At 43.6% G+C, this 144,179-nt stretch overlaps 2 protein-coding genes and 1 long non-coding RNA gene across 7 annotated transcripts; 2 read left to right on the plus strand and 1 right to left on the minus strand.

The window, feature by feature from the left end:
• The first annotated feature begins 4,592 nt into the window (after nucleotides 1-4,592).
• Nucleotides 4,593-56,120, plus strand: Hlf (HLF transcription factor, PAR bZIP family member). Of its 3 annotated transcripts, none has more exons than XM_042673970.1 (4): nucleotides 4,593-4,740; nucleotides 7,756-8,091; nucleotides 49,259-49,479; nucleotides 53,721-56,120. In XM_042673970.1, exons 1-4 carry the CDS (start codon nucleotides 4,626-4,628, stop codon nucleotides 53,937-53,939), a joined length of 891 nt encoding a protein of 296 aa, XP_042529904.1. In that variant the 5' UTR covers nucleotides 4,593-4,625; the 3' UTR covers nucleotides 53,940-56,120. The 3 variants fall into 3 exon arrangements, with proteins under 3 accessions (XP_042529904.1, XP_042529905.1, XP_042529906.1); XM_042673971.1 differs by having other exon boundaries at nucleotides 53,724-56,120; XM_042673972.1 differs by lacking the exon at nucleotides 4,593-4,740 and adding an exon at nucleotides 6,161-6,241.
• A 47,427-nt stretch (nucleotides 56,121-103,547) lies between these two features.
• On the minus strand, nucleotides 103,548-130,052 carry Mmd (monocyte to macrophage differentiation associated). Of its 2 annotated transcripts, XR_006146752.1 has the most exons (8): nucleotides 129,793-130,052; nucleotides 122,524-122,605; nucleotides 119,959-120,119; nucleotides 116,420-116,494; nucleotides 114,203-114,304; nucleotides 111,621-111,690; nucleotides 104,093-105,523; nucleotides 103,548-104,047 (listed from the first exon to the last, which is right to left on the minus strand). XR_006146752.1 is itself a non-coding variant. In XM_042674011.1 (7 exons), exons 1-7 carry the CDS (start codon nucleotides 129,816-129,818, stop codon nucleotides 105,323-105,325), a joined length of 717 nt encoding a protein of 238 aa, XP_042529945.1. In that variant the 5' UTR covers nucleotides 129,819-130,052; the 3' UTR covers nucleotides 103,548-105,322. The 2 variants fall into 2 exon arrangements, 1 of the variants encoding a protein (XP_042529945.1); XM_042674011.1 differs by having other exon boundaries at nucleotides 103,548-105,523.
• Nucleotides 106,036-115,400, plus strand: LOC122103432. 2 transcript variants are annotated; one of them, XR_006146753.1, is made up of 3 exons: nucleotides 106,036-106,111; nucleotides 114,215-114,340; nucleotides 115,211-115,400. It is a non-coding gene; the product is annotated as an uncharacterized LOC122103432 (long non-coding RNA). The 2 variants fall into 2 exon arrangements; XR_006146754.1 differs by having other exon boundaries at nucleotides 115,312-115,398.
• Nucleotides 130,053-144,179: the final 14,127 nt, after the last annotated feature.

Here is a 144,179-nt window from a genome sequence, read left to right on the forward strand (position 1 = left end):
CTTATGCCTAAATATCTTGGTCTTCCTCACTCCAATTTTCCAGAACAATACTCGGTTTCTTCTGGCAGAGGTCAGAAAGCCTAACCATGATCTTTGCATGAGTCAACCATTGGGGGAAGAGGGGGGAGAACTTAGTGTTCTCTACAAACATTGTAATTGCATCATGTTTTGCTCTGCATATTCCTGAACCAGGAGAATTGCTTGAGAGTCTTCAGGGCTTTCTATTTTCTTCAAGAGGAAATAAAAGTTTCCTGTTGGTGTCTTAGCTGAGTTAGAGGCTTTGGGAAGGAGGAAAGGGACAAGTCTGGGTTAGTGGTATAGATGCCTTTCACTTTTAAATTAATTCCCTGAATAAAAGACGTCTTCTGGCAACAGGACAGACAGGTTCATCTAGAGCTTTGGTTCACTGGTATTACAAAGCCCTTCGTAATCCCAGTGCTCACCTTCAGCCACCCCAGGCTCCCAACTCCCGCCTCCCACCCAGAGGACACAGGGGTAGGCATTGTGCATGGAGGCTACGCACCCACTGAGAATCTGAAGCACAGCAAGGCTCACACTGCAAAAACCTTTCTGTGGACCTGAGGGGCCTGTGCCAACGTGGCCACTTGGTCTTTGCCCCCCACTGGGCTGCATAAGAACCTTCATGCCTGACTGATTTACAGAATTCAGAGCAGAGAAGGGTTTCTTTCTCCTCTGGCATTGGCATCTTTTCAGAAGTTGATTTGGAGAAAATCTTTCTTTCTATGGTCATTCCTGTTTTTAGGATAGTTCCATCTATGGAGCCTCTGCTGCTACTCCTCACTTCTTTGCAAAACCAACTGGAGGGCTGAAAGAAGGTCAATCAGCCTGATTCTTCAAACCACACCATCCAGGAGACAGAATTGCAGAACATGTAGAAGTCAGGGATGGGGAGAGGAAGAAAGGACATTCTAGAAGGGAACACAACAAAAATGGAGAGAGGAAATTGGTAAATACATGTAAAGATTCTCCTCCAAAGAAAATCTATTTCCCAGGTCCCTTCCATACTCTTTCTACATTCCTGTTAGAGCATCCCATGCAAGTTGCTGTATGGTTGCACATGGCAAATCCTCACCTACCCTGGGAGCTCCCATCTGACATTTGCCCTCTCCGACTCATCTTTGTGTGCCACTCAGAGCTGTACACACAGCTGGATTGAAGTGTGGTGGGATGAATGGCTGGGAGGACCTACATTCCACCAGTGATCTGGTGAACTACGACCAGAAGATCTGGGTCCTAGTGATGTGCAACAACTTCCCTAATGCTATTTGCCTTCGCATGAAGTTAGAATAATTGAATGAGCTGGGCATTGGTTGTTCACACCTGCAATCCTAGCTACTCGGGAGGCTGAGATCTAAGGACCACAGTTCAAAGCCAGCCCAGGCAGAAAAGTCCCTGTGAGACTCTTATCTCCAATTAACCACTCAAAAATCAAAAGTGGCGCTGTGGCTCAAAGTGCTAGAGAACTAGACTTGAACAAAAGAGCTCAGGGACAGCACCTAGGCCCTCTGAGTTCAAGCCCCGCAACCAGAAAAAAAAAAAAAAAAAAGAGTAATTGAACTACCGAGGCAGATGGTTTATTTGGCAGCTTCCAATGAACCGTGCTACTCAACTCCCATGCCCTGCCCTGTCTAGTTCCTTTCCAGATGAGTCAAGGCTCTGCTATGTACCTCACTTTGGACAGTGATGCTTAAACAAACAAACCTGGCACTTTGGGCCATACCCTGGAATCTACTCTGGAGAGAACACACAGAAAGAGTATGCAAGAAAAGAGAGAGACTTTGATACTACATGCAAAGAAAGTAAGGCCAGTCCTGTCACAGTGTCAGCTGAGCCTGGCCAGAATGATGAGAAATAATGAAATGATGGGTGGCCGTCATCTCTTCGATGATGGATGATGGATGGTACTGACCTGTCATGTTGCAGCTTACTAGCTCAGCATTAGGTGACATAACACGGTGGAAGGTCTATGGAAGTACACAGGCATTTGTGAGGGGCTCTATCTCTGAGCATAAATGTAGGCTGAGTTTTATGCTGATCTGCAGAACTCTATCCATTTGAGAATTACCCAGAGAGAGATAGTCCCTTATGAAAAACAATATAACATTATTATCCAAATAGCACAGCTATGAGTTTCTTCTAATTTCCACCTTCTTATCCTCCCTCTTCATTACAGACCCTCTTTAGGGGCTCCAGGGAAATAAACCCCACTAAGACTCTACTTCTTACTTCAGGGACAGCGTAGGGTCACAGATCCCTTATGACTCACAGAAATAAGGTTTTTCCTTCATCTGTGCCCATTCATTGTTACAGACCCCAGATCAAAAGATGCTAGTCTTAGGCTGCTCTTCCACGGCTCACGCCTTTAATCCTAGCTACTCAGGAGGCTGAGATCTGAGAATCATGGTTCAAAGACAGCCTGGGCAAGAAAAGTCTGTGGGAGTCTTATCTCCAGTTAACTACCAGAAAACCAGAAGTGGTGTTATGACTCAAGCACTTCCCTTGAGCTGAAGAGCTTAGGGACAGTGCCCAGGCCCAGAGTTCAAGCCCCACAACTAACAACAACAACAAAAAAGATGCTAGTCTTAGCAAGGCAATGTGGAGAAGGAGGACAGGACAATAAAGCACCAGCTCGCTTGCTTGCTCGTCCTCTGCTTGCTGTAGGTGATGTCAGAGTTCTGCCCAGGGACACATATGGGTTCATGAAGGCTGGGTGTGGGGGGGGGACCCACCACCTTTCAGGTGCTAAGGAGAGTGGCTTAAGAAATTCTTTGTTGTCTGGGCACTGGTGGCTCACACCTGTAATCTTAGCTACTCAGGAGGCTGAGATCTGAGGATTGTGGTTCAAAGCCAACCCCAGGCAGGAAAGTCTGTAGACTCTTATTTCCAAATAACTACCAGAAAACTGGAAGTGGCACTGTGGCACAAAGTGGTAGAGTACTTGCCTTGAGCAAAATTGCTCAGGGACAGTGACTAGTGTAAATATTCCTCAAGTCCCATGCTGGGTAGCTGGGTAGCTCTCTTTCCCACCCACATTTCCATGAAGGCAAACGAATGTCTATCCCATTAAACCCTCGCAGCTCAGCCTGTGGCTCCCCTTGCCACAGGACTTTTTGTACTCCACACAGTATTATTTAGGAGTGGTTGTGTGGGACCACCCAGAGAGCTCTAAAAACTAATGATCCCTGGACATCACCAAGGGTCTCCTTTTAGTTGATTGAGGGGAGCTGCCTGTTATCTTAAAAAAAAAATTATTGTAAAGGTGTTGTACAGAGGGGTCACAGTAAGGCAATGAGTACATTTCTTGTCAAGCATTATTACCCACTCTCATTTCGAAATCAATTTTTTTTTTGCCGGTCATGGGGCCTTCTGGGCCTGGACGCTGTCCCTCAGCTCTTCAGCTCAAGGCTAGCGCTCTACCACTTGAGCCACAGCGCCCACTTCTAGCCTTTTCTGCTTATTTGGTGCTGAGGAATTGAACCCAAGGCCTCATGCATGCGAGGCAAGCACTCTACCACTGAGCCACCTTCCCAGGCCTCAAGGTCAATTTTAATGAAACTAGTTTCAAACAAAGGATTCAAGAGAGTTGAGGCAAGTGATTCTCTAATTGAGTCTCAGGTTGAAAACTGCTGATAGAAACTCAGTATTTCTCTTCTAATTTTGTCCCTCCCCCCCCCCTCCCCCGGAAAAGAAAGGAAGACAGACAGACAAAAGATGGAATAAAGGAAGGGAAGGAGGGGCAGGGAATGCGGGTTAGTGGTAGAGTGCTTGCCTAGCATGCCTGTAGCCCTGGGTTCGATTCCTCAGTATCCCATAAACAGAAAAAAAAGCCAGAAGTGGCCCTGTGGCTCAAGTAGCAGAAGGCTAGCCTTGAACAGGGGGCAGTGTGCCCAGACCCCGAGTTCAAGCCCCAGGACAAGAGAGAAGGAGAAGATTCTGGTGGATCTGAGTTCGCTTTTCGGGGTGAGCACCTGGCAAAGGTTGGGTAGGAAAAAAACCCATACGCGCGACGACGCTAAACAGGCAGCGGCAGTGGCCGGGTGGGGCGGGGCCCGAGGGCGGGGCCGCGCGGTGGGGGTGGGGCGCCACGCCTCTGCACGCCTATGGGCGCGCGGTGCGGGCCCTGACGTCACTCTTGTCAGGGCCGCCGGCACATGGGCGGCCGGATGCGCTGAGCCCGGCGGCCGGGGCGCTGCGGGGCCGCGGAGCGCCGGGAGCCGCGGCGGCGGGCGCGGGGAGGGGGGGTGGGGAGGGGCCGCCCTGCGTGCGCCTCGGGGCTGGGGTGTTTCTTCTGGGCACCCTCGGGACGGCGGCGCGGCCGGGGGCGCAGCGAGCGCGTGCGCGGGAGCCCCCCGGGCCGACCCCCCTCCGCGAAGTTACTCTCCCGGATCGGCGGCCGCTCGGGGAGGCGCCGCGCACCGCCGCGGGGAAGCGCGGGCTTTCGGCGCCGGCCGCGGCCCGGGACGCGGGGAGCGCGCGGCCGCGCCGTGGACGGGCGAGCGGGGCTTCGGGCTGCGGCCGCCGCCGCCGCTTTTTCTTTTCTTTTTAAAGAAAAAAAAAAAAACAATTAAAAACCAAAACAACCAACACCAAGCGAGTGCATCGCCATGGAGAAAATGTCCCGACCGCTCCCCCTGAACCCCACCTTTATCCCGCCTCCCTACGGCGTGCTCAGGTCTCTGCTGGAGAACCCGCTGAAGCTCCCCCTCCACCACGACGACGGTGAGCGGCGCCCGGCCCTGGGATGGGGTCCCCCCACACCCCCACAGACACCCCAACCCCGGCTGGGGCCGGCCCTGGGATGGGGTTCCCCCACACCTCCACAGACACCCCAACCCCGGCTGGGGCCGGCCCTGGGATGGAGTCCCCCCACACCCCCACAGACACCCCAACCCCGGCTGGGGCCGGCCCTGGGATGGGGTCCCCCCACACCCCCACAGACACCCCAACCCCGGCTGGGGCCGGCCCTGGGATGGGGTCCCCCCACACCCCCACAGACACCCCAACCCCGGCTGGGGCCGGCCCTGGGATGGGGTCCCCCCACACCCCCACAGACACCCCAACCCCGGCTGGGGCCGGCCCTGGGATGGAGTCCCCCCACACCCCCACAGACACCCCAACCCCGGCTGGGGCCGGCCCTGGGATGGGGTCCCCCCACACCCCCACAGACACCCCAACCCCGGCTGGGGCCGGCCCTGGGATGGGGTCCCCCCACACCCCCACAGACACCCCAACCCCGGCTGGGGCCGGCTCTGGGATGGGGTCCCCCCCACACACCCCCATAGACACACCAACCCCGGCTGGGGCCGGAGCTGCTGTTTCTCCTCCCTTTCCCACCGCGCCCCAACCCGGCTCAGATGAAATGAAGGCGCCCCCCCCCTTCCCCTCCTCAGTAATAAGTCAGCAGTGTGGGAGGGTTTTTTTGGGGGGGGAATCTTTTTTTTTCCTGATCAATATTTAAAATTGCACTGGCGGTGGGGGGGCCACGGCTCAGCTTCCTGGGGTCCCAGGGTGTTCCCCCCCTCCCCTTTCCTTGCTCCTCCAGCTCAGGTGGGGTTTGACAGGGTTTCCCCCCCCCCCCCCCCATGGCTGCCTAGAATATGACCCAGTGAAATGGCCTGCAAAAGACCAGGAGCCTCCTAAGCAGGGAAGAAGAAATCTGGGCTGGGTTGGGGGGAGTGTCTGGCTGTGTGTGTGTGTGTGTGTGTGTGTGTGTGTGTGTGTGTTGGGGTGCACGTCTGTCGGAGTTACCCTGGTTATGGGAAGGGTGTGCGCGCCTCAGTCCCCGTTTTTGTTTTAGGAAAATCCCAGCGGTGGGAGCCTCCGAGACGCCTGGGCTGGGCTGCAGGGCCATTGAGAAAGAGTTGGGGGGCTGGGGAGGGGTCTGTCCCCGAGAAGCAAGCGGAGCACGCCTCCAGCCGCAGGGACTCTTTTTTTTTTTCCGGGTGCACTTCTCCCCCCCACCCCACCCCAGTGGGAGGGGAGAGAGGAGCAGGCTCACGTGTAACCGCGCCGCAGCAGCCTGCCTCTGGCTTGAGCCCTTTCTTGGTAAGTCCCCAGAAACCTTTCCCTGGGGTAACCTTGGTTTGAAGCAGGAGTTTCGGAGGGAGGCCCCGGGACAGGAAGCTTGCAAGTGAGCGAATGACCCTATGCGGTTTGTCCTTTGGGCCGATGAGGGTTCATGCTTTTGGAATCTCGGTTACAAATGCGGATCATCCTGTCGGTGAGTGTGTAGTGTGTGTGTGTGTGTGTGTGTGTGTGTGTGTGTGTGTGTGTGTGTGGCCCCTGTCTTGAAAGGTGATTTGGTTGTGGAGGTGTATTTGCAACCTGCTTGCCTGGGGAAGGGAGAAGAACCTGTTGCATGCCAGAACTTGGGGGAGGGGGGCATGTTTTGGTTTGCAATCTGCAGATTTCTTCTTTTTTTTAAAGACTGTTCTTTGGGAGGAAGGGGCTGCCGGCTGGCTTTTGCATTCATGGAGATAGTTTGAAGTCAGATTCTCCTATGAGATGGTGGAAGGTTAGGATGGATGGCAGTGGAGGCTGTTTCTTTGGGGAAGGAGAGGGAGACAGGGAGAGATGCAGAAGCGAATTCCTTAATCCCAGATTCCACCCACGCCTGAGTACTAGAATCTACAAAATCCTGAGCTCCTTCCTGGTAAAGCTCTTATCTGATGAGAGGTTTTCCAGGTAGGAAATAGCTGCCTACCTTCATCATAGGTATGTGAAATAGGTCACTTTTACCCAACAACACCCCCTCCCCTTCTTGGTTGCAAATATATATAATTAGTGCATGTGAATTGGGTGGTGAAATAGGGAAGGAAGAGGAAGAAGAAATCACTGTTACTTATTTATTATTTACTTATTTTTTGTCTGTTAAAAAAGAATGACAAGTGTCCCAGTAGCTTTCAGAACAAACACACGCTCCTCAGAAAGTTCTCCTTTTTTCTTCTCTATGCCTTCCTTGTAAGGAAGGAAGTTGGAGAGTGTGGGAGTTCACTGCTGTTTTGGAAGTTCACTGTGGTAATTTTGAGTTAATATACGGGAAGAACCATGCACAGAAGTAGATACTCAATACACAGTATCCAAGAAGGCTGAAGAGTCTTGGCTTTTCTAAGCTTGGGAGCATCAACTCAAACCAAGCATGATGGATGATAGATGTCTATAATGCCAGAACTCGAGGCTGATGCAGGAAGAGGAGAGAGTTCTGGGACAGCCTAAGCTACATAGTCAGTCCCTGTCTAAAAGACACAAACAACCCCCAATAAAAAACGAAAACCCTCCAACAACTTAGGTTTCGATAATCTCGTATTCATATTGCAGTCAGTTTCTGAAAGATAAATAAAACCTGGTGATTGGCATTTTTCTTCAAAATCACCCTAGTTGCACATAATAGCAGGTATCTTTTTTTTCCCCTATGTTCGACCTCAGACTTGCCTCTTTCAATAATGCCCTGAAGACTGTTACCCTTGTTTTCTGCCTCGATCAGCCTGCAGCCCTGTGCCACACATGAGTGTGCTTTCTTTCCAAAGTAAATAGGAAGATGTTGAAAAACAGACAGAGATCCTTGTCCTGCCTGAACTTTTAACTCTCCATCCACAAAAGCCAGCAGCCAGCAGCAGACCCCAGGAGCAGTGTTGTAACTCAGGTTAATTTGCTGAAAGAACAACACTTCCTGTCTCTCTCTCTCTCTTTTTCTTTTGGTAATTAAAAAGTCCAACTTTCTCCCTCGTTCTGCAGCATTTAGTAAAGACAAAGATAAGGAAAAGAAGCTGGATGATGAGAGCAACAGCCCAACCGTACCCCAGTCGGCATTCTTGGGGCCCACTTTATGGGACAAAACTCTTCCTTATGACGGAGATACTTTCCAGTTGGAATACATGGACCTGGAGGAGTTTTTGTCGGAAAATGGCATCCCCCCCAGCCCTTCTCAGCACGACCACAGCCCTCACCCTCCAGGGCTGCAGCCGGCTTCTGCAGCTGTGCCCTCCGTCATGGACCTCAGCAGCCGACCCTCTGCACCCCTTCACCCCGGCATCCCATCTCCCAACTGTATGCAAAGCCCTATCAGACCAGGTAAACTGACCACTGTTCTCCTTTCGAATGGGTTGGAGGGGGGAAGGAGCGGGGCCAGGAGGGAGGATGGATGGCATGGAGGTCTTAACTATTCACTGGCCTTCTTGGAGAGTAACTTCTGCAGGCACGCCACAGGGACTCATCCCCATCTCTCATCGTGACAGTTAAATACAGACGCGAAGGATTTCTTTTTCTCCAGGTCTGGCTGAGGGCCCAGGGAAATGCATTTGTATTTGTGTTTTATTTGTTGTTGGCTGTGGGGCTTGAACACAGGACTTTGGCGCTGTCCCTGAGCTCTTTTTTGCTCAAGGCTAGTGCTCTCTACCACTTTGAACCACAGCGCCACTTCTAGTTTTCTGGTGGTTAATTGGAGTAGAGAATCTCGTGGACTTTGCTGCCCTGGCTGGCTTTGAACGTTGATCCTCACATCTCAGACTCCTGAGTAGCTAGGGTTATAGGCGTGAGCCACCAGTGTCCAGCTAAGATGCATTTTTAACCAGCTCCCCCATGGGATTCAGATACAGAGCTTCAGTTTAAGATATACCAGTCTATCATAAATGATTTCCCTAATAGAAGCCCTCTGCTCATCTTGCTCCCCACCCTCATCCTGCAAATACATAAATAATAGGATCTTGCTGGGTGATTTGGTTGGCCTGTCTGTAAGGCTTTGACTCTCCTCTGGCCTGACAGGAGGAAAATGTGAGCAGAGGTATGATGTGAGTGTGCTGTCTCTCTCCCACCCTCTGCATCTTGTTTAGAGGTTAACCAAGAACTGTAATTTAAAAGCAGGCTCTCAGATAAAAGTTTAGCTTTCTCCTTAGTACCAGACAGCATCTTTCTCTGGTCACTATTCCTGCAAACCAATCTATGCACATATTGTTTTTATTTTCACCTGTCCATCACACTTCATCTGCCTTTATCGAATCCTGCAAGACTGCAGAGTCGGCTGTAAATGATGTGGAGTTTTACATAAAACCATCACCTAGAAAGACAAGTGCTTCAAACCCATTGCCAGAACTGAGCAGGGTACACGCAGGACCCAGGGCAGCTCTGCCTTACCCCAGAGCGCACAGTGAACAGGAAGAAAGATCAGTTCATCTGCCCAGGTACCAGGAACAAAGATCCCGCTGGATACATTGACAGGAAGGTCACCCAGCAGAGGGCCTTCACTGCAGGCGAAGACAGAAAGCAGAACAATGTGAGACTTGTGTTGGAGATTGTTTCTGAACTCTGTCCTCAGCTCATGCAGAAATTTCCGTGACACACAGAGCCAGATTTAAATGCAAGGAAGGGAGGTGAAGGAGGAAGAGAATACCTCTGCCTTGATCTATGAGTACTGGAGTTTAGGTTCACCCTTTCAAATATTTCTGCACTTTCACACCTCTTCTGTTCCTTCTCCAAAATCAGCCTCGATTGATAGCTTGAGACCGCTGGCTCTAATGGAATGGAACCTTACCTTTAGCCACCTCTGAAGGTTTGAGGGGATATAAGGCCTCCTTTAAGTGAACCGTAGCCCTTTACTACATACAATGCATAGAGCTACCATCTTTAAGCTCTTCCCAGCAGCCAAGTACATATCCAACCCTTCCAACTGAGAAACAACAGGAGGTTGGGGAGGGTAGGAGCAAACCTAGGGAGCGACACATTGGTGCTTCTGTCATTCCTGTTGTCCCAGGAGCCTTTCTTTTGCTACTTGTTAGCTGTGTGCCCTTAGAAAATGGTGTAACACCTTGGAGCCTCCGTTTGTTTCCCTTTGTGTAAAAGGGTAGAATTTTATTTGAGGAGGTTATTGTGCAAACTAGGAGGTTCAGGGTCACTGGCTAGTGCAAGTGCTAGGTGTTTCATTAATAGCAATGATTGTGGTGGTTGCTATAGCTATGCCAATTTTATCATTTATTCCAATCACTGTTGTCTGAAATTCTGCCTTAAGGTAATTAGGTACCAGATATAATCTTCCTCTAGAGATAAATATGAGGAGAGTTTGCTCGATGGTTGCTAGATTGAGGGCTTCCTACAGAGAATCAAAAGTCAGGATCTAGGAATTTGAGGCATAAGTCATTTGGGTTCCTTAGAGTCTGTATTCATTAGTAATTCTTAGATACTTGGAGCATCCCCAAAGCTGATATCCATAGCAAAGAATCCCAGCATTTTAATGGATGTCATTTTACTAGATTATGGAAGAAAGGCACACTGGAAATAATCTTTTCATTTAAATTTGTGGGTTTTTTGGGGGGGGGAGGTGGGTGGGCTTGAACTCAGGGCCTGGGTGCTATCCCTGAGAGTTTTTTTAACTCTACCACTTTTTGCTCTACCACTTGAGCTACAGCTCCACTTCTGGCTTTTTTTGATGGTTAATTGGAGATAAAAGCCATACAGACTTTCATGCCTACGCTGGCTTTGAACCACGATCCTCAGATCTCAGCCTCCTGAGTAGCTAAGATTATAGATGTGAGCCACCAGTGGCAGGCTTGTCTTTTTTTTTCAGTAATGAAAATTCACTTCAAAATAATAATTTTCTTCTTTGAATTGAAAACCCAAATGGTAGTCCTCACATCAAAGAAGAAAAGTTAAAGTTCGACTTCAAATGCCAAACAGAGAAAATCATGCCCTGCTGTTCACTCCGTGGTTGCCATTATGAGGATTGTAATGTGAAATGAATTTCTAGGGGATGTGAACTTGATGGATATGTATCACAAGTAAACCTCAAAAAGGAGAAAGCTCTCAATTGTTCTCCGTAGCTCACAGGAGTGGCCAGAATAGAAATACCAAATAAATCTTGAGGAAAACAAGTCCTCACAAAAAGAAGAACACAGATTGCAGCCATGAATATTTTGGGAATTGTACCATTTCAATCTTGATGAGGATTTCTCACCCCTGGCGCTATTCATGTCTGGTTAAGTCTTGTGGGACCCTGTCCTGTGCAGTATAAAATGTTTAGTAACATCTCTGTTTCTATCCCTGAGATGCCATCGGCACTTACCCTCCAGCTGTGACAAGTAAAAATGTTCCCAGAGACTTGCAAATGTCCCTTGAGGATAAATTCAACTACCAGTTGAAAACCAATGGTCTAGACCTTGAATTTGGAAAGGAAAATCAGGGCTTCCTTCAGGAATCTGTCACACAAATGGATGCTATCTATCTCTTACGATACTTTATAGTAAGACTTTTGAGGAAAGTCAGGTAGCTATTAGGTTGCCACAAAGAAAGAATATATTGATAAGAGCATCATTACACTTTTTTTTTTTTTAGTAGATAAAGCTAAATGACCAGGCCAACCAGGAGACAATGGCAGAACAGTTCCCTGAACATTGGTTTTCAGGTACTTTCTACGTACACATCTCCCCAGGTATGGTCAATAGCACTGTGTCCTTAATGCTGCTTGTCTAGTTGAAAGACCATCAAGCCAGAAACTGACAAATACTCTTAGGGTAGCAAGGTGAGCAGTTGGTTTTTGTTTTGTTTTGTTGGATTTAGTTTTTTTTTTTTTTTTTTTTTTTGGTCGGTTGTGGGTCCTGAACGCTGTGGGTTGTGGGTCTGGGCGCTGTCCCTCAGCTCTTCAGCTCAAGGCTAGCGCTGTATCACTTGAGCCCACAGTGCTGCTTCTGGTTTTCTGGTGGTTTATTGGAGATAAGGGTCTCACAGACTTTCCTGCCTTGGCTGCCTTTGAACCTCAATCCTCAGATCTCAGCCTCCCGAGTAGCTAGGATTCCAGGCGTGAGCCACTAGCACCCAGCTAAGGTGAGCGTTTTTGTGAGCTTTCAAAGCTATTTACGATGACTGCTCTTCTGGACTCCTTTCATAGTTTGTATACTCCCCTCCTCTGTCTACTGCCTGGTCAAAACTGAGTTAACTTTTTTCTGAAGGCATACTCTCGGGATCCATGGAGATCTGAAGTGGTGATGGTGGGATTGTCAGGTTTTCTGAGCCACCTTCTCCACGGAGGGTAGAGTTGGGTGGATATTGGGGTGTTAAAGCCACTTCAGAGGCTTCTGAGCCTCTGAGTACAGCGTCTTGGCTGTTGGCAGGTCTGCCGGGCTGGCAACCATCATCCTGAAGAGTTCAGTGTTTGCACTGAAGATATTATCATATGAAAGTGGGGATGCTCCTGGAGGTGTGCTGTTGGATACAGGGAAAAATAAGAATCTGTGTGCCCCGAGAATTAAATGATAGCTCCGAGGACAGCTGTCCCTTCAGGGAAAGTCATCTAAAGTAGACAAAGGCACATTTCTTTTTATATCCCATACTTACAAAGCTAGGTTGAAACCATTTCCTCTGGTTTCCTTGCGCTTCTCCCCTGTCCCCGCCTTTGACTAGCTTGAGGGTATCCTACCACTTTTATGCCCATTTTCATCTGAGAACTAAGAAGGTTCTCTTTCTCCTTCTGAGCTCAGAGACGGGGTTACGATGAAAGCTGGGTGCAGAGTAGAAGGAAACCCTTCTATGTGGTGGGAGGCGAAGAGGAGCGCTTAAGAGAAGGGGGCTAGAGTGAACCGTTGCTGTACCTGTGTGTGTGCATTGTGGAGCTGCTGTCTTCTTTCTACTGACTGTCTTTTGTGACAAGCGTTGGTAGCTATGGACCTGTGCAATAACAGAGGGAGCCTCTGTGCTGGAGGCTAGGGGATTGCGGGAGGTCCTATGAGACGAGAGGATTCTCTTCGTCATGCCGAGAAGCTCCCCCCGCCCCCAGGGCCTGGAGTTTATACTTTGCAAAATACATTTCAGGTTGGAGCCCTGTGAGTGAGGGGGGCCGGGCCATGACACCTCGGATATCTCAGGAGTTTCTCATCGCTCAAGATGAAAGTGCTCATGAAGGAGAGAGGGACTGCACTTTGTTCTCCAGGGAGGCAGGCAGATGATTTTCTGTGTCTTGGCATTATTTATCGCCTCCACCAAAGCCCCGGCAGGCCAGGCTCGCTCTATCATCTTGCTTATCTTGTTTATGTCATGCTGCTCCTCCATCAAAGCATAGCAGCCTCTGGCAAGAGGTATTTTGGGGCCTGAAAGGCAAGCAAGGCAACTTGGTAGTAAGAATGTTGGCCCTGGACTCACAGGGTTTGGTTCGGGTGGTGTACAAGTGGAGCTGGGGTTTCCATCCTGCCCTTACCTTTGCATCTCTTAATTGCGTTAAGCCTCAGTTTGCTCATCAACAGAATGGTTGACGAGAAACATCTCTCCTCCTGGAAGGAGACTTACTTACCAGGATTAAAGGAGATAAAGCAGGGCCCGGTAGGGCAGAATGGTGCCTGGGACAGGAATGCCCTGTGCATGGTGCCCTTGGCAGGGAGGGTGGGTGGGCAGTGGCTTGTGATCAGGGAAAAGAATGAGTGTGTCCCCAGGTCCCCATTCTCCATTTAGAGATACTTTTTAAAAAAATCTGTCCTCTTCCCATTGCAAAACTAAGATGGGCTTCTCCCCCCCCCCCCCCCCCCGCCCCTCTCCGATCCAGAAAGCCGAACACTTATTCTGTGCAGTTGACCTGACCTTTCTTTCCATTCTGGGTTAAGATAAAGCACTTTCCTGATGTTAGTTAACCTAGCAGAATTGCTTCTAGGTTAGCAACTCCTGTTCTGCCAGTGTGGAAACAGCCACTCACTCAGTGCCCAGCCCCCTCCTCACCCCCCCCTCCACCCCAGCTCTCATGGGAGCCCTGGAAACCCTGGCTGGCTGCCTGCAGGACCGTGTGCTCCAGGCACGTGGCTGTGCCCTGTGGAGTTTGCCCAACTCTGGGTGGTGTGCTGGCTTGCCTTCCTTCATCTCCAACACCCCCCCCACACCCTGCTCTTTCTCTCTCTCTCCTCTTCCCAGGGGAACTATAGTAGGTGCCAGCACACAATTGTAATCCTTACCCTGGCAGGAGAAAGCTAAGCTCCAGAGGGCAAGCTAATAGGCCCATGAAACCTGTTCAGTCCAGCTTTCAAGCCAGACCCCAAGCCCAGCCCTCTTCCTGCCCTTCTGCCTAGAGGCCCTGTCTTCTCTTGCACCGCTGTGGTGGGCAGGATTCCTGCCGGCCAGCTCCTGCCAAAGGGTCTTGGCAGAGTCTTTCCAATTCAGCACTGTGCCTACCAGACTAGAAAAATAGCACTAGAAAGACAGAATTAGGTAGAGGGCAGGGAAAGAAAGTGGGGGAGGTGATGGAGGAGAAAAGAAAAGAAAAAACCTTGATAAAATCCTAATGCAGAAAGCCAGAGAGTAAGAAGACAGCAGTGATTTACTAGATGGCTCAGACACCTCATTCCCAACCAGCTCTAATCACTTTTACCCAGGAATCATTTTTTATGTCTCAGCAGTGAAAATGGAAGGAAGAGGAAGGATAGGGAAAGGAAGAAGATGCAGAATATTGCAGAGAGGAACAGGGTGGTTCCGGGGTCTGTGTTTGATTCTTTAGGGGGAGTAGAAAGGATATTGATTACATTTAATATTTTTTATTTATTATATCTGGCCTCTGCCCCTTGAGCAGCTCTCTTGACTTGAAGCCACGGAACCATTGTTTGAGCCTATGAATTCAGTTTTCATAAGACCTACTAGCCTGGTGACTCTGATCACTGTCCCCCTCACAACCACGTGCTTATGTTCGAAACACACATCTTTCTGGCCAGTGTGATGATGCCTTTTTGACCACAGAGGCCAGTAAACAGACCTCTCTGAGTGCGAATTCTAACACAGCCATTTCCAGGCTTGTTTATGATCCCAGGAGAGTCATTTAAATGGTCGGACCTTCTGATTTCCCATGGGCGAAACTCTAGGGTAATCATAGCATCTCTTCCTATGAGCCAATACATGTGAATCGTGTAGGGAGATTAGGCACAGTGCCTGGCATACTCTAAGTGCTCCATAGCAGTCTCATTTCTCCTAGAGGACCTCACCTGGGCCTTGGAGTCCTGAGACTTCCCCTTCCTAGCCAATGAAGACCTCTGCTGATGGAAGTTGTTTTTTGGCTTCTCTGCATAGTCCTGTCTGTTCTACACTTAGCTCTTAGTCTTAGGTGCCCATGGGTAGCTTTCCTGTAACCCTTACTCATTTCTATCAAGCAGACAATGCAGGGTGAAGAAGTTCCTGCTTAGACGTCTTCCATGAAAGGATTGTTATTAAATTCACCAGTTGGTGCTCTGATTGAATTTTTAATAATGATGATACTTGAAGGCAATGTAATGACCTCAGGTGTCAGGAAACCACAGAGGCAGCTTGTGGTGTTGGAAAAGAAAGGAGGTTTAGTTCATATTCTTGTTTATAAGCAAGATTTTGCATACACATTCTAGAAGAATAATTTCTGCTTCCGATGAGTTGTTCTTTCATGGGTGGGAGGATAAAAAGATGACATCCTTGCTAGGGGAAGGTGACCATTCCATAGTGAAGGTACAAAAAAAAGCATCCAGTGGGGCCCCTGGCCTGGAGTGACCTAGCCTTTCCCACCAGTCACTTCTGCTACTTTTCTCTAGTTAGTGGTATCATGAATAGAATAGAACAGAGAGGAGGCTGTGGGAGGCAAAGAGCGATGTGGATGACTCCAACAATAGAGACAGACAAGGATACGACGTGAGTGCTGAGCGCAAGGACAGGACCATTTCCTGGGGAAGACAGATCTGGTAGGGGAGCAAGCCTCTTTTCAGCGTCAAGTGATAAGTACGTAGAGGTCTCTACTATCTGTTGGAAGGAGGAGGGCTACGGGTTAAGCAAGAAAGTGGGCCCAAAGCAAAAACAAACAAAAAACCCTAAATAAGAGAACAGTACAGACTACGAGAGTTGCCAATTCTCACAGGAAGCCTCCATTGCTCAGGGCAGGGGTACTTGGTGGGCAGTTTCTCGGAAGAGCCAGACCTTGTGTTAGGCCTCAGAAGGAGGCGTATGAGAACCAGGCGGGTGGGTAGGCAAGAGACTACAACGTGGTAGAAGCAGGAACGCCAACAGGATGTACAGGAAACAATGCACGCATCTAATTGGCTGATGCAGAACATTCATAGGAGGGAGGCAGAGAAAGGGAGGGCCGGGAAAGGTTGACACTGGTCTTGAGTCCCTGGGTGCAGAGCTTGACCAGTGTCTAGTAGGCAGGAGGGAAGGTTATTGAGCAGGGAAGTGGCGTGTGGATATTTCCATTGGGTTCAAGGTTGGATTTGAAACATTTTTAGAAACCTGACAATTGTTTCCTCTGGCAAGCCAGGATTTCCTTATTTTTACTATTTTCAAAATAAATACTCTCCCCCCTGAACATCAAACAGATTTTCAAAACACGATGTTCTAATGGTCTAGTATGAAGTAATTTCAAAACACGGGGTTTAGATTTCACTTGTAAAGCCCATAATTTTCATGATGGGAGGAAATACTTTTTGGCAAGAAAGTAGTTTGAGAGATTTGCAGGGTTTAGGATTTTAAAAATCCAGAAAGCAGGGCTAGTCTCATGGGAGAAAGAAATAGATTTTAATAAGCTCAACCCATTAACATTCATTGCTTTTAAATGCCTCTATTTTATACGGCTTACTGGGTTTGCAAACAAGTATATTGTACCAACTTTTATGAGCGTGCTCTGTGTGTGTGTGTGTATGTGGTGTACACATATCCACAAATGCACATGAGTGTGAGTATACACATATGTGTGTGTACTCAATGGAGGAAGGTGAAGACCTCGTCAACATAAATAGTCCTAGATCATGAGGCTACCTGCCGCGGTAATATCAAGCTAAAAATACTTTACCAAGTGTCTTGCCAGCTTATTAATTTTACTCTCTGGAGACAAAGGAATCATTATTGCAATTTTGCATGCATAAGTCCTGACCTTGTATGTGTGACGTCTTCCTTCATCTCTGAAACCAAAGGGACTTGTCAAGCATGCTCAGATATTGGGGGAGAGGAGGTATTGTATATGAGAGAGAGAGAGAGAGAGAGAGGGAGGGAGGGAGGGAGGGAGGGAGAGGGAAGGAGAGATTGTATTGAGGGTGTTAGAGGAAGAGGCTCAGTAGGAGAGGACAGGGCAGGGTGCTGCTGAATGTCAGGCACATGAAGTGATTCTTGTCTCTCTGAGGTGTGCTCTGGTATTGGGCAGCATTCATTACCAGGGACTAGAAGAGCTGCTATAACCCAAGCCAATTCATTTAGATACAAAATAAGACAACTCATACAGTGCCACCTCCAGCTACATACAGTAGACAGTCACAGGAATGTTGGCAAGAGCTGAGCGTCTGCTGGGGGAGAACCGACAGTATACTTGTTTCTGTTCTGTCTGTGTCTGGTGGATACCAAGTCCATGAGTGGATGTGAAATATTCCTAAAATGCTTGCGTTCCTTCTTCTTAATTGTCTTACCTCATTACTGACCCAATCTCATTTTCTCTCCTGAAAACAAAACAAAACAGAAATGATGCAGTTCCTTTGTCACACTGAATCCTGAAAAGTTTTGTTTTTAGGAGTTTAATCTGAAATTATTATTATTATTATTATTATTATTATTAATGGCCATTGGAAGAATGCTTTGAAACGTGGAGAGGGTCTCCTAACGAGACACGGCTTGTAGCTAATTAACCCCCTTTGGCTCTGCAGCTTTGCCCTGGGGAACCTCAATTCCTCAAAACAAAGAGTGCAGTGCTATAGAAAGATGCTCCTGGGACCCACAACATTAAATCATCCGTGACAAAATGTTCTTGCAGAAAGTAGAATTGCATAAATGGATCGGCAGAAATAAATGCTTTGGCAGACGATCCTTGAGTGGGGAAGAGCAATGCTTTCTTTTCTAATTAGCTCTGGGTAACAATCTGCTCCTATGTCTTTGCTGCGGAACCTAGGCCCAGACATTGGAGCACAGAAGATCCATTGTGGTTCATTCAAGGCTGCTGCTCTTAATGGAAAGGGTTAAACACACTGGTCCTAACCCACTCATGCATACTAAATACTCTTATTAAATTGAACGCAATGGGGAAAGCAAAGATTTGCTTCGGGAAAGGATGCCATTGGACCCCAGCCAATGGGAATCAGTACTATAAACCAGATGAACAAGATCATCTAGGTACAAAGTAATCAGATTACCCAGAACAGAGCTCTCAATACCCCAAGATAGAAAGATTCTTTTAAGGGTATTGGCAAGCGAAGTCCATCTGCCCCATGGTTAACACAGAAGACTTAATTCACCTTAAGATGGATTCATTATTATAAGGGTTTAGTATCAGTGAAGGCATTTCACAGGCTTCTCCACAGAAGGCAAGGAGATCTTAGATCCAATCAGGATAACATTGCTTTAAAAAAAAATTCAAAGGCCAGTGAGAGATTTACAGAGGAAAAGGCAGATAACATAAAATTCAAAGACAGAAATAAAAGCCTTGATAGAGTTTCTGAGGAAAGGAGAAGACAAATCTGCAGAACTGATTTCATCTGAATTTCATAGGATTTATTTCATTACAATTGATTGCTTTATTTCAGCATACTTTTAGGAGGAAAGTTGGCTCACATTCTTCTTCATAGAATCCTAAGTGTGTTTCTTCTAAATGGTCAGTAGCATGTGAGTGATTTGGAAAGTAATTTTTACATCCATGTAAAAAATAAAAGTTTTTTTTAAGCATATGGGTGAAATCCATCCAAGTACATGCCAATGACTCGAATTCAGTTATGGTATTCCTTAGCAGCTGAATGTGTATGATAAGAAGTTTTAGTATTATACAATCTAGGTGTGAAGAAACATTTGAGGGCTCCATGTTTTCTGCTTTTCTGATCCTTTGGCTGGCGTGTTAGTAACATTTCATTGACTTGGACTTTACTATCACTTGATAGTGAAACCAAGTGATATCTACTTTCTTTTTCTTCTTTATAAAGAAAGTTACCGAGCAAGGTACTAGTGGCCCACACCTGTAATCCTAGCTAGTCAGGAGGCTGAGATCTAAAGGTCATGGTTCAAAGCCATGTGGCTTTCTTTTCTAATCTCTGGGGAAGGACATCAGAATGTCTTTTCATTCAGATATGTCTGGATTAGGATTAATATCTCCAGAGCCATAATGATGAGTTAGCTCTACTGGCTCTTCTATTATCATCCTATAATTTTCTTTCTTTTCTTTTCTTTTTTTGTCTGTCATGGGGCCTGAACTCTGAGCCTGGGCACTGTCCCTCAGCTCTTTAGCTCAAGGCTAAAACTCTTAACACTTGAGGAAGTGGCGCTGTAGCTCAAGTGGTAGAGCGCTCACCTTGAGCTGAAGAGCTGAGGGACAGCGCCCAGGCCCAGAGTTCAAGCCCCACGACCGACAAAAATAAATAAATAAATAAATAAATAAAACTCTTAACACTTGAGCCACAGCACCACTTCCAGCTTTTTTTGCTTATGTGGTCTTGGGGAATCGAACCCAGGGCCTCATGCATGCAGGCAAGCACTTTTCCAGCTGAGCCACTTTCCCAGCCCCTAATGTTCATATTTTAAGTTAAGTTTCATGAAAGGATCCAAAGAATATTTTTCCTCCATTGGCTTGCTATTAGAGAGGATACCAATGCCCAATGGTGATGGACTTTGCTTGCCTTTTACTAAAGAAATAATCACCTATCAGAGCAACTCCTGTAGCCATTCCCTTTTCCTCATGAGAAGCAGCGAGGTGTAGTGGTAAAACTCTGGCCATGGCTTAAATCCTGCTTTGGCCATTGATGGGCTGTGGAATACCTTTGTATCCTACACTGTAAGAGGGAATGAGAATGCCTCCTTCTCAGGACTCCTAGAGGAGGAAATAAGATGGTATCCATAATGCAGGTAAATGGTGGCTTTCATCACTTTTTTCTATGATGACTATTTCTTCTGTTCTACTTTCATCATCAACTTTCAGACACTTAAGCATGTCATTGTGCTGTAGCGATGATGATCTGTGCCTCACCTTTTGGGCCAGTGTAGGGCAGATCAGCTCATGAAGGAGCCTAGCAGAATGGCAACCTGTGTATTTACACCTGTGGAAAGATGCATCATCCACCTTTCAGCCCCTCTGGGGTACTCTGATTATCAGTGTGCCACAGCAGCTGCCCACTTTCCTGGATTGCTTCTCTAATCAGCAGGTTTTGTGGGCTAGGGCTTGTGTCTCACCTGCATTCAGTACTCCGTGTTTGGACATCTGACTTCATGTCCAAAACAGCTTGAATGGGAAGAAATGATAGGGGGCTTATCTAGGTTTCCCATAGTGCCCTCTAATCTCTCCTACATGCTGCAGGATTTGCACCTTGGGTTTCTTCTGTTTTCTTTTGGGAACTTCTCTCCTGCTGAAGGAGAGAAGTGGCTGTTTCCCAAGTTGCGAGTGACAGTCTGTTGAGTGGAAAGAGGCAGCAGGGTGGGCTTACAGCGCTGACAGAGGCCCTGGGCTCTGCACCCTCTCATGTGAGTCTGTCCGGTGCTCTTGTCACCATGTGAGGGAAAAGTAGCAGGTGGGGGGCTTCGGCTAGGAAAAAGGAAAAATCAGAACCTTCTCTTGAAGAGAGAGGGATAGAAACACAAGAGAATAGAGAGCACAAAAGTAGATTGCTTGGAAGACATGTGTGTATGAGCATGTTGATCCAAAGCAGACAACAAAAGTGGGTTGGCTTAAAGAAAAGGCATTCATCTGAGGTGACTTGGCTTTTTCATCAGCTTAGAGGTATGGGCTTCTTGGCCTGGTCTCCATACAGTAAGTCAGGTTCTGTATATATGGCTGTTAAAGGCACAGAAGCCTTAAGGAATTATCATGTACAGAAACATCAAACTAGGCAAGTTTTCTCTCCACACTCCTGCCGAGAGGGCTATTTAATTCCACGTAGCACTTACCCAGCATATTTTCACATCCTATCAGCTACTTCTTGGGCTTCCCTTTTATAAAAGAACAGGTACAATACTCAGGTTTAAATCAGCTCACGTAGTACAAAATCATAAGTATATCCTTGAGGGGCTTAATACTTACTAGAAGAGATTGTAGAGAGTCAACTCATATTAGAAATGATAATGATACCAGGATTTAGACTGTCCTAAGGGGTGTGAATACATTGCCAGAATATGTTCTCTCTGTCTCTCTGTCTCTGTCTCTGTCTCTCTCTCTTTTATCTCCATCAGCACCTCCATTCTGACTATAGCCCAGCTTAAAAATCAAGTTGGGCATATCTCAATAGCCAGAAACCTTGGAATTCAGGATGAACTCATTGTCGTGGCAGAAGTAGCAAGCTTTGATAAAGATATGCAGGGAAACACAGCCTTCATGGCTGGACCCTTCAGTCACCAAATTAGATTGGATTTGAAGCCAGAGATTCCCTAGGAAGCCATGAAGCAATGAGCAAATCTCTCACGTTCTGAATCCTCATCTTCACATCCAGAAGTGGTGGTGGCCTACTTCACAAGATTGTCATGAGAGTTAAGGTACATTGGACATGCTAGCAATAGCAAGATCTTGGGCTCTCCCTACTCAGTGTCACTCTGTAAGTTTTAATTCAGAGTTACCATCTGGTGTTTAATAACATCTCTCTCAAATGCATGTGTAGCTCATGTCTTTGGAGTCTCACTTGCCGGTTTTTGAGGTGCAGGGCTGAGCCTTTGTAAGCTCTTTAATGCTTGTTAGGGTTTATGAGAAGATCTAATTTATAGTCCTCACTGTGCAATTAACTAGAAGCATAACTTTTAAGTTATCATCCACTCTAGGCTTTCCTTATAAGATGAGAATAATGTATGTACTTCTAACTTACAAATAAATAAACCAAACATGTAAATTAGCCCATTAGGCAGGCTCCATCACAATTCAAATCAAAGTCCAACTTTGGTGTAACATTGTCATTTCTGTTCTGTTTTGTGTGGCAAGATGGGGAAAATGGTGTAGCAACAACTCTCAGAGTGAGTGGATTAAATATCTGACATTCCACCACTCATTAAGGACGACGGACTTCACAAACTAGAGCTAAAAAAGAAACAAAAACTGTTTGATGCCATTTGGGGGAAATACAACAACATTAAAGCTAGTGATGGCCTTAAAAATAGTCTGTCTGCTGAAGGGGAACATTCTAGAGTAACACAGAAGGTAAGTTATCTGTCTGGAATCATTGCTCCAAGGCTTGGATCTCTTAGCAAGGGTTTATTAGCCAGGCAAAATATTATTATTATTATAAAAAGAAAACCACAGATGGAAACCCCCACAAGGTCCACAGCTACCTCTTTTCATGGCAACTTTTCCAGAAAGCATTGGCCAGCTGGGCTTCCAACTGCTCCTTGGGGTGGCTGGATTCAGGTTTGCAGGACCAGGCATGGCAGCAAGCCTCGACTCACAGCCTGGAATGTCGGCTTGAAAGATGCTGAGACTTGGTCTGGGCTCGGTGGAAAGAGTTCTGTGATTAATTAGTGATGTCTTCCATGCGCTTAGGTGGGGCAGTACTTGTGCCAGGTATGTGCTGCCCTGCCAAGGCACGTTGGGGAAGGTCCTTTCGTACCTGTCCCGCAACTGGGCAGCAGATCAAGGACTCAGGCCAGTGTTGTTTCCGGTGTCCTGGGAAAGTTGTTTATTTGGTTTGTTGTTATTTTCCTAAGCCTTTGGCAGTTCTGTCTTATTCTCAGAGAGAGGCTTTATTTTGGTTAATGTTAACAGAGAATAGAAGAAAAGGAAGGTCTGTTGCTTCTGCTGTACAGTCACAAGACAGGAAATGCAAGGTAGAAGTAAGCTGGATTCCAGTATGTATTTCCATGGATGGCTCAAGGATGCACAGGTCAGGGTGGCTGGTGTACCAGCAAAGGGAGGTCATAGACCATCGGCCCTCGTAGGTCGTGGCCAGAGGTCATAGCTACAGACTGTGCTGGGTGGACGATCCACTGTATGCATCTTAATATTTTAAAATCTAGAGGCCACCACCTGTCTCAAGGGGGTCCTGGAGAATTTGTCAGTCTGTTTAAGGATGACGGGCAACTCTCTGTTACCCATGCTGATCAAAGAGATAGGTAATTGGAGATGGATTTCTTTTCAGCCTCAAACACGTGCCTTTTGTGCCGGTGATCGGCTTTCTGGGTGATGTTTGAGCAATGACAGATTTTTTTTTCCCTGTAAAGAAGAGTTGAGGGGGAAGATGGTGCTTTATGCAGTTCCCACAATATGCTTCTCATAGCCAGCCAAATATCTCTGAGCCCTCACAGCCCTCCTAACTTCAAACGTAACGGAATAATAAGAATTGCCTTTTATTGAGCACTGCTCCTGGGATCCAGGTAAGGATGTGACAGAGGGGTAGATGCAGGGGGAGCTGTTGGTTCCTACAGGTAAGTGGAGTGCCTACGGAGAAACCACAGCGATCGGCACTGTGCCTCACGGGCTCTGCTGCCCATGCAGTGTGCTACTCTTTCCAGTGGCTGCACTTGAGTTCTGCATATGAGTAACTTCCAATTATTCTGAGGCTGGCGAGCCAGGTTGAAGATGAGCGGGGTGTGTGAAGGCTCACCTGAGACTAAGGAGGTGCTTGCTCATCACCTCAAGTGCTCTGCAATTAGTTGGTTATCGCCTGATTGTCTACTCCAGGATTGGCAAGCCTGGAGTGGGGAGGGTGGGGAGAAGGATACTACAGGGGCGGGAACCCCAGCAGCCACTTCTTCCATGACCAGAGGTGTTCACTAGCCCTATAAAGTTCTGCATTGTCCAGTGCAATCGTCTGTCCTCCTGACCCCCGCCCCTAGACCCAGATAGTGCCTGGGATCCTGCTTCTAGCCCTGGCCCAAATATACTCTCCAAATTAACAAGTTCAAGTTGGCCACAGGACAGAATGAATTTGAATGTCCCAGAGATTTAGAAATCTAATATGTTGAAAGGAGGCCCAGTGAACAGGGACTGCTAATCCCCTTTTTCCTCTTTAGCCTGTAACCCTCCTCCCTCCAAAAATGTAGGTCGACAGGCTTGAGAGGAGGAGCAGCAGGCCCTTGCCGGGGTCAGTAGAGGCCAAGGCTGTGGTGGCCTGGGAGAGCAGGGGCTGCCAGGACAAGCAACCTCCAAGGGGTCCTGGTGGTAGAGCAAGTTGTTAGTGATCGTCTGTCCTGGCTCTCCTGCTTCTCAGAACATGAACTGCATTCGTCTTTGTTCCTGTGGAGTGATCTTTGGGAGTTGATAAGAAGAAAAAGCAGACATTTGCACAGCGTCGTGGTGGATGGGGTTTGATGGGTGGTTTTCATTGCTCAAGCATTCTTCACTTCACTCCAGCACCTGGCTTCTCTTCCTCTCTGTCTGGCCTTGGTTCCCCCCCACCCCACCCCCTAGTGGTCCAGCATCTGCTCTCTCCCTTTCCCACCAGAGCCGTGGGTTTCTTTGGGTCCTTCCTCTCTGGCTCACGTTTTCCCAGGGTTGCTGGTGTTGTCTGTACAGTCTAGAGATCAGATTTTTTTTTTTATTATTATTATTAACACAAAGAAATCTGCTTGGGCTGCCTGGCTCTTTGCAGTCACGTGGAGAGCAATGTGTTTCTTCTGTCCGCCAGTCTGCAGCTCTCTGTGCAAAATACAGCAGAGAGCCGGGCACCGGGCCAAGCTTACATTTCACTTCAGAACACACTTTCCCATCACTCTTTGGCAGAACATCCCTGGTGGTGTCTATTTGGGGAGTAGGAGAAGTGTTGTTTCCCTCTTCTGAGTGTCAGGAGACAGGACCTTTAGAAAATGTTTTACTTACTCCCATCTTTATTCAGCATCCTCAAGGTTTCCAGATTACTAAGGTGATCCAGCGAAAGCCATGTCAAGAAGAAGCATTCCCCCCCCCCGCCCCCAACCAGGGCCACCCTTTCTTTCCCTTGCAAAATCGGCAAACACAGGCCAGAATTGCCTGGGACAGAGAAACCCAGGCCAAGATAATAACATCAAAACCAAAGGCCTGGCACTCTTGGGTAAACCAGTGACTCTCCCAGATAAAACAATTCTGTTGTCCAAATCTTTTTCCAAAGATCTAAGACTTTTCGAAGGCTGGGCCTATGCCAGCATCTAAGGAAGGAACTCCAGCAAGCCTCCTGGAATGGCGAACGTTGTAAAAATAAACAAACGGACCTCTTCCATTTGATTTTCCCTTACTTGTCTATTTTTGTTTCTCTCTGCTCCCCTCCCCTCCAACTTGTACTTAAGCACCCTATAGTACCCTGCCGTCTCCACTCTTCTAGCTCTTTATTCTCGGGGACCACACTGGCTGTTTTCCCTTCAGTAAAGCACATATCTAATTTCATAAAAGGAGAATTGGGATAAAAGAAGACTCAGTTACTTCTGTGGATCATTTCCTCCTCCCTTCCCTGCCTGATGGCTGCTTGAAGCCTCTCATGGGCTTGAAAATAAAGTTGCTTTTGGCATGTTAAACACTCCTTAGGAGAGATCAAAATGCTTTAAAAAAAAAGTGATGTATTGGAGTATACAAGTTTCTCCCTTCCTTCCTTCCTTCCTTCCTTCCTTTCTTTCTTTCTTTCTTCCTTTCTTTTCCTTTCTTTCTCCATCCTGAGGCTTGAACCCTGGGCCTGAGTGTTATCCCTGAGCTCCTTTTCCTCAAGCCTAATGCTCTACCACCTGAGCCTCAGTGCTACTTCCAGCTTTTTCTATGATTAATTGGAGATAAGAGAGTCTCATGGATTTTCCTGCCCAGGCTGGCTTGGAACCCTGATCCTTAGATCTTCGCTTCCTGAGTAGCTAGGATTCTAGGCCTGAGCCACCAGCACCCGGCTCAAGTTTCTCTTTGTTCAATGAGCTAGATCTCTTTGGTGAAAATCAACAGTTTTTTCCCCCACCACAACTAATAAACTCCCTAAGTGCCAAGCCTCATTATGACTCTCCTATATACTACTTGGAAAGGTTATTTTGTCTGTCAGTAGCAGGAAGGCAAAGCAACGACCAATCAAGACTGGAAGAATTTTTTTTTCTCCCCCAGCCAGATGTCCATTCCAGGCTGCTGCTTCACAGGGCAGGCTGCCCACCCATGGGAAGTCTCTCTCATCACAGTGGATTTCCCCCAAATCTCAAAAATCAGTGTATAGCCCCCTGCTGGTGAGTAGTGAATCCTTTGCTTACTCTGCACAAGGCAGGTAACAGAGGCCTATTCCACCTGTCTCAAGAAATCTGCTGGTAATTAAGCTTGAAAAATAATGCCAGATTCTCACGTGGTTGGGTAGATGCTTTAGCGCTTGGTTGCTTCACAGAGTAATACTGTGCCAGCCACATTAGAATTTCAGACAAGTGTGGGTAAGATTATAGAAGAGATGGAATCACCTTGCACTTTCAAAGAGGTCTTCTGAAAGTATTGAGAAAGGAGTTCAAGTTCAAAAGTCTATTTGGAGTGATGTTCCCCTTCCCCTTATCAATGAGAGTGGTGTTTTTCCCTCCAAGGGAACTCAGAGCTTTGTATTTTCTAGGCTACTATTCTACCCCTTGATCTATATTTCCAACTTTGGAATTATATATATTTATTTGTCAGTCATGGGCTTGAACTCAGGGCCTGTGAACTGTCCTTGAGCTCTTTTGCTAGCACTCTACCACTTTGAGCCACAGCAGCACTTCTGGTTTTCTGGTGGTTAATTGGAGATAAGAGTTTCATGGACTTCCCTGCCCAAGCTGGCTTTGATCCTCACATCTCAGCCTCCTGAGTAGCTAGGTTTATAAGCGTGAGCCACCAGCATTCAACAGACTGATTTTTTTTTTTTTGTCAGTTGTGGGGCTTGAACTCAGGGCATGGGTGCTGTCCCTGAGCTAGCACTCTACCCCTTAAGCCACAGTGCCACTTCTAGTTTTTGAGTGTTTAATTGGAGATAAGAGTCTTACAGGGACTCTTCTGCCTGGGCTGGCTTTGAACCACAGTCCTCAGATCTCAGCCTCCTGAGTAGCTAGGATTACAGGTGTGAGCCACTGGCACTCAGCTCAGACTGATACTCTAGGGTCACAACTTTTTTTTTTTTCTGGGGCAGGTAGGGTGGAGGGTAGTGAGGATTAAAGTTAGGCTCTTATGCACACTGAGTATCACTCCACCACTGAGCCCTATCACGTTCTATTTTTGATTGGCAAGTGCTCTGGAGGATGGTTGAGAGTCACCTCTGTCAGGTTGTGTCCATTTCCCCATTATTTATATGGGGATTACATGCTTGGTGTCCCAGCAGTGATACAAGTAAGCCCTTGGCTCGTTGCCACTGGCCACCCAGCAGAACATCGCCTAAGACATCTGCCCTCTGCACCCACTTAGGAAGTGTTCAGAGGACATAATTTCATTGTGTAATTATCCGAGACAAAGCACGATGCATGTCCTTTTTTTTGGTCAGTCATGGGGCGTGATCTCTGGGCCTGGGCGCTGTCCCTCAGCTCTTCAGCTCAAGGCTAGCGCTCTACCACTTGAGCCACAGCACCACTTCCGGCTTTTCCTGCTTATGTGGTGCTGAGGAATCGAACCCAGGGCCTCATGCATGCAAGGCAAGCACTCTACCACTGAGCCACCTTCCCAGCCTGGTGCATGTCCTTTGTGCATTATAATACTGAAATCCACTGTGCCTGGACTACTTTGGGAACCAGTCATTTAAGTGGTAGGACTTGAACCTGGCTGCCAGTGTATGAATGCTTGAATCCTGCGGGATTATCTTATTCTGCTTAAGGCAAGTGAAGGTCTGATGAAGCCACCACCCCAACTCCCATGGTACTCTGTAATTCACCAGGGCCCTGCAGTTGACTCTAGAGGTTCACAAGGGGGGGGAACTTCTATCTCTAGCACCAAGTTACCTGCTTCGTACCAGAGTTAGTGCTCAGCAAACGCTGGACGAATGCACAAACTAACAAAGGTGCTGTTTGCATTAGCAATAGTTTTAAATGAGTATTATGCTGGTGGAAATGTTCCAACATGGAGAATCTTTGCAAAAGGTCCTGACAGTGTGTGCAGGGAGTTTTGGGTCAGGCCTGAGCCAGCATGGTCTCAGAGGAAGCTGAGCGTAGACATCCCCATGCTGACAGAGAGACAGGTTCAGGGTCCTCATGAGGCTCCTATGAGCTGCTTTGCTTACCTTTTACTGTTTTCTGATTGGTTGCTGAAGCCAGAGGCGAAGACAGTTTTCAGACAAGAAGATGTTAGATATCCACCCCTTAATCACAAGAGACACAAAGACACAACTGAAGTCTCCATGTTCCCTGATCACTGTGAGCGTTCTTAAAACTCATCCAACAGGTCCCTAGCTGGGATTGTAACTGGCTAAGTAGAAAAGTTCCATGCAGGGGAAGGGGGAGGGAGAATGCAGACTTTTTTTCAGGACAAAAAAAGCAAAAAACAACCCAACTTACATTTCTTTGGAGACAGGAGAGTGCCTCTCCAGGGAGACACATTAGGGCGTAACTTCATTGGGTTATGAGATTTGATGGGTTGACACGGTGATGCTTCTCCCCACCTTGTTGTACTCACAAAAGCAGACGTGACTCTAGAAGAGAGGAACTTCCTCAGACCATGCCGTGAGCAGTGGCAGCCCACTGCTGAGGGAGGTTGGGAGCTGAGGTTGGAAGCTTCCCTCAGGTTTGGTACAGCAGCAGGGAAGAGGCTTTAGAAGGGCTGGATCCCTAGATTTGGGATGCCCTCAGTACCCCCTGCATAGTACTCATCCTGAGCTCCTCCCTCCCCCTGCCCCCATACGTCCTGTGCCTGCATCAGGGAATATTGTGTGCGCCTCTGCTAGAGCTATTGACTCTAGGAAATTAATCATCCCTCTTGCCAGGGGGAGGCAGCAAAGTCCTAGGGACACAGCAGTACATGAGATTCTTCAAATACCTAAGGCATTAGAAAAAATAATTTTGAGAATGACTTATATACAAAAACCCTAAAATAGTATGTAGCAAGCACTCATATTCCTATAACACAGTTATAGGAATGATATAATATACATTTATATATGGATATAGAGCGATACATGTTTGCCTATATATGTGTACATGTATGTATGTATACATATATTCATATATAACTTATGTCTATATTCTCTATGTATCCAAACATTAAGCATCAGGAGGCTTTTTAATAAAAGAAACATGTTTAGTTTCACTGTCATAATTCCCAGTCTGTTTTCTCAGCTCTCCCTCCTTAGCGTTGCCTGTCCGTTTTATTAATAAATAAACCTGGTTTTAGCCTAGTTCATGGAATTCTGCGTTTCTCTTGGTTATACTATGCTGGAGGGCAGGAGGCTGGTTGGCCCAGAGTTTTTTTTCAGTCAGGTATACAAAGAGAGTATCTCATGAAGAACTCGAGGAAGTCCACACTGAAGTGATCGCCCTTCCTCAGTGCTAAGAAAAACAGAGAAGCAAATGAGCAAACCTCATCCCAACAGAAGGATTTGATGCAGTCCCAAGACACAGATGTCTGGGTTCTCTGGAGATGGCAATGAAATGACTGTCAAATTTGCCACTGTACTGGGTGACAGCCAGTCACCATTGTGCTCCAACGATGAAGGACAGACCTTTTTTCTTCCTTGTTCCTGTCTGGGCAATCATCTGTGCACCAACTTTTCTCTGAATAGAAAATTCCCATCAAATGATGGATAGAAAAGGAAAAACAGTACTAAGGAATCCCCTCTTCAGGGTTTATCCTAGTTCCGGCACTAGGTCACATGGTTTACGTCATGAAAACACAGCAGTTGTCGGAAGCTACTAGCATTAGTACTAGGTAGGAACTGTTATGCACTGACACATGAGCCACAGCCCCATCTGACAAGATCTGAGCAGAAAAGCACTGAAATGATGAGCACAGTGACTCGGAAGATGAAGGGACGGTGTAGGGGAGTCTGCTGTATCCCTGAGGCCACTAGCGCCAAGCCCACAGCACAGTCTGTTCACTTGGACTAGAAGGAAACAAGATTGATTGCCCTTGAGCCCATACTGCCCTGGAGATGCATGGAGCACATACTTGTACATTCAAGAGGGTCAGTCTTTTGCAAATAGATTTCCTTCTATGGAGAGAAGTCCTTACGGGGATGCATGCGTGAATATGTGGCCATGATGGGCATCAGTTGTGCAAGAGGAAGCCAGAATCCTCTGTATTCCTCTACCCACACTTCCCAGAAACACATCTAAGGAGGGCCCCTTGCAGATACATGGTGTCTAAAGAGAAACAGTGTCTAAAGAGATCTTTATAGGAAGCACCAGGCATGTAGCTAGCAAATAAATATTAGTTTCCTTACCCTTCCTGTGTGTAAGTTGTATGAGGGAGGGAAGCTTCAGCCACTTGGAATGCAAAAAATAGCTCTGCCTGTGAGGACGTGGCCTCGTTTCCCCTAGTGTGGACCAGATGTCAGGCTGCCTGTTGAGGGCTTAAGGAACGTGGTGGCTTCCTTCTTCAGGGCGCCACTGCTTCTCTCCAGATGGAGAAGCCTCCTTTTCCATGCATTTCTTGGATCTGAAAAACATGAACGTAAAGGGATGGATTGAGAGTTGCAGGGAATGGACCTTCTGTGTTCCCTTTTCCCCAAAGCATTTGTGTATATAGGGATTTTAGGCCTAATTTCTCATAGTTAAGACACCATGCCATTTTCCCTCTTGTTTAATAACATAATAAAAATGCATGGAGAACCACAGGCACACAGGATTAACGTTGGAGTGCATGTATCTGCTTTCTGGACCGGACATTTGCTGAAGGCCAAATGTTTAGCAAGCATGGAGGTAGGAGTTGGCAATTCAGAGGCAGGAAATGGAGAAATTTACCATCTGTGAAGAGATAATCAGCTGTGAACAGAGTGTGATAGCTGGTGGAAGAGCATGTCTAAGGTAGAACTAAGAAGATAAAAATGATCTGCTCTGAATAGGGAGAAAGGGGAAGATCAGAGATGATCCCTGATTTATGTCTTAAAGAATGAGCAAAAAATATCAGTAGACAGGAAGGATATGATAAATGACTCATTGAGTTTTTCTGGACTGATATTAACAGTGAATTTTTCCATTAAATAGGGAACAGTCATTCACAGGAAAGGATCGTTCATGTCAATGTCATGGTTCATGGGTCAGAAATACAAAAAATGAGAAAAGAGAATAGAAATATGTATGCTTTTGAGGGACTGAGTGCCCCCAACTCCTCAGAGCAGAGACTTTTCTGTACAGTGTGTGTTGGAGGTAGGGGACCAACACCTTTACAGTTCCATGGTATTGAACCACGTACCTCAAACATGGCGTGTTTAAGAGGTTAAGAGGGTAGAGGCGGCATAATTGATGTGATTTTCAAGTTGCTGTGGCAACACGCCTACTTCCAGAAAATTGGCGTTAGTAGGAGGGCAGGCAAGTATGTGTTCTTGCCCTGGGCTAACTTGTGTCCTGTATACCCTGTTCTGACTAAAGGTCTAGACATACTGAGAAGGTCGAACACTCCCACACACAGCTTACCGCTACCTGTCTTTGCGAAATTGACCCCGGGATAGGATAGGGAGGTGAATAAAGTAGAACAAAGATTACAGGGGAACAGACGGAGAAGAGGGAGGTCTGAGTTAATGTTACCAGCTCTTCAGGTAAATATCACCCTCATGTTGTAATATTTGATTATTGAGAGATCCGTGGATTTGGTATTTCTTCTTTTTCTTTTTTTTTTAAAGGTACGTGGTCTATGAGTACCTATCTGAGTAAACTTACCTTGGCAAGAAGCAATAGCTGGGAATGTTTCAGAGCATAAGTAAAATAGTCTTTAGAGTGGGGAGGGGGGAAAGTTTTGGGGTTAATGAGAAATCGGTTGTAGCAAATTTTGAACACCTGGGTGATGGCTTCTACAGCACCACCTTCTAGGGAGTCACACCTATGATGTGGTGTGAATACTCTCACTACCTGGGTCCTTGATTTCCTCCCAGACATGCCTGTGGTGCCTGCTCCTTGTATCCACAGGGGGCCGTTTCCTCTATCGGAGTGATTCTTAATGTTGGTTTCACATGAGAATCTCGGATGGACATTTTTTTTTCTTAGTATTATTTATTTATTTTACTAGTGGCAGTTTTTTAAACAATTTATTTAAAAATATCTCATTGCCAAAGCATCCCAGAATGCTTGTTAAAATGAACCAGAACCATACAGTAGTATAACTTGAGTTCCCGGAGTTAACTATCAACAGTTGCTTGCCTACGTAGCTTTTGTCTTTATAAACACACAGGGACATACTCACCATGCATCTCTACACATGTGTGGGTGTGCAAATGGGAATATAGAAATATTTATGTGTGTATACTCACATGCATGTGTGACAGTGTTACACAACTTGCCTTTTAGAGTTTACTCTCGTTGGAAGATCTTTCCACCATGGTAGGTATAGATTCATCAGCTACATAGAACCCCATTGTCTGGATGCGCTATGATGCATTGAACATTGTTTCTAGGTTTTTAAGTTGGTTCTTGCTGTGGATACTGTTGCTCACTTGCGTGGTAGATAGATGTAAAGCTTTGTTCCTCGATGCAGAACTGCTGGGTCCCAGTGTGTAGGCCCCAGAAGAATTGAACTGATTCACACTCCCACTAAGAGAGTGTGAGAAAGTGATTTCCTCTTTCATTCACAAGTAAACAAAGCAATCAGAGAACCCAGGCCTGTTTTCAGATGTTCTGACTGAGCTGGGGAGGGTGTTGAACATCTGTCTTGCAAAGAAGCTGACTGGTAAATCTCATCTATATCCGGGGTTGAAGATTTTAGCCATAGGTAGAAAATAAAGTTAGGAGATACCATTCCTAATTATTACATGTAGTCACGTTCTAGAGATCCAAACAACAAGACCTTACTTACTGTTGTGATTAGAAAAAATAGAATGACTTTACAATTTTTTTAAATTTTTGTTGTCAAGATGATCTATAGAGGGGTTACAGTTATGTAAGTAACGCATGATTACGTTTCTTGTCTGTTACCCCTTCCCGTATTTTTCTCACTCCTTCCCACCCCTCCCATTCTTGCCCTCAAGTTGTGTAGATCATTTCCAACATATTATTGTCTTGTGAGTATTGCTGATGTATAGGTTTCCCCTTTGTCCTTTTTCTCACCATCTTGTTGTTCTCCCTCCCTTCCCTAATTCAGATAAACGTATATACAATACCTAGGGTACCAAAATCGAATGCAATGACAACAGGGGATAAACCATAGGGGGAAAAACACAAGAGAAAAAAGAAATCACGTAGTACATTGAGATCAACAACAACAAAGAAAAAACTTCGTGTCCATGTCTGGGAGTTCATTTCTCTTAGCATCATCTTATATGGTCATGTGTACATAGCTATTGAGCTTTTCTTCTCATCTGCTAAGATTATCTTAGATGTATACTAACTATTACAAATAAGGGAGACCATGGTATCTATTTTTTCCCCATGATGCCTACTAAACTGGAGATCTCTATTTAGGCAGACAAAAACATTGAATGGATCTGTTTTTATTACAATAGCACATTTAAAGCAACAAAAGTCAGAGGAGTAGCACTTAGGTTCTGTTTGATACTTTTCTTATCATTCTTTCATAGACTTTTAAGAAAGAATTACTTAATTTCCTTTGGTATGGTAGATTTTGTAAATATTAAAAAGTCAATGTTACCTTCTCTTATGTGGAAAAAATAAAAAACCCTCTCCAGATTGGGACATTCATCAGCTTTGGAAATTCAAGATTTTCTTCTTTCTTTTGCTTCTTTCTTTCCCACAAATTGAGTTGGGGAGGGAGAGAGGAAAGGGGAGAGAAGAAAGGAAACCTGTTCTAAAAATTACCCACCTTAAGGAATTATCTCATCCACTGCCCTTCTTTACATCCTGTTTCAGAACCAAATCACCAGCTCCAGTTCTTTGATGCTTTCAATTGAGGCTGTGACTTATCAACCTCTTCTGCATGCTGCAAAGTCCCCATCCTGCTCAGGCACACCAGGAAGCCAGTCGACACTTTGATTCCCCCTCAGATGCCGAAATCTATTTGTCTTTATCCGGCAACACTACCATCTTTTCCTTTCTGAAAAGTCTGACTCCTGCCCCCTCCCACCTGGCATTTGCCTGGTACATCTTCACTGTTAAGTCTCCTTATCGGCCAACTCAGCTCTCATGATTAAGAAGTGACTTCCATTCAGTGGTTTGCATTAGGAAATACTAGCTGGGCAGAATTTGTCAACACACTGGAATTTCAGAAGTAGTCTGAAATTTTCTTGGTCCACTAAAAGGTCACAGTCGTTTTCCTTCACGTGCATGGTGAACATGGATTTGAAGTGCTGAGAGCTATCAAATGGATGATTTGAGTGTTTCATGATGACTTACCGCCTAGTTTCTCTTTACCCTAGGACGACACAAACTTCACCTTGTGCCATGGAATATAAAAGCAGAGTTTTGTCCCGTGAAGATTTCTCTATAGACTACATAAGACAGGAGCCAGATGGGTTTAGCTTGGCTAATCTTAGTACAAGCTTAAAATTTTTCCATTTTTCTGAAACAACACATTTCTAAGAAGTTGTCTGGTGTAAAATATTATTCCAGTACATGTACGAGAGGCTATAGGACTGAATCATTGCAGGTTTATAAATATGTTTGAGAGCTTACATGCCCTTTTCTCCTTACCCATGTGAAAAGAACTGCATTTAATAAACCCCTCTGTTTTTTATTACTTGCCTAAATCAGCAGTTGCTCAGAAACTTTCCTCCTCTGTAGGACTTGAATTTATTTTCAAAGTCCAAGTTTGCCCTTTTTTCCCCCAAGTCTTGGCTTGCATCTGAATATAAAATTCAGATACACACTCAATGAATGAATGTTAATTCTGTAAAATGTGTGTGTTGCTCTGTAGCCTTCCCTCTCTTCTTCTTAAGTGACTGGAGACCAGGCTGTCGCATCTTTATAATGTCCTTCCTGTCAGCAGGAAGATGTCAGTCTTCCTCATCACACCTGGTATATATCCCCTGGACAGTAACAAGACTTCTGAAATAGCAGAGTGCTCATCAGTAACTGCGAAGGCTGGCAGTATTGGGAGACTGCTCATCTTAGCCCCAATAAGACCCTGGGGACACAAAAGAATCTATTTTGTTTAAGTACCATTTGACTCCATTGATTTATTCCACAGGAATCTATATTCCTCACTTAGCATACACCCCCGTACACACAGCTCCTATCGCCTAGCAACACTTACTTAATAACCTTTCAGAATTATCATTAATAGGGAGGAAGAGAATGATCCTGTTTTGTGTCATTTGCACAGCCTATGGGCTGTCTCCAGTTGTAGTCTAGAGAGGGTGTTTATACAGGCATTTTCACCGGCCATGCTGCTCCCTTCCCTCACATCATACTCCAGATACAGAAATAAAATGCATACAAAGATGGCATAAGAAGGTTAAGTAATATGTGCAATCGACAGCAAAAGGAAGTGCCTCCATTGTCTAGGTTTCTCATCCTACCATGCTCCTATGGGCTTCCCACAAGCCTGCCTACAGCTCACCCCTGGAATCACATGAGGATCAGTCCAGATAGGAGAGGCTGTGAGACACTTATCGCCAATTAACCACCAGAAAACTGGAAAGTGGAACTGTGGCTCAAAGTGCTAGACTTGAGCAAACAACAACTCTCAGGAAGAGTGTCCAGCCCTGAGTTCAAGCCCCAGGATCTGCAGCAAACAAAACAAAAGACTCCACATTTCTCCCACAGACCTAAATCACCTACAATCACAAGAAGCATCTACGAACTCCTGCCTTACGTAGGTACCATGTGAATGTTCCTTAAGAGAAATTGTGCCACTTAAGCTTTGTAAACTATGTCTTTGGAGCTGTTGGACATGTGTGGAAGGGAGTGGAAATGTAAAAAATTTTTCAAGTGAATGTTAATTTTAAATATAAGCTCATCCAATCCCTAGTCATTGGACCCCATGCAATGTATTTAATCTGTTCTAGTTGCATTGTTGCTTATCTGTCTGATGAAGATTATTCGATTAAGAGGCAAAGTAATGCATCATGAGCAATCCACAGTGTCCTCAGAAGCCCTTCTCTTTAGTCAGCTCCATTTCTCTGGATTGTCCAAACTCTGGTTTACTTCTTACAAATTCTGGCCTCTCCTGCATGCCTTTCTTCCCTCTTGGTCTTTAAAGCATCATAGTTTCTCCCCCAGGGCCTTTATTTTGATTTTCTTCTCACTGTCTGTATTCTTTCCAGAGACTTCAGGCTGATTATGTCTGTACCTGCAGCTCGCATTGCTGTTTTGAAGTCTAGATGCTCCTATGAAGCTGAGGCCTCTGACCTCCATGGGCCTCCATGTGGAGTCCCTGGGCCCTGGAGGATTAAGAGAGCCCTCAGACACTGTCTGTTCCTTGGAATGGACTCATTTATACGTCCAGGCTAATCTCACCTTTTCCTTTTCTGTGTCTAGTTGGGCAAAAGTCGTATCCAGCCCACCTTACTCATAACCCTGAAACCCACACAGCCCACCATGGTTGTTTCTTCTTTTAATCCTGCCTCTGTGCAGGGAGGGGTCACATGCCTTCCTGAAAGGAGTCAGTCAGGTGACTGCCCTGCACTTTGTTAATCCATCCTTACTCCTTTGAGGGTAAAATCTGGATATCTCAGGCCATTGCCTGTCCACTCTCAACTTGTACTCCTCTTCTGGCCCCCAAGTTCAAGATAAGGAATATAAGCACATCCGCTACCATCAGTTCTCTGAATCATACATTCTCTCCTGTCATTACATCTTCATGTAATTGTTCCCTCTACCTTGATCATCCTTCATCTCTTCCCTCATCTGGCCAATTTCCCTTTACTCTCTCTGCATCTGGGTTAGTGATCAACCCTTCAACCCCAACCTTCGGACCCCTGTGTGAAGCCACACTCTTAATCATCTGTTTACTTACCGGATTCCACCTCCACACTGCATGCTTCCAGAGCTTGGGTTTTATTGATATGTTCTCAGAACCTAGCCCACGGTTAGTGCCCACTGAAAGTTTGTTAAGCAAATGACTTCTTTTTAAAAAAAAAAATCAATAACCTTTTGTTAATCATCTGTACAAGCCAGGGGCATGGCCTTGGCCTGGAAGGATTTAAAATAAAATTTGAGCATATGTAATTACTTAAAAGTTATGAAGTCACTTAATATATATATACATATCCATTCTAGGCTGATACATGCTAACTGCAAAGTTGTATCATCAGCATTAAACATAAGAGAAGTTGATAGGAGCTATCTTCAACAGCACTGGGATAGGGAGGAGAAGGAGGGCTTCAACTGGACCATGATGATGGTAGAACAAGTAGAGACGGGGAGGATCTGAAGCAAATGTGCCCAGAGACAAGACAGATCAGCTCAGTTCAAACAGAGAGTACAAGACAGGAGCAATATGTCTGACAGGGGAGGTCTTTGCTTCCCAGATGGGAAGCCATTGGTTGCTTTGATCATAGTGAGGACAAACTAGGAAGAATCATTCAGCCACTCTGTGGGAAGATGAGGTTGCAGGTGGCAGAAAGACCAGGTAGGAAGGTCTGCAATTGTCTAAGTCCCTTGTGAAATGATTTATACCGGGCCTGTGGCAGGAATCTGCAATACACAATATTTGCTGAACTCGAAGAAAGAATTTTTTTTAATTGTTAAAGTTGCAAGGATCCTTTGCTAGGGTCCCAACCTCTCCTTCCATTAATTAATGGATGAGGAAGAGGGGAGGGAGGCTCCTGGAACCTCTATCTCTAAGGTTCCCATTACAGATAGGGTCTTTGGATTCCAGTCGATTCCATTCCATTTCTCCATCCTGCCTGAGAGGGGTCACTGAAGCTTAAAACATAACAAGATTGAGTAAGGTTCGCAGCATGAGGAAACCTGTGGCAGAGGCTGATGGTCAACAGGCTGGAGGGGGAGTTTGCCTTTAACGTAATTGGCTGAGAATACAGCAGGTCTGTAGGCAGTGACCAGAAGTCCACAGATCGGTTAGGACTCTCTGTGAACTTCCGTGTGAGAGAATTGCAGAGAACACTGGCGGGAAGCCAAGGCAAGGAGCTTTTAGAGAAGCATGCTGGCTTGTGGGAGCTGTACTTAGAGACTGGAGCAGGGCAGAATTGTGGGTCTCCTGGAAAAGCTGCCCATCTAGAGGCACACCTGAATCCTATCTATGTTCATCCAAATGTACAGATGTAACAGAAGTCCTGCTTTCCTCTCTTTGTTTAGTTTAGCTCAGGGTGTCACTCTAGAGAGCAAGCCTGCACTCTTGGTGTGCACTTAGGATCCATGTTCACAGTGGACATCAGCAAACACCACTGCTTCGTTAGTCTCCTGCCTCACTGTCTCCTCTAAGTCGGAACCAAAATTTCCCTATAACCCAAAAGGGAAATAGCCGGTGTCATAAGTAGCCATGGCAGCACTTTGAAAAGTTCAGGTTTCAAATGACTAGGTCTGCAGCTCTGATGATGGATGGAAGAGCTGCCCGGGGTCTAGGTGTGTGTGTGTGTGTGTGTGTGTGTGTGTGTGTGTGTGTGTGTGTGTGTGTGTGTGTGTGTGTGTGTGTGTGTGTGTGTGTGTGTGTGTGTGTGTGTGTGTGTGTGGTCATTGAAACACGGGAAAAGCCTTTCTCTGAAAAAAGACAGTCAGTCTGAGAGCATGTCTCCCTGCTACGTAAGAAGACAGGGCTCTGCTCATTCTAAGGAGAGCCACATACGTTGCTTAGCAGCTCAGTCGCTCTACTGGGAAAATGTGCACACTTAGTCCTCACCATGTCACAGGGCTGGCAAGAGGGCAAAAGGAGCCCATAGATGTGCAGCAGGTACACTGGGGAGATCCAGATGTTGGTGTTGAAGGAAGAAGACCCTCCTTTCAGAGCACTTCTGTGGAACACTGAAGATCTTGACAGCCATCAGCCCCCTGTGGACCTCTGCAGAGGATGAGGAGATAGTGGCCTTGAGTTTCCACTTCATCCCTTCCATTTGTCTTGTTGGCTTGTCCTTTAGTAGGTGGGGTTTTATTGTCAAGCAGATTACAATGGGCTTTCTTTATTACACCCTTCCTGTGTTACTCCGGCAATCTTGGAAGAAAGACCCTTTCAGCAAGACAGTTTCCAGAATTTGAACCAACTAGCAGTTGGCTAGCTGTCTTATGAAGCCTTCCTTTCTCCAAGTCTTAATAGTACACAGGAAACTACTCTTGTCCCTCCATAGTGCTAAGTGGTGGAAGGCGGTATGGGGCAGAACCATGGGTATGGGGACAGACAGGGAGGGCCTTCTTGCTTCTCATTTCACGACTGTTCATACCCACCTCTCAGGGGCCCAGTGTTGCAAGATCTAAAATATGTCTCCCGCTGGTGTTGAAGACAGCTGGCACTGTGAATTTGTTTCTGACCACCCTGTTCCTTCTCTACCTCCAGATGCTATGATAGCTGTAGGAAAGGTATAGATGTAGAATGTAGAAATCCCAGAGCCACCAGTGCCCTGTCTTCTGCCACCTTCTGATCCCATAGGTCTGAGGAGGGGAGGTTGGCCTAGAGAAGAGCTGGTAGAGGGGTAGTGATGGGAAATCCTGGGGCCACACGTGCCCCGACCTCTAACGGGAACACTCATTCTCTCTCCACCTAACTGCCTCTTCAGGCTATGGTTGTGAGCTCTCGCACCGAAGCTCAGAGGATTCAAGGAGGCAGGTTTTGCTGACAGCTTTTGGCAAGAAGCATGATGACACACACCCTTGGAATGAGAGGCCTTGCTAATCCCGGCCAACCTCCTGCCAAGTGAGAAGCTGCCAAGTCAAGTTAGGGCCACTTTTGAGTGCTGATGCACCACCTCAAGGCAAAGTGCTTGTCCTGGGCACAGGGTCATGTGTGTTGATGTCTAACAGGCTTAGCTGGAGTGGGGACTAGAGGAAAACAGGACAGGAGGGAAGTCAGGTCTCCACACCTACTAAAGGGGCCTTCTCTCATTGCTGTCTAGCCTCAGCAACCCTTTAAGGGGAGCGATTCCTCCACTTGACAGGGCTTCAGGGCAAAACAAGCCTCAGCCAGAGCTGGGGGGGTGTTGGGCAAAGCTTTGATCTGTCTGTGTGTTTTCTGATGAGCTGTGTTGTTTCCTCCAGACCCAGCAGAGAGACCCACGATGGGGACAGAGCATCAGAACAATATTACAAGTGTCTCTACCCCGACTCAAAGAGAACATGAATGGGCCTACTCATCACTTAAGGTTATAGACATAAAATACTCTTTCCCGTGAAGTGAGCTGTGTAGCCAACTTCCTGTACACATAGCAGGACGTATTTGTCTCCCTTTCTGCCAGCATTCCTCAGCTGTCTCAGAACTAGGCCTAGTGTCTTGCTTACCCAGATGTTTCTTCTTACATATACAATGCTCGAGGGGTTGCAGGGACAGGAGCCCCATGGCTCAGCTCACCTCTGTTTGGTTAGATACAGTCGTGCCCTTGGCATCAAGCTCGCCGTGTAGGGACTATGGTTGTAAAGAAGGCAGAGGAGGTCAAAGAAGAAAAGAGAGAAGAGAAGGAGGTGGCTTCCTGTAGCTCCTGGGAGTTCATGTTCTGAATGGAAGCTGTGCCTCTTTGGAGGACTAGCTCATACCCAGGCATCTGTTGAGGCTGAAGAGAAAGACCTCTGGAGAGACTGCCTTTTCTTCTCCAGCTGCCTCTCTGAGAGGGAAGTGAAGGGCAGTGGGAAGCGTGGGCTAGGTGTCAGGCCAACTTGAGTCACACCCATCCTGGTGCCCAGATTTCCAGCTGTGTGACCCCCATGCCTGCGGCTTCATCCCTCACTCTCCACTTTATCACTCTTACGATAAGTGACCTTGTGTGAGTCCAAGCCAGCCTCCGTCCCTGGCTTGCCCTTGAGCCTTCTGTTTCCTTTATTAATCAGTTCCATTCCTCATAGAGTTATTATGAGGATTAACTGAGGTGGTACATCTTGAGGGCCTGCTGGGAACTAGGGGTCCACCCGGTGACCTGTCAACACTACTAACATTGATTGCACCATGGGCAGAGTGGGCTCACTTGCATTGTGTTCTGAAGCCTAAGCTCAAGGAAGGAGCTGGCTTTAAGGTGTTAATGTGTTTCCCTTGTTTCTGTCGACAGCTTGTTGCTCTGTGAAGGGACTCGTTGGATAAGAGCCGCTGAGATCAAAGGCATCTTTACAGTGAGCCTTTCGGTGTAATTGTTCTGCAGTCCTAAGAGAGAACACTTTCTGGGTACCATGTACAAAAAATGCGGCAGAGAGGAGAAAGAAATGGGAAGGGAGAAGGGGGGAGGGTTCTGGGGGGGGGATGGAGAGAGAGAGAATAGAACGTGATACTACGTCAGGCTCTAGGACCCTTGAAAATAAAAAGCTCCAGACAAGACAAGCTCCTAGAAGATGATGGGTTTAGAAAGACATTTTCCGGTTTCATCTTTGACTAATACTTTCCTGTGTCTCTTCTCCTTTCTTCCTTCTTCTGCCTTTGGGTACCTCCACCTGTCCCTTTTTTTTTTATTCCTCCTTCCTTCCTTCCTTCCTTTCTTCTAGCTATTCTCTGTTCCACTTTTGGTCTCCTAATTCACTCCCCTCTCTCCCTTTCCTCCCTCCCGCTCCCTGCCATCCCATACCTCGCTTGGGGCACTGACACACTAGGGTGTGAGCATCTGCCACATCCTTTGGGGTGTGAAGCCTCTGGGCCAGGGCCAGCTTGCTCGGCTTATCAACTGTATTTCCTAATTGGATAAAGCAGCAGGCCTGCAGCACAGCAACACACATTTTGCTCTTTTTCTTCCTCTTTGTTTTCTTCTACCCCATTTGTCTCCAGCTCTTTGGTCCCTTCTTCTTCCTCCTTCCTCCTCATTTCTTCAAGAAGCAAGAGACAGGGCAGTGGGGGGCGGTGGGGGAGGGGCAGTGGTCTCTAATGTTAGCACATGGAAAAGGAATCCCTGCTTGATAACAGGAGATGGCCTTTACTTGGAGCGTGTCTCCCAGCAGCTCTGTGGCACTACAGGAATATGAGCAGGAGGAGGAAGGACAGTCAGGAGGTAGTCTAGAGAAGCAGGCTTAGACACGAGCAAGAGTTTGCACAGTTTATTTTGAAGTCTCTGTGATCGGGTTGTGTCTGTATTTTATATTTGTCTTCACAATGTAGACCTTATATGGAGGACTTCCCAAGTACTGTGCATTGCTCTGAGGCCTTTACTGATGTATGGTATTTCATTCATTTCTCACACAACACTATCAAATGGAGGGTTTTGTTTTGGCCTTTTATTCACACATGCCCAAGTGTTTATTACTTTCAGGCTGCAGAATCAGAATTCAAACCCAAGCATGGCTCACTTCATGGCCTCACCACTGTCCTGAGCACATTTCACTCCTGTTACCATGTTTAACGTGACTGTAAACATCTCCCTGTAGGAGCTCTTGGCTCAGCCATTGATGGCCGTGGTAACACTCATCAAACAGTCACACAAACTCAGCAGCATACACGAATCAGGGTTTGTTGATTACGCATATTCAGTTGCTGTGGGTCAGTCTATGGCTTTTTCAACCTGGTTGGACTCACACCTCTGGGGAAGCAGGTGATTGAGCTAACCTAAGCTGGCCTATTCCACATGACCCTTCTCGTCTAGCAAGCCAGCCTGGACATGTTTATGGCGTTGACAGAAAGGCTACAGGGGAGACAGGAACATGCAAAGGCTCTCCAGACCCAGCTTTGCATCTGACACTCAGTTACTAATGCCACAGTCTGTTGGCCCAGACTCAAGGGTTGGAGAAATAGACTGGCTGGAACCACAAGGTTATTTGGAACAAGCCTGGGGTCAAAGAAGGTAAAACCTTTGCCTGTGAGGACCCAACTGCCTTGGCAGAGTGTTGTGCAGGAGATAATAGTCCCATGGGCCATAAGCTTTGAATGTACTTGGGAGAGGTTCTGATTTAATCCCTGTGACAGACTACACACATTCTTCACTGACCCAGGCATGCCACCACGTTAATTGGCTCCCTGCAGGTGCCTGTGGCACACACCTGTCATCTTAGCTACTCAGGAGGCTAAGATCTGAGGATCATGGTTCAAAGCCAGCCCTGGTAGGAAAGTCCAAAAGACTCTTATCTCCAATAAACCACTAGAAAACCAGAAGTGGCACTGTGGCTCAAGCAGTAGAGCGCTCACCTTGAGCCGAAGAGCTCAGGGACAGCGCCCAAGCCCAGAGTTCAAGCTCCAGACTGACCAAAAAAGAAAAAAAAAAAGGACTTTCTGAAGCAGGGACTATTTGTATTAAAAGGAGGTAGGATGTGAGCTCCTATGCTGGGTTCCATACAGAGTGAAAGATGCTATTGCAAATGCAAATTATGATCCTTTAGGGTCTTAGAAACCAATGGCAAACTGGTGATGGAGAACAGAGTGAGGCAGGCAGGAGAGAAGGATCTGAGAATAACTTTGAAGTACAAGGGATTTCACCTGTCAGTGTTAAAGAGACCCTTCTAGCCAAAATAAGAATGTTTTTCCCTTCTTTTCTCAGCCTTTCTTGGTAGAGGATAATGTTCGTCCACTTGCCCATATGCACCAAAGACAAATACTGGGGTATGGTGTTGGTTTTGATATGACTACTATGACTGCAATGTCTTGCTCACTTGACTGCCTAAATTAGGAGCAATGAGAAGGGCTGGAAGTGTGTTACAATTGGCCTAGAGTATTAAGTAATACAGAAAACTGTATGTTTTTACTTTACAGTGAAATATTATAAACAAAAAGCATTGACTTGAGAGGACAGGACATAGATTACCATTGTCCCCATTCATTGATGACTGCTAGCTACTCAGGTAATTGAACACACACTGCTAAGCTCTTATGAATTAAGGATTATCTTTTTGTTTTCACTTGTATTCTTTGGAGGTTTAGTCACACCCTATGAATGACTAGAGTGGAGAGCAAAAGGCTGAGGATGTAGCTCAAGGGTAGAGCATTTGTGTGTGCTGGATTGGATTTCACCTCACAAGAAGCAAAACCTTCTTGTCTGACACAAAAGTGAAGACTAACTGGGGTAAGGAGGTGACTTCTCATCTCTTTCCAGATTCCTTCAAGCCTTTTGTTCCACCCTTTCCTCCAGAAATCCTCCTTGGCATTTCTGGAAGTGACTTTTGTCTTGATGCTTCTAGAAGTAGAAAACAATGACTCTCAGGATCCCAGAAACTACACAATGATCTTGTCTACTCTGGATCATTTTTAAAAAGCCTTGGATAAATACCAAGCTCAAGGTTAAACAAATGCAGGAAGAAACCCACACGACGGTCTCAATCAATAGTAAGAGAAAAGGCACATAAAGAAATTTAATAATACATTAGGTCCAGCTTTCATAAAACATTTAGTACAATGGAATGGGGTGGAATTTCTTTTAACATGTCCAGCTGTATCTTCTAGGATGCTAGAACAAACCGTCATACTTCAGGGTGTGAAGCATTAAAGCATTTCCACAGCAATCTAGGACAAGTGGGATTATTGGTCTCACCACCTTCCACACGCATCATCTTGCAGCTAATGTAGCGAAATTAAACAATTTGTTTTAAATAAATTGGGATTTACAAACATAGAAAAGAATCCATAACTGGCTTTTGTGGTAAAAGAGAAGATCATTCATCTAAAACCTAAGAGCAGTTAGAGCTATTATAACTAAGCGTGGGTGTGGTGGTTCAGGCTTGTAATCCCAACTCTCAGGATGCTGAGGCAAGCAGGTCATGAGTTTGAGACCTGCCAGGGCTAAATAGCGAATTTAAGGCCACCGGTGCTATATAGTGAGATCCTGTCTCCGTAAAAAATAAATAAATAAATGAAATAGAAATAGAAATAGTAGGAGAGTCATAAAATAGCTAGAAACAAACCTAGCATTTTCAAACCAGTAGCTTTCTTCTGCCAGCAATAACTTACTAGGCAGTAAGGGAATTTACAGCAGTTGCGACTAGTATAAAACATGTAAGTTTGATAAGCTGAGCAAAACTGTGAAAGGTTAACATGAAGAAAAGTATAAGCTGAACTAATAAATGTAAAGCAAAACAAAACAAAACCCCTTGCTACTCCAAACTGTTCATCACTGAGCCCGCCCCTCATGTGGACAGAACTATCTGGCCCTTCCCTCAGCCTAAACCAGCTGTAACCTGTCCCAACACCGCTTCCTCAGGACCTGGAGCTCTTTTGCGTAGCTCATTCCCACAACACGGGAAGTACTTTCGTTTTGCTCTTGCTGTAGTAAACCGATACTTCTCTGATTATCCACGTGCATTTTGCACTGTTCCTTTTTAAAAACTCTGATCTTTATTTGACAAGCCAACCAGGAGATTTGAGGAGGTCCCCCTGTCCCCCAAACACACTCAGGAGCAAGTGACTTCATTCTCTTCAGATTCTGAAGAAATTAGCAGAGCATCTTTTCACTTTTACTATTTCTGGACTGTTATGTCGCAAAACTTGCATGACAGTGGAAGTTCCTCCTCTTATCTCCCGTGTCAGCTTAGGCCAAATAATTACCTATCAAGTTTCCTTTTGTAAACTATAAATTACAGAGTTAATATGTAAAGATTCAGGGCTTTTTGTGTATTTTCTCCCTTTTTGCCTTCTTGCAAATGGCACTAATATCGTTTTGGCTGTACAAAGTCCTTTGGAAGTTTTTTTCCCCCCTTTACCTTTTGCTTTCTTCTTGTATTAAGATAGATAAGTTTGTTATGTTAGTCATCCATAGCTCTTAGTCATGTGAAGCTAAATAAAAATGTTTAAAAGGACCTTTTAAAACATTCAAGCCACAATAAAGTTTACATACCTTCCTACCGCACTATGTGGACAGATGAAGAAGTAAAAAAGGAAACAGTCAGTAGGAAATGAGGTGAGACTTATTTGAGAAGAAGCTTATCTAAAAAAAAAAACAAAAAAAGATAAAAAAGGTTGCATACACAAACAAAGAAATGTTCCAAAAATTGAAACAGGGAGGCAAGGGCAAAAACCCGAAGGCTAAAAGCTGTTACAGCAGGTTAGTGTTAGGGTTATACTTAGGTAATCTTGATGGGATAATGATGGGACATGAAGACATTCTCTTGCTAGAAAGGCTGCACATGATAAAATAAGGTTTTATCTGAAAGGACTTTTTACCAACAAATAGGTTTTCCTATTGCAAAACATTTGTGGTGGGGTTTGTGATGGGGTATAACTAACAAAAGACTCAAGGCTTTTTTTTTTTTTTTTTTTTTTAAAGCAGTCATAGGGCTTGAACTCTGGGCCTGGGCACTGTCCCTGAGCTCTTCAGCTCAAGGCAAGCACTCTACCACTTGAGCCACAGCGCCACTTCTGGTTTTCCTGTGGTTAATTGGAGATAAGAGTCGTACAGACTTTCCTGCCCGGGCTGGCTTTGAACTGTGATTCTCAGATCTCAGCCTCCCAAATAGCTAGGATTACAGGTGTGAGCCACCAGCACCCAGCTTAATGCTTTCTTGATAAACTTATGAAAGGTTCTCTAAACACCTCTCCTGAAACCCCTACAGACCTGGGTAAAGAAGTGCATCACCAATCTCTGAGAAGACCTGCTCTGCTGTAGACAAATCTACTTTTGCTGTTATTGTTAAACTTTCCTATCATTTTCACTGTGTTTCCTATCTTGCCTTAATATCTCAACACACCCAAGGCCTAAGATACAGATAGTTGTGCTGACTTTCCCATAACAATACTATTTGTTATGTAATGTGGGAAACTGCATATGCAAAATGAATAGGTTGAAAAAGCAATTTGTGATAGATTGGCAATGTAGTCTCATTTAGTTTAAATCACTTATGTGTTCAAAAAACCAAGACATAAGGAAGGGGGCTCAGCATGCAGCTCAGGGATGGAGTGTTTGCCTAACTTGCTGGAAGGGGTTTATTAGAGATAAGAGTCCCTCGGCCTTTCCTGCCTGGGCAGGCTTTGAACTGCCATCCTCAGATCTCAACCTCCTGAGTAGCTAGGATTACAGGTGTAAGCACCAGCGCCCGGCTCAATGAGGCATTCTTAAATGATGATTCTTCATTTAAAAATTGGAAAATTCACAAGGGTCAGGAAACTACCATAAAAGCATCTTTCTCCAAGATCAAGTGACACTGTTACAGTTTGGAATAAAGGGGGGAAAAACAAGTCCAGCAGAGTGAATGTAACACAAAGTGTGGATAAACAAATAGGATGGCAGGAGAGTCTCTAGGAAGTAAAAAAGACTTGGCTCTGTTTTTTCAGCCTTCTTTCCTTTGCTGTTTGGCACCAAGGAGGCCATTTTCCTGGGCTCTGGTCCAGTTATATTTTGTCCATTCTTCAGGCAGGTAGGACTGACCTACTTCTTCTGTAGGAAAGGGCTAGAGTAGAACACTGGGAAAGGTTCTATAGAACGTGTGTGTTGGGGGGGGGGTCAGTAGTCATAGAATATTGACAAATAGAATACCAAAATATGTAGGAGGAGCTTGGAGCTACTTGGAGCAATTAGATTTGGGAAGTATTCATTAAAAGGATAGGAGAACAAGGGACATGTCTGTGAGGGTTGTTGTGATAGTTGTTGGGTAGTTTTTTTATTTCACAGTTTCTACAAGGGAAGTATCATCCTTGTTTGACTGAGATGTGGCTCATTTTTCCGAGGCAGTATCAAGGGACACAAATCACATTTAGCCTTGACACTATCCAGTATAAAACCCAGCAGTCTAGAAGCTGGAGCTGAGCAGAAGCTTGGCTATTAAGAACTCACCATCCTCTGCCAATACCCTTGGCAAGCAATGTACAGAGGGAGAGTAGGGACCTAGAAGGTCACCCAGAACATTCATTGTGCAAGCTCCCTATGAGGACCTTCCAGAAAACAAACAAGATTTCAGTCTTTCTAGAATCCAAGCCAATGAATTTGTGCTTCAACGGGGGTAGGTTTTTTGTTTTTTGTTTTGCTGGTCCTGGGCCTTGCACTGGGTCCAGTGTTAGCTCAAGGCTAACACTCTACCTCCTGAGCCACAGCACCACTTCTGGATTTTTCTGTGACTAATTGGATATAAAAGTCTCACAAGCTTTCCTGCTAGGGTTGACTTAAAGTAGTGAGCCTCAGATCTCAGCCTCCTGAATAGCTAGGATTACAGGCTTGAGCCACTGGTGGACCGCTGGGGTAGGTTTTGATGAGACCTAGAAGGTACTTCACACACTGACAGGGAGGAAGGAAGAGGAAATGGGCCATACACAGCCATGTCGTGTCCTCTCATTTATGCGCTGGACATGAAAGGAATGATTAAAAATAGAAGTGATGATACAGAGCTCTCAGCCTAAATGTTTTGAACCTGTTACTAAGTTCACTTTCTCCAGTAGAACATAGTCAGAAACACAATTAAGCTATAGTTCCAAGGGTATTTGAGCATCTCAGGGATGAAGCCTGTCTAATGCTCAAGTAGAAGTTACGTAGTCTCCATTATGACCTTTCTGATTTGTTAAATATGTTCTCAAATGTGTCCCTTTCTCACCGTCTCTGCTACCATTATTCATGTGTTCATGCATTGACTGGCTAAGATGAGCTTTTGGGGGGAGGGGGAGGGTAGAGTCAAGAGGCACAGGCCAGAACTAGCTCCACATCATCCAGTCCAGAACTCAGTAGTCTCTAGAAGCTGCTCAGCCTTCTATCTGATCTGTCTCTCCTTCAGTCGTTTCGTTGCACGGCTTGGGTCTTTCTTCCAAACTTCATCTAGTTGTTATTTCACTTCTCAGGATCTTTCGGCAACATTCGGAGCCTTTTCTGGTGGCCAGGTCAGTCGCCTCTCCTTGCTCCATCCTGTCTTTCGACCCAGTCTGCAACTACTGAAGGCTGTCTGGTGGCTTTTCACAGATGCAAGCATCTGTCTTGTCTGTGTGCCTGGAAGACCTTTTTGCTATTTTACTGCCTATCTCAAAATGCAGCGGAAACAAGCGTGGTCCCTGGGACGTGCTCTGTAACCTTAACCTCCTTTGTGTTAAGTGCTGTTCCTCACCCTCTGAAAGCAGATGAGATTTATTTCCATCTCACAACTTACTACTCTATACCAAGGGTTAATTATAGGTCTTTTCCCACAGTTCACGTGGGAAACAACTTACATGTAAAAACCATTGGACTCTTCCCAGCATACTGTTGGTGCCCCCCGAATGTGTGTGATAGGAAAGAATGTGAAGATGCATTGCTCCACCCCCAGTTTGTGAAGAGGTGTATATGGGTCTTTTGTTTTGCTTCCTGTGACTTGACTCAAGTCGTATTCAGCCTGCTAGGCTCTCAGAAATAACAGTGAAGATGAATAGGAAACATGGTGAAGATGTTACTTGAAGACTCTTGCCATTCCTCCTCAAGTACCACCATCCACTCTGTCAACCCGGGGTGCATGTGTATTAAAGACTTCTATGTTGTTCCAGGCCAGCTGTTGCCAGCAAACCGCAATACACCGAGTCCCATTGATCCTGACACCATCCAGGTTCCGGTGGGTTATGAGCCAGACCCAGCAGATCTTGCCCTCTCCAGCATCCCTGGGCAGGAAATGTTTGACCCTCGCAAACGCAAGTTCTCTGAAGAAGAACTGAAGCCACAACCCATGATTAAGAAAGCTCGCAAAGTCTTCATCCCTGATGATCTGAAGGTAAATTGGAACTGGTAATCAGGCTTTGGGCAAATGGAGAGTGGGATGAAGAGGCAAAAGAAAGGGAATGTCTGGTCCTGATTTTTTTTTTTTTTTTTTTGGCACGTTGCTTCCTCTCTGGGTGTCTTGTGAAGTAATGCTTTTGTGCCTTTGATACTGAACAGAAATAGGAGAATCAATAAGATGTGGGTGTGACATGTTAAGCCCGTGGAGGAAACCAACTTGGCCGCTCTCCTCCAGGTTAGAACCCCCACGGTCTACTGCCTTGGTAGTTAATGCAAATCAGGGTCTTCCAGGATTGGAAAGAGAGAGAAAATCATTTGGGCAAGCCTTCTGGACTTCAAAAGTCCCCCCCCCACACACACACACACACAACCCCTACACACCCAGGGCTTCCTTCCTTTCTTGGGATTTTCTGGTAATTCTACAATTTCCCTGAACAGAATAACAGACAGAGATTGAGCCTCCTTCCACCTTGATTACCTTGGATGACAGGATGAGATACGGTGAATGAAGCTGGTGGAGTCCCTGGCGCTTATTTATATGCCATGTTCACTTTATTTTGCAAGCAATGACCACTTGAGCTTATTTCTTGGTTGGTGCACTGCTCTAATGGAAGGGGACAGGCACGTAGTTTAAGAAGTCCAACAGAGCTTCAAATTAATCTGACAGTTTCGTGATATCTCAGGGTGAAAATTCTTTCCCAAATCATGCCTCGTCTCCTTAGACCAATGTAGAACTGTTTATGATTAGCTGCATCATGAGGCTTTCTTTTTGGTTATACTTCTTTCCAATCACACAGACAATAGAGATATGATTATAGATATTCAAGGCCTTGGAATTAGGCCTAATTAACTCTAACGTCTGACCCCCATTTCCCAAACTTAAATATGGTTCATGTGTAAAGACACTCCTCAGCTGGGAAAAATGGGAGTTTGAGCCATTGTATGAATTGATTTAGACCCAATTCCTCCTGATTTCTTTTTTCAATCGAGAAAGAGCACAAAAGACGGACATCCCTGCCTGGTAGCTCAAATTACCACTGTCACCCACATATCCAGAGAGCACCTTCGTGTTGGCAGGATGGAAACGTGTCGAGACTGAAAGGGGCCTTGCAGTGATGCCTCTTTGAAGTTGAGGAAGTGGACAAGTCGAGAGGGGAACTGAGGTGAACTCTACTTTTAGAGTAAGGCTGGCTCCCAGGTTGTCTAGCTTCCAGAAAGGTCATTGCAGGATGTTCACTCTGAAAAGGGATCCTACAGAGGCCCTTGGATGACAGGTCAAGAGCTGTCATGTCAAGAATCCAAAAAGGGAAATTACATAGTCAAAAACGTCAGAAAAACCTAAACTACCCACAGCATTGATAATCAGACTGGACGGGCCAAGATAGATGTGCTGTGAAATCTGGCCCAAGGCAAGTAGCTACCTTCTTTCAATTGGATATCTCCCGTGTCCTGTGTTCTTCCTGCTCCGATTCTGTGTGTTTTCCAGAGCCTTGTCTCTTAACTTAAACCAGGAAGCTCTTTAAGCTTGGATTTCCTCTTGATGGAAAGAGAGTTTGAGAGGATGCTGCTGAGGTAGAACCTCCAGCCAGACCTTCACTGAATCTCCAAATATATGTGATCAAAGCAAAGAGTAGGATTACAGAATAGCCCAGGTAACCTTGGCAACAAGAAAGGCCACGTAAAACCATCTGTGCTGTCCTTTTGTGGCCAGGCCTGACCTTTTCATACTGCAGTAGGGAATGGACAGAAACAAAATCAGCCATCCATCTCTTGGTTTGTTGTTTTGTTTTGTTCTCCGCCCCCACCCCCCCTTGTAGGAGACAGCCACAATAGTACTTCTAAAGGTCTCCTATATTCACTTGACAAATGCACTCGTCTAGTGTGTGCCAAACCCTCTCTCAGGGTCTAGGGATACCAAAGTAAGCTAATCCCAACACTGTTTGTGACCTTGTGGAACTTCTAGTAGGTCAGGATGAAGGAAGATCGACTTCTTGGAAGTGGGCAGGGCTGAATGGGTCCTTGGTGAGGATAACTGGGTATCCAGATGGCATCAGCACCTGGCAGGTAGAGGGGAAGGGGACATAGAATGTAGTGCTGAGCTTTATTTCCCCGATACCCAGACATCTTGGGATAACAAAGGAAGGAGGCAAGCTGGTGTTTCTTGCCTTCTGCATCCATTGTTATACCCCTGTTCTCTGCTCCCCTCCACCTGAAAGGTTTAGTCTCTTTCACACCTTTGCTAGTTCATCTGTATGTGTGAACAGGTGAGCCAGAAATAAAGCATTTTAGAAACTCTCAGAAAGACACCAAAAAAGCTGATTGTAACACTGGGCTCAGTGGCCAACTCCTTGATCTCTAAGACTTGATCAGGATTGTCACACGCCACCAAGTCCAGGGCCTGTGATGGAGCGTTTCTACAGTTTCTCAGGGTCTTGTTCTAGTGGGCTCCCTCATCTCCTGGACTCCTGCTCCCTTGTCGGGAGGTTCTGGTCTATCTTAAGTCAGCTCCTCTTTGTACTCTTCTTGGAAACCACTTCTGGACACACTGCCAAGAATGGTAGGTTTTCTGATACTATAAAGAAGGTAGAATAAGGGAATCACCCCCAAGTAATAGAAACACCTTGCATCTGAAATGGAGGCTTCGCTGTTGTGAATATACCTTTGGGCTCCTCTCCCTCCCCTGTAATGTCATTGGCTCTCCTGGCTTCTCTTAGCCTCTCTCCCTTTCCGTCTAGATTTCCCATTTCCTGTGAAAAACACAGACAACCAATTCTGCCAGTAACCCTAGCATACCTGTCCAAGATTGTTCACTCAGATATTCTTTAAAGGGTAGCTGCCTTCCTAAGAAGAATTCAGCGATTATGAAGATCGACTTTTTCATCCTGTAATATGTTATTGTGAAATGTATAGAAGGCTAGTGGTGTTTTATACATAACAGTGTCAGTTTTGGAGCCGTAGCCAGTAAGTCCCTACATACCTTTCTTCTTGCACCTTGGGTATAGAGCACATACCTGATGAAGGTAATCGATAAGTCTAGGTGTGGACCACTGGTTTTGGACTTTCCTTACAGCCTTGGGCCCCGTCTGATGCTAACTTCCTTTAGGAATCTGAGGGGAGAGGAAGAGCTGGCATCACCCATTTATTCCAGGTGGCATGTCACCATGCAGGTGTGAGCTTTGCTAGGACTGAGGAAATTGTTGTAGCAGGTTGTTGAAAGGAAGTCACAAAATTCATCGAGTGATACCACCAGTGAATCGTGAAGGACTAAAAGAAGATTCCCCTTCGACTCCCCAGGCAGCTTGGCTCTGCTTTCCGTAGAGGGAACAGTAATGGGGCGGTGAGAGGGAGGATTGCCTTCCAGATTAACTACAGCTAAGTATTAACTGGGGTAGCTGAGAGCAGTTAAACAGGAAATTAAAGTCATTTATTTAAGTGCTAGCCACCAATATGAGTACATTCACTAGTGGCGGGTTAGAGGTATTTTTTTTTAATTCAAATTTCTATTTTCACTATCAGAGTGTACATGGCCATTATATATTTTGATAGTTCAGAAGGGTAGATGTTTCTTTCTTTTGCTTCTGTGTTCCAACCCCCTTCCCCTCCTTTTACAGGCACTATGTTTATAGCTTGGTATATATATATATATATAATTTGGGGCTTCTTTCTATGGATAAATTGTATTACATTTTTTAATCAAATTGGGATGAAACCATACATATTTATCAGCAGATTGCAATGGTATCCATCTACATAATGGTATTTTATGAACACTTTGTGGTTCCACTGAGTTATTATTTTTTTATCAGTTGCAGAATATCTCTTTGTGTTAACTCTGTTATAACGTTGTTATTAAATCTCTTACAGATAATTATTTTTTCCATTTTTTTCTTTTATAAAGTTTATACAGTAAAACTTACATGTCCATGTCTATGCACATGCATGAAGGTTGTTCTTAGATCAAATCCTGAAAGCAGAATTGATAGAGCACTAGCATATTCATTAAGGTAGCTAAGAGACATTGACAAAGAGTTCACAGCAAGTCCCTGGCTCCAAGAAGGAAGCCATCACTTAAGTACTATTCTCTCAGAATGGAGACAGGAGTTAAGAAGGACACAGGAGTTAAGAAACCTGGGTTGGAATCTCAGCACCACCCCAGATGGCTGCCAGCACCCTAGTTACCTTTCGGAGCTGTTGAAATCTAATATCTTGTTTCTTTTCCCTTCTGTAACTAATGAGCAGGATGACAAGTACTGGGCACGGCGCAGAAAGAACAACATGGCGGCCAAGCGCTCCCGTGATGCCCGGCGGCTGAAGGAGAATCAGATAGCCATCAGGGCCTCGTTCCTGGAGAAGGAGAACTCGGCTCTCCGCCAGGAGGTGGCTGACTTGAGAAAGGAGCTGGGCAAATGCAAGAACATACTCGCCAAGTATGAGGCCAGGCACGGGCCCCTGTAGAATGGCATTTGGGTTTTATTTGCGGGCTGTCTTTTGAATAGATGGAAAGCTTTGTTTCCTGTCTGGTAGCACCACACCCAAACCAACCTTTCTGACATCAGCACTTTACCAGAGGCATAAACACAACTGACTCACATTTCAGTGTGCATCCGTGTGTGTATGTGTGTGTGTGTGTGCATACATGGCTTGTGCTCCCATGTGTGGTCAGTGGTGTGCGTGCGTTGTGTGTATGTGTGTTCCTTTGCACTTGCCATTTTCTAGATGGTCCTCTCATTGTCTTCTAGTTCCAAACAAGAACGGTGCCATGTTTTTACTAGACTTGGGAGAGCTCTGATGGGGTTCTCCCTCCCCTTCTCCCCTCCTGCCCTTCTTCTGCCTCTCTTCATGTTCCAGCTAACACACTCTTCCAGGGCTCTGCGTGACTTCACTAAGGAGGGCCCAGGAAAAGCAGTGGAGTTTTTCAAGAGCACGAGCTCTTGTTTCTGTTTAATCTGTGAGTTACCAGTTCTAGTAAGGTACACAAAATACCTGAAGCACTACATTGCAGCTCTATTCCTTTATAGGTTGCTTTCCTCATTTTTCCCCCCACTCCCTTCCAGTTTTGGTGATAATTGTCTTCAAATTTAAAGTGCTGTTTAGGTTCACTAGATCTCATATTTACTTACTGCTATCTACTAAGTTTCCTTTTAATTCTACCAACCCCAGATAAGTAAGAATACTACTATAGAACAGAGTGTGGTTTTGCTGCGTCTGTACCTAAAGCAATAATCCTATTGTACGCTAGAGCATGCTGCCTGAGTACTACTAGTGGACGTAGGATATTTTCCCTACCTAAGAATTGCTCTGTCTTTTAAAGAAAAAAAAAAACAAAAAAAATTAAAGTAATGCATTCGAGCATGACCCAAACATCCTCAGGACAGGGAGACAGAGAGCTCTGGAGGTCTAAGGATGAGGGGTTAGTTTACTAATATGTGAGCCCCCCCCCAGCAATGCATCTTGGAATAGCCTTTGACTTTGATATGTTTGGTTTTATTGTCTCCCCATACCTACACCCATCCCTTTGCCATTTTTCTAGTTAACTTTTCCTATATCCCTCTATGATACTCAAAACAATTTGAGTACTCAAGATTCATTTTAGTTCTCCCATTTTTTTGGTAATATATACATTTTTTTGTGTGAAATATACTTTGCTTTTTTTAAAAAATCAGTTAAGTTAAAAAAAATGGATGTTTTGTAAGAGACTTTTTCCTCGTGGTGTCATTTCTGAATGCCTCATAAATGAACAATTCTGGAGCTTATGTTTCTTATTCTCCATTTGCTTTTGAACGTGTGTGCTCTAATGAAGTGGACTTCCGAAAATGAATGTCAAGGACACTGGTGTATCTCAGAAGGGAATGGTGTTGTCACAAACTGTGGTTTTATCCAATCAATTTTAATGTTTACTATAGACCAAAAGGAGAGATTGTTAAATTGTTTAATGTTTATACAGAGTAATTATAGGGAGTTCTTTTTTTGTACAGTATTTTTCAGATATAAATACTGACAATGTATTTTGGAAGACATATATTATATATAGAAAAGAGAAAGGGGAAACTATTCCATGTTTTGAAATTATATAGCAAAGAGATATATATATATATTCACCAATGTTATACAGAGAAGAAGCGCTTGGGGGTTTTGAAGTCTTTAATATTTTAAGCCTATTACTGACACATCAGCATGTTTTCTGCTTTAAATTAAAATTTTATGACAATACCGAGGCTTGCTGTGAGGAATCCTGCTCCGACGCTTTCTTGTTTCTTATTAGGTCTCAGAAAGGAGTCAGTCAACATCACCCAAAAGCACAAATGGATTTTAGTCAAATATTTATTGGATGATACAGTGTTTTTTTAGGAAAAGCATCTGCCACAAAAATGTTCCCTTCAAAATTCTGAGTTCCTGGAGCTCGGCATTGTTGCCAGGGCCCCCACAGGATCCTGTTTCCCTCCTCAGGCCCACCAATCTCATGCAGAACAAGATCGACAACGGTGCTGTGTGTGTATGTATGGCTTACGGTTTGATAGCTGTGTTGACTTTAAAGATGTGTGTTCTTTTGTTTCACTAAAGCTGTACGATGTCAACAGATCCTGCTGTGACTACAAAGAAACGCTTTTGTGCTAGATTAAAGATCCCTTTCGTCAATGGGAGTTTTCTGGTCTCCTGCCTCCGTAGTATTTGAATTCTTCCAGGTGCCGGTGGTATCCTCTCTCAGCCCGTTGGGCTCCCCTCTCGTGTCAGTTTTGGGAAAGGAGATTTGGGTAGGAATATCCATCCCTTGCTTCCACACCACAGATAATGGCAAGGAAGGAACCGTTCCTTGTTGTTCAGGCGAGTGACTCGCAAAATAAACAAAATCTTAATGTAGACTTGAATGAGAGTTCAGTGAAGAGCCACAAGTGGTCACAGAGTTGGCCCTTAAAAAACAACAACAAATGAAGAGGCTAACTGAAGAACGGCGAAGCAGTAATAAAGCAGAGACAGATTACATCTATTAAGTAGAGAACTATGGAAGGGATGCATCCCAGGCCATCCAGATTTATGGGCGTATCAAATTATAGGTGAAAGGAAACCGTATTTGATTACAAGTCTTTCCTGGAATTAGGTTGTTTGTAGCCAGTGAACGTCGCAAATGTGTTTTGCAGAACTTAATCATCATAAACTCTTTGGTGTGCCAGGAGAAGTTTCAGAAACCTACCTGTCTTAAAAAAAACAAACACTTTGAAGTTGGTGCAGGTGCCTTATGTGTAGATCATTGTACACACACACACACACACACACACACACACACACACACACACACACACAGAGGGCTGTCTCTGTTCCAGGTAACTTAAGTAGGTAAGTTTTGCTCTATGGCACGGGAGCCTGTTTAGGCTTGGAGAAACTCTGATCCACGTGTGCCTGAAGACTGGAGCTATTCTAAGAGTCCGGTTACCATTTTTCACCTTTCCATCCTAAGCACCTCTCAAGAGATTAATTTCTTGGCCATTAAGAATAAATCCCAGCCAAGCGCTGCTGTCTCACACCTGTAATCCTAGCTACTTAGGAGGCTGAGATCTGAGGATCACGGTTCAAAGCCAGCCCCAGGCAAAAAAGTCCATGAGACTTTTATCTCCAATAAACCACTCTGAAAATCAGAATGGCACTGGGGCTCAAGAGGAAGAGCGCTGGCCTTGAGCTGAAGAGCATAGGGACAGTGCCCAGGCCCAGAGTTCAAGCCCCAAGACTGACCAAAAAAAAAAGTCCCAGTTGATACTGGGATTTGGAATGAACAGCATAGGACTTCCTGACAAGGCCGTATCACCTTTGCTTTTGATTAGATTTGCAATGAAAAACAAAACTGATGAGACTCTCTTTGTGCCCACTACTTACCTACCATGAGGGAACTGGTAGGAGAAGGAAGGTCTAGCAGTATGCCCCCGGAGACAGAGGCTGTGTTGGAACATTCCAAACCTCATCTGACAGGACGGTGACAGGCTTTTGTGTTCAAATACAAAAGGCCTCGAGAGTCATCCCCAGAAACAGAAATGGGCCTGTTTCTTCAAAGAGACCAGAATGGATTCTGGCATTGGAGATGTGGGACGCTGTGTACAAACCCGGGACTCCCTCTTACCCCTCCCTTCTGTGTGGGATTCACAGTAATTCTAAATGCAACGCAAAAGGTCTCAGCTCTGGCTTTAGAAGAGCCAGGGAGAATTTTGAGTGACATCCCCTCTCCCAGTCGCACATTAGACAGACTGTAAAATGAAAACTTAGGCTTTGATTTTCTTAATAGTTCACCTGAATTTCCCCTTACACTTTTTCAGAGTTCATGAGTTGAGATCCCACAGCACTGGCCTGCTTTGGCTATGTGTGGCCTCTGAGATTTGGATTCAACTCTGGTGTCAGTTCCCCTGCAAGTGACAGATGGAGTGTTATATGCTGTTAGTCCTGCTGAGGGCTCCTTAGTAATGACCACTGGTGAAGCCAAACTCTCCAGTTGTTGGCTAGAATAAAAGTCACCCATGAATATCATTGAAAGATTCGTAAAACGCCCTCCTAAGTCTTAATGAATTACATTTTGTAACAAATGCAGTGCATTTTACAGGAGGTCAAGTATATACAGTGGTTTTGTGTGTATGTGTGTGTGTGTGTGTGTGTGTGTGTGTGTGTGTGTGTGTGCGCGCGCGAGAGAGAGAGAGAGAGAGCCAGAGTATTTAAGTCAAAACATAAAACTTGATTTTTGAGCACCTTGCCAACAATAACTAAGTCCTTATCCTTTTGACAAACACCACAAATATGGCATCCCGCAAACAGGTACAAGTTAACATAAAGTTAATTCGGTTGGCCACCATATTATTGGTGGTGTTTATGCTGTGAAATCCAAATCTTTTTCTGTTATTCTTAATTTTTAATAAACCTTGATTTTTTTCCCCCTTCCTTAAATGTTTTTTTTCTTGTAGGGGTGGGAGGGGGTTGGTCATGAGGCTTGAACTCTGGGCCTGAGCTCTTCAACTCAAGGCGAGTGCTCTACCACTTGAGCCACAGTGCCACTTCGGGTTTTCAGGTTGTTGATTGGAGATAACAGTCTCACACATTTTCCTACCCAGGCTGGCTTTGAACCATGACCCTCAGATCTCTAGGATTTTCCAGGTGTGAGCCATTGGCTTATGTGTATTTTGATGAATGGATTCTGTTCTCACCTCCATAACCAAGTCACCCTTTACAGACCATAATTACAGTTAATAAAACAATAATACTTTTAAAACTACTAATAAATGACTTGTGTGCCAGGCACTGTAATACACACATGGAACCATTTATTGGATCCCAATATCAACCTAATGAGATAGGGAAAATTGCTGACAAGCTGAGGTCATCCGAGGTGACATACATAGAAGTGACATGAATTCTGGTTCATTGAATGGCATCATATACAGAGGTGCTTTCCACAAGCCAGTTCAGAGTCTATGTAAATAATTGGGTTGTTGAGGGAATAGCAACAAAAAACAAGCCTGCATATGTAAAGCACAAACAGCCCTCGTGGGTCTAACCATGCACCTAGAGCATGTCAGCAACAACCTAAAGAAGAGGAGGAAAGAAAAAAAAACCCAGCAGATTTCAACAAGGACTTTCTCAAACAGGTCAGTTTTAAAAAAGAGATAAAAGTTGAAGATCTGGCCAGGGGCTGGTTGTTCACACCTATAATCCTAGCTATTCTGGAGGCTGCGATCTGAGGATCATAGCTCAAAGCCAGCCTGGGCAGGAAAAGTCCATGAGACTCATCTCCATTTAACCACCAGAAAACTGGAAGTGGCACTGTGGCTCAAGTGGAAGAAAGCTCACCTTGAGCTAAAGAGCAAAGGGACAGTGCCCAGGCCCAGAGTTCAAGCCCCAAATAGCTGTGTGACCCCCCTCTCTCCCCAGTTAGATGATTAAGCTGGGTGATTCCCATGTACACTACCGTTGGCAAAGTGCCCTAACTCTTATAGAGGGGCTGCATGGGTCAGTAGAGTAGAAAATGGCAGATTATTATTATTATTATTTTTTTGGTCGGTCATGGGGCTTGAACTCTGGGTCTGGGCACTGTCCCTGTGCTCTTCAGCTCAAGGCGAGCGCTCTACCACTTGAGCCACAGCGCTACTTCCAAAAATGGCAGATTATTAAGGCTCTTTGCAATCCTTCAAAGCCCTTGAGGTGTCCTGCTTCTGGCCCTTCCTATTGTCTAATTGCTGAGTATCTCTGAAGATCAATACAATACCTGCCATTATAATTACCATCCCCATCCCAAGTTTTTGTTTTTGTTGGTCATGGGGCGTGAACTCTGGGCCTAGGCACTATCTCTCAGCTCTTCAGCTCAAGATTAGTGCTCTACCACTTGAGTCATAGCACCACTTCCAGTTTTCCAGTGGTTAATTGGAGATAAGAGTCTCACAGACTTTCTTGCCTGGGCTGGCTTTGAACTGTGATCTTCAGATCTCAGCCTTCTGAGTAGCAAGGATTATAGGCATGTCACCAGTGCCCAGCCCAGCCCAAGTTTTTGAGGGCTAGTAAGGGCATCTGCTCCTTACAACCATGGGTGCCATGAGATACTTGCTTTTAAATGTCCTTTGGTCAAAATCCATCAAAGTGCCTTGCAGAGTCCTTCATGCACAGAGAGGGATGTGGGGGGCAGAAAGTCACTGCTAGTTATTTGGTGCATGGTCTCTGAGTTTTTCCTGAGTGACATCTCCTTGTACAAAGCTTATCAAGTGATGCACAGCATTTGGAAGCAGTCAGTGGCTGCCTTCTATGAGTTGGGCTGGAGGACCTAGCATGGAAATAACACACATTTGGGAGCTAAATTAAACCTGGCTGTTTTTTTTTCTGACATTTTATTTAATAAACATATTTGTTGAGTATTCACCACAGAGAAGCCCTTTTCATCGGTGAGGTTATGCTTTATCTTTCTGAATCTGGGAGTCATTTAATGCCATCTTAACATGGTTTGCTATACACAGGTAACACGCACAAAGCATTTGGCAGCCTGAATTATTACACATTCAACAGGTCAAGTTCTGCTTTCCATATTGCCCAGTCTCCTCTCCCCTTCCTGGACATCACAGATGATAGATAAGAAGCCTTTGGGAGGAAGTAACCCAGAACTAGCTTCCTTTGAAAATCAAATGAATAACACAAGGGGCCTGAGGACACGATGAAACCATTTAGCACTTTTATCCCTTAGGCTACATTTACTTGCAAGGTTTCTATCTTAAACATATTAGAGGATATGGCCTAAGAAAAGAGTCATTGAGAATCTTTCATCTACTAACGTTACTTTAAGATCGAGGAAGGAGATTTCTTTGATTGATTGGTGGAGAGTGGATAGTAAATACTTTAGGTTTGCAAATGCTAGGCTTAATGCTTGTGCACACCATCAGTCTTGTCCCTTAACAGTCACCATGGCCCATTAACCTTCTACCCTAAGATTTGACAGTCCATGCACCACAGATGTGACACCACAGATGTAATTACCACTGCAAGTTTGCATAGATGCAAGTAAAACAGAACGCTTGCTTTGCTTCTGGTTCTTCTAGCTGTGCATCCCCTGACACACAGAGTGCAGTCTACAAGCCTTTTTCTGAGTAAATATTCTGAAACTATACTAGACTTGAGTCCCCAGAGGGAAAAGACCAGAGGTCACTGCCCTTGAGTTGAACCCCAAGTTCCTAGCCAGCTGGGAAAAGGGTGGTTTCCTTGGAAGTCGATTCCATGGACTTCCAGCATGAGTCACCTAGACCAGGTTACAACTCTGGTTTCTTCTTCCATAATCAATTATGTTCTTTGTCCGGGCAGCATCCCATGGCTTGGGAAGGGGTGGGAGGAAGGAATGAGCAGGGAGAGTCTCACTAGGATCTCCCTTGAGGAAGTCACTCTTGAGAGAGGAAGATGGCTCCTATCCATGGGAGAAGGATGGGCCAGGTCTGAGCATCTCTGCACAGCTCCACATTCCCTCATCTGCTTTTCATCTGAACCCTTGTGGTAATGCGGGGAGGTACTCCGGGTAGAATAAACAAGGAAATATACCGGCTGGTAGGGCAAGCCTTGTCCAAGGTCACTGGACAAGGACAGACCTGGGAAGAAGAGTGTGTCTTGACATCCCTGTGTCCCTCCGGCCATGCTTCCTGACCACAGGCCCAATTCCTCACTGGCTGGAAGAGCTCACTACCCTTTGCTATGTACTCCGATATCCCCAGCCCCATTCAATAACTGTGAGTAAATTTAAAGAAGACTGGGAGCCTCTGACAGGTTGCTGCCTCCCTAGCCAGCACTGTGGTGTTTCTCCTCCCTCCCACCAGTTCTGCTGCTGGAAAGGTTAGGATTTGTGAGGCCGACAGTAGTATTCAGTTGGCTCCACCTGAAACAGGGCTGCCTTCCCCCGAATGAACTCCCCTCCTGTAACCTGGTTCTCCTCTTCCCAACCTTTCTCGTCCTAGCTTTGCAGCCTGAAAATGAGTGTCCTTTGACAAGGCCTCTGTGCCTGGTGACACCCCTCCCTGTCTCCAGCCGCCCACCTCTTACCTAAGCAGCCTTGTAAAACCCTATCACCCCTTTGTACAGGCCCCTAGTCTTCCCTGATGTCTCTCCAGAGCTACAGAAGAAAGCAAAGGCATGTGCGTGTGTGCGCACACACACAAAAGACTTCATGAAAAGAAGCCTTAAAAGACCAAACAAAGTCTTTCCTTCTTTTGAATAAAGATAAATCTCAGAGACAGAAGAATTCAATTTAAAAGAGAAGCTACGAGATGGGTGAGCACCTCCTTTGGTCTCAATTCCCAGAGGAATCCTTGCATCTGAGCTATTTTTATACTGAGGGGGTCATTCTCTCTCTCTTTCTTGTCTTTCATCTACCTTCTCTCCCCTTTCCCTCAACGCCTTCTTTCCCATCTTACTCTCTCCCTTCTGAGAACAGGGGTCTCTGAGGGAGATGTGAACGGGTGGGTGTAGATGACAGATGGAAACAACTATAAGAAAGTCAAGTTGGGATTCAAGTCTCCAGATAGTGGATAGGAAATGGGCGGAGGAATCCAGGACCCTGTACACACACCACAGCTGTGAGACCCACTCAACATAGTCTGTGTGAGCTAAAAGACCATTTCTCATGGTCAGGCATGTGTAGAACACACAATGCTGGAATAGCAAAGCCTTTCATTTTCCAAATGAGAGCTTTGTGGTCTTGAGCGGAGAAGAATGCTGTGCACAGCTCCACACGATCATCTTATGGCCAATCCCTATTTCCCAAACAGGCTGTTTAACATAGACCCCCTTGCCTGACTCTTCTTTTGATCGTTTCCAAGGTGAATTCAAAGGCAAAGCTGTCCCAATAGCTCTTTTGCTGGTGGTGAAATTGAGGCATTCCCTACATCCACTGTCTTCTAAGGTTATCTGAATCCTACCTAGTCCTCTAGTCTCCTGAGATGGAAATGGTTGTTTCCTCTTGTGAGCTTCACCCGATTCCACATAAACTCTCTCCTCTTGTAACAGCTAGCTTCCTACACCATGGTTAAATACATTTATACACAAAATAGCCCCTTCCTCAAACATCTCCGAGGACAGAGACTAGATGTTATACATTGCCACCAAATCTAATCCTAATTAATTACAAATGTGTGTTCTTCGTTTCTTAATGTGTTTGTATATTCCTCTTGCCTAGATTTCTTTTTAAAAGCTAGAAAACACTAATCTTGAAACGCAATGATTCAATGAAACCTACCTTATCCCACAAAGACCTTTTACTTTTTTCTCCCTCTCAGGAATAATCCAAAGGATACATACCAAGGGCTGAAAGGCAGATGAACCAGCTGTCATTATGCGCAATAAAGAGGTCCATTGTCTTTTGGTTTGGGTTGGGTTTTTTTTGCCAGTCTGAATGCTTGAACTCAGGGTGCTGTCCCTGAGCTTTTATGCTCAAGGCTAGCACTCTATCACTTGAGCCATAGCTCTCCTTCTGGCTTTTTGTGGTTAATTGAAGGTAAGAGTCCCACAAATTTTCCTGCCCAGGCTGGCTTTGAACCATGATTCTCAGATCTCAGCCTCCTGAGTAGTTAGGATTGCAGGTGTGAGCCACCTGCACTCATTGGCTTCTTTTTTTCTTTGCCCATTAGCTTTTTTTTTTTTTTTTGCTGGTCGTGGGGCCTGAACTCTGAGCCTGGGCACTATCCCTTAGCTCTTCAACTCAAGGCTAGCACTCTACCATTTGAGCCACAGCGTCAGTTCCGGCTTTTTCTGCTTATGTGGTACTAAGGAATTGAACCCAGGCAAGCACTCTACCACTGAGCTACCTTCCCAGCCCTACCCATGAGCTTTTAAAAGAAATAATGCCAATATATTTTGCTACTCATTTTCTTTTTTTTTATTTTAGAGCAAGAAAAATTTCCCAAGTTTTTACCAAATGTAACAGAAATTATGAAATGTCTGCTGGAGGTCCTTTAGTGGAAATTTTCAACTTTGGAAACTTTGGAAAGCTTCAAGAATAGATCCTGAAAGGGACCTGAGCAATGGTGCAATTTGGGGAAGTTATTGGGAAATGGGGTTTTTCTGAATCTCGACTGATCTTACCCTCATATGAATAATAAAATTCCTAACTGGAAAGTACTTGTTCGTAACCTTACTGCTTTGTGTAAAAGGAAGTTCCAAAACTTGTTCTCCAGTCAGCTACATGTGAAGAGTGTAAAAAGTGTGGCTGCAATCTCTGGAACAGAAATATGCTAAAATGGTGAATTTTGACTCAGTTATTTACAAATTGACAGGTGTTAGGAAATAAACCTAAAATCTCTATTATTATTTATCATTGCAGAAGGCCGATATATGACATTAATGTTATAGCTACATAAGAAGTGAAGATGTGAAGATCATAGTTGGAGATCAGTTTGAGCAAAGAGATTACCTGGACCATATTTCAAAATAATAAGCTGGGCATCGTATCACATGATTGTAGTTCCAGCTATTAAGGGGAAAAAGCAGAAGTAGGAGAGTCAAGATCCAAGGCCGGCCAAAGGCAAAAAAATCAAGACTCTGTTTATATAACATAATCTAAAGCCAAAACCTAGAAGTATTGCCTAGGTGATAAGCTCTTATTTAGCAAGTGTAAGTAAGTGTGAGGCCTTGAGTTCAAACCTCAAAATAATGATTAATAGTAATAGTAATAATAATATAACTAAAAAGTATTCTACCATTCTTCTTGATTGACTGTATTTTATGATATGATTATGAACTTGACAGTCAATAAAAGAAAACAATGATGTGTTTCTGGACATTTTGTTTTTATTAACAGATATTAATTGTGGAATATGTTTTCGTATGACACTTTCATACAGGCCTAAAACGCCCTCAGGTGAGAATCACCTCTCTATCTTACTTTCCTTTCTCTCCTTATCATCACTACTCCTTTTCTCCTTCCATATCTCCCTTTTGCTTCCATGTTTTGTCCTTTTTCCAGTCCTAGGACTTGAACTCTGAGCCTGGGCACTGTCCCTGAGCTTCTCTGGCTCAAGACTAGCACTCTACCAGAAACCATTTCCAACTTTTTCTGAGTAGTTTATTGAAGATAAGAGTCTCACAGACTTTACTGCCCAGGCTGGCTTCAAACCACAAGTCCCAGATCTCAGTCTTCTGAGTATCTAGGATTACAGACATGAGCCACTGGTGCCTGGCTTATTTTGTCTTTAAAAAAAAAATCTAAATCTTGCATAGGAGAAAAAAACACATGCAGTACTTGTCTTTCCAAGTCTGGTTCATATCATTTAACATGATGATCTCTAGGTCTATCTATTTTCCTGAAAACAACACAGTATCATTCTTCTTTATGACTGAGTAAAATGGTATTGAGTAGATACATCATATTTCTGGTTCTCTTATTCATAGGTACCCAGCCTGATTTCTACCTTGCCTGGGCTACTGTGACTAGTACCCAGAAACACATGGGTGAGAAGGTATCTCTGCAGTAGGCTGACTTTGAGTATATATACCTAGGAGTAGTATGCCTGGTTGAATCAGAGGGTATTTCTGTTTTAAGTTTTTTGAGGAATCCACATACTGATTCCCATTCCCACCAATGCTGTATAAGAGTTCACCTTTCCTGGTCAATATTTGTTAATTGTGGTTCTTTGGATGATAGCCATCTGATTGGTGTAACATGGAATCTCAATGTTGGTTTTTTTTTTATCTATTTTTCAATGTTGTTTTGATTCACATTTCTCTGATAGCTAAAGATATGGAATACATTTTTCTCATGTATTTTTCTAGTTCTGGCCATTACTTTGTTTGATTATATGTATATATATATGTATATATATATACAAATATGATTTTTTTCTTTGTCAGTCATGGGGCTTGAACTCAGGGCCTGGCCACTGTACCTGAGCTTTTTTTTTCTCAAGGCTAGTGCTGTACCACTTTGAGCCATAGCTCCACTTCAATTAATTAATCTGGTGATCAATTGGAGAAAGCAATCACATGGACTTGCCTGCCCAGGCTGGCTTTGAACCACATTCCTCAGAACTCAGCCTCTTGTGTAGCTAGGATTACAGGCATAAGCCACCAGCACCTGACTTTTTTGTTTTTAATTTGTTCTTGAAAATAATTGCCTGTACACTGGAAGAGGAGGTGAAAGGTGTTCTGCTTCCAGTACAGCCTTGACTTCCCTGTCTTAAGGATAAACTCTCTGATAAGACCTCTGATACACTTGGTTAGCAAGTTCTCTAATATGGCTTTCCTTCCTAAGTTGTAGCCACTTTGGGTGTAGGGTCTTGTCCATCTTTTTCAAGTGTGAAAGGATGGAGCTATTTCCCCTATAATATGTTTAAGGGCTTCTCTACCTCTTCTGTACTATTGACATTTTAGGTCAGATAATTTCTTGTTATAAAAGCTGTCCTTGGCATTCTGGAGTGTTTAGCTATATTGTTAGCCTCTACTTACTAAATATCAGTAAAACCCCCTTTACCTAATGGTGACAATAAAAATGGACTCCAGAAATCACCCCCAGCTGAGAACCACTATGTATCAGACTGAGATTCATCAGTTTTAGTTGAAAAGGTCCTGGAGGAAATAAACCTAAAATCTCTTCTGTGCTCTTGAACGTTGACAAGGCACGTATTGCTGCTAAGCCTCTACTTTCTGCATCTGGCATGTTAGACTAATACCTTCTGTTTTGATTTGATGCAAAGTGCAAAAAGATAATGCATGTGTGAATGACTTGTACAGCTGTACAAGGTCATTATTACCGATAGGCCAAACATTTTATGCCTGAGGGAGGTGACTGGAAATGCAGCTCTTTAAGGGAGCTATAATACATTTCATCTTTTTTTTTTTTGAGTCCCACCAAACTTAATTGGCCAATTAGAGGTAATTTCTTCTTTTTTCCAATGTAAAATGGGCTCTTTCACTCAACTTGATCTCTTTGGAGTTAGAAATTCAATCAGTTCAAAGTAGAAATGTTCAGAACAGTTCATCTGTTTGCCTTCTCTTTCTCAACAGTGTGACTGGAGGCAGGTTTGATGTATACATGCTCTGGTAGTGAGGAGAGGAGTCTTGGTTCTAGTTTTCTGGCCACAGGTTGATGCTGGGACATTTTGATTGGGTTCATGGATACTGACCTGGGAAGAGAATTTCTCCCTTCTCTTTGGGGAGCTTGATGTGTGGTTCCTAACCTGGGCTCCGCAGCGAGTTCCTGGTAGGCTGTAGTCACCTGATTATCACCCCATCCATTCCTTCATTTCTTCCAGTTCCTAAGTCTCACTGAGGACTTCAGATGGGTTCCTTGCAAGAATTTGGAGTCTGCCAATTTTGACAAGTTAGGTATATGACACACTTACCTAGATGGCTTCCTCCCCTCCCATAGTCTGCTCTGGTTCTATTTTTTATTTTTTATTTTCAGGGGTAAGCTACCAATTTCCTTATCTTTATGTTCCACTCCCACTTGCAACAATTCTAAGTTTGACCTTGAGTAGCAGGGGTTAAAAACAGCCTACATCTCCTACCTCTTAGTCTGTCTTCTTTGTTCTTCACCCTTGGAGACTCCTTTTTGGAGCAGAATATCTTTTCCCACTGAGTAGTAAGGAGTTCCTCTAACATCTTCTCTTCTTCTTTCCCATCTATGGACTTCTTTTTCCAGTCTGTGGACTTCTCTTTCCAGTGACACTATAGCAGACAGACTCTTGAGAAACAGATTTCTCAATAAGAGAAAAAGATATTGATACATATTTTTAAACAACCCTATTAGCAGACTCACAAGCAAGAGTCCAGGGCTGGGTGATGAGGAGGACAAATCTCCTGAAAGTGAAAAGCATGCTCTGAATCACCTTCCGGCTTCAGCCAGCTTTCCTCCTTCCACAGAAATAACTGCTTTCCCTTGAAAAGTAACATCTGCCCCCCAGAAAGAAAGTCCCTTACGCGTTTCAAACTTCCTTGTCCTTCCCGGGTGTCCTTCTTTCTCCTCTTTCTTGTCCACCTTCTTTCTCCATTATCTCCCCAGTACCTGGACTTGGTTTCCTGTGTGGCTCACTCTGAGTTGTCCCTGGCAGGAAGTCCCTGTGTTAGCAGAGGGTTCCCTGCCTGTCTTCCATCTTTTCTGGGGAAGCCAGGCTGACACAGCTGCTCTGGCAACCTCTGTTTCCAAGAAGAGCTGCCAAGCATGTGGAGCCTCTGCTGAGAGAGCTGGGACAACCATTCCCTCATGGAAAAACCACTCTAGTACATTGCTCCTGAACTGCCACAGACAGCCAAGGCGGACATCAGGCTACACGAGCCCAAGGAGCCTCAGGAAGCGAATCCCAATGGCTCCATTGGGATTGTTCCATCTTGAGCATCCATACCCTTCAAATGGTTCAGGGCAATTACACCTTCTTGGTAACATCCCCGAACCTACACCGCACATACATATATGTACATATGCATGGGTACACACACCCATGACCACACATGTGCATGGACAGACCTCCTCTGGAACTGTTTAGAAGCCTGGATTCATATAATGGGACTTCCTCTGCCACATGGACTGAAATAAATCTGGTATGCCTCTCTGGGTGGATTTTAATTAGGAAAGACAGAGCATTTAAATTATGCTTATTGCTTTCAGTTGCTTGTACAAGCTGTAGAGGTAGAAGGCAATGGAAGCAACGTGAGCCGTTTTTTTTTTGTTGTTTTTTTTTAATGGGATGAGAGGGAAAAATTACCCAGTGCCTTATTGAGTTTTCTCTCTAGGCAGCCTGGTTGGGGAACGGAAGTCCAGGTTCTAGAATCTTCATTGGTCCAGCCACTCCTCAGGGTCTCCTCCATGTCAGAACTCGGGTTAAAGGGCATACTATGGTCATTATCTTTTTTTAGTCAGGAAAAGAGTTTGACCAACAGATTGGGAACTATTTCTAGGGAAGACCAAGAACAGCCCCTCACCATGGTCCAGAGATCCTCCTTGGGACCACTTCAATCTATACAGTGTCTGGTGATAAAGTGGGGAACAAGTACATAGATCAATGACTGAATGTAGTAAATGTGCCCAGAATGAATGAGATGCACAAGAACTATATATGAGAACAAAGTCCTGGCTTTAGATTTCACTTTCTAGTGTACTGGATAGACAACACATGGTACCATGACAAGAATAATTTCCCTCCTGTGATTTTATGTGTGTGTGTGTGTGTGTGTGTGTGTGTGTGTGTGTGTGTGTGTGTGTGTGTGTGTGTAAATTTTAAATGCCAGCACTGGGGCTTGAACTCAGTGACTGGGAACTTTCCCTTAGCCTCGTCTCTCCAGGCTGGTGATCTACCATTTGAGACCACTTCTAGGTTTGTTTGTTTGTTTGTTTTGATTGTTTTTTGGTGGTTAACTGGAGATAAGAGTCTCAAGCATTTTTCTTGCCCAGGCTGGCTTCACACTGCAATCCTTAGGGTCTCAGCCTCCAAAGTAGCTAGGATTACCAGCATGAGCCACTGGCAGCCAGAGCTCTCAGAAATCTTTATTGATGTTAGTGAGGATAAATTCTTTGGCCACAAACTGTAATTTAGGCTAATTCTTTAACTCATCCGACTTTTTCTTTATGTAACTGTAGCATGGCTGTATGGCTATAATAGTACTATCCACCTCAGAGATTTTTTTCTGTGGGTCACAAGAGAGCTGATAAGAGTCAAGTAGATAGCTTTCCTTTCTCTCTTTTGCTTGTGAGTTTAAGAGCTCGCATATGTTGGATGACTTTTACCAACCATTGGACACGTATTTGCTGGTTATCCATTACAAATTATACTATTTTGTAGATGGCAAGAACACAACTGTGAAGGGGAAGGAAGCATAACGAATGAATAAGAGCATCTCAGCTTACGATAAAAGCTATGAAGAGAGTAAAGAAGAGCCGAAGTAAAGGACTGTGGTGATGGAAGTTAAGGAGAAAGTCTATTGAAATAGCCAGGGAAGATTCCACCAAAAGAAGCAAGCAAGCAAGCAAGCTTGCGAGAGAAAAGGGGGGGGGAAGGAAGGGAGGAAGGAAGGGAGGAAGGAAGGAAGGAAGGAAGGAAGGAAGGAAGGAAGGGAGGAAGGAAGGGAGGAAGGAAGGGAGGGAGGAAGGAAGGAAGGAAGGAAGGAAGGAAGGAAGGAAGGAAGGAAGGAAGGAAGGAAGGGAGGAAGGAAGGGAGGAAGGAAGGGAGGAAGGAAGGAAGGAAGGGAGGAAGGAAGGAAGGAAGGGAGGAAGGAAGGAAGGAAGGAAGGAAGGAAGGAAGGAAGGAAGGAAGGAAGGAAAAGAGAAGGTCTGTCTTTTTTTTTTTTTCTAGTCCTGAGGCTTGAACTCAGGGCCTGAGTACTATCCCTGAGCCTCTTTGTGCTCTACTACTTGAGCTACAGCGCCTCTTCTGGCTTTTTTTGAGTAGTTTGTTAGAGAGTCTCACTGGGACTTTTCTGTCTGGGCTGGCTTCCAGCTTCAATCCTCAGATCTCAGCCTCCTGAGTATAGGATAACAGGAGTGAGAAGGTCTTTCGAGTTGAGATTGGAATCGTAAGCCGAAAGGAGCCATGGCTACATCGGAGAGTGAGACAGTCAAGTTACGAACTCAGCCGGGGCAGTGGTCCTTGAGCAGAACTGCGAGGAAGGAGGGACAGTTTGCTTAGTGAGTGACAAGTAGAGAGGTTCCAGGTAGGGCCGGAGAAGAAGGCAGATGCCAGATTTTGCAAACGGTGAGAAGACTTGGTGAGGCGTTTGGATTTTTAGTTTACACGCAGTGCAAATATTTGGAAAGCTTCAACGAGGGAGTGGCATTTTTCTGGTTTACATTTCACATCTTAGAATGGTCCCTCTGGCTACCATATGGTGAATGCATTACAATGAGGTGTGCGTGGAAACGAAGTGGAAATTTCCAAGGCAGAGGTGATGATAGCCCGGAGTGGTGGGGAGCATGCATGCAATGGAAAGAATTGGACCCAGTGAATAAGAAACCTGCAACCAGTGTTTGGGCCTGAGCTACCACCCTGTTCTCCCAGCCTGACAATACACATGTGCTGATGGAATGAATATTCCTGCTCTTCCTTTTTTTTTTCCTGATTAATGAATTTCCCTTTTCACCATACTTTTCTGCTGAGCCGTAAGATCATCGAGGACTGCTAAGGTCTACCCAGAAGCACAGGTTAACGCCAGGTGTGGCAACGCATTCACGTCTTGGACAGTTCTAGGATCTGTTCTGGAATGTTCTGTTTGTTCTGAAAGGGAAGCTGCAGCAAAGGCAGGCATGACAATGCATTCATCTCATTGGCTTTTCTAAGGACTCCTGGAGTCTTGGTTGTTAAAGGGGCCAGAGACATCAACCAGGGCAGGAAAGGAAGGGCTGACAGGACCATTGGACTCCTATGGATGGGGCGTCTTGCCCCAAAAGGAAGACATCAGAGGATGACACATGATGTTTCTGTCCAGGAAGAAGGAGGAGGCCTGTTTCCAGCAGATTTCTTCATCAAACACTGTGCACACAGTACCTAGAGAGAGGAGGGAGCAGACCACTGGGTAGCTGAAATGTTCAGATGAACTGGAGAGGAGAAAGCAGCCCCACCCTAACTGTGTATACCTGCAGAGCCCTTGGAGCTCCTTCTCTTCAACAACTCATGAGCCTCCTGGAAGTAGGAAGAAAGGGGCAAACATCTCCCAGAGTTCCGTCTTCCTCGAGTGCCCAGGGTATTATTTCCAGGGTATTATTATGCCCAGGGTGTTATCTCATTGTGTTTCATATTACATCTTATTATTATTCTTTGTCTGTAGGTCTGTCCTCTGGCTGATTGGGGAGTAGTTTATTTATTTAGGGGGCCCTTGGGCCATATCCAAGGATTGAATGTACCAACCTGGACAGTAGGCAATCAAGCAGAATTTGCCCAACAGTTGCATGCATGACACACTTAAAGAACAAAAATAAAAAATTGGACAGGCACTGGTGGCTTACATCTGAAATCCTACCTACTCAGGAGTCTGAGATCTGAGGATCCTGGTTCAAAGCCAGCCCAGGCAGGAAAGCCTATGACACTCTTATCTCCACTTAACCCCCGAAAACTGGATGTAGCACTGTGGCTCCAAGGGGCAGAGTGTTAGCCTTGAGCAAAAGAGCTCAGAGACAGCACCCAGGCCCCAAGGTTCAAGACCTGCAACCAGGAAAAAAAAAAAAAAGTATTCTTTGTTGGTCATAGACACTTTCTAGAACAATTCACACATAGAAGAAAAAAGATCTAAATAAATACTTTTAATATATTTTTTTACGGGTGGTAAAAATTGGAAAGCAGAAAGCAGAAATGACTTATCCAAAGCCATGCAATGTGTCTAAGTTAGATATACCTAAAACCCAGATTCTCTGGCTCCCCAAGCCTCTCCTTCAGCCAAGCCCGGTCAGAGTGAGCTACAATGGCACCCAGGGGAGTCAAAGACAACCATCAGAGCCATACCAAGAACTGCCCCTGGGGAGAATTCTTAGAAAACACATTACTAAGATAATAGGCTCTTCCTCAGAGCTGCTGTGTTCATGCTAGGCCCATCCTGGGCAAGCTGGGAAGAGCCTGAAGGGTACTAAGTCCTGAAAATTGGTGACTACTCAATTGTCCCCAAGAGCAGAGCAATAATACCAAGTGTTGTGTTCAGGAATTCAAACTTAATTGTAATCACTAATTAGCTCATTTTCAACCTCCTGGGCATAAGCACTTCAAAGCAGAGACGCTCTGGTTTATTTCGAGCAAAATCCCGAGGGGGATGGGGGACTTGGATGCTCCTCAGAACCTGCCTTCATCCTTGAGGTGTTTAAAGTGGAAGGTGCACAGAAGGTGAGGTTCATCCCACCTCTTTGTACTTTCTGAGAGAGAGACAGAGACAGAGTCGGAGACAGAGGTAGAGAAAGAACCTGCTGGACGAAATGAAATGCAGGAGGGAGGGAAAAGGAGCTAAAATGTAGTGTGAAAAGAACACACACTCATACACACACACCCCTTCAGCAACTCTGAATGTGGGCTGGGAAATGATTCAAACCTCATTTTATAGACTAGGAACCTTGAGAGGACCAGAGACATCGTTCCGGCCATTTTCTGCTTGTCTCCACTGCGTGGCTGGGCTCAGTCTAGTGAAGGCTGTGAGGAGATCCATGAAACAAGCAATTGGGAAGAACCACAAACCAACACGGGCAGGGGGACTGGGTTTGGCCTTCACAACGGGGTGCCAGGCACTGGTGAAGATGAATCTCATGCTTCTTGTCCATTTCCTACTTTTCTAGCCCCAAATTCACCTAGGTAATGATTCAAGTGTTTTGTTTTGTTTGAATTAGGGGCATTTATTTTTATTTTTATTTTGGGGGAATCTAATAAAAGCTGGGGATTCTCTCTCTGGAATGAACTACTGGTTGTGGGTTGTATAAAGTTCTCGATGCCTACCTAGAACTTCAGAATGGGACACTGTGTAGAAGGAAGGTGTTTGTGGATGTGATTCATTCAGAGGAGATCAAATTGGATTAGGGTAGGGTTTGAATGTCAGGACTGGCATCCTCATGAGTAGAGGAGGGAACAGACAGACAGTCATCAGCAGTACAGCTACAGCCTGAGGAATGCTAAGGATTGCTGGGAGCTACAAGAGCTAGGAAGAGGCAGGCATCCACCATCCCCTAAGAGGCCTGAAGGGAGGCTGTTGACTTCTTAACCTCAGCCTTAAGCTCTCAAGAACTATGAGACAATATCTTTTCATCGTTTTAAGGTCCCCAGCTTCTGGGGGTTTGTTACAGTGTCTAGGGGAATTTGGTAGAGTACTAAATATCTAAATATCTCTGGTACACAGCTACCCTCTTGGGGAAATCAGATGGGAAATGTCCTGCTTTCTCCTGCCACCACTGTCTCAACCAGTTGAGTCCTTCTGCAATGTCCCTGGCCTCTCTTTTCTGATCTAATTCCTATCCTTTTATTAGGCTGAGTTCAGATAGGCTTTTTTTCTGTCAGATTTGAAATCAGGCCTGAACACTATCTGAGCTCACTTTTGCTCAAGGATAGCACTCTACCACTTTGAGCCACAGTACTATTTCCAATTTTCTGGTGGTTAATTGGAGATAAAAGTCTCACAGACTTTCTTGCCCTGGCTAGCTTCAAACTGCGATCCTCAAATCTCAGCCTCCTGAGTAGCCGGGATTAGCAGAAGTGAGCCACAGCACCTCACCAGATAGGCATTCTTCAGACCTGTCCTGACTACTTCTCATTCCCAAGCTGGATTAACCACACAGTCTTCCATGTTCCTATAGACTCTCTGATAGGATGATGACCTTTACCTTATCCTTGTCCCTGACAGGTGTTCTGTATTGTAGCCCGAATATTTTGTACCATGTTGGGCTGCTGGTGGGTGCATAGTCACTATGTGAAGGAACAGCTGCTGATTGGTTACACAAAGAAGCACCAGAGGTGCCAGGTGGACCGAGGACAATGCAGGATCTCCCACCACAGGCCCTCAGTGAACGTTCCATCTCAATGATTACAGCTGTTGGGTTGCAGCCAGTGCTGCCTCCTGAGGTAAAGACATAGCTGTCACACTGTGGAAAAGGCTTTGCTGTTTCCCTGTAGCCAGTTTTCCTAAGAACAGGGGACTACAACCCTAACTTTCTTCTCAACCCTTCTCTCACTTGTAACACATGCTCCAGAAAAAGCCTAGAAGTACAGACACTGAGGCCCCCAGGTCCAGAAATGGATCACCTGGGTGATCCATTCTCAAATTTATTCCTTCTTCAATTCATGCATTCATTCCAATGTTCACCCTTCCATCTTCACCTGTGGACTGAGAAGCCACAAGTACGTGTTCCGGCTCTGCCTGTCTCTTCTCAGAGATGCCAGAATAGAAGAAGACAGCTATCTGGTTCAAGTGATATTCCTTCTCTTGCTTCCTATAGGGTTCAACTAATCCCAGAATCCTTCTTTCTCTATTCGTACCTCCCCGTTGATCCCCTTTACTCTGTGACTGTTCTTCTATTGGTTGTGATGGTTTAAAATTTTGTGGATGAGAAGGTAGCATGCTCTGTAACTTCCCTGTTTACTTTCTTCCTTCAAGAGGCATACATCTAGGTCCTGGAGGGGCAAAACAAACCAAAAGACAGAAAACAAAAATAAAACCAGAACCCAAAAAAAAAACCGCCCCACATTTACAAAACAAAAAGACAGCTAACTTAGGCCCTCTGAGGCTTGTCATTAAATACCAGATGTCCAGTAGGGAGAGCCTCTAAAACAAAGCAGCTGCTTGGAAGATACTCCAGGCACCCTCTCCCTCCAGTCCCTCATACCACAAGTTCCTGTGCCTTTCAGCATGCTGGAAACTTCATCGGAACCACATGGCTCCTTGGCTTTCAAATGACCTGCTTGTGGGGGGAGACCAGCCAGACTCTGTCCCTTTCTTCCCTTGGGGATAGACTTCTCTTCTTTTTCTCAGCTCTTGAAGATGCTAAGCAATTCATATTCAGACATATTCAGCTCCAGAGTTGCTTTTTCCTTGTTGCTTTTTATCCTTATGCATACTCCTTCTCTCTGTGCTTAAACATGAGGAGAGCTAACATTTATCCAACGCTAGTGTATTCACCATGTGCTACAGTCTCTTAAGTACCAGGACTAGGAATAGCTGGATTTCTTCTTTAGTATTCCTCTGCATTCATCTTGGTGCTATGAATCATTTAACCATATTTTTCTTTATTGCCTCATATAGTCAGAAGCTCAAAGCAAAATGTGGGACCCAATACTAGCGGCGACACCAAATCTGAAAAGGTGAGCCAAGATCCTAATCTTTTCTTGTTCGCTTCTTTCCCCCTATCTCTGCTGCTTTTCTTTCTTCTATTATTGGTTCTTAAAGATATGTCAGTGAGGTGCTGGTGGCTCACCCCTGTAATCCTAGCTACTCAGGAGGCTGCGATCTGAGGATCATGGTGCAAAGCCAGCCCAAGCAGGAAAGTTCATGAAACTCATACCTTCAATTAATCACCAAAAGTCAGCAGTGGAGCTGTGACTCAATTGGTAGCCTTGACTGAAAGAAGAAAAAAAGTCAATTCAGAAATAGTACCCAGGCCCAGAATTCATGTCCCAAGACACACACACACACACACACACACACACACACACACACACACACACACACACACACTGTCATTGGGTTGTTTTGTGCTTTGGACAGGTAGATTCAAATCTTATCTGAAGTGCTTATGATGCAAATAAATTACAAGTAAAAGGTATATATACATACCATAATTTTAGCAAAAATCTTGTAATTGTTATGATGGTGGTAGGAATGCTCGGAGAGGTTACATAACTTTTTCAAGCTCATTCAGCTTTTAAGTTGAAGAGGTAGGATACGGATCCAAATCCATCTTACTTCAAAGTCATCCACAGGCAGCCACAAGTCCTTATACTTAACAAGCACATATTAGTAAGAACCCCATGTATATGATCTAATTTCTCTTTACAACAAACCTATGATGCAGCTGTGATTACTATAACCATTATATGAATGAAGAAACCCAGGTTCAGAGAGCTCAAGTCATTGTTCTAGTTTGCTTGGCTAATGCTGCTGCTGAGATTTAGATGCACACATCCTGAAATTGGAAATCTCTGCACTCTGCACAACATCTTAACAGAGACAAGTAGCAAAAACGAAAACAAAAACAGATTACTGGTGAGTGCTGTTTGATGACTCTGAAATGTATAGCTACATGGCTATTACAGACTTTTGTCATCTGATAAATTCTATAGAGAAATGTATGTGTGGCCAGAAATATGGAATTCTAAGTTTCACAGTCCTCCATGGAGCAGATTGATAAGAAAAAGTTATGTGTAACCATGAATTTATTTTTTATTTTTTTAATGCCAGCCTAAGCACTGACAAAGAGGATAACTACCTAGCATGGAAAGGCAAGAGATTAAAAGGCACTGGGAACTAGAGCAGCCCTGCTCGCTGGCGCCATCTAGTAGTAAAAGTGAGAAATTACTTGGAGAAATTAATGGAGGTAGGAAATGAAATTTCCCAATTTATTTGGACCTCAGAGGTGTTAAAAAATTAACGGTGCATCTTTTTCTTTCGTACAAATCCTTTAAGAGAGATACCATTCAAATATGTGAATAAGAAACTTAAAAAAGACATTAAGCAATTTGCCAAGTGGTTTCACCGTAATTCATCATTCGTTCTTACACTGTAAAAATTTTTTTTATTGTGAAAATACTGTACAGAGGGGTTACAATTATATGGGCAAGATAATGAGTACATTTCTTATCAAGCATTGTAGCCTCCTCCTTTGTTTCCCCTTCCTATCCCTTCCCATCTCCCCTTCACACTCTCCCCCCCCCAAAGTTGTAAAGTTCATTTTCAACATAACGAATTGTACATCTCATTGTTGCAATGGGTCCACCTGTATCCCTATTTAAGTGATTTGTTTTTCCCCTTCCCCTCCACAAATTATACCAACATCAAATACAGTGAAAGTAGGGGTTATACTGTGGGGGAGGGACATAAAAAGCAACAAAGAAATAATCTTATAAATGTGTTAGAAACAATCACATGAAAGAAAAAAAAACATTTGAATACATATCTTAGGGTTCATTTCCCTAACATCACCTTATCTGACCTTTTCTGCTTGACTCAGACATATACTAGATATTGCAAATAAGGGAAACCATGGGACCTATGTTTCTTTGGGCTTGGCTTACTTCACTTAATATAATTTTGTCCAAGCCTTTCCATTTTCTAACAAATGGGGCAATGTCATTCTTTCTGATGGAGGCATAGAATTCCATTGTTTATATATACCACATTTTCTTGATCCATTCATCTACTGAGGGACATCTGGGTTGGTTCCATATCTTAGCTATAGTAAATAGTGCTGCAGTAAACATAGTTGTGCTGGTAGCTTTAGTGTAGTCTTGTTTGTAAACATTTGGGTAAATGCCCAAAAGTGGGATTGCTGGGTCATAGGGAAGCTCTATGTGGAGTCTTTTGAGGAACCTCCATACTACTTTCCAAAGTGGTTGAATAAGTTTACACTCCTACCAACAATGCAGTAAGGTTCCCTTCTGTCCACATCCCCCCCAGCATCTGTTGTTTTTAGAGTTCTTTTTTTTGGGGGGTGGGGGTCCGGTCGTGGGGCCTGAACTCTGGGCCTGGGCACTGTCCCTCAGCTCTTCAGCTCAAGGCTAGCGCACTACCACTTGAGCCACAGCGCCACTTCCGGCTTTTTTCCTTTTGCTTATGTGGTGCTGAGGAATCGAACCCAGGGCCTCGAGCATGCAAGGCAAGCGCTCTACCACTGAGCCACCTTCCCAGCCCATTTTTTAGAGTTCTTGATTTTAGCCATTGTAACTGGAGTGAGGTGGTATCTCAATGTTGTTTTGATTTGCATTTCTTTTATGGCTAGGGAGGTTGAGCATTTCTTCATGTGTCTATTGGCCATCCTTCTTTCCTCTTCAGAGAAGTTTCTCTTTAAGTCTTCAGCCCAGTTATTTATTGGGCAGTTGTTTCTTTGAGGATTTGTTGTTGGGGGATCCCATAGACTCCACTCCCAAATTACTCAAGCTCAAAACTTTGGCAAAGTAGCAGGGTATAAAATTAACCCTCAAAAATCTATGGCTTTTCTGTATGCCAACAATGAGAAAAGTGTGGCTGAAATTAGGAAAGCAACTCCATTCGTAATAGTCCCACAAAAAATAAAATACATAGGAATTAACTTAACCAAAGAAGTGAAGGACCTGTATGATGAAAACTTTTAAAACTTGAAAAAGGAAATCAAAACAGAACTTAGAAAATGGCAAAAACTCCCATGCTCCTGGATTGGAAAGATCAACATCGTGAAAATGGCAATACTTCCCAAGGCTATCTACAAATTCAATGCGATACCTATCAAAATTCCAACCTCATTCTTCAAGGAAATAGAAGAGGCAATCCAAAAATTCATATGGAACAATAAAAGACCCCAAATAGCAAAAACGATCCTCAACAGAAAGAACACTGCTGGAGGAATATCAATACCAAATTTCAAACTCTACTATAAAGCCATAGTAATCAAAACAGCTTGGTACTGGCACAAGAACAGACCTCAGGACCAATGGAGTAGAATTGAAAACCCAGAAATGAACCTACAGACCTATAGCCATCTAATCTTTGATTAGGGAGCTAAAAAAATAGAATAGAAGAAAGACAGCCTCTTCAGTAAATGGTACTGGCAAAATTGGTTAACTACTTGTAGAAAACTAAAGCTAGATCCTTATATATCACCCTGCACCAGAATCAACTCCAAATGGATCAAAGACCTCGGAGTCAAAGCAGACACTCTGAAAACATTACAGGATGGAATAGGAGAAACCCTAGGTCTCCTTGGCACAGGCCAAAATTTTCTTAATAGAGACCCAGAAACACAACAAATCAAAGAAAGGTTGGACAAATGGGATTGCATGAAGTTGCAGAGCTTCTGCATGGCAAAGGACATAGCTAGCAAGATCAATAGAAAGCCCACGGATTGGGAGAAGATTTCACTAGCCATACAACGGACAAGGGTCTCATATCTAAAGTATACTTGGAACTCAAAAAATTAAATCCCCCAACAACATGGTATAAATTCTTAAAAGTAGCTTTCCTTGGTAGCTCTGCCCTCTTCATCCTCTCAGGGTGGAGCTAGAAGATGCCACACACTCTGAGACCGGAAGAAAACGTGGCTGTCTTTAGTGTCGTTAGATGTATCTTCTGTGCCTACACTGATGCCCGAGTCACAATGCAGAACATACCTTGGGGATGATGTCTGAGCATTCTAGGTGAGTGACAAAGGCTGGGTCATCTTCCTTCTGTCTCTGGTTAAGGTTCAGAGCTTTGACACACAGTGAATTTCCCATAGACACCTAGAGCTACCTGTTACCTGCCTCTGCTGTCTTGTTGGAACCAGCCAGTGCAGCACCATGGTTTCCATACTGTTTGATTTTGTTACCACAAAATTATGCTCTTCCTGGCCCTCCTCTCACCAGAGACAAGGTGGTTGTGTAGAGTTAATTCTCACACAATTGCTATTGTCCTTTGAGAAACAGGGGGACATGGAAAAGATACTGGAAAGATGATGACCATTCCAATGTTGACCCAATTTTTAAAAAGGGGCGGTGATGAAGCCTTCATATTTCAGTTACTATAACATTTGCACTTACTATCATCCTTCACACTTAGCTAAAATAACATTGCTTACAGAAGCAAATGGAGGATAGAATGTAAAGAAATAACGAATGGTAAGAGTGGAAAATTCACTAAGAATAAATTATACAAAATAAGCCAACTTTCCTTTGGAGGAAAAAAAATTATATCTTTGTGGTAGAGTTTGTAATATTAGAATACCATTTTGGAAACTGATGAATTTCCTTCCAGAACAAGTTGATAGAGCCAATATCCACTAGAAGGGCACACAATGCAGCACCAAAAGCCGATCTGTGCTCCGACCCAAACAGTTAAGCATCTGTAATACCTCTGACCCAACCAGTTAAGCTCTGTATGATTTGAAAGGAATTTCACACAAGCAAGGTTACTGGTGTCAGAATTCCAAATATTTTGGCATCTTTGAACAGCCACAGAAATTAAGGAGATGAAATTTAATGAGCAAAGGAAAAGAAAAAAAATGGTAAATCTACTTTCAAAACAGCCAAATACCAAAAAGAATAGGCAACAGTTCCCAGCAAGGAGACTGAAGGATTTGGGTGTTTATCAGCCAATGTAGGGTAAGCCATCTTTAATGGCAGATTAAAAGATTTCTGAAAACTCTATTTTCCCTTAAAAGCAAGGACAGATTGACCACAACTTCAGAACTCTGGAATTAGGCTTGCAACAATCTAAGAAGTGTTGATTCAGGAAACTTCGGAATCTCGGTAAGAACTGTGAGCTTTGTGGTGTCCTAACTTTCCCCACCCCATACCTCCACTCCCAGGATCACAACAGCTGTAAACCCCAAGAAGCCTCACCACCTGAGTGGCTGTGAAAAATCAGCAGTCTGGCAGCCGCTAGAGGAAGCAGAATCACATTTTGGGGCTAATCCTCTAGCCTCATCTTCAGAGACCTATGCTGTAGCTTCCTGGAAACCTTTCCTTTGCAGATCTTCTCTTTATTTGAGTGCAGATCTTCTCTTTATTTGAGTGCCTTCAGAACTGCCTCAAGGTGAAAAGTCCTGGGGATTTGTTGAAAACAATCACCAGCCACTGTTTAATGTCTCAGAAACAGAGAGCTCTCTCAAATCAGAACCTAACCAGAACCTAAATCAGAACAAATCAGAACCTAACCAGGTTTCAGAAACCAAAAGCAAAACCCTGGAATGCTCACCAGCGGGCTTTCCAAAAGCTCTGGTATCTTTCTAAGAATCTAGAAAGCTATGCCCTACATGAGCAGGAAGGGAAGTCTAAGGCAGGGTTGTAAACTGCTGGGTGCCAAGGGCATATCTCACAATAGGCACAGTTTGCTTCTTGGGAAAAACTGGGAAGCCTGTGGGTACAAGGCATTTAAGAAATTTCTGCCCCATCCTCAGCTGACCATCCCTAAGCTAAAAGAGTAGAACCTTCTCAGATTTGGTTCAGAGAACATGCCGTATAAGAGAACAACAAAACAGGAAATAGCAACAATAATCAACCCTGGAAAGATGAGGATCTGATTCCCAGGGTTGCCATATTATATCATCCAGTTTTCACCAAAGAGTGAGATATGGCATGGAAATAGAAGGAAATCATGACCCATATTCAGAGAAATAAAGCTATCCGTGGAAACTGTCTCTGAGAAAACCAAGATTTTAGACAAAAGACCTTAAATTATCCATTATAAATATCCTCAAAGAAGTCACATATTACAGAGGATGTGGAGACAGGAGGATCGTGGTTCAAGAGCAATCTGGGCAAAAGTTAGTGAGACATTGTCTCACAAGTAAGCCAGGCATGGTGGTACACACCTGAAGTCACAGCTACTTAGAGGAGGCCGAGAAAGGCAGAGGTTGCCATTTAAGATCTAAGCAAAGTTAGCAGGCAAACTAAAAGCTCAGACCTACCATATGACCCTGTTAGCTGCAGCCCACATAGCTAGCCTCTCTCTCGGACTGAGTTCTGTTCATTGCCTGTGTCTTTCTTTGGCAGACATTGTATATTTCTGAAGTCTCCAACTTAGTGGGGCTCTCCACTTCATTTTCAGCTTCATCCTCCAGGCCTCCTGTACTGTCCTCTCAAGAGCTGCCTTCAGGAATCCTGACTTATCAGGCCTTCCTTTGAAATCTCGGTGGAAACCTCCGTGATTCTCTAACTCTTCCAATCTTCAAGCCTGCAAAAACCAGCATCAGATGGATGTTTCTAAGGGCCTGCTGCCAGACTGAGCGATAGTATAAACCCCTGGGACCTCAGATGCAAGCTTCATGCCAACGACTTTGCTCAGATCATAATCCCATGTGGATGGAGGCGATGGGCAGGCTATGAAGGAAGGCAGGAGAAACAGAGCAGAGGAAGGAGAGGAAGCTGCACCTCTGACTCGGTGATGCTGCTGTGGGGGCTGGGCTCAAGGCTTCCAGGCAATGCTTCTGTCCCATTTTCTGGATCTTCACAGTCATCCTGTGTCCTGGGATTTCACCAATCACTTCACTGTTTGGACTATTGCAATGGTTTTCAAATCATGTCATAGAGATGCAGCAAAGACTTTCCCAATATTTGGGTTTTTTTTTTTTGTTTTGGGTTTTGGGTTTTTTTGATGCCAGTTCTGGGTGCTGTTCCTCAATTCTTTTGCTCAAGATTAACACTGCCACTGAAGATACAGCTCTACTTCTAGCTTTGTGTGTGTGTGTGTGTGTGTGTGTGTGTGGTCAACTGGAGACAAGAGTCACAGACTTGTGGGGCTGGGAAGATGGCTCAGTGGTAGAGCCCTTGCTTTGCATGCCTGAGGCCCTGGGTTCGATTCCTCAGCACCACATAAGCAAAAAGGAAAAAGCTGGAAGTGGCGTTGTGGCTCAAGTGGTAGAGCGCTAGCCTTGAGCTGAAGAGCTGAGGGACAGTGCCCAGGCCTAGAGTTCAGGCCCCACGACCGGACCCAAAAAAAAAAAAAGAGTCACAGACTTTCCTACTCAGGCTGGCTTCTAAATACGATTCTCAGATCTCAGTCTCTTGAGAAGACAGGATTTTAGGCATGAGCCACTATGGCCCAAATCAATTCTATTTTTTAAAAAAACAACCAAAACTATGATTTTCTGGGATGTTATAAGATAGGAGGAGGGACAAGAGATGGCGTCTTCAGTTTTTCCACTTCAGCTTTCTTCCACCTTAACCCAACAAAAGCATCATGTTTATTTCATTTAGCCATTCTGATTCCTCCAAAATGTAGTTTTATTATGAGTTTCTCCCTTAACAATATTTGATTTTTGCATTACCTACTGGAGACATTCTTGACGTTCACTATTCTTTTCTGCATTGGGTTCTGAATAAATCAAGCTCAATGGCTTCTACATGAAGTTGCTACCACCTGTTCCAGAATATGTTTTTGACTTTTAATTATGTCCCAGACATAGGTCACATCCTTGGATTAAGCCTCTGGGCCCTTTTCAAACAAAAAAATAGAAATAAGATGAAGTCTTCAGCTGTTTAGAATCCTTAGGGCATGGCCATCACTCAATAAAATAAATGCCAATTTAGAATACTTGACTGTTCCTTTAGGGAAACTGCATTTCTCCAAGTCCTAGAAAAGTACCTTGTACACAGAAATAGTACTGAACTAAAAGGATATTTCCTTCCATGGCATAGTTCCGGACTGAGCAAACGGCCTGATGCTATTTAGGAATGGTCCTGAATGTCTATTTTCTGTGGAAAATGGTAGGGTAATATTTAGGAGATGACTTCAACTTCCATCTTCTGTTGGAATACCACCCTCTGTTTGTCCTAGTTGTTGTGATGGGCTCTCTGAATCCTTCCTCATTATACTTGGTTCCAGAGGCCCCTTCTGTCACTATGCCAGTGTTAACCAGGATGCAAACTTCACAGTCATTAGTTAGTAGATGTCTAACTCTGAATCAAATACCATACAAGGCATTTCCCATGGATTAGCTCATTTATACTCACCACAATGCACAAGTGGGTGAGGCAGCTACGGTTACCTTAGTAACTTATTCTAAGTAAGGTAGTTAGCAGGTGCCAGAAAAAAGGCTTGACCCTTAGGGTTAGACTGGAGCTCATGCTCTTAACCTCTATGTTAAATGCCAAGAGATATTATGGTGGGTGTACAAGGATGCGTGAAGAGGCAGTACCTCAGAAATGATAGTACAGCCAGATGCCAGGGGCTCACTCCTGTAATCCTAGCTACTCAGGAGGCTGAGATCTGAGGATTGAGGTCCAAAGCCAGCCTAGGCAGGAAAGTCTGTGAAACTCTTATCTCGAATAAACTACTAGAAAACCGGAAGTGGCACTGTGGCTCAAGTGGTAGAGCGTTCACCTTGAGCTGAAGAACTCAGGGATAGCACCTAGGCCCAGAGTTCAAGCCTCATGACCAACAAAAGAAAAAGAAAGAAAAAAGAAAAGAAAAGGAAAGATAAGAAAAGAAAGAAAGAAATGATGGTACAACAGATGACACGTCTCTCCCCAGCAAAACAGCAATCAAACTGGAGAAAACTATTTAAAGGAGCCATTTGTTGAAGTATCTTGAAAGGGTCTTAAAGATATAAAGTAGAAGAGAAATAATCATTTAAGAAAACATAATGAAACCAAAATCCTTGGCATTTGGATCATGGCCTGTTCTACTTCCCTCCCCTCAAACTTCTTGTTCTTGGAAGCTATTATCTAGGACATGTGCATCCAAAAAGATGAGGTTGCCTTCTTTCCAGGTCGCAGTCTTTAGGCTGTGGTTTCATCTCAGAAGAGGCAGGATGCTAAAGTAGCTCACCTTCTCTCAAGCCTCAGAAATTCTAGTCCAGATAGGCAGGATGAGAAGAGTCGGTCTCTTCTCTGTAGGTGAAGAGAAAGTAGGGAGAACTCTAGGCATAGCAAGTTAAGAATATATAGGAACTGTTTTACTACACTAGAGATACAAGGCAGAACTTTCAGGGTAGATATAGGATGAGAAGAAATCACGTGTTTTCTTACTCCTTTCACAGAGTACCCACTGGCAAAGCAGGACTATCTATGGGCAATGAAGATCTCTGGTGTAATTCCAGGAAAATGGGCTGGGCTTCTGCCCATGAAAAAAGACAGGCTACCGAAGGGGAGGAGGTATCCACAGCTCTGCCTGAGGAGACTGCCTTTAGTTAGAACACAGAGTACAGAATAGGAAAACATTATTGCAAATAATTCCAAGGGCAATCTTGGTAGACAGCAATTAATAGGAGACTAGTCTCCGAATATACCAACACACGGCCCAACAGTCAGACCTTTCATAGAAAACCAGGGAAGGAAGACCTCCCGGGGAGGACAGAAAGGCTGTATTTTGGTGCAGGATACAGGGCAGGCTTGCACGACTCATCTAGTCATCCACAGATCCGTCAACATGGAATGGAAACTTGAATGGCACAGAGGGCTGGAACACAGCCTCTGATCAGAAGCGGAGTGAGCAATGAGCTACTCTGACTCAGGAGTGTTTCCTAGAAAGCCCGACTTTATTTAAAATAAAATCACAGTCATCCGCTCACAGTTTGCAAGGCTATGCGCTTGCCCAAGGCTGCACACTCAAAGGAGGAATCCGTGAGGGAGTCACCAAATAATGGGCTGCTGGCTGAACATGGAACAAAAACAGGAAAGCTTCCTGAATTACGACGACAGCTTCTACATCGCACGGGCCAAGGAGGACTTAAACACAAGCGTTGACTAATGAGTGGTTCCTGAAGCTGCAGGGGCCATCCCTATTTAGCTAGGCCTAGAAAACAGAACACACACAAGGGGAGAAATAAGGTTACCCACTTTGAATAAAATAAAATCGGCCAAGTTGCTTCAGCCTAACTAGGAAGCAAATAAATGGCCCAAGAAGCAATGACCACCACTGGGGGGAAACAATCCCCAGCATGGTTACAATGGTATAGACAATGTTCAGTCTCCAGCAAAAAGATTGTGACGCCAGACTCATACCTAAGGAGAAAAGCAGGCAACAAGAGCTGCCTTCAAGAGGACCCAGATAGTGGAGGTAATGGGAAAAGGCTTCAGAGTAGCTACTGTGTGTGCACGTGCAAAGAACTACAGGAAAACATGCTGATGGAAATAAAGGAAAAGATGAGGAAACCGTCTCATCAATGTGTGTATCTGTAAAGACAGAAGTTATTTTTAACTAACCACATGGAACAAATGACTAGAGAGGATCAGTCTCAGATTTGAGCAGGCCGATAAAAGAATCAGTGAACTAGAAATATGGGTTGGTAGGAGTTATTCACAGAGGGAAGGAAAAAAATATAAGAAAAGCACAACTCAGTAATGTGAGGAGTGCCACTATGCACACCAACACGTTTGAAATGAGAATATCACAAACCAAGAGAGAAAGAGACAGAAAGACTCGAAGAAATAATGGCTGAAACTCCTCTAATTTGATTAAAAAGAAAACACCTTCATCTATACATGCAAGGTCATTGTTTATGTCATGTAAGTGACAGAACCACAAAGGAACTTTGGCCAGACACAGCTTGGTCAAATGTCAAAAGACAAAGAGAGCCAGGTGCTGGTAGCTCACGCCTGTCATCCTTGCTACTCAGGGGCCTGAGATCTGAGAGAGTCACAGTTTAAAGCCAGCCCAGATAGGAAAGTCCATATAACTCACATCTCCAATTAAGCATCAAAAAGCCAGAAATAGAGCTATGGCTCAAGTAGTAGAGTGCTACTCTTGAGCAAGAAAGCTCAGGGACAGTGCCCAGGCTCTGAGTTCAAGTTCCAGGACTTTGCTTTGTGTACAAAGGAAAGAATAAAGGTTGACTTCTCATCAGAAATAACAGGGAGGAGACATCGTCAAAGAAAAGAGAAATATGCTAGCATATAAACTAATTTGGAAAACCATTCCTCGGAATACTCAAAAAGTTAAATATAGTGTTGCTATAGGACCTGGAAACTCCACTCTGAGCTTTCTCTCCAAGAAAAATAAAATTTTAATTCTGTGCAAAAACTTGCACATGAATATTGACAGCATTCGTGTTCATAATAACAACAACAAAAAAAGACCAATGTCCACCGATGGATGAATGGACAAACGAAATATGGTATACCCATGCCATAGAATAGTACTTGGCAATTAACAGGAGAGAAGAGGTGATTTCAGCATGTGTAATGCATCAGAGAGTATGCTTTGCTTGGATGGTATAGTTCCAACCTTCATGGCCTCCTGATACAGTCAAAAGATGTAACTATGAGTTTGGCCACTGCTGGTGTAACAAGGCACTGTATCTGTTTGACACTAAACTTCTTTTCTTTTTCTTTTTCTCTTTTTTTTTTTTTCCAGTCATGGGGCCTGAACTCTGGGCCTGGGCACTGTCCCTCAGCTCTTCAGCTCAAGACTAGTGCTCTACCACTTGTGCCTCAGCACCACTTCTGGCTTTTTCTGCTTATGTAGTGCTGAGAAATCGAACCCAGGGCTTTAGGCATGCAAGGCAAGCACACTACCACTGAGCCACCTTCCCAGCCCTAAATTTCTTTTCAAAGAGGTGGTACAATATGAAATAATGAAGGAAAGTATAGGATAGCTAATATATAACCCAGGAACATAGTCATTTATTATTATTATCATCTATCATGAATAATACATAATTGTACATGTTACACTCCTGTATCATTGGCAATGTGGTAGGTTTTTATATACCAGCATCGCCACACACCAATGAGTAATGAGTTTCCTGATAAGATGTGACATCAACAGATGGTAGGAATGTTCCACCATTGTAATCTTATGGGACCATAGTCATCCATGTGTTATGCTGTTGACTGAAACATCAGTATGCAAAGCCTGGCATCTTATAACACAGATCATCCATCAGACATCATGCTAAGTTTGAAGAAACCAGTCGCTGAAGAGCATAGATTGCAGGAAGGTATTTATACGAATTACCCAGAATAGGCAAACCTATTGAGACAGAAAGTTGGTGTTGCTCGGGATGAGGGTGGGGTAGGATGAGGCAATGTTTATCTGGGTGTGGGTTTGTTTTTAAAGGGAACGAAATAAAAAGGTCTTCAAATCTGACTATGATGAGAAGATGCTCATTAAAGAATATACTTAAAAAAAGATCTAATGGGTGAACTGCTTGGTATTTGAATTTTGTTGCTTATTTTCCACGTACGATGTGCCTTTAGCAGTCTTCATGAAATAGACTAGAAATCAAGGCAAAGCTGCAGCAGAATTTCTCTGGGGCATGCAATGGACTGATGAAATAATTGTTCAGAAGTAGCCAGGAGAAGAAACACAGCTCTAGCATCTGACACTTCGAGCTGTGAGGAGATAGAGGATGTCTTCATCTGCTTAGGTTGCTATAACAAAAGGCCATGAATTGCAAGGCTTGTGAACAACAGAAATTTATTTTCATGGCTCTAGATGCTAGGAAGTGCAAGATCAGAATATGAACACATTCGATGTCTACTGAAAGCCTGTTCCTCAGAGCAGGTGCTTGCAAGCTTCTTTTGTAAATTCCCTAATCTCTTATCCTTATGGTTTAAGAAAATGTCAAGGGCCCTCAACTGTGACTTCTTTCACTTTGGAGGTTAGGGCTTAGCCTAGGAATGGGGAGAGGGGGGAGAGGGAGCTTTGTTATACACACATTCGGGTCAGGGGAAAGGTACACAACCCAAGGAGAGAGGTATGGGTAAAATCCGAGAAGTGCTTGAAAGTATTGGCGAACCTGTCGATCACTTATATATTCTTGGGGGTAGACTGGCAGAGGTTGGAAGCAAGGCAGGAGCTGGGGGTTGGTTAGATGAGGGGGATGCATATGTTTATATACCGTTTCAAAATAGCACAAAAACAGCTTGTTGTCTGGCTAAATAACTTAATAGAAGCTTATATGCCTATTCACAGGCATAGAAAAGAGTCTCCTCCATCTCCTTAAATATCATAACAACAGAGAATCCCGCTGGTGTCTGATTTGATTTTTATTTTTAGCATTTTAAATGGCTTCCTCTGTTGTGTCAGATGCCTTGGGTCCTTGGTGATGGTTTGTGGCTTTGATTCTGTTCAGCTCAGCTGGAAAACAACCCATTAGGAAATGCATCTGTGTGGCCAGTAGCAATAACAAACAGTATCTATTCATTCTCATGGCAGGACCTGGGGCCAGGTGAGAAATCTCTGCAAATGAAAGTACAAGAGGACCAGGGGAGATGAGAGCCAGTCGTCACAAATTTAATTTTCCTTCTTTCCAGACCTCATCTAAATCAAAGTAGCTAGGCTAGATAAAGCTTTCTGGTTAAGATTCTGAACCTGATATTCAGACTAAAGGTAACTGGAGAAGCATTTGATCTCTCAGGTGGAGAAACGTTTTATGTGGTAAAAAATAGCAGCCAAATCAAAGGAAGTGTTGAAATTCTCAAAGGAAAGGAGAATAGAAAGCTACAGGGGAAAAGGCTTGAATGAACAAAAGAAAGACTGTATTTGTCTGCTCTGGAGTCTGCCTTACCCATTGGCGGATTTATAGCTGGAACCAGCTCTTTGCTGTTTGGACGTTGTGACCAAAGCCATCTCTGATGACCCAGCTAAGGACCAGCTTAGCAATGGCATTGGGTGGGAGAAGGGGATGGGGAGGTAAATCAGAGGTTCCAAGCATATCCCAAGGAACATTTAAAGCCATTCACTGGGGCCTTATTGAAAGACATTCTGCTGATTATTTAAGTCATATTATATTTCCAGCTTGCCTAGCCTACAGGAAGGCTATTTTCTTTCGACTTCAATTATTATGTAAATGCAATAAAACAATGGATTACTACACACTTGCTGTAAATAATTATTTCCTCCATCTGAATTATAAAATTGTAATTCCAGGCTGGAAAGGTGGCTCGGTGGTAGAATGTTCACCTTGCATGCATGAGGCCCTGGGTTCAATTCCTCAGCACCACATAAGCAGAAAAAGCTGGAAGTGGCACTGTGGCTCGAGTGGTAGAGCACTAGCCTTGAGTTGAAGAGCTGAGGGACAGCACCCAGGCCCAGAGTTCAGGCCCCACCACCAACAAAACAAAACAAAAATGTAATTCCTAAAAATACTGAGTCGATTGCATTATTTATTTATTTATTTATTTTTGTCGGTCATGAGGCTTGAATTTGGCCTGGGTGCTATCCCTCAGCTCTTCAGCTCAAGGCTTTTGCTCTAGCACTTGAGCCACAGCACCATTTCTGGTTTTCTAGTGGTTGATTGGAGATAAGAGTCTCATGAAGTTTCCTGCCCAGGCTGCTTTGAACTGTGATGCTTAAATCTCAGCCTCCTGAGTAGCTAGGATTACAGGCGTGAGCCACCAGCGCCTGGCTGCATTTTTGATTCTTTAAGTCATTCTTTAGGTAGGGGAGTCTTCCTCTAGAAGAAGGTCTCATAACAATAATTAAAAATCTTTTTTTTTTAGTCTGTTAAGGGAGTTGAACTCCAGGCCTGGACACTGTCCCTAAGTTCCTTTTGCTTGAGGTGAGGGCTATACCTCTACCACTTTAAACCACAGAACCACTTCTGGTTTGTTGTTATTGTTGTTGTTTTGTTTTTGTTTGTTTGGTGGTTAGAGATAAGAGTCTTAGGGACTTACCTGCCCAGGCTGCCTTTGAACTGTGATCCTCAGATCTCAGCTTCCTGAGCAGTTAGGATTACAGGGGTGAGCCACTAGTGCCTGGCTTGATAAGAATCTTTACTTAGATTTACTACTGGTCAGTCAGGTGCCAAGCTTGACATGCATTCTCTCTATTTCCTTAAAACATTACGAGGCAGATATAGGAGCCCTCATGTGTTGTAGATGAAGAAACTTGAAGCATTAGGGAAGTTCTGCTGCTAGCCTATTTTACTAATGACCAAATAAAAAGCCTGCTTAACTCACTTTCATCACAAGTGAAGTACAGACAGTTGTTGGTATTCTAAGAAGGATTTTGAGTCCCCATGAAGTGATTACCTAACTCTATAATCAAACACACGTGGAATACAGTTTCAAATGCCAAGTGGAAATTCATGCTTGTGCTCTTTTTCTTGAACACTGGCAATTTTGATTAAAACTGAACTTCAGCTATGAGAATCTGTCCTTGGGTTTTTCTGTCTTTCTGGGCAATCTCACTCGAACTTTAACAGCCAGTGAAATTTTGGTGACTCTTAACTTGTTAGCAACAGTGCACTCTCTTTTCTGAGTTCCAGAAAAATAGAGAGCCAACATTTCCCATTAGGTTATCTTTTCCTGGGGATTCCTGCAGAACCTCACTCTCAATAAATCCTCAAACCGAACTCAGCTCATTTTGTCTCAAACAAGCATCTCTTCGTTGCTCCCTTGCTCTATCACAGCTCAGAAAGTATGAATGCGTTCTTTCATCCACACAAAAGAAAATACTTGCTAAGTTCAAACTGTAAAGCTCTACAAATAGGAGTGAGGAAGGGAGCTGGGGATTTAAATCCATGCCTTGGATGCACATGGCCCTGTTCCTCGTTTGTCACTACCCTGTCTCTGTAACTCCACAACCACAGCAGAAGTGAAGAAGCGTGGGTGATATTTCTTTCACTATAGAAGTGAAGAAAAGGAAACAGAAGGTGAGATTTGACCGAAGTAGTGAGCATTCCTTTACAGAATATTAGAATCTGTACACTAAAAGCTCATGGGTCCTGGCCTATCTAAGACTCATGGCAATGTAAAATCGGCTGGTTATAGATTTCAACTATTTAGGGCCTGCTGGCCTAAATGAACAATATTGCATTAACTATTGACCTGCATGCTTTTTCTTTACCCACATTCATTCCTTACATGTAGGTTCAATTTTTTTTCAGCATTGGGTTACTGGTTACACAAAAGGTAGAGAGAAACTGCTCTGTAGTAATCAGAATGTTACCCGATTGTTTACTTTATTGTAAACAGTGGTGAACAGTGGTCAATAGTTTTATATTTCTTTAAAAAATTTGTGATACTGGACATCGATGGAAATGAACTAAGCAACTCAAGGGTAGCGATGGGAGGGAGGGAATGAGAGGTAAAGAGGGAACAGCTAACACTAAGCAAAAAGAAAAAAATGTACATACCACTTGATGTGGAAAACATAGCTGTATTGGTAAAATCTCATAGAATTCACAAACTTTATAGACCACGATAATGACAATTTGCCTCATGAAGGTTAGAATGTGTTTGTGACTTTAAGTATCACTATCTCACAATACTGTGAAATTTATGTAATCACTTAATCACACAAAAAATTATTTTTAAAAATGTGTGATTGAGATGAGGGGGAAAATAATTCTTCTGACTTCTTGTTTTATGCTCTCAGGTTAAATGGCATCAGAATATAGGTCCGGGCTTTCTAGAATTCTCATAGGAAATATTTTATAATTGGTTAAATGAATAAAAATGCCTGGGATAGGTGTAGTAAGCCAAGAAAGGCGTTTAGTTGCTAGGAACTGAAAACTCAAACTAAAATAGCCTAAAGAAGTTGCTGGCTTGTATACAGGAGCTGGTGGCTCATGCCTGTAATAGTATTTATGAGGCTGAGATCTGAGGATGGTGGTTCAAAGCCACCCCAGTCAGTAAAGTGCATGAGACTCTTGTCTCCAATTAATCACAGAAGAAGTCAGAAGTGGTATTGTGGCTCACAAGGTAGAACCTTGAGCACAAGAGTCAGGGACAACGCCCAGGCCCAGAGTTCAAGCCCCAGGATTGCAAAGAAGGAAGTTGGTGGCTTATTTAACTGGAAGGTCTCAATTCAGGTGGAGCTTCGGGTTCCTTGGTTTTCTGATCTCTTATCCACAGGGAGAGCTTTACTTTAACACTAACTCTCCTAAGATGGCTATTAGGATCAAGGATGGTGGATAGGCATCTAAAACACTAAAAACTAAAAACTGAAAAACTAAAGCCATAACCCCTAACCTTGGTCGCTGTATTCTTTTTTTAATTGAAAAGGTGATGAGTAGGTGGGTTACAGTTGCATAGTAAGGCAATAAGTACATTTGTTTTTAATCATTGTTACCCATTCCTCTTTACCTCCCAATAATGTTCACAGCCAACATAGTGTCAAGTGAGTATCAATGTTGCTGTGGCTCACCTGTTGTTCTGCTGTTTCTCTGGTTCCCTTTCCCTTTCTCATATTGCGTTGTCTATTATGCAAAACACGAGGTACAAAAAACTAAGAGAAATGAAGAAAGAAAACAAACAATAGAGGAAAAAAGAACGAACTATATACAGGGTCTAGTGAGAGCCTCGTTTCCGTAAGTTGGAGTTCATGTTAACATGCTTCATTATATAGTCCTATGCACTAAGCACTTGGGTCAAGAGCCCCTGTTAGGAGTAGCATATACATATTCTAGTTCTTACAAATGAGGGAGATCATGCGACCCGCTTTTCTTGGGTCTGGCTTACTTAATTTTTTCCAAGTCTTTCCATTTCCTTATGACTGGAACAATGATATTCTTTCTGATGGAAGCATAGAATTCCATTGTGTATAAGTACCACATTTTCTTGATCCATTCATCTATTGAGGGTTGGTCACTGTATTTTATTACATACCCCTATCTTTAGTTACATGCCAGACCCAAATCAGGAATTTTGTTTTGGTCCTGGTACTTGAACTTAGGGCTTGGGTGCTGTTCTTGAGGATTGTTTGTGTGTATTTTTTCCCCAAGTCTAATGCTTTACCACTTGAGACATAACTCCACTTCCAGCTTTTTCTTTTTCTCTTTTTCTTCCTTTCTCTTTCTTTCTTTTTCTTTTCTTTGTTTCCCTTCTTTCCTTCCTTCCTTCCTTTCTCTTTCTTTCTTCCTTTCTTTCTCTCCTTCTTTCCTTTCTTTCCTCATGTAATTAGAGAGAAGAATTGTATTCACTTTTCTGCTGGGGCTGGCTATGAACCACAGATCTCAGCCTCCTGAGTAGCTAGGATTACAGGCATGAGTCACCAGTGCCCAGCTCAGGATTATTCTTCTTACTATTTGAAATGTTCGCCATTTATTTGTTATTTGCATGTTCACTTGTTTATAGTCAGCTTCTCTGAAATAATTAGGTCATTGATTTCACATTGGTCATACCACAACTGGTCCCTAGACCACAACGGGTGGTCTCGTAATGCATAAGAAAAAGCTTGAGCCTGCTGCTGAGGGTTCTTCCCTTTCTCTTCATCCTTTGCCAATGTTGTTTTCTGCCTGGATTCTGACTACTGAGTCATGGTACTTCCAATCAGGATTTTTCTAGAACAAGTAATCTTTGGGTGCCATTTGGAGGAAGTCTGAAAACAGCCAGAGTTAATATAGTCTGGGGAAAAATCAGAACTGCTATCTAAAAAGAGTCTAGGACAACAGGATTGATAGAGGAATTGTCTTTGGTGTAAAGGAGAGCAGAAGCAATAGCAAGCTCAAAGGTTGAGTAGGTGATAAACAAGATGGTGTGAGCTGAATGGCTCAGGACTGAGTCTGAATCTGTACATCCAGCCAATTCTTGTCTTCATTCCTGAACACAGTGACTACACTTTTGCATGTTATTGGTCCAAGGGCCCTGTGGTACATTAGTAATATTTAGTTGTTCACATTTTAATGGAACATACAGATGTCATGTCATTTTGTGGTCACACCTTTGGTTTGACCATTCCTATTCTGTAAGTGGAGAAAAAAAGGCTCAGCACAACCTTCCAAATACTACCCAGGTAGGAAGAGGGAAAGATGGACAAAGGTATTCTGCATCAAGTATTGAGCTCATTTTTATAATACAATTAAGACCCCTTTGGACTAAGTTTTCTGTTTTGCATTGTCTTTCTGTTTAGACTTAAGTTGCTGCAAACTTCATATGAGGGTTTTTATTTTTCCCATAAGGAAAAGGTTTTTTTTGTGTTGTTGTTTTTTTTTAATGAAAATTCCAGAGTTTGAATTGCTTAGTCAGCTCCTGGCAGAGTAAATCATGAGGTCAGGCCCCAAGGAAGTCAGGTGCTAAAGAGCTTAGGCTTCTGTGCTTGAAGATATAACTTTAAAAAAAGGAAGAAAGAATACTTGGGAATAAGGAATAAAGAAAGTCATATGCATGCTCAAACATCTGAAAAAAAAAAGACACAAAGGAATGATTTGTTCCCTTTGGGTTTTATATTCTCTCGCCAGATCCTTTAATTATGCTTGTATTCTTTTTCCCAAAATTTAATTTCCCCCCAGACTTAAATAAGGAACAGATGATGTCTCTTGGAAGACTTGTTGAAATAGCCTTTCATAAGTTATTCTGCCCAGGTGCATGTCTTGGCTTGTTCTCCAATTCGCTGTGTGATCTTGGGTTATTAACTCCCTAGGAGGTCCAGTCTCTCAACAATCACACAGGATTGAGAACATTTGCCACTCGATGGCCTCACGGCGCGCGGGGGGGGGGGGGGGGGGGGGGGGGGGACTGGGGACTGAAAAGATGGGATGAAAGCCATGATGGTACTTGGAAAATTTTCCCGAGTCATATATTAGATTAGGAGACCTTCTCCTCTGAGCATTTCTCAGAATCCCCTGGGTTGATGGCATTAAAGTTGACAAAGCCTTAGCAATCCAGGCGGCTGGGAGGAAACCTCCAATCTTCTGAATCCCAATCTTTCTGGTCTTCTAAGATGGCACTGGGTACACAGCTTCCATATCCTAAGGTGTTAGTTAGGGACAAGGTCTCTGTTTAGTATTGAGTCACAGTACTGAGATTTATATTCTTCTTGAAGCATGGATTACTCTACAAGAAACCCTACCCCTAATAACTACCCTACACAAGTATGTGCTCACGGACCTCACAGCAGCAGTGCACCTGCTATGTTTAGTACTTCTCTTAGAAGAAAGGTAATTTGTGATATTTGTTAGGGATGGTTAAGGCAGACTTGATTCAGATGGGTTTCCTACAATAAATTCTTTAAACAGTAAAGACAGGTGGATCTGGACAGCCATGTGGCTGGATGGAAAATTACTAAGAGGAGATCGAGGCTAGGTGGGTTCTCACAGAAGGCAAGTAGGATTCAACCCACTGCCCACAGTGGGGATATTTCATGCAGACGATCCAGTAGATGCTTGCTAAAGTTGGACCAAATGAGATTCTAGAGCCCAAGCTCAGAACTTTGTCAGGAAGACTCAGAGGAGCCAGACTCAAGTGCTCTCAAAGGTGAGTCTTTGCCATTTTCATGTTCTCACTCACATGCTCATGTCAAGGGCTCTTACTGCCAACCTCTCTTCCACTGAGGCCTTCGTGCTGCTTGTGGTCTCTGTCAGGAGACTATCCCCAGCAGGCCTGGGGTGGCCTTTTGCCTCTGGGTGTCTTGCTCAAACCTCACCTTTTCTACGAGCCTTCTCTTGACTGCTATACTTAGGAGCATCCCATCCTCAGCACTCCCTATACCTCCTTCCTAATGGAGGTTTCTCCCTGGAACTTAGCCCTATCTAATACGTACACTGTAGGCCCCATCTTTTGCTTATTGTCTTTTCCTGCTCTCTAGCCTCTGTTCCAGGAGGCAGGGGCTTGTGTCTGTTTACTGCTGAATACCCTGGAAAGCATCCTGCTCAGAGGAGAGAGGCTCTCTTTAAGCTGAAGGAATTAGATGTGTGGATGAGGTCTCTATAAATACCCTCAGCTCTTGATTATCTATGTCCACGTAAAAGAATAATTCCCAAATGAGGGATGACTCATCTGACCCACTCATCATGGATCTTACCATGTGCTTTCCAATGTTAATACCATGCCACAAGAACTAGCTCAGATGAACCATAACATATTTGGCTTTCATAAACTTTTTTAATGGAGGTCCATAATTGTAAGGGGGAAGATCAAAAGCAAATAAGTCTCAGGAATTTTGAGACAAAGAAATCCCTCTAGAATTCAGCTGGCTGCAAAAGAATTCACATGTTTATAAGGCCATCTTCTTCCCTTCCCAAATTAGAAATGAGTCCATGCACATATAAAACATGAAAAACAGGCTGGGTCCCTAGCAGGGACTGTTTATCAATAGGACCTGGTTTGGAGGGTTTGTTTGGTTTCGGTTTTGGTACTGGGGTTTGATCTCAGGACTTTGCTTGCTTGGCTTGTACTTTACCACTTGAGCTAGACCTTCAGCCTGGCTGGTTATTTTGGAGAGAAGAGTCTTGTAGACTTTCCTGCTTAGGCTGGCCTTAAACTGCAGTCCTCCAGATCTCAGCCTCCTGAATAGCTTGAATTACAGATGAGCTACTGTCACTTGGCCAATATTAGTTCTTATTTTCTCCCCTTTCAGACATTTCTGATCTGTTCTTCCAAGTGACCCCATGCTGTTCTGGAACCCTGCTGTTTCCTTCCTTCCTTTAACACAACACACCATACAGTGCCCTCACTCCTTATTTCCCTGGGAACATTTCACTCACCCTTCAGGTCTCAGCCGCTATGGAAGGAAGAACTTCAGACTCACCAGAGCAGAATTTGCCATTCCCTCCTCCCCTGGCAGTGCCATCTAATACAAACATCATGCTATAATTGTTCCTGGGTTCCCAGTTCTTCCCAGGAGACTGCAGAAGCCTGGAGGGCAGAGACTTACTGTGTTTAGTACTGTGTTCCCAGCCATTACCACAAATAGGACACACCCCTAGGACTGGGGTGAATGATGAAGGGCCCACAGGCATTCCAGACACTGGAAACAAGCAAAACATGTCAGCCTTGGGAAGTGTTGCTTATTCACCACATCTTGCCTGAGAGGATAAGTAAATCCTGTATCTAATGAACCTGACCCACTTAATCCAAAATGCAGCTGAAGTCCAGGATGAGTCATTCATCCATGAGGGTTGTTCAGGAGAGGGCAGAGTTCACTGCAGGTTCCTTGAATGAGCTGTGTTGGTCCTGTCAGAAGTAGGAGCTGATTTTCAGACTGGTCATTTGCACTTAGCCTAGATACACAAATGCATTGCGTCAAGGCAGCCAGGTTTATACTCATGTATATGTATCCATATGGTGTCAACAAAACAGAACAATAGAGCTTATCAAAGTGTAGAGTCGCATTAAGAGACTGGGGTGGCTAGCCTGAGCAACAGGGAAAAGGTCTGTCGTTGGTTCTGTTTTGCTTTTTTCTTCATTATTTCTTTTTTCTTCATTATAACATCTCCAAGGCCTACACCAGTCACTGGCATACTGTTGATAACCATTTGAATATATATGAGTAAGAGATACTCCATCACAAGGAAATAAACAAGCTTAGGGGATTATAGTACTGTAGTTGGAAGGAATTTGTTAATAAGCTAACAAGAATTGGTCAGGTCAGGTGAGCACTCAAGAGATGTATTCTGGTACCAAGAGATGGGTACCCATTTGTCCAGTTTGACAGCATGGGTCTGGTTTACTGAGGCCTTTCCTGTTACGTAATTGCAGTGGGCAGCTCCATTCCAGCTTCTTTCTACCTGTTCTTCATGAATCCTCAACCTCTTCTCTATAGAATTTAAAAAAAAATTTTTTTTTGGGGTCTGGTTATGGGGCCTGAACTCTGGGCCTGGGCACTGTCCCTCAGCTCTTCAGCTAGCATTCTACCACTTGAGCCCAGCACCACTTCCAGCTTTTTTTTCTTTTTGCTTATGTGGTGCTAAGGAATCGAACCCAGGGCCTCATGCATGCAAGGCAAGCGCTCTACCACTGAGCCAGTTTCCCAGCCCCTATAGAATTTTTTTTAATGACACAAAAGTGATTAGAAAGAGTAGATGAGCATATGCCTCAGTTTCCCATGGTATTCATTTGATCCAGCACCATTTTTAAGAGCTATAAAATGCACAAAACATTTTGAAAAGTTCTTTCATGTTGTTTCTAGGTGATAAAATAAAAATCTCCCCAGACAGACTATAAACACAATTTTTCAAAGACTGGCCATATGTAAAAGGAAGCACTGGGTATTTAATCCAGTGCCCCCCAAAATATGCCAGAATGCATACACACACACACACACAAAACCCACTTGGAGGGATTTATTAGTCCTTATGATGGTGGAGGGAGCTAATATACCCCTTCTACGGAGAGGAACTGAGACTCGGTGTGACTTATCTAAGCACTTCCAGCCTTGATCATCCAGGCTAGTTCTATATTGTGAGATGGGGTATCTGATGGGGATTTAGACAACACTTGGTATCATTTGAAGAGAATCAAATAGTTTGAAGGAGGAAATTTTTTCTGACCTGTGCTAGGAGACTGGGAAAAGGAACAGAGCATCTTTTCCCAGGCCCCCTAAGCAGAGCCAGACTCCATTAACTTAATGACTTGTGAAGGCAGTGAAATTGGAGTGATGAGCTGGGTGGCAGAATGAGAAAGCATTCTGTGGAGCTGCAGAGGCCCCTAATGAGGAGAGCGCTGCCTCACATGCAAAGCAGCCAGAGTGCACAGCGGCACTGTTTCTTGGAAAAACACCACCAAAGACACATTGTAGGTGGGAACGGCACAGAATGCAAGAACATATTGGCACTGTCTATTTAAAACAGCAAAAGTGGCAGGAAGACAAGAATGCAGAGATTCTAACCTTAAATTAAAAACATTCTCCTGGGAAACTATTTTGTTTCATGAGAAACAAGATGAACTGACTTCAGGTGGGTTCCATCTAGAGATTTTCCTATTCTTCTTTTCCTCTAATTAATGTACCCGGGAAGAAGAGCCCTCACCCAATGACACCAAGTTAAAATAATGTAAAGGTTTGGAACGAGCTGTATTTTTTTAAAAAAGTCTCCCTCTGGGTAAAACCTGTGAATGCATCTTTGACCCAGGAACTGAACTCTTGGTAATGAAAATAGTCTCTAGGTTCTCTGGGTTCTGTCAGGCTCTGCTACTTCCTTTGGGCAAGGAAATCCATTCTCTGTGCTTGTTTCCCTGTCTATAAGATGGGGATAGAGACATTATCTACCTATAAGGGTTTTGGGTAATGATTAAATGAGATAAAATCCATGTACCTAACATGCAAGAAAATTATCACCTTCAATCCCAATCGTAAGTACAGACAAAGCTCTGGGTTCCCAGTAATAGTTTACAAGACAAAATTGGAAAAAATTTAAAAATTCCAGTTGGTGTTGGTGGCTCAGGCCTGTAATTCTAGCAATTTGGGAGACTAAAACAGGAGGACAGTGGTTTGAGGTCAGCCCAGACAGAAAAGTCCTAGAGACTGCTAGAAGGTGCATGTCTGTCAGGTTAGCTGCAGTGGAAATCTCCCAAACAAGTAGATGGTAGTCCTGGCAAAAAATAATCAGCACAAAAAGGGGGGATAAAGTCCTATCTCAGTGGTAAAATGCATGCTTAGCAAGCTGGAGCCTCTAAATTCAAAGCTGTTACTGACAAACAAACAAACGAACACAAATAGCATTAAAAAATCCCTAAAAATAAAAAGTAATATGAAAATTCCATCTCTATTCCACTGAAAATTCCATCTCTATTGCCTAGCATTCATGAGACCCTGGCTTCAATCCCTAGTATCAAGGGGAAAAAAAAAGATTCTAATCATGAAGAATGTATTTTCTTTTTAGTCAATCGTGGAGCTTGAACTCTGGGCCTGGGCACTGTCCCTCAGTTCTTCAGCTCAAGGCTAGCGCTCTACCACTTGAGCCACAGTGCCACTTCCAGCTTTTTCTGTTTATGTGGTGCTGAAGAATTGAACCCAGGGCCTCATGCACGTGTGAGGCAAGCACTCTACCACTGAGCCACCTTTCCAGCACTGAAGAACGTATTTTCTTAAGTGCTTATGATACATGAGGGGGAAAAACAATACCATATACAAGGATACTAGGCATATTTACAAATACATAAAAAATCCTGTAAATACAGGAAAAGACTGACAGGAAAAATAAGAAAATGTATTAGAATGGGTGAACTAAGTACTTTTTAAATGTTCATATCTGTATTTTGCCAAGAATTTCACAGTTGCATGCTTTTCAAGGTAAAATATACAAGGCAATATTTGTAATTATTTGAAATAATCTTCAGGAAGGATCAACATCTGTGGAACTGAGTGCAACTTGTTTATTTTATGACTATGCTCAAGAAGTGAAGGACCAGAGGGAAATATGCAGAAAATATCCAAGTCCCTAAACTGTTGATAAATTTTATTAAAACATCAATAAACAAGCCCTTATTGAGGGCATACTGTCAAATATTTATACTTGTTTCTCACCTACTTTCCTGACATTGCTACAAATATTCAGAAGCAGCCAAAAGTTGGGGTCCACCCAGCTCCCTACTCTGATGAACACGAACTTGCTACAAAATACTACCTGTCCTCTTCCACCTCTCCACCACAACACTCCCAGCCACCCAATAACCTGCCTCTCCTATAAGAGGCCAGTGCTATGCTAAAAGCAGAGCCGAGAGAGACTAAACCCTTCCCATCTCGAAAGATTTTGTTTCGACCACCACAGGAGGAAGTAAACAGTATAGATGTTCATCAATAGGGGCCATGAAGGAATACTGATACTATGGAATGAAAGGGGGCTTCTAGCCGTGCATGATGCTTGAGTCAACAGCAAGAGATTCGGCATGGAACGAATGGCTGGAATGAATAAATGTTTGCTAGGTAAGACCAGGACTTGAGTATGAGTATTCTAGGTGGAAAAAAAAAGAGTAACAAAACAGTTAAAGGAAAGCAATATGATACCCCACAATGGATGGGGCGGCTATGAAATTTACCAAAGTAGGTCCACTTGGCAAGCATACAGCTAGCCCATTGGCAGTCAGCATGGGAAAAGGCCAAGCTAAGGCATTTGTCATGAGCCGGAGAGGGTAACAGTCAATGGGAGTTCTAAAGCAGGGGAAATGCACGCTCAGGTTTTGGACAATAACGCTGGTAGCAGTGGGAATTGGCTTCTTTGAGGGTGTAGGCTGTGTCAGGGAGATGAATGAAGAGGCAGCTGCACTGGCTTGAGAACTACTAACTAGGACTGTTTTGGGTATTGAGGTAGAAAAGAGGCAAGGAACCCATAAGGTGTAAATGTCAGCTCTGGCTGACTGGAAGAATCTGGAAGGCAGGCAGGCAATCAAGAATGGACGAATGGCCAGGTGCCAGAATGAATGGCCAGGGTCCTGTGGTTCACACCTGTTATCCTAGCTATCCAGGAGACTGAGACAGGATAGTGGTTCAAACCCAGTCCAGGCAGGAAAGTCCATGAGACTCTTATCTCCAATAAACTACAAAAAAAGCCAGATATGCAAGTCCTGAGTTCAAGCCCTGGGACTGCCACACACAAAAAAAGACTGGCTGTATGACTCTAGCCACACTACTAATATCAAACATTTCAGGAATGGAAGAACAAGAAAGAGAACACACTCAGTGTACACACAAGTGAAATATGGTAGGGAGCATTAAAGCAGTTGATTAGAGCCGTGGTCCTTAAAGAGTTTTAGGCTAGAGCCCCTGCCTGGAATCCTAGCTACTCAGGAGGCTGAGATATGTAGATTGAGGTTCAACGCTAGCCCAGGCAGAAAAGTCTGTGCAACTTATCACCAACTAATCACAGAAAGAAAAAAAAAAAAGCCAGAAGTGGAGCTATGGCTCAAGTGGTAGAACACTAGCCTCAAGCTGAAATAGCTCAGGGATGATGGCACCAAGACCCTGAGTTCAAGACCAGGACTGGCAAAAAAAAGTTTTAGGCTGGAGATACTGATCAGGAAGATGCAGCACTGTGGTAGTTGAGTGTTCCAGAAATGAATGTCACTGGAGAGCCAGAGCACACACTTTTGGGAGGAATGCATCAAGACAATCTACTGTCAAGTTGGACTGCAGAGAAGGCTGCCTGGCCTTCCTGAGATTCTCAACTATTTGAATAGTGCTCTCATTTTCATGTCCACGGCTGATAAACTTTAAAAGTTCAAGGTGTTTGATTTGCTTGCCTGACAGCCTGCCAATCTGTCTGCTTGCGTTCCTTCCCTCCCTCCCTCTCCTCTATTTCTCTCTTTTCTTTTCACTTTGCAAATGCAGTAGTACACACATATAGGAGGCTCTGGAATTGGGCATAGATTCCTTTTTCAGTCCTGGTTTTGGATGAAGCTGTTAAATTTCTCTGACCCTTGTGTCTTGCACTATAGAAGAGGGAGAAGGCTGAGGATGTGGCCCAGTGGCAAAGTACTTACCCAACATGTCCAATCTCCTGGAGGAGGGGAAAATCAGAAGGAGAATAAGTCAAACACTCACTTAGTAGTTAGGGTTACAGTATCTTAAATACCTGGTTGGTAACAAAAACCTGTAACTTGAGCCCTACGGTTTATTATATAAGGTAAAAAAGGCTCCTCTCTGTAAAAAGTCCCATCACCTACAAATTCAGAATCTTCACATGCCCTAACCAGCATACTTTAAACTGACTGTGTGTGTCGATTCATGTTTGAGCTGGCTTCAGCATTTCAAATTATTAAAAGGTAGACTAGAAAGTTCTACATGAGCGGGCAGATTTATTCCCCTTGCCATTCTGACTTAAAAAAGAAATGAAAGGCTTAGTATACAAATTACAAATGCAAGATGAGCTCAGACTCTCAATCTGCATTATTCTTTCCGGTCATCTGATGTAGACTCTGGAACAGATCCAAGTAACAGTTTTATTCTAGTCTACAGCACACCAGTTTTTAATATACATTTTAGTGGCTTTAACAGGGTTACTTTTGAGCAGACTTAAAATAAATCCACAAAAAGTTAATACATTATAAACAAAATACACACAGCAAAACCGGCATCCAGATGGTCAGAAGCATGCATACAGAGGTGGTCTGGTTGGTGTTATTACTGGTACCTTACCTATTGGACAGTTCAACAATATCAGTTCTTTTGCTCCTCATTCCCCCACAGTTCTCTAAAAATCAGCCTATACATGCACACAAAATGGACTTTCCTTTAAAGTTACATAAGCTTACTTTCAATCAGGCAGTTCTACTGAGCAAGCCCAATAGTATTAAACAGGCAACAGGGGCACCAGATCGAAAGGCAAGGTTATTTTAGTCCTTAAACCACCAACAGGAGATTAACCAAATGAAGCAATAATACGTCAATCTTAATATAAGACATTGAGGGAAAACTAACAGTGAAAACTAACACACACATGTATACATACATACGTACATACATATATATACATACATACATACATATGTATATATATATATATATATATCTCACTCCACTGAGCCATGATATAACCCATGGACTACAGACACGAGTTTCTACCTGTCAAACAATGTTGTCAATATTTTTTCTATGAAAGAAAAATAAAAGAGTATATTGGGAGATACAGAAGGCAGAAATGTGAATTAATGCATGTAAGTTTCACAATTTGAAATGAATATCAAATTGATACTATAAATCCTAAATGACAATGACTTAATCACATTGGGCATTAAGCTCTGGGCACCAAACCAGGTGATTCAACTATTCACTGTACTCCATAATACTCTTGAGGAGCTTTCCACTGATGGCCAAACAACACTAACGTCATACGGACAGGACACACACTCGGTGCTGAAGGAGAACCTGAAGGTCTAGAGAAGACTTGGATCTTTTGCAAAAGTTAAAGGTATCAAAATATTTCTCCATCCCTGATAACCAAACTAGGTCAACTATACGGCCCAAAGCAGCACTGAACTTGGAGTCAGAGGTTGGCAGAAAAGTTTGGAAAACTTCAGTTTTTAAAAGTTGGCAATTTCTCCACACTTAATAAAGCTATCAGAAGAGGTATCCGGTTTTGTTCATTTGTGGAATGTTGAGCTGCTTGTTGCAAGAAGTCACAAGATGGATAAGGAAACCGCGGAGATGCGCGCTCCAATGACAAATTGCTCTTAAAAATTTACAAACACCTAAAGTTTCTATTTAAAAAATAACCATGTTATGCCAAGATGAAACATGGTAACAAGTAGTGTAGGTTCTGACCATGATTCTTTTCACACAATGAGCGAGAAAGTGATAGAAATAATCTTCGTTAAAATTTCTCTTAAAAAGGAAGTTTTGTTATTGCACTGACGTTTACAACCTGACCTAGTCATTTAGAAAAAATCTTCTAGTAAAATCTGGAAAATTAAAATACAAAATCCTGATTTGTAAACATCAGTTGGCCAAGTCTACCCAGAATCCTTCATGATAGTGGAATGGAATGAATAATTAATTCATTACCTTATTTGTTGGCTGTGAGGGAGAAAGTTCCAGAACACAGCTTTATATACTTTCACAGTAATTATATTAAAAAAAATATATAAATGAAGTCAGTGCAGTTTCTTCTTTCTCTTTCTCCCTCAGTGCAACCTTCCCTCTCTTACCCCACCTCCTAAGTGCCACAACCAAGATAATACTGCTTTGAAGACCCAGCAGGCTGGTCATAAATGCCGCATGAAGTCCGTGGGACTTCGGTAAAGGTATTTCCAAATGGCGTAATAGTGCACTGCAGCTGCTGTGGCCACAAACAGGTGCCAGATGGCATGGGCAAATGGAATAACGCCATCACTCTTGAAGAATACAACTCCTAGGCAATAAATGAGGCCTCCACATGCCAGCTCATGAAGGCCATCTGTGTTGTTCTGTCAAGAGAAGAACAAAATAAAAATAAAAATAAGGGTTTGTTACTGTCACATGTTGAGTTCCACAGACAGCTAGAACTCCTCTCGCCACACCCCCCTCCCCCGATATTTTCTAGACCGTCAGAAGCTCTGCATGAACAGAACCTGAATCTACAGACGTCAAACACACAGAAACACTTTAACGTGGGATACTGTTTTGGATTGTCAGTCTTCATTCTGTCCGACCATCCGATTACAGGCTCTCCACAAATCCCAGCACACTTCTGCCCATTTGCTGCATGTGAAAGCAAAATGCAACCAGCCAGACATGGGAAGTTCAATAGAATGGATGTCTCATCTTCCCCTTTAAAAGCACTCTTGTCTGTGCAGACAGACTGAACCTCCTCCATTTATAGTTCATCCCTACCCCAGCTAGTGCTTTCAGTTCCCTTTCACCTCCTCAAACACTGTCTGCTTGGGGGAAGGGGGGGCAGTAGCAGGGGGGTGGGGAGGAACTTGGTCTGCCTGTGGGTGTGGCCTCACTATGGCTGACACAGGAATCTGGACTGGAAGTGTGGAAATGACTTCTGAACACACTCATCACCCAGTGTAAGTTCTCTCCTCACCTTTTAGATGTTCCCAAGCCTTTTATGTTTTTGAGCCTCAAGTGGGAAGCTAACAGTCCTGTGTGTTTTGGGACAAAGGAAAGAACTTTTTAAACCATTCACGGTTTGTAAAGATCTAGGACTATCGTGTGAACCAGAGGGTAGGGGAGAGAGGCAGTGCTTGGAAGCTAATGGAGGAGTAAGTCGGTCCCTCGGATATCTGAGGACTAGGAATAGAAAGGTTCTGATTTTGCAGAGTGAGGGAAATCTCAGGTAGATCACAAGAAGGCTGAGGAAAAGGACACACGGTGATGGATACAGCCCTGTGAGCCCCGGAGCCAGCTGATCCCTGGGGCCAATCTGGCAAAAGCAGAAGGAAGCGCCAGTTCAGCCACCTGCTTAGAATGCACCCAGGGGCCTGCGCTGAAAGCAACGAGCATTAGCTGAGGACCCAGTGTGAGGATCAGTCCTTGTTTCACAAGGTGTGTATCAGACTTCATGGCCTCTGTGGGATTTGAAATGGTGATCCAAACTGATGATCCAAACTGATTTGGTGTGAAAGGACTTCAGCCACATTTTTTCTTGATTCTCCATGGGGTACAGGACCCCTGACATGGTTAAAAGTTGTGCATCTAATGTTCTTTAGTTTTGGAGGGAGAGGGAAAAGGCCGGAGAAGTAAAGTGACCTCAGGGAGGTCACAGAGCTGGTCAACACCCAGCTCCCTTCCTCAGATGCCTCTGTGGGGCTTTGGCTTGGTTCTGACCAACACTACTTCTCCCTTTATGTTCAGATAAGCAGGAGACCAAACCAAGTACACTAAGTTGGTAAGAGACAGTTCAAAACACCACGTTTACCCGGCCCTCTTTCAAAGACCAGAACATTGGCCATTCTAAAAACAAAGCGCTTTCTTTACTGCTGCTCCACATCAGGCACTAGCCAGTATTTACTCACTTTAATCTCCAAAATGACCTGAAGTCACTACTGCTTATTATCTTCATTTTCCAAATGAGAAAACTAACATTCTGCAGGATTAAGTAACTGGCTCAAGGCCAGGAAACTTCCAGGTGTCAGAATGAGGATTTGAACTAAGGTAGTCAAGAACTTTAATTGGGGAAGTGGACAGGAATTATTATTATTTTTTAAAGTCCTGGGGCTTCAATTCAGGGCCTAGGCACTTTCTTTGAACTCTTTTGTTCAAGGCTAGAGCTCTATTGCTTTGAGCCACAGTGACACTTCTGGTTTTCTGATGGGCTGGCTTTAAACTGTGATCCTCAGATCTCAGCCTCCTGAGTAGCTATGAGTCAATAGTGCCCGGCTGGGAAATACTGTTGTTGGTTTTTTTTTTGCTTTGTTTTGTTTTTTAATGATGATTAATTTATGGTGTGATGCACAGATCGCAAGATAACAGTATGACTGGATAAATGTACACATCCATGTAAACCTAAATTCTTTTGTAGCCATTTACAACACTGTGCATCTGCAGCCACCAAGGCAAGTGCAGACCCCAACCATAGGGACTAAGTCTACCCATTCTAGAATTTCACGTAAGTCCAACTCTACTGTATGGGCCTTTCTGCATCTGCCATCTTTTCTGCTCAACACATATGTGTTTTGAAGTTCACAGAAGTCCTGGTGTATAGTCTTTAAAATTCCTTCTTAATGTGGTTAATAGTCATTGATTTCTCTTACCTTATTTGTGTGTGTGTGTTTTATTTTTATTTTTTTACTTTTTGCTGCTTGGGGGTTACTATGGGTACAATCAATATTTACATAATTTTAGAAGTCTTTTGTCAATGTGTGTTTTCATTTTGGTTGGGTAGCACCTGCTGAGTCACTTAAATATATGTCTAATTCTAAAGGAAACTAACAATACAGTTTTTGACACTTCTTCCAACAATAAATTGGGGGTAAGTGGGTTTCAGTTACTTAACTTTGCTAGGTTGAGTGTTTTCTAGCTTTTAATGTCAACCTTTCTACAAAGTATACAGTGGGAGCTCATTGAGACTTTTGTGTTCATTTTCCTGATGATAATGACATTGAACACTTTTTCCAGAGCTTCCTAGATACTTCTAGGTATCTTTGTGAAGTGTCTGTTCAAATCTTTTACCTAAATATAAAATTTGTCTTCTACTAAGTCTCCAGAGTCCTGGCTCATTATTTCCCTCACCATACTTTCGTGGTTTAATGCCTTGCCCTGGTATAGTTTATCCTGCTTTGCTTACACTGTGCTGTGTTGATCTGTAGGTAATATTTTTCAAAAAAGTTTTAGAAGTGTCAACTATTATTTCTATTAGACTTCATTAGGTCATGTGATATTGTCTTGTGGGTTACTAAAGCTCTATCCATTGGGTGGTCACTCTTTCTTTCCTTGGGCTTCAATCTGTAGTTTCTGAGGACTTGACCTCAATTTGACTTTTTTTTTTCCTTCTACAATAAGCAATCTGTTTAATTGAGCTCTTTTGCTCAAAACTATCACTTTGAGCCACAGCACTGCTTCTGGTTTGCTGAGGGTTAACTGGAGATAAGAGTCTAATGGACTTTCCTGTTGTAAACTATCCCATAATGTTTATTTAAGATGGCACTATATGGCAGATCAATGTCACTGCCAACATTAAGAGGCTGCTATGATTCTCTCAATCTAGGTGTTATGGTTAGAATCTAAAAATGTCTCCCAAAGCTCATGGGTCACAGACTTGGTTGCCAGCTGCTGGGCTTTTAAGAGGTGATTAGATAATGAGGCCTTCCATTTCAAGGACGAATTCATGATTTCATAGCTGGACTAATTAAGAAGAGATAGGGCCTGGTTGAAGGAAGTAGGTCACCGGAGGCATGATCGTGAAAAGTGTATTTCCTCTAGCTCCCTCCTTGGGGGTCTCTCTGCATCTTGCCCGTGTAGGGGCCACCTCTGTTCTGCTACACACTCCTCACCACTCCACTCTGCTTCACCACAGGCCCGGAAGCAACAGAGCCCATGGACTGAAATCTCTGACATCCTGAGCCAACATGAATCCTTCCTTCCATAAGTTGTTTTTCCAGGCACTTTGTCACAGAGATGAAAAATGACTAACACTAGGCTAAGACTCTGTTTTTAAGAAGTGGCTTCGTCAGGGCCAACTGTGTACTTGCAGTGTGATGGTCTCTTCGGCTGGAATGGCTGAAAACCGCCATGTGTCCAGCACTAGGTGCTTTCTGGAATCTTCGTTTCTCTCGTGGTCTGGAAATGGTTACTCTTGGCTAAGACCCGCAGAGTTCTGCCCTGCTCAGATTCAGCCCGATGTGTGGGTCAAATCTCTCCTTTGCAGATTTCTAGAGCTGCTGCTTCTCTCTGCATCTCCCTCCTCTCCAGCTGCTCCCCAAACTGCTACAGCTGTCTCAGCAGTATGAAATGGCAATTTCTGTTTCCTCTATGCAGACTGCTGCTCTCTGGGCTCTATTTCCTTTTATTGCTACTTGGAATATGTCCAGGGAAACAAATGGGGAGAATTCAAAGCTCCTTTTTGTTGTTGTTTGCTTTCTCTTTCCTCCACCTCAAGGATTATTCCTGTACTGCCCACGTTCAATGTTAAAAACACAGTTGTTTTCATTCTCATTTCCCAGTTCTCCACATCAGAAGCCTGACTCCCCCAAAGGACAAGAACCAAGGCCTGGAGTCTTCAATGCAAATGATTATCTTGTTAGTCTAGATGACTTGCATAGTCCTTTTTGAGCTGGACTCTGTCTAGCTGTCCAGCTTCATTACAAGACCTGCACAACTTGCACACCTGTTCTAACACATATATGCATATGATCCAACAGGTGCATAAACTCCATCCATGCAAACAGTGAGCTATTTTAACTCCCCAGAGGTGCTGAGCCTTCTCCCAGTCCAGATTCCTTCATTCTCTACTCTTCCCCAATAACACAGCTCCAACTCCAACCATCTTGTGGCTCCAACTTGCCTTTCCTAATCAGCTTATCTATTGCTCCTGGTCCTTCTGTAGTGTGGTTTCCAATAGCAGCCTGAACGTTTTCTACTCACAGACATTATAAAATGTTATTATAGCCTTTTCTTGGATCTGAGCTGTATGTGCCTGTTGTAGTCTAGGTTATCTGATGGCAGTGTGGGATTACCCTGCTTCATCATCATAAACATTAGTCACCTGCTATTGTCTCGCTTATGAAAACGGCAATTAAAGATTTGGGCTAGTAAGAATACTGGATAAACCTGATCTTATGATACCAGAGGGAATTTAGTTGAAATTCTGCTCTAATCATCAGTAACCTATTTACAGAGACTGCTCAGATGGCTCTGGGTGGGTGTCCTGAAGTGCCCTGTAACTACATGGCTGTCATGGCAAATTTTCTCACTTCAGCTATTTGTCTCTTCTCTCCTCACCCTTCTCTGTTGCCTTTACCAACTTCTGATGCTAGTTAATTTTAAAAATCATCAAGAAAACCTTATATTTCAGAGAAATGGGTATTTTGTTAAATTTTCATAAGACATATTCTCTAAAAAAAAGTCAGAATCAGCTTTAATTCCAGCAGGTGTTTTGGAACCAGGCTACCAGTATAACTAGTGCCTTATGTCCCCATGGTGTGCCCCATGGAGTTTTAGAGTAAAATCCCAAGTATAGTACTTCTGACCACTACAGGCTGAGAAGGGAATTCAACTAATTCAAACAAAACACACTGGCTTTCTTTCAGGAAAACAGTGACTAATGCCAAAAAAGTCAGATTATAAGACACTGGAGCACAGGAGCTAAAGGTACAATTGGATTGAGCCATACAACTGCAAATGATGTATTTTTGTTTCAAAGTGACGGATACATAGATTTCTAAACAGTCATTTAATGTGAAATGGGAGTTCAAAATATTTCCACACAACTGCCTACTAACAATGATTTAACACTTCTATCAATTGAAGTTCCCAAAAGATATTTTCAAGCAAAGTTGTTTTATTTTTGTTTTTTTAAAGCACTCTCCTTGGAAAGAGAAATATAACTTAAGTGAAAGAAAATACATAACAGTGAACAGATTAGGGAACTCTCCAAATATTTATCTGTAGAAGCAAATGATCTTTTTTTATTTTTCCTCTTGGATTGTGGGACAGGTTCCCCCCTATGTGGCCCAGGTTGACCTCTCATAATCTTCTCACAAACAGACTTTTACGATCTTCTGATTCTTAAGATACCACAGGCCATAGGAACTTATATTTTCTTCACTACAAACAACTTAACACAGTACTTAGTCCAAGTTGCTGGCACATCTCATTATATATATATTTTTTTCTTTTAGTTTTTTTCTAGTCAATATATTTGTTGTAACTTCAAAAAGAAAACCAACATATTACATCTATGAGCACACACAAGCCCTAGTGACTTAGAAGGAAATATGGGGAGACTGGTAGAAGAGTAACATTGATCGAGATGCACTGTACACATACAACTGAAACCTGTTTGTACAACTACTACTGAAAGATAATTTTAAAAATTAAAACTGAAGGAGGTAAATAAATGAGGAGGCTGTTTCTTACCATTGATGTAACCACCAAGGCTGGAGAAAACCCCATGGTGAGATAGAAAAAGAGCTCAACTACTTTATACCTGCACAAACAGAAATACAGTTATTTAACACATGTCATTTGCATATCACCTTTTACTTGTTTACTCTGAAAAAAATAAACTGCTCAATGTTTAAATGAAATGCATTTCCCAGTGGGAGCACAGTAGGCCTCTACGTAATAGGTGATAGATGGTAAAGAACTAGTCTTTCTTTCAAAACTCCACATGCTACAGAAAATGTTTTCTGCCAAAAGTGGCTGTAACTGAACCCGATCCAAAGTGTGTCTTTCCCTTTCTGGTGTGACAGTGCCTTTGCCACCATTTCAACCCAGATCTATGGGAATAGTAAAGGAGGAAGATGGAAAGATGGACTGGGCCTTGTTTATCAAGAGCAGAGGACCAGCAAGCCCTCTGGGAAAGGCATTTGAACAAACTCATGTTCGCTTTAGGCTAGAGGACATCTGTGTTAAAATTTAACATATCTGAACATAATATAATAAAAATTTACTTTTCTTAATAAAAGACAAAAATTGTCCAATTGGGACTTTTAAAATGTTTACAAGCTGGGCACTGGTGGCTCATGCCTGTAATCCGAGCTACTCAGGAGGTTAAGATCTGAGAAAATCACAGTTCAACGCCAGCCCGGGCAGGGCAGGAAAGTCCATGAGACTCTTATCTCCAATAAACTCCTCAGAAAAAGCCAGAAGTGGCACTGTGGCTCAAGTGGTAGAGCACTAGCTTTGAGCAAAAGAAACTCAGGGACAGAACCCAGGCCCAAAGTCCAAGCCAAACAAAAATAAAAATAAAAATAAAAATTCAACATATGTTTCTGCCTACTTAAACTAGTCTATAAATTCCACCAAGACCAGGACCAGGTTTTATTATATTTGGATCTATACAGATAAAGTGGTACAACTTAATGCTTGCCAAATGGAATGGCCAATATGATTCACACTTCATTTTAGTATTCTATACCCAGAAATTAGCATGAAGTAGCCATCAGGGAAAGAATGGACTCAAGGATGTGATTATAGCACAAGACCTGAACGGGAAGAAACAATAGCTTCCTTACTTTACTTCTATTTTACCCAAGGATATATAATTTAGGGGTGTAAGCCCAAGAAAGCAAACCATTCCCTGCATTTAATGTATACCACATAACACTCCTTGGTATTGTAAATTATAGCTCAAAGTATTTAACTGAAATTCAAAGTCAGAAAGAAATAAGTGAAAACTACAATTATCTTCTGACAGGAGAAAACAATTTAATTCTCTGACAAAAATACAAATTATGTCAATTCTCAGAGCCATTCTGTCAAGTGAAATGGACAAAGAATTTAAAGAGCTATAAATTAATAAAGCCAATTATTTTTTTATGATTGTGAGTGTCTCAAATTCATAATGAAAGGAGCTACAGAGCAGGAATTAGAACTGGAAGATGTGAACTCTAATTTCCAGATGATTCATATATTTGATTCATGTCCTAAATATTCTCAATTTTTAAGCATAAAGCTGAAGTGGAAGACCTTGAGGGTCTTATTTAGATCCAAGATGATAAGTTTCAGGAGGCCTAAGCTGGACACTGGTGGCTCACACTTGTAATTCTAGCTACTCGGCAGGCTGAGATCTAAGGATCATAGTTTGAAGCCAGCCTGGGCAGAATGCAAGGGCATAGCATTCTTTAATTCATACTTACACATTGTCCTTTAGGACCATTTTCCTAAAGGACTATTATTAAAGAACATACAAAGACATATAAGGACACATCTGTCATTTCTAAATGTATGCCCTAGAATTAGGAGTTACAAGAGTAGATGGCAAATCTGTGAACACACAGACTCTAAGTCAGCTCTGTGCACACAGGCCATCCAGGTACATTCTGCTGAAGAGATACATACACCTGAGTATCACCCTGTGAGACTCTTATCTCCAGTTAACCACTCAAAAACTGGAAGTGGCACTATGGCTTAAAGTGGTAGAGCACTAGCCTTGAGCCTCGAAAGAGCTCCAGGACAGTGCCCAAGCCTTGAGTTCAATTTCAGAAGGCTTTTCTTTTATACTATCTAACACTTATGTCTATGAACTATGAATAAGGGGTTAAATTTCTGTGCCCAAGGGCTAGGATACTGAGAGTTTGATGTGCTTCAAAATGGTCTTTTTCTCAGAGAAGCTTATTGGAATACTCTAGACTTCCACCTTGGGCCACTGGTGTTGGTTACTGTCAAATCTTCACAGAAACCCTTAAAAAGAATTACTTTTATTATGATTGTGAATTACAGAGGATAAAATTAGTGCAAGTTAGGAGATGGCTCCAAAATGATTGACCACTTCTATTCTCAACCACATTATACCATGTATATGCCATTCCTATCTGTCTCCCCATGGCAATCTATCCATCAAATACAAGTACCAAAGATTTACTGAAAGCATGATAAATTCCGTTTATGTATTTCTACTATTTTGAAGCATAAACATAGAAAAAATTACTCTGCAATGCAGGTAAAATTTAGAAAGTTAACTTTAAAATGATCCATTGTAAATGATTTGCTCTTACTTTTCATGGTAGAGAAATACATAAATGGTTCCTCCAGCTGCCATGAGCCAGATGAACCAGCGCATATGAGACGCCACAGGTCCGAGTTCACGGAGATTTAACCTACAGAGGTAAACATGAAAACAAAGAACAGAAAGGGTAAGTGAAGGGAATTCCCAAAGCCATGTTGTCTTCTCATCATTGAAAACAAAATATACGGGGAGAAAGAAGGGCAGGAAGAAAATACTATTGCGTGAAGTAAGCCAGACCCAAAGAAACATAGGCTCCATGGTTTCCCTCATTTGTAATAACTAGTATATTTCTAGCATAGTCCTAGCAGAGGATCACAACAGCTCAATAGCTAAGTACATATAAAATGATGCTAGTTGAAATGAACTCCAAGATATGGAAACAAGGGATTTGTTGTTATTGTTGTTGTTTTTAATGTACTGTGTGAAGTTACTTCTTTTTTCTTTCACTTTTTTCCCCCTTTGATTTATCCTGTTGTCACTCTTTGATTTTGGTATCCCATGTCTTGTGTATATGTTTATCTGAATTGGAGAAGGAAGGGGGAATAACAAAATGGTAAGACAAAGGACAAAAGGTAGAACCAATGCAATAGCAATATCCATAAAACATTACGTTGGAAATGAACTTTACAGCTGGGGTGGGGAAGGAGTCAGAGGAAGGGAAAGTGGGAGAAAAACGAGGGAGGGGGTAATGCTGTTCCACACATGTAACTGTAATCCCACTGTACAGCACATTTAAATTACATTTAAAAAGAAAACGAAAAAGCACTCAACACAACGAAGAAGTGAAGGAAATATTTGAGCAATTGGGGTAAAATGAATAAGTCAAGGATAACATTGTCAGCCTTTACAATACGGGTTGAAAATAGCACTGGCTAAAACACAGACATGCAAAATTGGGTTGCAGAACACCTGTAGTGTCTGACCTTCTCAAGCAGGGGCACACTGAGTAAAGGTTGCTTGTTCTTTTTTTTATTTCTGAACATGTATTTGAAAGTAGATTGCTTACAAAGCTTAATAAGAACCCTCAACGAAATCCTGAACCAGATCACATAACCACAGCAGATACCTAATACTCACACCCCACGTCTCCATTATCAGCCTCTTTGCCAAGGAAGAATATGAGAAGAACTACTGCAGCAGGTGTTATGGAAGACTTTTTGTAAGAATTTAACCAGAGGTCCGGATTTCCAAATGCTACAAATTCATGTGTACTCATTTCATATTAAATATTTTTTTAAAAAACAAATACTCTGGCTCTGATTACAAATGAAAAAGATACCTCTTGAATACTTAAAACCACACCTGAACAAATTGTGTACTTCAGTATCTGATTCCTTAGCTCATGTCCTAATTTTTTTTAACTTTATTTACTTAAATTGAAGTATATTTATTTCACAAAAGCTTATGTATTCTTGCTCCAATGAATCAGACCTATAATTTAGTAAGAGGAGTTTGGGAGAGCTAGCACCTGCTTTTTATTCTAACAGGTAATTATATTTCTTTGAATGACTAAGACTGCCTTAACCAGAATCCAGAGGCCTGCTATTTTTAATGATGACAGCACTTGATAGCATATGAACTTCTGTTTAAAACTGGACCTTATCTTCCTTGACTGAGGAAAACTGTTTATTTAATAATGAGATTTAACACACAAAAGATTGTATTTGATCTGCACCAAAATGGTAATTAGACAAAGGAACCTGAAACACTCTAAGTATTTTAAGTAGTTATTTGGTTTAGTTTACTTAGTCAAAGAGCAAGAGAAATAAGAAATGAGCAAGTATCTAGTAGCCACTGTGTTGTGAAACCAATTGAAGACACACAATATAAAATTTTAATGATTTAAATATACTCAAATTCATATTTCCCCTTGAAGAATTCAGTCTCCAAGTATTCTGAGAAGCAGCAGAGTGTATGGAAGGATACGGATGGCCAAGGTTATATATTTCAAGAGAGAACCTGCTACCTACATACAAGCTTACCGCACTGCTCCTTAGGACCATCCAATGCCCGGATTACTCTTTCTGAACAGCAGCAATATTCTCCCCTTCACATCTCACTCAAGTAAATCAAATTGAGAAAAAAAGAGTATGGGTGTATTGAGAGGAAAGGTGGGTTGTATTTATGAGGGGTGGAGGCAGGGACAGGAGGAAGAAAGGAAAGGTGTAAATAATGGAGCTATAAAAACACAGAGATTATATCTTACCACGGAGCATAAGAAGCAGCAATGAAGAAATAGATAACCATCCTGTCACACATGTGAAAACAGTGCTCCACCGTCCTGTGGGAAGAGAAAGGGAGCGTAAACAAGTTACACTCAGATCTTGACCAATTTTCAGACTGGAAGAATGGGTTACTGCCTTGCAATTTCCATTCTTATTCTAATTCTTCATGGTATTCACCACTTGCCCTTCGAAGCCACAGCTTTTGTCTTGGATGCCATGAAGCTGACTTTCTATTATTATTATTGTTTGTTTGTTTTTGGTTGCAAGAGATATATAGAAACAGGACTGGAGTCCCCATGAGTAGCTGAGAAATCTGAAGTAGTTAAAATGAACACTGGGCTGGGAAGGTGGCTCAGTCATAAGAGTGCTTGCCTTGCATGAATGAGGCCCTGGGTTCGATTCCTCAGCACCACATAAGCAGAAAAAGCCAGAAGTGGCACTGTGGCTCAAGTGGTAGCCTTGAGCTGAAGAGCTATGGGACAGTGCCCAGGCCCAAAGTTCAGGCCCCACAACTGACCAAAAAAAAAAAGTATCTTTTCTGGTATGTTCCATCCCCTCGAGATCTTATCTAACAGGAAGATGAAATTCCTTGAGAAAAGATGACTGTCTATCACAGTACAAGGCACAAAGTCCTAGTGGTCCAGTAAACCAACTCCCTGAACTGAGGTCATGTTCTTTTTAGAAGATCTTTATTCAAAGAAGCATTTGCTTTAACCTGTGTAGACAGTCAAGTTGTAATAAAGAACACTCAGTAATTTAGAAACAACAACAAAAGTGTAGTGCCTGAAGTGGGTGGCTGCTTGAATTTCTAAAGAAGTCACTCCCTCAAAAAAAAAAAAAAGGGCAGGACGTGCATCTAGCTCACTGAGATCTATAGACAGATAATCCACCCTTACTGAGATAACTGAAAAGTATCAACGCAATGTATTATCATGAATCTATTTTCAGTTCCCCAGGGGAAACTGATTTGGTAGAGCACCGCTGTTCGGCTCTCTCTCTCACCACATATAGAACCATGGTCAAAGCACACTGATGAGGATGCATTAGTGAAGAAATAAAACGTACATACTGTGAGAAAGCATCACTTTCAGTCTACTAATCAGGAGTCACTCCTTACCCTGAGGTAATAATTTAGGTCACAGATGTCAAGACACAAACACTAGGTCAGTGCTTCTCAAACCGGACACTGTATTAGAATCACCTGGGGAGTATACAAATGTAGCTTGTAGACTCCGGGCTAGAAGATGCTACTCTGAAAGCGCTAGGAGATGGCATTGGGGGGGAGGCGGGCGGGTAAAGGGAAGAAGGGGAATCTTTGCTTCTTCTTTTAAACTCCTGGGAAGACTGTGATTTCTTTGACAGGGTTAAGACCTTTCTCATGGTGCTTTCTGCATTGCTGCACATGGCTAGAGCAGGTAGTCACACCTAGGTCTTATTCAAGATCTGTCGCGCACCTCTGACTCTCAGTATTCTTGCAAGTAAAATGGAAATAATCCTAGAGTAGGTAAAGCACTACATGTGATGATGTAGCACAAGTATCTAGCACACACTACCATGTCTCTCTAGCATATATAGGCACCTAACATGTTCTCAATATAATTGCTAATTCCTTTCTCCCATTTAAACTAAGGTTTTATTTAGCACTTTTAAGAAAAAGGGAATGCAGAGAAAACATCTACATGTGGCTTATGATTCTAGCAATCCTCTTTCAAGGTTTAAGAGAGTCATGTTTCCATTACACCTTCTTCTCCAGCCCCTGCCAGGGAGGCCCTGAATACTGAAGTAGGCATCTACAACTCTTTATTGATTCAGAAATCTAGACATCAAGGCCAAGGCTGCTGAGGAACCACGAGCACAGGCTTGTGCCAAGAAGATAATGAAGTACTCTGTTTCCAGACAGGCCTCGGGGCCCTGCAACAGTAAGAAGCCAGGACCAGAACAGAAGGGAACAGAACCTCTGTGGCTTTCTTGTGAGTACATCCCACAATGCCCTTGTGAGTCAATGCTGTGGTTTTATTTTAAGCCCAAAGAACTGTCACCTTATAGGAAAGGGTGGCAGTCTATCAATTGCACAATATTGTGAAGGATATGCTGAAAAAGACACAGGGTTAAAAGTCTGGGAACGATATTGTGCTGCTGTTATCTCTGCCTCGGGCGAGTCAGGTCCCTTCTGGGCTGAAACTGAAGGGTATAGACTAAATAATCTCAAAGTCTCCTTTCCAGCTTTAACATGATGTTCCATGTGATAAAACCAGTAACGATCTCGTAAATCCCAAATGAAGCCTATCTTTTGATAGTTGAGATTTATTTGATTTTATTTTTTTACCATTCTATGAAACCAAAGAAGTTTGGACTTCTTGGTTATTTTAGGTTTTCTTTTGTTGTTGTTTGTTTTTTAAGCAGGGACTGGCTTATGTATAGCCCAAGCTGGGTAGGAACTTGAAATTCTCACGCCTCTGTCTCCCCAGTGCTGGGACTGTGGGCACATCTGCAACATTCAAAAAGTAGTTTTGAGTTATTACCTTAAATCGCTCTTCATCTGTGGAGTCCTCCTCACTGGAGCACCTCTGGGCCAATTCTATTAAATTAATTCAGATTCTATTTTGCAAGCAATTCATTTCACCCTACATGGTGAGCTGTCTCTCTCCAGTTGGTCTTTCATGCAGAGAAGGAACACTGTTATCTCCTTCTTGTTGGTAAGTCAAGAGCTACCGTATCTTACTGGTAATAATGGCAAACCATGTGAATTTTTGTTTATTTGGTGTTTGGGGGTTGGTTTTTTTTGGTTTATTTTTGTTTGTTAGTTTTCAGACAGAGTCTTGATATACAGCTCAGGCTAGAATGGAACTGTTGATCCGTCTGCCTTAACCTTCTAAGTGCTGGGATTATAGATCTGTGCCACCACATCTGGCTAAATTAAATATGTAAGTTTTGAATCATATACAAAGAACTTCATTCTAAGAGCGCAGCTTCATAGAACAGAATATACCCCAACTATAATATACTTCCTTACACCACACAGTCTTAACATTCTTTTGTAATTTTCAAACTATTTCCACATATATTATCTTAGTTACCTATCTGAGGAATCAGGTATTAGAACTCTCATTTTAACAATGAAGCCACTGAGGGTCCATGAGCTACAATGACCTGTTATACAGCAGAACTGGACCCAAAGTTTACATGCTGACTCCATGTCCAGAGCATTTCTGCGAGGAAACCTCAGCTCTCTCTTCTCTTATAATGAGTATTTTCCAACTGGGAAGCAGCTCTTGAGATTTTTGAGGCCTAAGACTTGGGGAGCCAAGGAGATACTGCTTTTAATTACTTGATCAAAGGCTTGTTTTTCTTAGAGGCCTAAGGGGCTGAGGAGAGGAATCTTCAAATTCTATCCAACCCCAAGAAAATATCCTGGTTTGTGGGATAGCATTAATACAAAGGCAAGAACATGTCTACTCTTCAGAGGTTTGAGAGTCCCTAGTAGACTAAATCAACTACTTGGGCCTGCCATCCACAGTACCTTAAGTGGCTCTTTTTCCACGATACAATGTGAAAGACTGTGGAGACGATGAAGAGGGCGCAGAGGCCCATTCCATAAATCCATGCCGTTATCTTCTCCCAGCAGTCATCAGACAGCCGATGCAGAAGGGCACTGCCCACAATGGCTGGAACGATGAGGAACTAAGGGAAAGGTAGGCAGAAAGTAAACATTCTCACTTTTAGAGGACCGGAAACGAATTTAGAAAATGATTTGAAAAGAGATGCTTCCCTCTGTCATGAGAGCCTGATGAAGTTGCTACTTGCTGTGCTGAGGGAGGTACTGACATCTCAGCCCAGAGGCTATGCCAGGCAGTGGGAACACAAATAGACCAAAATGCAACAGTACGCAACCGTTGCAAAACAGATGTTCTTTATCCTAATTTCACTAAACAAGGACATACTTCTTTCTAATCTGTACACACAGACTTCTCAAGGAGGCACTGATTTTCAAATATTCAGTCTTGTAGCTTCCATGCTACTGAAATCTCAATACTTCAGTAAAGGCCAGTTGAATAAATCAAGTCTGTAAGTATTACCATGTATAAAACACATTCCAAATCAATTGCTGAAGTCATTTGTTTTGATTTTTTTAACTTTGGATCTGTTCTTTTTATGTTTGAAAGCTACTGCAGAATGAGAGTTTTTAAATTATTGTTGTTACGTAATTTTTAGTCGTACCTTTAAAATAGCAAAGAGTACTCCCCAACCTTACCTACTTAAAACAATTAAAGATACCAGAATCTTATTCATGTGATTGCTTTTGTTTTTTGGTGGTACCAGGGTTTGAACTTACTAGGCAGATGCTCTATCACTTGAGCCACACTCTCAGCCCCAAAATCTTTGAATTTTTATTATTATGCCATATTTCATACCAAATACAGATACATATTTCCATATCAGATGCCAAAGTTTACACTGACCCAGAGCAATATGAGAATAAGGACAATAATGCACGTTTTTCATAAAAGAAAATGTACTTGATTTTAAAGAAATGTCCTCTATTTTGATCTTTTATTCTTTCTATGGTTTTTTAAAGTAGCCTCTCCTTAATGAACAGATACCAGGACAAGTTTGCATTCTCTTTCACAAATTTCACTGCTCTCTACAATCCCAAAATCTGGGCTAGCATTTAATAAAATTAGCTTTTCCCTTCTAAAACATTAACAAGAACAGTCAGACAGCTTTTTTATTGGTTTCAGCTTATATATTGTTCCTTATCTTGTACAAGGTTCACTAGAGGAGTAACAAGGTTCTTGAATGTGAGCTGCATCTCCAAAGACAGAGTATCTGATTGTATTTGATTGTCCCAAAACTGCCCACAGCAACTAAACTAGCATCTCTAAATACTTATCTCTCAAGGACTAAATTGACAGGGGACAGTGAACACTGTCTCCTCAAAGTTCTCACAGAATGCAACTTCCAAAGGGAGTAATAACAAAACCAAAGACAAAGCAAAATCTATGATGCAAGAACATACCAACACAATATTTACAGGAAAATGAATACTTGCACGTTCACAAATACCATGCATGCAAAAGGAAGAACTACACCAAAGTATCAACTGTTTATTTCCTTTATACCTTTTTCAGTAATTATTTTTCTTTTGGAGAATGTTTTGTTTTTGTAAGGAAGAGATATATTTATTTTTATTTTTTTGGTCGGTCATGGGGCTTGAACTCTGGGCCTGGGCACTGTCCCTCAGCTCTTCAGCTCAAGGCAAGTGCTCTACCACTTGAGCTACAGCATCACTTCCGGTTTTCTAGTGATTTATTGGAGATAGGAGTCTCACGGTCTTTCCTGCCTAGGCTGGCTTTGAACCACGATCCTCAGATCTCAGCCTCCTGAGCAGCTAGGATTATAGGCATGAGCCACCGGTTTTCTAGTGATTTATTGGAGATAGGAGTCTCACGGTCTTTCCTGCGTGGGCTGGCTTTGAACCACGATCCTCAGATCTCAGCCTCCTGAGCAGCTAGGATTATAGCCATGAGCCACCGGCGCCTGGCTAGGAAGAGATACATTACACAAAAGCTCAGAGGTCACACCAGCTTCTTTTTCAGCAGTATAGAATACTATCTGCTCTGACAAACCATGTCTGCTGTGGGCGAGGAGGGAAGGGAGGATGTGAAGCCTCAATTCTGGGGGGATCATTGGCTTAATAAGAGACACTTTTTCAAACATTTTGAACTGTCCTTGCCTAATAAACACAGGAGATTATTTTGACAACCATCATTTGTTTCTTTCCAGTGGAAAGAAGTCTTCATAAACAAATTTCTTTGGTTGTCTTCTGACTAAGGTACTTAGTTAATATTCTTCTTTTTAAAGACTGTTAGGAAAAGCAAATGAAGGACAGAGCAGATGTTAGGTTCCAACACACAAAGCAATCAGCCTGCTCCAGTTTCTGGTGGTAGGGCTTAGCACAAACAGCTAAGGCCATAGAGATAGGTATATCTAACTACTTGGGCTGAGCTTGTAGAAATAATCACTCCTTACCCTCAAATGAAAGCCCTGTTGGGAAAGATGGCAACAACAGAAAACACGTACTTACTGCATGTGTATAACAGTTAGCAGCATGTTCATAACAAGTTGGTTTGTAGCGGCCATTGGCTGGGGCCGGATGGTTCATGAAACTGTAGAAACAAAAGGCCATCTTTGTGAGCAAAGCCAAAACCATGTACATCTATCTATCCTAAAGGAAGACATTAGTGCAGGTGAAAACACTTTGATGGGAAGTAAACCAAAGCCATTGAAAAGGTGTCCGTTTTTTCCTCTGAGAAAGTACAAAGGTTGATACAGGTAGATCTTTAAAACCTTATATCCTAGGATGAAAAATCCTGTCCTGCTAGTTTCCTTATATCGTATGGCCTGTTTGGGCAACAGGTAGCTTAAGTAATACTTGGCTAACTGTAGGCGACCTAAATAAGGGAGGTACATCTTCATTTTTCATCTTCATTCTTCCTGAATAAAAAGAATTAGCTTCCAAACCCAAACTCATGGCTAGCACTTGAATATTCTGGCTGTAAAATCCATCTATACATAAAAATAATAAGACTTTGTGCATAAACATAGACATGTTAGACATTCAGATACATGCCCATATTCCATTCTTCCTTTGGGTCCAACTTTTTATCACCATTAGCAGCAGACTAAAAACACAGGTTCTGCAGGACAAAACAGATGACTGAGCTCTTCTACTACAGTATGACTAGGAGGTTGCCCTCCCCCAATGCAAGCCAAACCCACATCATGGTTGCAATGAGGCAATCTGGATTGTTCTAAGATCTCTCAGGAGGGGAAATCAAACAGCTGTCTGAGTAAAGGAGCAAAGAAATAGATACAGAAAAACTAACTGGAGAAGACAGCCCTGACAGCATTTGGTTCTCAGAGGCTCATCCTGTATAATACATTATCCTTCTGCTCAAGCTAATTTGGTAGGTAGGATGGGACTCTTTTTTTTTCAATTTTGGACATGAAAGAGTTCTAACTGGTCACACATTATTCACACATATGATGAAAAAAAATGGTAGAAGGAAGGCCAAATGGCAGAGCCAAGTTGCCAAAGAAAGGAGAAGGAGGACCCTAAAATGAAATGATCATGCCATTCTAAACAGTGTCCACTTTTTGAACAAAAGACTACCCAATGTTTTCTCCCCTCTTAAGAGTGTGATGTCCTTAGGTTGAATAAACAGAAATGCAATGGCAGTGGCTGGTAACTCCACATACATAGTTCAGGATGAATTGGGGGAGAGTGAAGGTATCATTTGGCCCACCCTTGGGTTAGATATTTAACAAGTGTGTAAAACATGTACTTAACAAGATGGCTTAATATCTATCCAGAGAAATACACAGCTAGCAGGCCCAGGATTTGTCCAAATTACTCTACTACATAAATTATCTCAAACATCTTTCTTCCCTCCCTTGACAATCCTTTAAATTATTCCGCTAATTTCCTAAGGGACAAGGCTATTGCTATACCACTCTTATTAGTGAAAAGAAAACTAATTACTCTCTTGAGAAGAGTGTTTTCAGTGTGTCCCAATGTCACACCATCACCCGAAATATAAAAGCATAACTCCTAGTATCACACACTCGTAGGAATTTCAAAGGGCAGAGAGTGAGGTTCCCACATGGATGAGGTTAGATGAAATTGTGAGAGTTCTGTGTAGGGCACAGTAAGTAGATTTTTTCTATCCACTACCAGGCTGCAGACTAAAATAGCAATTTATATCTCTGGCAACCCATTCTAAAAATAGACCATTACAAGGCAACAGGGATGGACGTTCACGGTTTCTCCTGCAAGCAAAGAAGCTGGGCGGCCATGTTTGTGGCAGTGTAGTCCCCTGCCCATTAAAAATAATCCCCATTTAAAATGAAATGAGAATTTGTAGGGGGAAATGCTCCTTCTCTAGTGACCTGAGCAGTCTCTTCTGAAAGAAAAGGCAGGATTTCAGGCAATAAGCAATGGTAAGAGCAACTATGCTCAGAGGATTTGACTGTTTGGGGCATAGTAGGATAGACAGCACAGTGGTTCTACAGGGAAATGATAATACAATAATTGGTTTTTTTTCTATTTTCTCTCTCAGCCTGCTAGGGCGCAATCAAGCCTCCTCTGCAGCTTTTCAAATCATCCCTAAGATCTAAATGGAAAAGTAGATATAAAATGCAAATACACTCCCACATGCTGAGCCTAGTCTCTTCCCTGAAAAAGAACAAGAGAATTTCAAGTGTTACCAAAGATGGTAAGATACGCCCTAAGAGAAGGCATCGCTGTTTAATACAAGTAACCTAATGATTACGCCTGAGCAGAGTAGCCAGCAGACTTTAGAGGGCCCTGGGGAAGGTGATTTGGTCGTCAGAATGGGAATCACATTTTTTAAATATATTAGCTAGGCAGGTTTGTTCATTCATTACCTCACTTTCTGTTAGCGTTCTCTCCTGCCTCCCTTTGGCCCAGCGCTCTTACATGCCAATCTCTAGTAACAGAATTCCAAAACTACAGTGAGAATTCATAGTCAGCAAGCAACAAAGGGGACAATCTTTTCACATCCCAAAGAACAGGCCTATGAAAAGTAAGTCCCCAACCTACCAGCAGACCTCTGAGGGCCAAGATCAAATCACCACTGGTTGTCTTTTGAGTCCTTTGTGTTGGTCATTCTCCAAGTGCTAGTAGTGTCAACACACCTTGAGCATACATTCTAAATCAGCCCACCTCCACAACGCCATAGCTCCAACCTTACATCTAGATACCAACAGCTCAAGTCTAAAAATACAGCATCTGCACTAACCTTGCTGCTTCTCTCCCCAGACCCCCTTCTTTACATGGAAGCCATGAAAACCACATAGCACACACCCTTATTCCCATTTAGAGATTGGCTCCCCAAAGCACTTAGGTCACGCTAGGAGAGGTCCCTAAGTCCAGTGTGGTTTGGCTCACACTCCTCTTCCAGTGTCAGGGTACCATCTTCCCGTCATCCCATCCTCTAGGTATACCACCTCATTTCTACCCCTTCATTCCACCACAGGCTTGTCTGCCTGAGGTTATTTCTGTTTGTTTTTGCCTAGTACGTGCTTCTCTAGCATGTGCTAGGCATAAATGTACTAGGCTCTGGGCATGAAATGTCACCTGCTCAGAGACAATTTCCAGACCGTCCTATCCAACTTGTCACATCAGATCTTCCCAGCCAAGCAGAGCCCTATAATCACTAGTAGGAATTTGATCTTTTAGGTTTCTTTTTTATTCCATCTTACTCCACTGTCTTTTTCAACACCACATTTCCAATTCTAAGCACCATGCCCATCTTATAGTCAAAGCTTGGTTGAGTGAATACATAAAAAGATACATTTCAGCTACTGTACTGTATCATATCAGAGAGACTGCCTAGTCAACTTGGCTTTACTAGAGATTCAGCAGGTTATTTATGTAAGAAAACTCAAGGGCCAAGACAATCACTATTTTAAGGGGTGCTGTGGCACCGTAAGATGACCTTGTTAAAGGTACCATGTCATCAACTCTTCCTTTAAAATATATTTGTTCAGAGAGTGTCTAACGTCAATAGTAGTAACTTGACTTAATTACTAAATGAGGAAGGAAGGTAACCAGCCCCTGTCCTGAGTCAGTTCTTCAAGAACACACAAAAAGACAGCAAGCAGCCCTAGAAGGCATCCTAAGGCTGTGGAGGAAGATGCTTTCCCCATGCAGTCAAATTTGAAGCTAGTCAGTAGTCACTACACAGAAGACAAGGAAAAGAGAATCTCTTTCTGTGAACACAAATGTGGCATGGGAGGGAGACAGAAATGGTGAGCTAGTAGCAGCGGTGGTGGAGACCCTAAGAGTGAACTCTTTGGCCTACCCTTTCCTTAGCTATGCAGCTTTGAGAAAGTACCCAGTTATTCTCTAAACTTATTCATTCTTTTCTATTCGAGAGGTGTAAAACTGGGTTACAGTTGAAAAAGAGGGATATACAAGTATTAGCCAGTGTCTGGCACAAACAGGCATTCAGTAACTTAGCACTTACTGTCATCAGTCAGATGGTACGAAGGGAGAAAAAAGTGTCTGTTGGTCTGCCAGACAGAAACGTGCTCTTTGAACTTTTCACATCCTAAGCCTTTTAGAAGCCATGATTGCACAAAGCCTTCTACTGATACCAGCAGACTGCTTGGCCTTCCTACCTAGAAATGGCAGGACGTCAAAAGCTGACCGAAAGCCAAAATAACCGTCAAGTTTCCACTAGAAACAAACCTGCAAAGGTGTTCTCGTGATTTATAACCAGCTACAAATGATGGCCTAATGAAATGATTGTACTGCAATCAAATAATACTCAACTGAGTCCTGATAAATCTACTAGGAAAGAGAAGGCATCAGTCTACATACAGTAGGTCCCTCTGTAATTTATCTACCTTTACCTACTATCTGGAGAGCACCCAGAAAGATATATTGTGGACACACCTTTAAAAGATATAGAATAAGCCGGGTGCTGGTGGTTCATGTCTGCAATCCTAGCTACTCAGGGAACTGAGATCTGTGGATTACGGTTCAAAGCCAGACGGGGCACAAAAGTCCGTGAGACTCTTATCTGCAATAAACCACTCAGAAAACTGGAAGTGGTGCTGTGGCTCAAGTGGTAGAGTGCTAGACTTGAGCTGAAGAGCTGAGGGACAGTGCGCAGGCCCAGAGTTCAAGCCCCACAACTGAGGGGAAAAAAAGATATAGAATAAGATGTTTAACATTTTAATGTGTCAACTGTCAAAACAGGACTCTCTTGCTCTATTTTTAAGTCTTTCCCCCGAAGTTCATATTGATGTTTAGAAATAGTTTTCCAATTTAGCCTATGGTAGAAATGAGAACTTATGGAATCCTTTGCAACTTCAGACATATCAGAGTCAAGATGTTAGCAAGAAGGGAACTGTTAAATAGCCACAGAGTGTAACGATGTACAGCTACTACACTAAAAGAAAATGTGTGTATTTTTCATGTTTAAATGGATAAAATACTGTCCAAAATTGACTGGGTTCAGTAACTCGCACCTTTAATACTAGCTGTTCAGCAGGCGGAGAGCTGAGGATGGAGGTTCAAAGTTAGCCTGGGCAAGAGAATTATGAGGCTCTTTGTAACTACCAGAAGGCCAGAAATGGAGCTGTGGCTCAAGTGGTAGAATGCTTGTCTTGAGCAGAAAAGCTCAGGGACAGTGCTTAGGCCCTAAGTTCAAGCCCTAACAGCAGTACACACATACAAAAAAAAAGTCCAAAATTTCACTATGACAGTGCTAGTAAAGACTAGAGATTAGGGGCTGGGAAGGTGGCTCAGTGGTAGAGCGCTTGCCTTGCATGCTCGAGGCCCTGGGTTCGATTCCTCAGCACCACATAAGAAAAAAAAAAGCCGGAAGTGGCGCTGTGGCTCAAGTGGTAGAGCGCTAGCCTTGAGCTGAAGAGCTGAGGGACAGCGCCCAGGCCCAGAGTTCAGGCCCCATGACCGGACCCAAAAAAAAAAAAAAAAAAGACTAGAGATTACAGAGGTGATAAATGAGGTTAAATACTGTCAAAATAGATTATAAAAACAAAACAAAGAAACCTGTGGGGGATGCTATTATTTTAGAGGTAAAGATAAGTAAGATAGAGGCTGCAAAATTGATTGGAATATATAGTATAACCATGTGTGAAGATGTAACAATGAAACCCCTTCTCTATAACTATAAAACAAATCAATAAATAAAAATAAAAAGAATCAGAGATTACTGTCCAGTCAAAAGATAAACCAGCTGAAATGGTAGGATCCTAACTGAAGGTTGGGTTGTTTTGGGTTTTTGTTTTGTTCCTCTAATGTTAGCACTGTTTTAATATGAGTACAACCCCAAATAAAACAGCCCTTTCTTCTTCTTTTTAAGAAATACAAAATAATGGAGGAGACAAATGTTCAATCAAATAGGGGAGGGTACAATTTCACGAAATACGGACACTGTGCTCTGAAAACAGGAAGCGCACAGATGTTCAGACAAGTAAAACCAAATCAAACCACATGGCATCGGACTCCCCCCCCTCCCCCCCCCCCCCCCCGCCCCACACTCCCATTCATACTGCCCCACACCCCCATTCATACCAAAACAAATGCTTCATTTTCCTTTAAACCCCACCTGTCTTAGTTACTAGAGACCTCAGGTTCCAGAGCCTGGCACCCTGGCTCTCCTTTGCCCTTAGAAGCGTTGCATGTAGAGTTGCCACTGGGGGGGAGGGGGGGGGGGAACAAGCCAAGAAACAACACTAAATAATGAGCAAAATCCAGAAGTCAATCCAAGCCCACAAGGGGATCCCTCCCCTCTCCCCCCTCGGAGGAGAGAGAGAGAGAGAGAGAATCTCACAAATTTCTAAAACAAAAAGCAATGCCTCAATAATAATAATAACCTCCCGGGACCAGGTCGTGCTTTTTCTTCTCTCCGATGGATGGCCCTCGCTCTAAGCTAGACCGCTGGTGGTGAAGGTGTGTGTGCCTACATCAGACAAAGGGATGGACTTGTTACCACCAAGACTGGAAAGATGAACTTTCACCCACTTCAATGAAACTGAAAAGCTCGCAGCTTCCTCTGGGAACCACCGGCCGGCCGGCAGCCGCCAACACCGGGGAGAGGGGCAGGGTCCCCCCGTGGCCCCTCCGGCCTGGCCTTCCCGGCCGCCCTCGGCCGCTGCCCGGCCTGCCGGCGATCCCTCCACCGCAGTCCTTCCTGACCCGGGTCTCTTCACCCCAAGGCGCACGTGTCCCCTCCCCAGACCCCCAGACAGCACCGCCCCGGGGCGTCTCCTGAAGCCCGGCGAGGCCCTGACCCCACGTCAGGCACAAGCTGCAAACCTGAGCGGGGACGGGGGTGGGGTGGGGTGGGAGGGGTGTGCCTCAGTTTCCCTGCGGCTAAAACGTCCGTGTCAGCCCCTCCTCCGTCTCACAGCAGCGAGTGGATATTCCGATCGCCCCAGGAGACCCCCCCCTCTCCCCCCCTTCCCAGCCCCGGGGCGGAGGTACAAGGATGAAAGAGGCCCGGGTGGCCTCTTGGGGTGGCCGGAGCCCCGCTCGGCTGGGGATCGGGAGGCCAGCGCCCGGGGGAGGAAGGGGCTGCGGGGCGGGGCGGGCTCCAGGTTCGGGCGCGCGAACCGCGGGGGTGCACCTGGGCCAGGCGCGAAGTCCCCCCCGGAGGACGGGGAGCGCCCCAGGAAAACGGGTCCGGGCGCGGGCGCGGGATCCCCCGGGGCACGGCCCCAGGGGACGAGCCGGGGCCACGCACGGAGCGGGGGGTGGGGGGACGCGGGGGCAGGGCGCGCGCGCCGCCCGGCTCACCGCTGGAAGCGGTGCTGGAACCGCATTGATCCTCCGCTCCTCCGCGGGGGCCGGGAGCTCCGTCTCGTCGGTGCCGGCGGCGGGGCGCGCGGCCCTCATGAGCAAGAGCTGCTCGGGAGGCCAAAGCGTGCCCGGCGGGGGCAAAGCCAGACAGGACCACGCCGAGGGTGGGATCCGGGCAGGGGTAAGGGCACACCCGGCGGCTGGGGGCGGGAGGGAGGCCGCTTAAACGGCCCGGGTACCTCCCGCCTCCCCGGCTCCTCCGCCCCCGGGTGCCCGTGCCCCGCCCCGGAGCCCGGCTCCACCCCCCCACCCGCTGGCTCCGCCCACCTGCGTGAGTTCTCAGCCGCCTGCGCGTCATCACCCCGGGGAGCCAATCAGCGCTTACAGCGGCGCGGCGCCTGAGCTGCCATTCATCCGCGGACCTGAACGGCGGGGTGGGGCCTCGAGGTGAAGGGGGCGGGGCGATGGAAAAGGGAGGGGCGCTGGAAGGGCGGTGCTCTTCAATACAGCTTTGAGGTGAAGCCAGATTAGAGGTGGGCCGGGAAAAGGAGAGGAATCTCAAGGACGTGTGCCAAGACTTAAGCAACTGTGAAGGAAACAGCAAGCAAATAAGGATGTCGGTGTGCGTTTAAACCTTAATCCCTGTATCATTCCTTCAGCATTTAGGCTACAGTGATGCGCCAGGACAGATTTGAAATCTTGAGGGCATAATCCGAGATCTGAGGAACACCTCAAAAGGTGGTTTTCCTTCTTTTTCTGTTTCTAGTTGAAGCAGCTTTCAAATAAATTAAAAAGACTTGGATCTGCCTCTTTTGGGTAAACCTTTTTAACTCAGAGGGCTTGTCAGGGTAGAGATACAAATGAATAAAGGAAAATTAATTGAAAGACTGGTTTACTGATTCTTCCTCGGGGTATCCCATCCACACCCATCCCCCATTCCTCAAAACTTGAGGTTCTCCAGGGCACCAGTCTCCATGCGTGTTTACTTTGCTTGCACTGAAGCCTTGGGAAGCTGGGGGATTTTTTTTTTCCACTCATAGTTCTAGTTTCCTCTTCCAAGCGCCAGGATCTAGAAAGGTATATTTCACAATGATAGCTTTAATCTTGCCAAGGACTGAGGCTCTGTGTTATTCATTTTACAAATAAGGAAACTGAGCCATTTAGAGGTGACACTATCTACAACAGCCAAGTTATAGAATCAGCCTATTCTTGTATTCACAGATAAATAAAATGTAGTCTATATAGAAGAGAGTCGTAAGCAGCTGTGAAGTAGAATGGGAGGGTGACAGCTGTCACTCCATTGATGACCAGCGTTGATTTCTCTGGCCAAGCAGGTGTCCCCTCCCTCCCTCACTGCTTACATTCTATATAGGACTTTCCTTCCACATGCTCTGTCTGAGAGAATGACCTTCCTTAATTGAGAAAGACCATTCCTGGGGTCAATGACATTTGCTAGAACCCCCAACTAAGCTCTCAAAAAGAAGAGTCATGCTTGTAGGAAAAAGGAAGGGAAGGGGAGGGGAGGAAGGTAGGAAGGAGAGAAGGGGAAGAAGGAGAGGGGAGGAAAAAGGAGGGAAGGGAAGAGAAAGGGAAAAGGAAGGAAAAGATCAGTGCATGCTACATCATGGATGAACCTTAAACACAAGGTGAAAAAAACCAGTTACAAAGAACCACAAAATAACAGGCCAACAATCTGCTCAGACAGAAAGTACACTTAGTGTTTGCCTAGGGCCAAGTAGTGGGAAAGCATTGAAAAAAATTATGTCTAAGAGACACAAAGTTTCTTTAGGGGGCCAGTGCAAATGTCCTAAAATTACAATTCTGTGAATAAAATACTGAAATACACACTTAAAATGCATGAATTGTGTGGCTTATGAACTATACCTTATATGTTAAAAATGATTTTGAAACCCATTATTTTTCTACTAAAAAAAAAAAAAGACCCCAAATGAAATAGATTGAAATAGCTGGAGTGCAGATAGATTATCCCTACTCAGGTTCACATTCTTACCATTTTTTATTTGTTTTGCAAGTTTGGGAGAAAAATTTTTATCAGAAGGTAACACATAATATGTGTTGAATACAGACTTTTTACATGGATTTAATTTTTAAATAATTAAAAATATCAAACACAATAAATCAACAGATATCCAGTAAACCTTCCATCAGTGACTTAGGAATATGCAAAAATAAAAACATCCGAGCATGGTAGAGCTAATTAGGGATATGGTATCAGAGAGAAAGACATCTAGAGATGGATTTTGAATAAAATATCCAACATGACTTAACAGGCCCTTTCACAAAGGGAAAATGGCTTACACAAACATGAGAAATGATCTGACCAAGAAAAACTTATAAGCTAGGTAAGTTTAGAAACACTGATGTGAATGATACTCACTCAAGGCAAAAAAAAAAAAAAGTCAGGTATAGGATCTCAAGCCTGTAATCTAGCTACTTAGAGGCTGAGATCTGGAGAATTGTAGTTCAAAGCCAGTCTGGGCAGAAAAATCTGCAAGACTCCATCTCTAAAATAGCCAGCAAAAAGCAGAGCTGGTGGCATGGCTCAAGTGGTAGAACACCAACAAATTTGAGGTCCTAAATTCAAATCCCACGCTGTTTGTTTGTTTTGTTTTTTAGAGTAAGGTAGACATTTAGATGAAAAAGGATAGAACACAGCACTTTGACTTTCAGTGGACTGTTTTGTAGAACAATGGGATACTAAATGAAAGTGGATTCTTTAAACAAATAAGATCACAATCAAAAATAGCTTCAACATTCATGAAGCCCACCTTCAGGGCAAAGTCTTTGTAGTTAAGCATCCCTCTGCATCTATTTCAGAGAAGGAATCCTAAGCATGTCCACAGAGAAGAGGAACTAGATTCAATCTACAGATTATAGTGATGGGAGTAGAAAAGAATGGAAAGGGCTTTTTTTTTTTTTTTTTTTTTTGTATGTATGCTCACAGGATATAACACACCTTTCTTGAGCTCAGTGGTACATTCTCCTTCTGCAGAACTAACTGCAAGCACATTTGCATGAACAAGCCTGTGGCTTACATGAAGGGATTTCTGATGGAGCAGATGCCAGGTGCTGTGGAAACTCTGAGGAGAGCACCTGCCTCTTCTCAGGGAGGGACACAGAGTCCCTGCATAGGATGCTGACCATGCCAGAACACAATCCCCTCCTCCCTCCCCTTCCCACAGCGACCTACCAATCAGAAAGGAGTAGATTTGCTTCACTCTGGTTCCAGAAGCCCAGAGAAGGTTAACTGAACTTACTGATCTCGGAAGTGTTACAGGCTCTTAATTTATGCCTACAAATGTCAGGGGAAAACATCAAATAGAGATGTCCCCAGCTGTGAAAGAGGCTATGATTAGGAGCTAGCCTGGGACTTAAAAAAAAAAAAAGTTCACAGTAAGCCATCTCAATAGAACAAAGGTGTGGGGGGCAGAGCTACTACATAGCTACAGTGGGAAGCATAATTAAGAAGATTAGGGTGCTGGCTGGCCTTGACAGAAAGAGACCCTAACTCACAAAAGGTTGAACTCTATCAGAGCAAAGAAAACGGTTGGAGTTCTGGTTCAAGTGATAGGTTTACCTTCCCAGCAATTACAAGGCCCTGAGTTCAAACCTCAGTATAAGCCAAAAAAAAAGTCTTCCCTATGCAATATCGATTGTGAACTCATGATTTATCTGAAGTTTAAATTTAAGTTAGCATCCTATATCCGATGGTTATCCTACTCCAGAGTCCTTGCTACTTCCCAACCTAGTAGCAGCAACTTCAACTATCTCATCATTCCCTTGAGTGGAGTTGTGGTGGTGTCTTTATGAGTTACCAGATGGGAAGACTACGTGGTTAGTGAGTTTTGCCATTTTGATAGGACCTGAAACCTTTGAGAAGCTGGAGACGACTCGAGTAAATAATAATAGACATGGTTCATTTACAAAGAAATATACTAGAAAATTCAGTGGAATGTAAAAACCTTCACATCTTGCCAACTAAACTGTATCAAGGAACCCTTCTGTTGGTTGGATTCAATTACCTTTCTGGCTCAACTCTTTGTGACTATGTATGTTTCTTCATTCAACTAATTCAGATCCCCCTGGGCAAGGGTCATTACCATTTCTGCTGAGTAGGAGACAGAAGAGGCTGGTAGGTTAGGTCCAAGATAGAGAAGGTAGGCCAAGGGGCTGGGAAGGTGGCTCAGTGGTAGAGTGCTTGCCTTGCATTCATGAGGCCCTGGGTTCGATTCCTCAGCACCACATAAGCAAAAAGAAAAAAGCCAGAAGTGGCGCTGTGGCTCAAGTGGTAGAGTGCTAGCCTTGAGCTGAAGAGCTGAGGGACAGTGCCCAGGCCCAGAGTTCAGGCCCCACGACCGGACCCAAAAAAAAAAAAAAAAAAAGAACACTAAAAAAAAAAAAAGAGAAGGTAGGCCAAGGAGAGAAAGACTCAAGACCAAGACAACAGAGGGCCAACCCCAGAGAGTGTTTTTTGTTTGTTTGTTTAGTTTTTTTTTAACTGATGAGTAACCAGAGCTGTGGAAAAAATAGATCTGTCTCGCTGATTAAAACTGGTGCTTTCAGAGTCGACTCATTAACGAGGAATCTGACGACTTTTTGGCATTACCTGTGACTTTGTAAATAGAGATAGGACTGAAGGAAAATCATGAAGGATGGACAACATTGTCTTTTACTTTGTAGATTGACCCTGCACCACCAATCACAAGGGTGTACACAGAAGCCCTAAACAAAGCTCTATGCATAAGGCCCTCCACATTTGCATAGCTTTTTAATACACTCAGCCTTAGATGACCTGCAGCTACACTCCTCCCTGGTGGTAGAGAAAAATGTTTCCTTATTAACCATCCCCTCCCCCAGCAGCAGCCATTTTATAAATGGGGCTGCTGAGGTTCAGACATTTAATTACGGAGCAATTGGGGAGCCTAAACTTCAAAGACCAAGTATGAGTAAGGACTCCTTCACAGACTGCGATGGTCCGCCGGGTCAGAGCTGGCCTGAGCTGAGGACCACACATTGCTGGTGACTTTGGAGTCTACATGAGTGCATTTAGACTTCTTTTCCTTGCAGAGAAGCCCTAGGATCGTGATCATGCAGAAGTCATAAGCAGTAGCATTTCTCAAACCCTGGGCCTTTCTAGCTGATGGGAAATGGGAGTTGTTGGGTGCTTTTCTGGGACTGCTTAATCTTTCATTTATCTCTCTCCCTTTGCCTCCTGTGGTAGTTGTTTTCTTCTCTGTAGGTGGCTTCCTATGCTTACTCACAGAATGCCCTGCTGGGAATCTGTAGGAGATTTTGCCTAGACCTGCCCTGCCTGGGGAAACACATGCCAGCATGGTAGTTAAGAATGTAGCCACTGGAGGCAGATTGCTTGAATGGGATGCTTGGTTTGACATTAAATTCCTACACATTCTAGTCTCCTCATCTATGAAATGGGCTTTGTAAGGAAAGAGGAACTTCCCCTTGGCCGCTGTAGGTTTGATACTCGAGTTGGCAAAAACAACCTGGCAATTGACAGATTAACCATAGATAAAGCATATATTTATTACATGCCCAGAAGCACCCCAGAAGATGAATACCCAGAAACTTAATGAGAATTTGAGACTTAATACTCTCATCACAGATGAGAGGGGAGTAGGAGAGTTTAGGTAATGGAGAGGGAAAACAAATACTTTTTAGCAGCAATGAAAGGCTTAGTTTAATTGGGCTGCAGGGGTGGTATCAACTCTAATCTTTCTGGCCAGTAAATTCTAGAGTAGCTGGGTGCCAGTGGCTCATGCCTATATTCATAGCTACTCAGAAAGTTGAGATCTGAAGATTACAAGTTCAAAGCCAGCCTGGTCAAAAAAGTCTGTGAGACTTTTATCTCCAATAAACCACCAGAAAACCGTAAGTGGCACTGTGGCTCAAGTGGTAGAGTGCTAGCCTTAAGCTGAAGAGCTGAGGGACAGCGCCCAAGCCCAGAGTTCAAGACCCACAACCAACAACAACAACAACAAAAACAACTCTAGGGTATGACCTTTCAGCACATAAGAAAAAGCCTCTGCCTGTACCTCATGGGGAAGAAAGGGGAAGAGGATGAGAGATGAAAGGTAATGGAGAGGATGTGAGAGAACTTAGTCCAGATACACATTCCTGTTTTCCAACTACTCAGCTTGTCAAAGCACTGTACTGTAGTTTGGCTTGCGGCACCTCCAATAGCCTTCACTTTATAGGACATAGTGAGGAACAACGAACATACTGTTTAATCTTTAGCACAGCGCTAGGCACACAGTACAGCACAGAAAGTCTAGCTGCTATTATCACTATGACAACAATTCTGGTGTTTGGAACTCCTGGTTGAGTATTTCCAAGTCTCAAGCTGAATTTCTCAACGGAGGGTGCTATTGATGGAGTTCATCTTATCTCAATAGGTCATGGGTAGACAGAGTTCCATAGTGTGTGCGTGCATGTGTGCACAGGTGTGTGTGTATAGGGAAAGAAGCTGTCGTAGAAAGGGGAAGATGAGTGTGGCTAGCCTGTGAAAGATGCCTCAGACGAAATGTGGAAGAATTTCTTCACAATCACTTGACATGGATTGTACAATGGTGATACAAGCCTGTGCGAGTGTGTGTGTGTGTGTGTGTGTGTGTGTGTGTGTAGGTAAAGCATTTTCAATACATTGCTTAAGATCATTGGCTGTTGATACCGATGGCTACATACCAGCTTTCTTGTCTGTAAAATGAAGGTATTCCAATGTACTTTGTTTTTTGTCAACAAATAAAATTTACTGTGTACAGTTTTTTCACAAGCCTTAAATATCTCATTTTTGCAAGTGTTTACAGCTCCTTTAGGTTAGAGCCATCTTCTTTTCTGTGCCCTACTTGGGCTAGATGGGGAGCTGTTGCCAATCTATATTCTGTCTATACTTTTTTTTTTTAATCTCAGGGATTCCCCTGCCCAGTTCAGATTTATCAAAAGCCTACCTCGTGTATAGCATGACTGTGTGAGGTGGAAGGCATGGTGGCCCTGGAATAAAGAAAACTTTTGTCATTCAAGGCTTTTAAAATCAGGTGGTAATCGCAAAGTAACTTGAAAGTAAGGGAGCACATGGAAAGTAGACTAATACAAACAAATGCGGTCAAGTACCACAGATGGGGGGGTGACAGTTTCTATCACATTGTATCTTTAAGGAAGTCTCCATGACAAAGCCATTTAGCATGGATGCTGAAGGATGGAGTGATACTGACCAGCAAAGATGAGGGAAAAGGATATGATTTGCAAATTGAGCTAGTATCACATTCAGATGTACAATGTATGGTGCCTATTGGGATCACAGCAAGAGGTCAAGTATAGGAGGGGAATGTGTATGTGTGTGTGTGTATATGTGTGTGTGTGTGTGTGTGTGAAGTGTTTAACATATGTAGAAACAGTGGTGCGAAATCATGAAGGATATTTCCCTTCTGGAGCTGGGATTAGACCCAGCAGGCTCTCCACCACTGAGCCACATGCCTAGTTCCTCACAGAGGACTTAGATGCCAGGCTAGAATGCAATCCTAATTCTATAACGAAGAAGCATCCAGTTAATAAAACAGTTAAATGATCTACCAACTTTGTTCTTCTTTTATGTTTCTATTTTGTTGGCTGCTTGTGTTAAAAATTGTATTGTTGCCGGGTGCCGGTGGCACACACCTGTCATCCTAGTTACTCAGGTGGCTGAGATCTGAGGATCTCGGTTCAAAGCCAGCCTGGGCAGGAAAGTCCATGAGACTCTTATCTCCAATAAACCACTAGAAAACCGGAAGTGGTGCTGTGGCTCAAGTGGTAGAGCATTCTTGCCTTGAACTGAAGAGCTGAGGGATAGTGCCCAAGCCCAGAGTTTGAGTCCCATGACCGACAAAAAAAAAAAAATTGTATTTCTAAGTGCATTTTCCTCCCAGCTCATAGAAGATGGGAATTATATAACTAACAGCTAAAAAGCTCACCTATATACCTGCCAGGGGCTATTCAAAGTCCTTGATATATATACGTTCTACCAGTAATCCTTGGAGTCATTTTACCAACAACAAGCCTGGTACTCTACAGAAGTTAGCCTATCTAAAGTCACTATTTGGGATGTGAGAAAGCGAATAGCAAACCCTAAGCATAATTCTATGGCATCCTTTTATAACAATACCTAACTTTGGCTTTAAGTAAAAAACAAAAAAGTATCATAAGCTATGCAGGGTATGATGCTTTTGATAATAATAAAAAGGAAACAAGATGGAGAGGCGTAGTTCTTATAACTTAATTACCTAAGGCTTTCTCTAGAGCCAAGAGATTTTTTTTTTTTTTTGAAAATGCAATCATGATTCAGACTAGAAACACAGGAGAAGATCTCTGCCTCAATCAGAGACCAGGAAGCAATTCCCGTAAGGACTTCAGGTTCTGAATAATTTAGATAGTGATTTATTCCCTTCTCATGTGCAGCTTGCACTTTCAAATAACAACAAGAAGAATCCAGAAGCACATGAGTTTTTCTCAATATCACAAAGGATTAGAATGGGAGGACTTTTAACTTGTCCAATTCCACATCCTCACTCCACATTTATGTCTCAGCTCTTCCCACGTACACACCGTACCCATCATCTTTTATTCTGCTCCTCCAAACTCAGAGGTAATATTCCAGCATGAGATACATTACCTCTGCTGGTGAAATGAGACTTCGCAGGTTATATGCAGTGCCTGGCACACTCAACCTTGTGCCCTGCCTTTTTCTCTCACTCAGAGCCAATCAATAATAAAAGTCATAGAGAGGGATGTTCTTACAGAGACAGCCTTGATTGTATCATAAAGCAAAACTGGCCAAAGTTGGCTGTTAAGTCATTATTAGCCACAACGACTCATAGCACTTGCACTTGATACCTCGGTTTCCATTTGAAAAGTGCTGATCTCACTTGCTATTGAGATCCTCCCTTGGGAGTTCCCCATTTCTGATAGAAGTCCAGGACAACTTTGGATAGTTTTCACTGTAAGCAAATTCCTCCTCTCATTCAGTTGGAAAGAATGCCTGTAACGGCAGGCAACTGGCCTGCAGCAATAGTAAGAAGCCCATCTTCACCCTGCCCTGCATCTCCCAGTGTTCATAGGATCTGCTCTACAATTGCACAATTGTCTTCATTACCATGTCTTATGCCCAGCAGATGACTATCCTATCCCCAGGTACAGAGGGCTTGCTAACTAAGAATACCCCAACGTCTAGACCTTAACCTATCAAATCTATTTCTGCTTGGTATCTTTAAATCTAATCCTGTGTGGTTAACTCAGAGACCTGGTGACTTTATACATAAGAAACTGGAAAAAATTATATTAAGTAAAGTAAGCCAGGCCCAAAGAAACATAGATCCCATGGTTTCCCTTGTTTGCAATAACTAGTATATGTCTGAATCAAGCAGAAAAAGTCAGATAAGTTGGTGTTAGGGGAATGAACCCCAAGATAAGTATTCAAATGTTTTTTTTTCATGCAATTGTTTCTAACAGATTTATAAGATGATTTCTATGTTGCTTTGTATGTCCCTCCCCCGCTGTATAAACCCTGCTTTCACTGTATTTGATGTTGGTATAATTTGTGGAGGAGAAGGGCAAAAACAAATTGTTTAACTAGGGATACAGGTGGACCCATTGCAACAATGAGATGTACAAGTCGTTATGTCAAAAAACGAACTTTACAACTTTGGTGGGGGGGGGATAGGATGGAGGGGTAGGTGGGGGGAGTATGGGAAGGGATGGGAAGGGGAAACAAGGAGGAGGCAGCAATGCTTGATAAGAAATGTACTCATTATCTTGCCCATGTAATTGTAACTCCTCTGTACAGTATTTTCACACACACACAAAAAGAAACTGTATCATTCCTCTGGAGTACATTTTCTTTCCAGAAAGGGCAACCTGGTTCTGAACAACTGTTCCATTTTAGAAATCTGAGTAGTGAATTAAACCCTTCTCGAAGCTACTCCTGAATCTTTCATTCATTTGGTGTGTGGTGCATCTAAGATAGCTGTATATCAGAATTACCTGGAACACTTCAACAAACCCCTGATGTTCAAGCTACATCACGAATGATGAAATCATGTTTTCATGGGTGAGCTTAGGTAGAGCAAGAACCAGGCATTGTTAGTTCTAATGCTCTCAAAGGTGAGTTAATAGTACATTCACAGTTGTGAGAACTACTGGTTTAAACTCAGTCCTTCAAAATACAGATCTTAGACCACCATCAGCATCCTCTGAGAGCTTGTTTTAAAAAAATGCCCAATGTCAGGCTCCATCTGCTAACACAGAATCTGTCTCTGGTGATGTCTAAGCATAGTGAGCTTTGTGAAGCAGTGGTTGACTAGACTCTAGAGCAAGAGCCAACAAACGAAACTTCAGAGGCCAAACCTAACTCACTGTCTGTTTTTTTATAAATAAAGTTTTATTGTACAGAGCCGCATCCATTTATATATTGTCCATGGTGGCTTTCATGCTTCAAAGGCAGAAGTGAGTAATTGCAATGAAGACTTTATAAATCTTACAAAGACTTAAGTATTTGGGGGGCATGGAATGTGTCACCCTAAAATATACTACTTAGACATAAGGATTTACTTGGATCCAAAGGCACTTGGAAGACAGTAGATACAAAAAGGAGATCTTCCCTTCCCCTTGCCCCCAAATCAAGGGATTAACACACCCGTGTGAAGACATCCTGTCTGTACCAGAAGAAAAGAAGCATTCTTTGGTAGAGAGTTCTGTCCAGAGAATTCTGTGTAAACAGACCTGGCTAAACTACATCTCATTTTCTTTCAGTAAGCAAGTAGCAAGCAATGAGATAACTTGTCATTTCTTTGAGTCTTTATTTCCTATGTAAAAATTCCTATGTGAGATCAAACTTACATAAAATGTTTCCCTTTTTCTCTTGATATTCTATCTCCTGTCAATTTCATTCTCATTTCCAGTCAGGGATTGTTAAGAGGGTAAAGTTTTACTTCCCCTACATTTACTATCACCCAGGAAAATTTGACTGACCACTTCTTTAAAGGATGCAATGGTTAGGTCCCACCAAGAAGACATGTCTGGACTCTTTTCAAGCCAGGTATACCAGAGGGACAGGTTGTGTCTTTTGGCACATGCTCTTTTTCTCTCCACTTACCAGGTCACCTATCAAAGCAAGCTTGTTTTGGAGTTTCTAATAGAATCACTTCTGGATATGTTCTCAGAGGAACAGTTGGGTAGTGCAAGTCCACCCTCAGAATCATGCTCTGATTCAGACAGACACCTTATGTCGATTAAAATGATGTTGCAGAATCTTTTGACGTAATGCAATGTTGCTGAGTCTCTCACTGGAAAAACAGGATGTCATGATGAGCTCCAGCACCTGGAAACCAAGTCCTTCTCTTCCATGCTAGTTCTCCTCAAGGTAAGAAAGTTTACTTGCCCCTCCCTGTCTATCAACTCCTTTGCATCTTTTTTTTAAAGTGTATTTGTCTCATTAATTAACCCCTGGCCTCCTGTTAGAAAATGGGATTCCCATGGTTTCCCCAGGGAGGAAGAACATGGATTTGGGCTGTTCTGGGCTGCACAATTTTGCAAGATAGTTGACATCTCCTTGGTGCCAATCTTTCTTCTGAAATCACAAGACAGAGAGTAGCCAACAAGCTCCCAGTGATACTGATCAGAGGCCTTGTCCCAATGGGCACTAGATAGCATTCCTTCTCAAACTTAATAGCTCAATTGCAGGATCTCACTTTGTAGTTGAAAGACTGGACCTGATATTTGGTCTTTGATCTTGAGACCAATACTTGAACAGCAATGGTCTATGGTGAGAGCTAGCATATCTGGCCCATTGTCTTTTCTGTAAACCAAGATTTGTTGTTGTTGGTATTGTTGCCAGGCTTGGATGTTCATTTGTCTAACATTCTGGGGCTCATTTTGTGCTATAAACACAGAGTTGAGTAGTGACAGAGACTAACATGACTCCTAGTCTTAAAATCTCTCCTGTCTGCCCCTTTCCAGAAAAGATTTACAGTGCTCATCATCTAAGGGTGAACCAAGGACAGTGTGCATTAGCATCCTGGGGAGGTTTTGTTAGAAATGCTGATTCCCAGTGTGCTCTGAGACTTACTCTTGGGCAGTCAGGAGTGGGTCTGACAAGCTCCTTTGTTGGGTGATACAGAGGAGCTGAGCTGTGAGAAACAAAGCCACCCCTTGTCTTGCTAAAGGAACAGGGCATTGGTGGGGAAGACATCCTCCTGACATGTGATACGTGCCTTTAAGGAGCTCATCCACACTTAGAAGCTGGTGAGGCCCGCTGAGCCCAACAGGCCTTTCTTTCCTGCTCAACAACGTCTGAATGGAAGGTAGACTATTAGAAAGTGCTCTGACATTTAACACCTCTGGTGGGGAAAAGAGGAGAACGGGAATGAAAGAGAAGGGAAAGGCAAAAGAGAACAATGAGGAGAGAGAGGAAAGGCTACAGTCATCTCACAGGAGGGCTTAGCTAACCCTTTGGAAAGCTCTGAAGCTGAGATGGTGCTCAGATAAGGTAAGGAAGCCAGGCCATCATCAATGAAGGGATTGCCACAGCTGTTCTAAGGGGTGGGGTTCATCCTCTGGCCAGATGGCTGGTGTTCAAAACCCAAGACGATTCCTGAAGAGGACAGAGGGCAGAGGGCTGTCTTTGTGCAGCATTCCCAGAATTACAAAAACAAAACAAACAACAACAACAAAACACCTACCCCCTTTTCTTTGTTCTAGAGGTGGGATCTGAAAAGTGCCTCATGGCCTTTACTCTTTAAGATGCCATTTTTGTTGATGGCCTGTGTCATTTATTGGGCTACCATCAGATCCCAAGCAATATGCTTGCTTAGTTCATCCTCCTGGTAAGCTTATGAGGTTGGAATTCTTAGCTTAATTTTTGAAGAGACTTGGGGAGGTTCAGTAAATTTCCTGGGGCCCCTAGCAAGTCAGACATCCGGTGGGGATCTCCATGCAGATTTGTTGACTGCAAAGGTCACCAGTTTCCATTAGGTTAGTATTCTCAATGTGCATTCCTTGGAACAAATGTTAATAGTGTTACATTAAAGGAAAACAAAGACTAGGGTCAAACAGCCTTTCGCAATTCTTGCATGAAACATGAACAGGATTCCTTACAGCTGTCTCTCTCAAAACTTTTGACACACGAACACACAGTGGGACTCCTAAAAGAGGCACTGATGTGTGCTGCTCCCCAGTCTCAACAGGTGGCTGCCTACTTTCATTGAAAAATGGAATTGTTGGAAGTGGCGCTGTGGCTCAAATGGTAGAGCGTTCACCTTGGGCTGAAGAGCTGAGGGATAGCGCCCAAGCCCAGAGTTCAAGTCCCACGACCCACAAAAACAAAACAAAACAAAATAAAAATGGAATTGCTTTTGTGGTAGAGTATGATAATTTAAGATGTACCACATAACCCTAACTGACCCTCTCTCTTCCCCCCTTCCTCTTCCCCTTCTCCCCTCTTCCCTCCCCTCCTTTTCTCTTTTTCAGTTCAGAAAATTGAAAACCCAAGGCCTTGCACATGCTAGGTAGAATTCTCCTTTGAACTGTGCAGTCCCTAGGCAACTCCCCAGCGAGGCCCTCCTTGCCAAAAGGAAATTTTCACATGGCTTTCTTACATAAGGGATGGAATGTTGCCTTTGGTCCAGATTTAGAAATACCAGTGCAGGATGTCCTGGTCAGAGGCGAAGGGGGAAGGTGCAGCCGCTGAGCAAAGCTTACACTGTCAGTTATGCTAGACCAAGGGGGCCTTTGCATGCACCATCTATGCTCAGCAAAGGGCTAGTCGTCAGAGTTATAAAGCCATTGTTCTGGTGGTTGGAGCTCAGGGACTCACTCAATCCTGGAGGGCTCTTTGGGTTTAGTACCACAGAAATGGATGTAGAGGCAGATACAGTTTTTTTTAAAATATATAATTTCAAAGGCAACAAGAACAATGATAATGGAAACCTTCAGTCCCTTCCGATCAAGATCAAATAGATCTTGAAAACAGAATAAATATGAATAGAATAGTAAATAGAATGAATAGGAAAATATGAATGAATAGAAAATAGAATAAATATGAATGCTCAATCGTAATGCAAGGTGGCTACAAAGCTTTTCTTCAGTGTAAAAGAGCTGTTGCAAGCAGCTGCTGGGCAGAAAGGCAGCAGGCAGGAGAGACTGCTGGCTTGGGCCTTTATTACCCAACTCAGCATGATCTTGTGCCCAGCCACTTGCCTCGAGGTGGATTTCTACCTAACTACAGTGTGATCACAGATCTTGGTGGAACTTGTAGAAGGAACTTGTCTAAATCAGAGCGATATACAAATGTATGTGCTTTAGATCCTGCAGCTGTTATGCAG

Source organism: Dipodomys spectabilis, unplaced genomic scaffold (assembly GCF_019054845.1).
Source record: "Dipodomys spectabilis isolate Male_0828 unplaced genomic scaffold, ASM1905484v1 ptg000018l, whole genome shotgun sequence".
Taxonomy (NCBI): domain Eukaryota; kingdom Metazoa; phylum Chordata; class Mammalia; order Rodentia; family Heteromyidae; genus Dipodomys; species Dipodomys spectabilis.

What these genes read in the sequence shown, in the direction of transcription:
- Hlf (XM_042673970.1), top strand. Translation starts at nt 4,626, where the DNA reads ATGGAGAAAATGTCCCGACCGCTCCCCCTGAACCCCACCTTTATCCCG. An exon ending in CCCCCTCCACCACGACGACG is followed by an intron (nt 4,741 to 7,755) that starts GTGAGCGGCGCC and finishes CTCGTTCTGCAG; the next exon opens with CATTTAGTAAAGACAAAGAT. An exon ending in GCAAAGCCCTATCAGACCAG is followed by an intron (nt 8,092 to 49,258) that starts GTAAACTGACCA and finishes ATGTTGTTCCAG; the next exon opens with GCCAGCTGTTGCCAGCAAAC.
- Mmd (XM_042674011.1), bottom strand. Translation starts at nt 129,818, where the DNA reads ATGCGGTTCCAGCACCGCTTCCAGCG. An exon ending in TGGAAAAAGAGCCACTTAAG is followed by an intron (nt 116,495 to 119,958) that starts GTACTGTGGATG and finishes CTCTTCCCACAG; the next exon opens with GACGGTGGAGCACTGTTTTC. An exon ending in GCTGCTTCTTATGCTCCGTG is followed by an intron (nt 114,305 to 116,419) that starts GTAAGATATAAT and finishes TTACCTCTGTAG; the next exon opens with GTTAAATCTCCGTGAACTCG.